Source organism: Pipistrellus kuhlii, unplaced genomic scaffold (assembly GCF_014108245.1).
Source record: "Pipistrellus kuhlii isolate mPipKuh1 unplaced genomic scaffold, mPipKuh1.p scaffold_m20_p_112, whole genome shotgun sequence".
Classification (NCBI taxonomy): Eukaryota; Metazoa; Chordata; class Mammalia; order Chiroptera; family Vespertilionidae; genus Pipistrellus; species Pipistrellus kuhlii.
The window spans coordinates 182,501-317,500 of NW_023425419.1; the positions used below are offsets into that span (position 1 = coordinate 182,501).

At 61.4% G+C, this 135,000-nt stretch overlaps 6 protein-coding genes across 13 annotated transcripts in view; 5 read left to right on the forward strand and 1 right to left on the reverse strand.

The window, feature by feature from the left end:
* The window catches only part of TAF1B (TATA-box binding protein associated factor, RNA polymerase I subunit B), a 30,216-nt gene extending 29,250 nt beyond the window's left edge, over window positions 1–966 (forward strand). Inside the window, exon 15 of the mRNA XM_036432558.2 lies at window positions 760–966. Within this exon, the coding sequence (XP_036288451.1) occupies window positions 760–961 (202 nt within the window). The 3' untranslated portion in view covers window positions 962–966. The remainder of the gene's footprint in view (window positions 1–759) is intronic.
* A 7,134-nt stretch (window positions 967–8,100) lies between these two features.
* GRHL1 (grainyhead like transcription factor 1) lies at window positions 8,101–42,087 on the forward strand. Of its 5 annotated transcripts, none has more exons than XM_036432557.2 (16): window positions 8,101–8,268; window positions 11,510–11,671; window positions 14,672–14,742; window positions 17,077–17,467; window positions 18,469–18,545; window positions 19,968–20,124; window positions 20,265–20,376; window positions 21,179–21,273; window positions 33,467–33,625; window positions 34,734–34,785; window positions 35,799–35,938; window positions 36,555–36,592; window positions 38,314–38,405; window positions 38,703–38,788; window positions 39,427–39,491; window positions 40,510–42,087. In XM_036432557.2, exons 2-16 carry the CDS (start codon window positions 11,606–11,608, stop codon window positions 40,622–40,624), a joined length of 1,716 nt encoding a protein of 571 aa, XP_036288450.1. In that variant the 5' UTR covers window positions 8,101–8,268; window positions 11,510–11,605; the 3' UTR covers window positions 40,625–42,087. The 5 variants fall into 5 exon arrangements, 4 of the variants coding, with proteins under 4 accessions (XP_036288450.1, XP_036288446.1, XP_036288447.1 ...); XM_036432553.2 differs by having other exon boundaries at window positions 8,111–8,268; window positions 11,485–11,671; XM_036432554.2 differs by lacking the exon at window positions 33,467–33,625 and having other exon boundaries at window positions 8,111–8,268; window positions 11,485–11,671.
* Window positions 36,760–67,114, reverse strand: CYS1 (cystin 1). 2 transcript variants are annotated; one of them, XM_036432560.2, is made up of 4 exons: window positions 66,658–67,041; window positions 59,600–59,652; window positions 58,895–59,066; window positions 36,760–36,781 (listed from the first exon to the last, which is right to left on the reverse strand). In XM_036432560.2, exons 1-3 carry the CDS (start codon window positions 66,985–66,987, stop codon window positions 58,961–58,963), a joined length of 489 nt encoding a protein of 162 aa, XP_036288453.1. In that variant the 5' UTR covers window positions 66,988–67,041; the 3' UTR covers window positions 36,760–36,781; window positions 58,895–58,960. The 2 variants fall into 2 exon arrangements, with proteins under 2 accessions (XP_036288453.1, XP_045435699.1); XM_045579743.1 differs by lacking the exons at window positions 36,760–36,781; window positions 58,895–59,066; window positions 59,600–59,652 and adding an exon at window positions 63,469–64,202 and having other exon boundaries at window positions 66,658–67,114.
* On the forward strand, window positions 48,502–55,698 carry KLF11 (Kruppel like factor 11). The gene is made up of 4 exons (XM_036432533.2): window positions 48,502–48,708; window positions 50,090–50,359; window positions 51,359–52,232; window positions 53,513–55,698. The coding sequence occupies exons 1-4, from the start codon at window positions 48,667–48,669 to the stop codon at window positions 53,791–53,793; spliced, it is 1,467 nt and encodes a 488-aa protein (XP_036288426.1). The 5' UTR covers window positions 48,502–48,666; the 3' UTR covers window positions 53,794–55,698.
* Window positions 67,115–80,181: 13,067 nt separating the features above from the next.
* Window positions 80,182–85,292, forward strand: RRM2 (ribonucleotide reductase regulatory subunit M2). The gene is made up of 10 exons (XM_036432559.2): window positions 80,182–80,348; window positions 80,435–80,509; window positions 81,043–81,186; window positions 81,392–81,508; window positions 81,885–82,018; window positions 82,660–82,754; window positions 83,159–83,292; window positions 84,148–84,252; window positions 84,349–84,462; window positions 85,039–85,292. The coding sequence occupies exons 1-10, from the start codon at window positions 80,241–80,243 to the stop codon at window positions 85,189–85,191; spliced, it is 1,179 nt and encodes a 392-aa protein (XP_036288452.1). The 5' UTR covers window positions 80,182–80,240; the 3' UTR covers window positions 85,192–85,292.
* Window positions 85,293–112,322: 27,030 nt separating this feature from the next.
* Window positions 112,323–135,000, forward strand: part of HPCAL1 (hippocalcin like 1) — a 53,682-nt gene continuing 31,004 nt past the window's right edge. For all 3 annotated transcript variants that reach the window (XM_045579747.1, XM_045579746.1, XM_045579745.1), the window contains exon 1: window positions 112,323–112,598. The gene's annotated coding sequence lies outside the window, so the exon portion shown is untranslated. The remainder of the gene's footprint in view (window positions 112,599–135,000) is intronic.

Here is a 135,000-nt window from a genome sequence, read left to right on the forward strand (position 1 = left end):
AATCCCTTCATATTACCACACATGCAGTCACTTTTTAGATTTTCCCGATCGCCGTGTACTTTTAAATAACCCGGAATCCAAGTGCTGTCCATACCTTGCGTGTGGCTGAGATATGCCGTAGGTGGTTAGTCGGTAAATTCCTCCTTTATCTCCTGTCCCCGTGCACTCTGCTGGCTGAGTAATGAGGTCATGAGTTCTGCACAGCTTCCCGCACAGAGAGAGGGAGTCACGGTCCTGTGTCCCCGCATGGCCTGCCTCGGGGCAGTGAGGTTGCGATTTGAGGAGAGATTGGGTGGTAGTTGGGGGCTGTGTCAGATGCAGGATCTGCTGCTGTAGAAGAGGGTGCTGCGGGGACTGTCCCTGTAACAGGCACAGGGTTGGAGGCTGCCTCATCAAGTCTGGTGTCTTCTTTTGGGTGGGGGTGGGGAGCATTTGCTTTCTTTTATTTGTTTTAAAATGGGTCCCGGATTGCTGCCTTCTGCTTTGTTTGCCTGGATCGTGGTAAGAAGTGGGGGCCCGGGAAGGAGAGCTGGGAGGGCTGGCTCCGGTCCCCCGTGTCCCTGCAGTGGTGGCCTGGGGCCAGGCCACAGTCTTCCCTGTGAAACACAGGACTTTCACCACAGTGTGTTTCCTTTCAGCTCAGACGACTGTTCTGAGCTAAAACGTATCTGCATGTTCAGTTATGGGGGAGATGATCGGGGCAGAGGCAGGCATTCCAGGTGGCCATTTGCAGATAGCATCTTCTCTGCTTCCTTCTAGCTACTGTAAGCACGTGACGACCTATGAAGAGTCCAACTTCTCGCTGAGTTACCAGTTTATAATGAATCTCTTCTCCTTCCTGCTAAGGATAAAGACCTACTTCCTCCACGAAGAAGTGAGCTTAATTGAAAAGAGACTTTTTAAGACAAAATACAGTAAACCAAAAACGAAACCCTCAAGATCCAGGAAAGTGCGAAAATGAGAAAAGCAAGATGGAAGCTTCCTAGGGAAAATATTTTAATAGTGACAGTAATATCAAATTGTAAAATGACAGGTCCAGAGAAGTATGGAAAATAGAATTTTTTGCCTGTATATCCATACATAGACACACATACATATAGTACATATATACAATATGTCGATTGTGCTTATAATGTATATATAAATGAGCTTTGAGTTTATTTTTTTAATTATAAATATTTTTTGAGAAAATTAAAAAGCAATGTTACATAAATGGTATCCAGATATTTCTATTCATTGTATTTTAGAGCTAAATTTGCCTTTTAAACCAGATCACGTCCTTGTTCTTTATGTCCCAAAGTAAACCCCAGCCGGATCAAAGATCAAACATTCTCGTCGTTTATAAGCATTGGAGGAAACAGGGCTGGAGGCTCGGGGATGTTGGCACAGGGAAGGACTTCCTAAGCCCGGAACCGGAGGCAGAAGGCGCGATGGGTCATGTGACTATAGTCGAAGGCCAGCAGGAATGGAAGGAGAAAGTGGTGGCACTTGAAGGAATAATCTGAGTGGATCAGCGGTCCTCTTACAGCACCAGCGGAGTGCCGGGTGCGCAGGAGACGGGAACAGACGCCTCTGAACCAGGAGGCACAGAGCCCGGACAGAGGACGGGGCGGGAGGCAGCCTCACTCGTGCGAGACACGCTCCCTGGTGCCGTGTCATTTCAGGCGGCGGGGTGTGTTCGCCACTAGACTCGATCTTCGCTGATTTGGGGGGAATCCCTTTTATGAACAAATCTTATTTATCATTTTAAGTTCCACGCCACTGCAGAGAAACATAACTACCACTGAGGTGCGATCTCCCTGGTCTCAGACCCAGCCGATCGTACTGGGAAAGGGGAGGCGCCTGGGGCTGCGAGTGAAAGGCAGACCCTTGGGGGGCGGGGGTAGTGCGTGTTCCGGGCCTCCGGGCCTCTGAGCTCACAGCCATGCAAACAGCGGATGTGCAGGAGCTGAGTGACGTTTCGTGGTGTTCGTGGGCTTAGCATCAAATGCAGATCATCCGAGCATCATGTAAGCAGTTATTATACACCTGTCTTGTACTGAACATTTTACATGTCTTCTCACTTCATATAGCTAGAGAAATCTATCTACAACTGTAGCAATTAAAGGTTTAGGCACAGCAGGTTAAAACAAAAGCTTTAAAATTTTTTAAGTAAAAAATTAAATCAGTGAATGTACAATGAGAGTCTATCCCCATGAGAATACAGAACATTGGCCCCCAAACCTCATTAATCTACTGGGGTGTCTCATACATTTTGAACACAGGTTTGTGATGTGTGGGGTTTCCCCCCTCTTAATCCTTGGGGGGAAAAGCAGTTTCTTTAGGCAGCTTGAGGTTCTGTGTCTCCTGACGGCGCTGGCTCCTGGCCTGCCTGGTCAGCCAGCACCATTGCGGATGTAATGATGGCTGGCAGGGCGAGGAGCCAGGCGCCTTATCTCCCTGAGGGGGGGCAGGCTGCCATTGCCACACAAGCGGGGCCTTTCACGCCCAGAGAGGAGGCGAGCCCAGGGCTGGGGTGTCTCCAGGTCTTTGTTATCTTTGGGTGTGTTTTCCTCCCACCGGCACCCAGCCGCCTAAGGAGAAGGGAAAGAATCAGTGCTAACCCGCCCTGCCCCTCTCCACCGAGGATGCTTTGCTTAGAGGACGAAGGAGCACTCTCCCCGGAACCCTGAGTGAGGCCCCAGCGTGGCTGCGGGCACCTCGCCTCTTTCCCCCGAGAGACCCTACGACGTGGTCTCTGTCATATCACAGACAAGGAGCAGCCGGTCTGTCCCGGCAGCCGCTCCAGCATCTGGTTCCCAGCCGCGGAGACCTTAGCGCCCTCCCCCTTAACCCCCCGGCCCCCCCTGGCCGGGCCATGCCAGGCTCAAATGTAAGGACCCCAGTGCCACTCACTCCAAAGGAGGAAACATCTGCACGTATGGCTGGAGTACATCCTCACCCCCCAAGCATGCACCCCAAACCTGTTTGTCCTCTAGCACCCTGTTTCTCATCGCAGCCCGTGGCCTAATCACCCACCGCCAGCCCCTCCCTCCCCGTCACCCCCGCAGCTCACCCGTCACTCACAGGTGGTTCCACCGCCCGGCACCTTTCAGGCGGCTCTCCAGGCCTCCGTAGGCGTCCATGCCCAGCGCAGGCCCCCGGCGTGCGGCTCCTGTGGGCTGCGAGAGCCTCTCCCTCCTAAGACCCTGCCATGCCTCTCCCAGGTGGCCCCAAACAGATCTGCTGACATGGGAGGCGGGGAGGCGCCCAGTCCTCACTCCCAGTCCTCGCTCCTCTGCCTACAGCTGCTGGCTTGGCCGGGGGGGGGGGGGGGGGGGGTAGAGGGGGGGGGAGTAGGTAGGGGGGGGTGGAGGTGGGGGATTCCATTAGATTGTCACCTCCCTTGCCCTGCTCCCTCAACCTCAGGCAAGGGGCTCCTGAACACGGGGGATGTCTCCACCTCAAGGCCTTGGCTGTTCTCTGTTGGAGAGCGCATCCCTCCGGGACCCTGCTGCAGCGCCCTCTCCTCCACTCCCCACCTGCTCCCCAAGCACCGGGCGCACCCGCCCCTGGGGCTCGGCCTCCTGTCAGACAGCCTGAGCGCTGGACCGTGATTCAGCCATGCACACGTACCCCCGAGGGCTGGGCGGGAGATCCGGCGGCTAAGACACGGGTGACCTTGGCGGGAAACAGAATTCACCAAGATAAACAGCATGGGCAACATTTCCCACACGCTCTGTAGCCACGGACTGGTTCCGTCCACTCCCCCCAGCCCACGGGAGAGTGAGGGCCACCCTGGGCCTGTCAGGGAGAGCGAGCGGGAGGTGTGCTCGGCTGGAAAGGAGCGGGCACATACCAAGGAGCGGGCACGCACTAAGAGGCACTTTGTGTGCCTTGCTTGGTCCTCGAGCTACATGTTAACAGAGCGGCTGGCCTCAAATTCTCCGGATTTGCCACTGCCTCGAGCCTACCTGCCAGCTTTTCTCTGACAGTGCTCACCAGCGGCAGCCCCTCCTCATGGGCAGAGTGAGGCCCACAGCACTGGAAAAGCCAAGGAAAGCCGCTGCGATGAAAGGCGGGTTTGGGGAGGGACTTATCCTCTTCGCTGGTTTCCCACCTACAAAGTGGGGGCAACAGCTCAGCCGTTTTAAATGGACATTATTTTATTTTCAAAATGTATTTTTTATTAATTTCAGAGAGGGAGAAGGAGAGAGAAACATCTGATGAGAGAATCATGGATGGGCTGCCTCCTGCACGCCCCACACCCCGGGCCTGTGCCCTGACTCAGAATCAAACGTGACCTCCCGGATCATAGGGCGGCGCTCAACCAGGGACCCACCCTGGCCGGGCTCAAAGGGGTGAGTTAAGAATCCAATGAGCTCAGGCACGGGAGCACTTTGCACAGGGAACTCTGCCCGAGGAAGACTGGTGTCATTACTTCCTGAATATAAAGGACCGGTCCTCGGTAACAGCGGTCGGCAGACTCATCGGTCCACAGAGCCAAACATCAACAGGACGACGACTGACATGTCTTCGGAGAGCCACATTTTTTAAACTTCAACTTCTTCTAACGCCACTTCCTCAACATAGACTCGCCCAGGCCGTGGTGTTGTGTGGGAGAGCCACACTGCAGGGGCCAGAGTGCTGCAAGTCGCAGTTTGCCGACCGCGGCCCTGTCACACGCGTGTGCCCGTGCCAGGCTGTGAGCGGTTTCTTGGGAGGAGACGCGGCGTCTGCCCCCCGCGGTAAGAAAACACGGCAGTGAGGCGTTTCACTCTGATGGAGTCCCACCTCCCGGGACCAAACCAAACCCACCACCCTGTGGGCGAGAGGGGTCGTCACCCCACAGTCCTCGCCGAGGACACCGGCTCAGATGATAAGTGGCTCCTTGAGTCACAGAGCTGCGAGGAGGGCGGGGACGCCACCCTGTCCCCTCCACGCCCGTCCCTCCCGACGGCCGGCTCTCGGCTCGCAGCGGTGCTGACAGACGGGGCGGGCGGGCCGGGCCGTCGGATGTCAGGTGTGCCCGCTGGCCATTGTGCGGAGCCACGTCAGGGCTCGGAGGCCGCTGTTTCACTGGGGAGCGGCCCTGCTTGCGAGGGGCTGGCCAGGTTAGGGTTCGGTCACCCGGCCACCCCACCAGCCCTCGAGGAACTGGCCAGGGCCCTTGCCCCCCTCGTCTCCACAGAGGACGGCCACGGCGGAGTGTCGTGGTGCCCGGCACCGTGGGCGCCACTGCCTTCTCTCAGCGCCACGAAGCGGGCACAGGTTTCCTCGTGGAGATGAGCCCTCAGGCCTGGCAGAGGGGCAGAGCCTCAGTGTAAAATCGGGCGGGCTGAGATTCGAACCCGGGTCTGATGGACTCCAAGGCGCCTCCTCAGACACAGGCAGAGCGGAGTCAGCAAAAGGCCGAGCGCCTGGGTGAATGGCGGGCAGGCGCTGGGGGAGAAGGCATGGAGGTGGGCCTGGTGGGCAGACGGGGGAGTTGGGGGGAGGGGAGGAAGGGATGGCGTGCCGGCCGGGGGCCGGAGATCCCCAGATGAGTTTGGGGGAACACGGTGTCGGGGCCCAGGGCACTGGGGGAGGGGGCAGGAGCCGGGGACGGGGAGGGGCTTCTCACCGGGACACACATTTAGAAATACCTGTTGGGGTAGGATGGAGAAGGAAATGTACTTAATGTTTTTCTGAAAACAGGTCATTCAAAATGTCATGTATTTAAACCAGACGCAGAGGATCAGGAAGAACAGGCTCTGTGCTCCGGTGACTGTCCAGGCTGAGGGACAGCAGCTGCGGACGGCAGGAGGGCGCAGTCAGAGTGTCCGCGTCCCACGGGGCCCAGCACCGGGCAGGAAGCTGCCGGGAGCAGAGGAGCGGCCGCTGGAGCTGGATGAAGGCCGTGGCCTCCGTGTGGCTAAAGCCTCGTCCCCTGGCAGCATGCGCCCCTCCGAACACACCGCCCGCGGGTCTCGTTTCTTCTCTCGGCTCCCATTTTCCTCCTGCAGCGGCGGGTCTCCCTCCACCTCCTCCACCTCCTCCGCTGGGTCCCCTCTCCTCCTCCTCCTCAGCCTCCTCCGCCGGCCCCTCTCCAGCCTGCGTTGGAGGCGTTGGTCCAGCTTTCTCCGCACCATTGCAGGCTTCCAGCACCGTCTCTGCGCTAACACCTCCGGCATCCGCAGCCCAGACCTCTTCCCGGGCCTCCGATCACAGCCCACTGTCTGGGGAGGCAGCCCTTGGATTTCTACGAAGGAACCCCGAGCTCACACACAAACCCCACCTCCCGAGACCGGCGCCTGCAGCCTTCCCATCTCCCCGGCGGCCACGCACCCCCTGCTGCCAGCAGAACCCCTCGCCGTGGTCCCGGACTCCCTTGTCTTCCTCACACCCCACACCCAATGTCAGGGTGTCTGCTGGTGCTGCCTTCAGCTGGACCGGAGCTGACCTCTCTCACCCCTCCTTCACACCCGGGCTGGGCGTTGCCCTGCTCCCACCTCTGTGCCCCACCGCCCAGCCCCCACGTTATGTAAAGAGATGAGTGAGCCCTAGCCGGTTGGGCTAGGTGGATAGAGCGTCGGCCTGTGGACTGAGGGTCCTGGGTTCGATTCCGGTCAGGAGCACGTGCCCAGGTGGCGGACTCCATCCCCAGCAGGAGGCAGCTGATCCATGATTCTCTCATCACTGATATATCTCTCTCTCCCTCTTCCTTCCTCTCTGATCAATAAAAATATATAAAAAGACACGGGTGAGACCACACCCCTGCCTGAATCCAAACCCTCCAATGCGCTCCCACCTCTCAGCAAAAACCCAAGGCCATGCAGAGGCTTACCGCCCTTTGTCCTGTGCTCTGCCCCCTGCAGCCATGCTGGTCCCTGCTGTCAGTGGCCCCACCTTCTGCAAAGCTGTGCTTCCCCCTGGACCCTCCCCGCCTTGAAGGCTTCTCTCCCTCAAGCCTAACCCCGACTCCACCGCTGCCCTCCGCTGCCTGCTCTGCTGCATGCACGCGCCACTTGCTAACACACCACAGGATCCTCTTATTAGTATCGCTCTGGGTCTGCTCCCGCGGGGGGTGCTGGAGGAAGGCACGGGTTTGTCCTCTCGCTGGCACCCCAGCATCTAGCTCAGTGCCTGGCATCGGCCTCACAATAAATGTCTGTTGGATGGACGGGCAGGTCTCACCCTCAGGAAGGACAGCTGGGCTGGGGGAGGTGGTGAGGGAGAGACTGCACCAGGGCTGCTGGAGGCGAGGGGGCAGGACCGGTGGATGGATAGACAATGGATGGATGGATGAACCATGGATGGATGGACGATGGATGGATGGATGGATAGATGATGGATGGACGGATGATGGATGGATGGATGGACGGTGGGACGATGGATGGAGGAAGGAGCACTGGAGGGAGGGGCCTGCCGGCGGGGGGAGCTGAGGCCAGGGGACCCCCAGGGCTCCGGGGGGTAGGCAGAGGTTGGAAGTGGGAGCCTGGCGGGTCCCGCAGTGAGGGGGGCCCAGGAGAGGGGAAGGGCAGACACCGGACCGGGCGGCTCAGGGAGGCCACACGGCGGGGGCCCACCGCCTCCACCCGAGGGGAACCGGCCAGGAGGCCGTGGAGGGGCCGGGGCTGCCACGGGGGCCACGTGCGATGGGCGCGCAGGGCCCGGGAGCCGGGCGCGGGCGGCGGGCAGGCCAGGGGGGCGATGTGGTGCCCCCGGGCGCCAAGCCGGAGGCCGCCTGAGCGAGGGGACGCGAACCGGGAGGTGACGGGACGGCGGGGGCGGGCGCCGGGCGGGGGCGGGCGCCGGCGGCGAGGGCGTGGGCGGGAGGGCGGCGGAGGCAGAGCGCCCCGCGCCCGGGAAGGCGGCGCCCGGGCCCGGCCCCGGGAGGGCGACACGGCGGCCGGCCGCCCGGGGTGGGCGCGCGGAGGCGGCCGCGGGGCGGCAGGTGCGCGCGAGGCGGGACGTCCCGGGCGGGAGGCCCCGCGCGCCGCCCCCTCAGGGCTCGGCCGGGTCGGGCCCCGTCCGGGCGCCCGGCGCGCCGGCCAATCAGGAGGCGCCGCCGCCGCCCGGGCCCCGAAGCCCCGCCCAAGCCCCGCCCCGGCCCGAAGCCCCGCCCCCGGCCCCCAGGCGCGCGGCCGGCGCGGCCCCGCTCAGAGCGAGAAAAGCGAACCCAACCCGTCGGGGCTGCCGCTCCGGACCCGCCGCCGCCTCCCCCGGGTCGGCTGTACCGTCCGAACCCGAAAGTCCAGTTGGGCGGCCCGCCGCGGCGAGGAGCGCGATGACACAGGAGTACGACAAGTGAGTGAGCGCCGCCGCCGCCGCCGCGGTCCGCCGTCCGCCGTCCGCCGTCCGCCCCGCACCTGCTCCGGGCCCGCACTGAGGCCCGCACTGGGGCCCCGAACTGAGGCCCGCACTGAGGCCCCGCACCTGCTCCGGGCCCGCGCGGGGGCCCCGCACTGAGGCCCCGCGCTGGGGCCCCGCACCTGCTCCGGGCCCCGCACTGAGGCCCGCACTGGGGCTCCACACTGAGGCCCCGCGCAGGGGCCCCGCACCTGCTCCGGGCCCCGCACTGAGGCCCGCACTGGGGCCCGCAGCGAGGCGGCGGGCGGCGGGCGGGGGGCCGCGGGGGGGCGCGCGGCCGGCTCCGGCTTCTCCGCCCGCGGCGCCATGGTCCCGCCGGAGCCCCCGGGGGCCCTGGCCGTGGAGACTGGACTCCGGGGTCCCCTCCGCTCCGCTCCCCTCCCCCCCTCGGCGTCCTTGTCAGGTGGGGGGACCACCCACGGGCGCCCCCTCTGCTCCCCGGGGCCCAGCGGGGCGCCCTCGGGGCCTCTGCCCCGCGGAGCCCGCGGAGCCCCGGCGACGCGCCCCCCCGCCGGCGGCTGCACAGGGAGGCTCCGGTGAGCCCGCCGCTCCGGTCGCGGCGCCGCCTGGGGGACTGGCCGCCGGGAGGTGCGCGCAGGGCGGCCGCGGGCCCGCCGTCCTCCTCCGGGAGTGAGGGCCCGAGGGGGACGCGCCGCCCGCACGGCCGGGTCGCCGCAGCCCGGTCCCCGCGCCCAGAGCTCCCGGCGCCGTCGGGGGCACGCGCTGCAGGCACCGGGCGGCCGGCCTCTCGGAGCCTGTGATTAAGGCGGATTCTGACCGCGGAAGGTGGTGGCCACCTGAGCGGCCCCGGGGCGGGGACACGGGGTGAGGGGCAGCTCTGTGTTTTCTTGGCAGCTTTTCTGTAAACATAGCATGGTTCCAAATTTTAAAAATATATCTTTATGAGAACCGCACCAAGCCAATCAGGGCATAGGGTGCTGCTTTCCTGGAGGAGTAGGTTCGATGTTTCAGGGCGGAATGTATCCTGATCTTTGCTCGTAGCCTGTGCACTGGGGTGTCCCTGGCAGTCACCCCTCGGAAGTCTTCGCGGGGTGACGGAGGAGAGGACTCCCCCAAGGCGGGGGTGAGCCCTGAGGACTGGCAATGGCGCGTCCCCTGAGAAAGCGGACAGAGGCAGCCGGGTTCGTGGATATTTCTTTACGCATACGATTAAGGAGGCACATTTCCAAAGCCGGCCTTCTGGCCGTGAGACGATTCGCAAAAACTGCTGGGTTTTCTGTTGCTTCCACCCGGCGGGGAGGCGTGGGAGAAGGGAAGCTGAAAAACTCGCTTTATGGGACTGGGATGAGCCAAGCGCTGTCACAATCCGCTGGGAGCAGCTATTAGCACTATTAATAACAGCTTAGCCGGAACGCCGCCGTCATCCCGGCCCGGCACCCTGGGTCCCGCGGGCCGGCGTGCTCCGCTCCTGGTGGCCCGGGGAAGGCCCCCGCTTCCAATGCTGCTTCCTCTTCCTCTCTTTCCCAAACGGCCGCTGGGGTTCGTTCTGGGTTAAGATAGCACCCCACCTCAAGACTTCTTTTCCTACCAAGTATCAGCGCCCATGACTGTATGCCCAGGCATGCGGAAACACATCGGCTTTGAAATAAGACTTACTTTTGACTGGGGATAAATTAAGTTGTCGGATTCCCTTCACAACCCCCTCCCTCCCCCTTTCAAAGGTGTTTTCCTGTTTTAAAAATCCGTATCTGTTTTTAAAGGGCCTGGGTGGCTGCCAAGCCCTTGTTGATTGCCTGAGAAGATAATCTCTTTCTGCATTCACTTTTAGAGGAGGGAGGTCACCTCTAGGCAGTGCACGTATTTCATCGGTGTGTCGCAATGAGAACCTAAGTTTGCTTGTCAGAATAGTGATCGTTCAGAGTAGTTCTGAACATTCAAACATTGTTTTCCCCTTAAACACACTTCTCCTGGCTGGAGTGAGTGTTCTGCTTTTTGTCTTTATTGACTTATTCAATAGTGCCAAACTGAGACTGTTTGCGTTTCAAGTTTTTTAAATCAGTCCTGTTTGCTTTAATCTCTTAAATCAAATCTTCTGTAAGAGTTCACTAAGACCCACGTTGATTTTTCTCTGGATTATTTTCCCACCCGACTACAGGGTTAAAATGAAACAGGTGTCGCCCCGTGTGGAAAAAATGGTGTAAAAATTTAAAAACCAGATTTCCCCTCCTGTTTGCTTAGAGACCTTTCTGTTTTCGTGTGGCTTCGTGGATGGTTGTAGATTCTTATGCGTTTATCTCCAAGATAAACAGTTAGCTCCCAGGCCAGAAAATTGTGCCTGCGTATTGATTTACAGCCCCCTTTGGCACATTCCTGCTCGGCCCTGGTAAGCAGAGGGGTATTCTTTCTCACACCCCCCGGAGGATTGCTCGGAGGATCCCTTCTTCCCGCCCCCTCCTCTCTCCTTGGCGCAGGCGTTTGTAAGGCACGGCCTCAGAGGGGAGCGCGGGAGTAACGTGTTGCAGCATGATGCCTGAGCTGTACATGTTCTCTGTAAGAGGGCTCGGCCTGATTGCGTTTCTGCACAGAATCAACCGTTTGGCCTCGCTTGGTGTCCTTGGTTTTTGCGTATATGAAGTGTTAGAATAGCCTGGATTTTCCTGGAATATCTTTCTCCCCTGCCAAGTAGTGTCTACGTCCTGGGTTCCATGTGTGGGCTAGCTGCAGCTTCCCTGGCTGCCCACATACCTTCCATCTTCCTGGGTGACCCATCGGCCTGCAACTAAATGGGCTGTCTTCTGGTTTTGTTTTACACACACACACACACACACACACACACACATTATTGATTTCAGAGAGGAAGGGAGAGAGAGAAACATCAGTGAGAGAGAGAGAGTCATTGATCAGCTGCTTCCTGCACGCCCCACACTGGGAATCAAGCCCGAAACCCAGGCCTGTGTCCCGATCAGAATCGAACCGGGACCCCCTGGATTCATAGGTCAGCTCTCCACAACTGAGCCACGCCCAGGCCCGGTTTCTGGTCTTGTCTTAATTTACTTTATTGGGCTGTTGACGAAACAATGGACTCTTTTATTGGGACATCAATGGATTGGTTGTGTGGTTCTTTAAAAACTAGCTTAGGATGCCTTGCAGTAGAAACGTGTACACATGTTTGTTTTCTTAATTTCCCCGAAGCAAACGGCCGGTGTTGGTTCTTCAGAATGAAGCCCTGTACCCCCCTCGGCGCTCCTACACCAGCGAGGACGAAGCCTGGAAGTCCTTCCTGGAGAACCCTCTCACGGCAGCAACCAAGGCCATGATGAGCATCAACGGCGACGAGGACAGCGCGGCGGCGCTGGGCCTGCTCTACGACTACTACAAGGTCCGTGCGCCGGGCGCCGGGCTCCGCGGCATTAAAACAGTAATTTGCTGGAGGATGTCCTGCGAGTTGCTTCTGTGGTGACCATAAATGGTTTAATGAGTGCTTTGAATCACTCCGGTTCAAAGCCGAGCATCGCCAGTCCTGGAATCAAAGGGCTGTTTTTCTGACGGGAGGGTGGCCAGCTGCCCCGCACTCTCTGAAGGGGAAGCCGCCTGAAAGAAGATGGTGGGGTTCCCGACCGTTGGCTGGAGGCGGTTCTCGGAGCTGTCAGAGCGGCAGGGTTCATTCCACCGTCACCAGGCCATTTCCTTTTCCCGAAAGGAGGTTGTGGAGTAAGCCTGTGATTGGATTTGGTCTGGTTGTAGGACTCAGGAAAAACCAACTATTGTACATTTGCTAGTCTTGGACTTCCTAGTTCTCGGGTCAGGATAGATTTTGTTTCCTGTTTCTAGAGATTTGGATGCATCTTGATTAAACAGCCTGTCCTCTGGCTGGCGTTTCGCACGGTGTTCACATACATGACACCCCTGTTCTGTTTTATTTATTTATTATTATTATTTAAATACATTTGTATTGATTTCAGAGAGGAAGGGAGAGGAAGAGGGAGAGAGAAACATCTATGATGAGAGAGAATCATGGATCTGCTCCACACTGGGGATCAAGCCCACAACCTGGGCCAGTGCCCAGTGCGAACCACGGCCTCCTGGTTCTTAGGTTGATGTTCAACCCCTGAGCCACGCCGGCCGGGTGGCACCACCGCTTTGTGTCCCCTCCTGCCCTACCCGTTCTCCTGCCTCTCACGGGTCCCCTGGATCTGCCGGACGTGCTCACACTGTGTGTCGCTCTGGACGTGCTCACACTGTGTGTGTTGCTCCCATACCTCCAGAATCCTTGCAGTGTGTTACCCAGTTTCCGGATGAGAAAGCGGGAGCTCTCAGGTCACATGCTCACGTGTGCTGTGGCCAGGGTCCCAGGCCCAGGCTGGTGTGTGCCAAAGCGATCCTCTTCGGTGTGCCTGCCGTCTCCCGTGGGAGGCGCTGTGCTCGCCGGTTCATTGGCAGTGCTTCTTTCTGGCCAATACCAGGTACTCTGCGAGGCTGCTGATGGCACTTCCGTTCCGCCATCGTTTTGTTTTGAAAACTTCCAAACCCATAGAAAGCTTCAAAAAAACCAGGGGCATTCGCTCCTTCATGCTTTCCCCTGGATTGACCAGTTGCCTGCCTTCTGGTACCTTCCGGCCCAGTTTCCTTTCCCGAACACAAGGGATGCAGAGGGAAAGCAGAGAAGACGGCGTCGTTATCAAAATGAGGGTGGGGCCTACATGAAGATGTCATGATTTTTTGGCAGGAGGTCACGTGGTCACCGTGCTGTGCTTCAGGATGAGGTCGCATCTTGTTCTCTGACTGTGAATGGAGCTTGCGTAGTAACTAGTGATGCTGGAGAAACCCTTGTCTGGGCAGCAGCCACTACAGGCTCCCTTGGAGTGGAACTTATTACGTCATCTGCTCTCTGGATGGCTTGTTTCACTGACTCAGTCAGTGTAAAGCCGTAAGCTCCTAAGTGCTCATTAGGAGTTTGAAGTTACATGTTTATAACTGAGACTTCTGAGCATGCCGGGAAGACTGATGCCAGGATACTAGAGGCAGAGGGTGTGTGTGTGTGTGTGTGTGTGTGTGTGTGAAATAAAGGGTCCTAAGTGTATTTTACATCTGAGGAGGAGGAGATAAGCTTTTGCGTCTGCACATTAAGGGAGACCATCTTCGTAGTGCTCTGCGCCACACTGCTCATGATAGGTAGGGCTCTTTGTTTTTATTTTATTTTTTTTAATATACTTTATTGATTTTTTACAGAGATGAAGGGGGAGGGATAGAGACATCAGTGAGAGAGAAACATCAATCAGCTGCCTCCTGCACACACCCCCACTGGGGATGTGCCCGAAACCAAGGTACATGCCCTTGACAGGAATTGAACCCGGACCATTCAGTCCACAGGCCTACGCTCTACCCACTGAGCCAAACCGGTCAGGGCTGTTTGTTTGTTTTTAAATGAACTGACTTATATGTTTCATTTTTTAAAGTATAACCGTCAGTCATTCTTACATAACAACTTTGGTAACGCTTTAAAAACACGTTATTAACACAGGAGATAATACATTTTTTTTCCTTCAAGGCTAAAATACGTTTCAAACCTCTTAGCCATTTTGGAGTGCACATTGGGAGGAAGGCTCAGTTGGGTTGATGTCTGCAGTACTCCCAGGAATGTTTGCCTGCTTTCAACGCCTATGCAAGGAAGAGTAGAATCAAAAAAAGAGCCCTGGCCGGTTTGGCTCAGTGGTTAGAGCATCAGCCTGCGGACCAAAGGGTCCTGGGTTTGATTCCGGTCAAGGACCTTTGTTGCAGGCTCCTCCCCGACCTGGGCCCTGGTCAGGGCGCGTACAGGAGGCAACCAATCGATGTGTTTCTCTCACATCGATGTTTCTCTCTGCCTTCCCCTCTCTCCTCCACTCTCCCTAAAAATCAATGGGAAATTAATCAATGAGGACTAACAACAACAACAACAACAACAGAAAGAATAGAGCAAACTGGGTTCGATTTGTTCTTTTCTAATGGACCGTGATAATCCCCCAGTATCTAAGCTGGCCACTCGAAGCCAGCCTTCGGCTCTCGGAGGCACGGCTGAGTGACCGATCCCTTTGGCTTGACCTTCGCTCTGGAAGGAGAGCAGCGAGAACGCTGAAGGAGCCCAGTGTGTCCAGGAGCTTCCTGTCTGTTCGTTATGTGGATCAGTGGGTAGACCAGGCCGGCGGTGCTGCTCCTCAGGGGGAAACCCACACTCGGGCAGCCGATGTGTGACTGGGTCTGTCCGGCAGCTGAGCGCTGGCTTTTGCACATCCGCGCGGTGAGGCTGGCAGCTCGTTCTGCCCCCGGAGCCTGGGGTTCGGGCTGGGCCTGCACTTGGCGGAGTGAGGACTGAACTGTGTCACGTGTGTCACTGCCTCAGGTGCCGCGAGAGAGGCGGACATCCGCCGCCAAGGCCGACGTGGAGCACCCCGAGGCCGAGCACAGCAAACGGTGAGTGTGCGGGGAGCACCGGCAGTTCTCGAGAAATGCGGTGTCTGTGGCAGTGAGGGGGTCTGTTCAGGCGAACGGGTGCCGGTGGAGAGACGGGCGTGTGGGTTCTGACGGCCGGCCTCTCACCGTGTGATTGTCGCCCTGCAAGTGACCGGTCCTGGGGAGGCGAGGCCTTTCTCCGCCTCCAGAGGCGTGTGTCAATGCTAACATAAGTGCCTGCTTATTTGTCTTGGATGTTCTCTGGGAAGGATGTGGCTTACAGCAGTAAGGGGGGAGGGGTCCATTCGGAAAGCAGAGCACCAACGATTTTGAACAACTGCCTAAGCAAAACTTAATAAAGTAAATGCTACTGTATTCCAAACTCCTCTTGAAGTTTTTTATTTACTTTTTTTATTTTTTTATTTTAGGTTAAAACTTGCAGAAAACTAAATTAAGGCTTGATGTTATAGCCATAAAAATTTTTAAATGTACCTTTAAAATTGCCCTGTGTTTGCCCTAGCCAGTGTGGCTCAGGGGGTAGAGGGTCAGCCTGTGGATTGGAGAATCCCTGGTTCAATTCTGATCAAAGGCACGTACCTCGGTCGCAGGCTCCATCGCCAGCCCTGGTTGGGGCATGTGTGGGAGGCAACCAATTGATGTGTCTCTCTTGCATCGACATTTCTCTCTGTCTGTCTCTTTCTCTCTTCCACTCTCTTAAAATCAATAGAAAAATATCCTCGAGTGAAGCTTAAAATTTTTAAAACATTAAAAACTGCCCTGTGTTGTATTCTATATAATAAAAGCATAATATGCAAATTGACCGAATGGTGGAACAACCAGTTTGTGGGGGGCCGGGCTGGCAAGCAGGTGTGGCCAGGCCAGCCAAGGCATGTGCCAGCAGGCAGAGGGAGGAGACGGCGATGGGGTGGTGAGGCAGCAATGACCAGTGGCAGTGGTGGGGTTATGGAGGGTGGGGCAGGGCCAACCACTCACCGGCTGAGGCCATCCCCTGATTGGCCCACCCTGTCCCCACGCAGTCGCCTCCCGCAGAGGGAGGCTGGTGGCAGCGGCAGTGGCAGGGTGATGGGGATGGGGCCAGACGCTCGCTGGCCAGTGCCGTCCCCTAATTGGCCCGCCCGGTTGCCTCCCACAGAGAGCGGGCCTGAGCTGTCAGTCAGACATCCCCTGAGGGCTCCTGGACTGCGAGAGGGTGCAGGCCAGGCTGAGGGACCCCCCCCCTACTCCACCAAGTACACGAATTTTTTGTGCACTGGGCCTCTAGTAATCAGGAGTAGGACATTGTTAGAGAAAGAATAGCCACTCAGAACCACTGTGCTGACTGACTGTTTACCCTTTGGGTCTGTGTGCATATTTTATGTGGTCGGGTTGTAGTCACAGATAGGGGTTGGTATAAGTGTTCTTGTACTTAGTATGTTCCATGTTGCTGTTTAGTCTTCATAATTACCCCTTGGCAAAGGGCTTATGGCTTTTATTTTTACTTTTTATTATGGGAATTTTCAAACAGCAAAAGTAGAGAAATACTATAAACCCACATGTACCTTTATGTGGGAACAGTTACAACATAATTCCTCTTGTTTAATCTACTTTTGGCTTCTTCAACTTTTTTTTTTTTTTTAACATTTTTTATTTCAGAGAGGAAGATATACATTGGTGGGTGTATGCAAGGCAACCAATCGATGTTTCTCTCTTACATCAGTGTGTTGTTTTTTCTCTCTTTCCCTTCCTCTCTGTCTCTAAAATCAATAAAAACATACCAGTGTGGCTCGGTGATTGAGCCTTGACCCAAGAACCAGGAGGTCAGGGTTCAATTCCTGGTCAGGGCACTTACCTGGGTTGCAGGCTAGATCCCCAGTAGGAGGGTGCAGGAAGCAGCCAATCAAAGACTCTCTCATCATTGATATTTCTTTTTTTTTAAAGATATTTTATTGATTTTTTATAGAGAGAAAGAGAGAGGGATAGAGAGTTAGAAACATCGATGAGAGAGAATCATCGATCAGCTGCCTCTTGCACACTCCCTACTGGAGATGTGCCTGCAGCCAAGGTACATGCCCTTGACCGGAATCGAACCTGGGATCTTTTAGTCTGCAGGCTGATGCTCTATCCACTGAGCCAAACCGGTTTCAGCTCCTCATTGATATTTCTTATCTCTCTAGCCCTCTCCCTTCTTCTCTGAAGTCAATAAAAATATATTTAAAAACAAAACAGAAAAAAACAACACAAACATATCCTCAGGTGAGGATTTTAAATGAATGAATGAATGAATGAATGAGTAAATAAGTAATAAAAATGGTGGAAGTACTGGATTGGCAGTGAAACAGGTTTTGCTTTCTTAAGAAACAGCATACCAAATGTGACCGAGCAGCCCCTCGTTTCTGCCGGAGAGAACAGAGTGCAAGTTCTGAAAAACGTGCCCTTCAACATCGTGCTTCCCCACGGCAACCAACTGGGCATCGACAAGAGAGGCCACCTAACAGTTCCAGACACAACAGTCACCGTCTCCATAGCAACCATGCCCACCCACTCCATCAAGACGGAAGCCCAGCCGCACGGCTTCGCGGTGGGGGTCCCTCCGGCAGTGTACCACCCCGAGCCCACCGAGAGGGTGGTGGTTTTCGACCGGAACCTCAGCGCGGACCAGTTCAGCTCTGCGGCCCAGCCCCCCAACGCTCAGAGGCGGACGCCAGACTCGACTTTCTCAGAGCCCTTCAAGGAGGGCGTGCAGGAGGTACCGCATCTTCCCGAGGGGCCGCGGTTGTCTAAGTATCGGGTTCCGCCTCTTCCTTGTTACGTAAGCCTGAAACTCAGCCTGGAGTGCGTGGATTAGGAACAAAAGTGTTTGGGATTTTTTTTTTATTTTTTTTTAAAGAGAAAAGGCCCCTGGCTGTAATTTGTAAACTAAACCTATAAAACCAGACATTCTCATCAGGGGCACATGGCTAATCTTACCAGCAGCTGAGTTAACAATTACGATGTCAGCACCGTGATTTGCTGGAGAAGGAGAAGGAGAAACCCCAGACGCAGTTTTTCATCAACAGCAGAGAGATCCCCAGCGTGTTTCTGGCTTTTGTTCTAGGCCAGAGCCAGCTCCTGCAGCCTGTCTCCGTGTAAAACGGTTTATCGTGTGTTTGTGGTTCGGTGCTGCTGGGCTGGCGGTATTGGCAGGGAGGCGGTGTGCTGTGTGAGATTCACAAACGAGCAGCAAATGCTTCTGAGGTGGAGGGTGAGCATTGCCTCCGGCAGAAGTTAGCACTGAAGGCGTTTGGAGCTGGATTGCATGGTGGGCCAGGGCGTTGGGGTGGGGGGTCTCTGCTCACGGAGACGGGAGTGGAGGAGTGACGCTCCTGAGAAGGTCCCCCCAGCCCTGTGTGAACTTGACACCCTGTCTGATCGTGGTGCCACGACGGCACTGACTCCTGACGGTTATGAGACATTGGTTGCAGGCTCTTGAACTTGAACAGGATAGGCTGTGTGGGAAAGGCGGAAGGGAATCGGCGAAGCACTTGGGTTACTCACTCGGATGGTTTTCACTTAATTGGGTGGCATGTGCAATGGGTGCTTTCTTTTTAATTGTCTTTTTTACGTCTTCGTAGAGGTGAAACTAGGTTTCCAAACGAATGTTGAACCAGTAGTGGGTTGCTGTAAGCCACGGGCTCTGCGCCGTCCCCGACGCTGGCCCCCGGCAGCCTGGAGCCGGTGACAGCTGTGGCCATCCCCTTGATGTTGCAGGTTTTCTTCCCCTCGGACCTCAGTCTGCGGATGCCCGGCATGAACTCAGAGGACTTTGTTTTTGACAGTGTTTCTGGGTAATAGTTGTCTTTTCATTTGATTTCACTTTGGCTTTTGCGACGTTTCTGTTTTGATCACTCGATCTTGGAAAATCGGAGGTGGCTTTCGCGGGCTTTCTCCGTGCTTGCTGCGGTTCCGGGCAGGGTGCCTCTCTCTGCTGTGGACGGGGCTGCGCTTTCCATGGGAGCCCGCGCTGCGGCCACGCCCCCTTCCTGGTGTCTTGCTTCTCCTCCCTGGGGTTCCTCTGGGACGGGTCCGTGGAGCTGGGAGGAGAGGGGTGTGGTGGTGGTGGGGGGGCGTCAGCTAGAGCTGAGGTGCCTCGTTCCTAGGAGTGGGATGACCCCGGGGCTAAGGCTTCCACTTCTCAGTTAGCCTCGCTCCCTCTCTGGGGACGACATGCACAAGCCAGCTTTTTCTGACCCGATGCCTCCCTAAACCTCCCCCAGGGCACCTCGCACTCATGGGTATTTATTTCCCAAGTTAGTAGGAACATATGGCAACACCTTCAGATTTTTCTGAAAGAGTTTAAGATTTCATTTTATAGTTTTGCTTTATGTATTTTTTACGTGTGTGTATTTTGATGTTAAAATTTTTGTATTTAAAAGTCTGGGATTTTTAAAAAATAATAGTAAAGTCTAGGGTTTGATGGGAAGTGAGGCTTCCTGTAAAGGCCTGCCTCGGGGCAGGAGCCTCAGACGCACAGGGCTCCCGGGCCCGGGCCGGGGCAGGCTGACCTGGGGATCAGAGAGCCAGCGCCCCGGGCCTTCCGGGTGGCCTGTCGCAAGGCCCGGCTCTGCCGCCACCGCCTCGCACAGGCAGCTGCCGATGACTCGAACCCTAGGGCGTGCCTGTCTTCCACACAGTTTACGTCTTATTTACAAAGACAGGTTCACTTCATTCCTAGACACGGGTGTGATTTGCCAGCCAAGGCCTAGGCAGGTGATGAGCCAACTGCGGGGGCTCTGGGGATGGGCTCGAAGGCCACGGGAAATGCAGAGTACCGTGGCGTGCCCTCTGAGGCCCGTCCAGCCGCAGCAGGAACAGCCGGAAAGCTCTGTGCGGAGCGAAGCCAACGGGCCCCGGCCACCTGCTGGGCCTCTGCTGGCAAGGAGCTGCAGGACAGCTGTCTCTCAGGCTTCTTTCCAGAGCCCTTTCCGCGTCTGAGCATCTGGAATATTCTCAGCCTCCCAGCTTCTCCCTGTTAGCATCCCTCAAGGAATTCCCTCGGCCTCTAGTCCCAGTGGGTGGAACGAGGCTTTCTGTGTAGCTCAGAGTAGGCTTATCATGGGGAAAGCTGCTCTGGGTCATAGGACACGGTCTTACGACGCGTCCGGGGGGCCGCCGTGTCCTACGTCCACGCTGCCGCGCTTCGAGACTGAGCTAGAGCTGGAGGAGCTTCCCAGGGAGCGGCCCCAGCCCGGCGGTTCTCTCTTCTTCAGGAACAACTTCGAGTACACGCTGGAAGCCTCCAAGTCGCTCCGCCAGAAGCCGGGGGACAGCACCATGACCTACCTGAACAAAGGCCAGTTCTACCCCGTCACCCTGAAGGAAGTGAGCAGCAACGAGGGGATCCACCACCCCATCAGCAAAGTGCGGGTGAGTCCCCGGGGCCAGGCCTGGGGCAGGGCCAGGTCTCACGGCAGCGCGGAGCCTCTCCTGTGGACCCTGACCCGGAGGCGCCGTCCCCGAGATGCTCCCCGAGTCGCCCTCCCGCTGAAATGAGTTCTCTCTCCCAGAGCGTGATCATGGTGGTGTTCGCCGAGGACAAGACCAGGGAGGACCAGCTGAGGCACTGGAAGTACTGGCACTCCCGGCAGCACACGGCCAAGCAGAGGTGCATTGACATCGGTACGTAGCTCCGGGCGCCTGGTCCCCGGGCACAGCGGCCAGACCCCCTCAGTTATTGTTGGCAGCGACCAGCTTCCTGCCGAACGCGTGGGAATGTGTGTGCCAGCGACTGGCCCGTTCCAGAGCTGTCCTCGCCTCCTGGAACCCGTGCTCCTCACGGTGCTTCCTTCTGGGGGGCTGGGGCCCCTGCAGCTTTCCGCGTGGCCCTGGGCCCGGCCAGCGGAGCAGCTCACACAGGTGCCCGCCTTCTGGTCGCAGGTGTCCGAGGGCACAGCTTGGCGGGGTCTGACCACCCGGGGGTGGTGGTGAGGGAGAGGGAGAGGCGGTGCCCCGGTGAGGGCAGCACTGACCTGCCTGCGCCGGGCTCCCTGCCTGTGAGAGCCTCTCCACAGAGCCCATCCAGAGTGCAGTCCCTGCGCGAAAACCCGCCCTTCCTGCCGTGTGCCACGTTTTCAGTCTGTCCCGTATGCCGGCCCCTAACTTAGTGCCGCTCCCGTTGTTGGCCTCCGGTGATGTCCGTTTGAAAGGAACCAGGCCCTCCGTGGGGAACTCGGGGTGGTTTTGTGACAGGGACCGTGGCTCACCCATTTGTGGCCCATGAGCCTCCCCTTACACGGTGAGATGCAGGCCTCTACGCCTGCTCAGTTACAGAAACTACCTTTCTTCGTTTTTTAAACTTCTGTCAACTCAACAAAGTGTTAATGTAAGGGACCCGAGGGGATCATGTGAAACATGGATCTCACCGCGCCTGCCCTCACGGGGACTGAGAGATCACAAAGGCCATTCCCTCTGTCACTCGTAGCCGACTACAAAGAGAGCTTCAACACCATCAGCAACATCGAGGAGATCGCCTACAATGCCATCTCCTTCACCTGGGACATCAACGACGAGGCGAAGGTAGGCGGTGCCGCCGGGACCCTGTGCCGCCCCTGCCGGTGGGGCGGGAGGGGCTTAGTGATTTGACAACTGAGGTTTTTACAGTTCTGCGAGTTTTCATTTCTTTTTTAAAAATATATTGATTTTTAGAGAAAGAGAGAGAAACGTCGATCTGTTCTCTTGTTTACGCATTTGTGGGTTGGTTCTTGTAAGAGCTCTGACCAGGGATCAACCTGCAGCCTTGGCCTATGGGGACGACCTCCAGGCAGCGGAGCCGCCGGCTGGGGCCGCACGTTGTCAGGGCTTTGCTAAGGAACAGGGAGACTAGCTCGGCCGGAAGATAGCTAGACCCGAAAATCGTGATGAGCATGGACCGGGGCGGTGGGGGGGGGGGTGGGGTGTTTGGGGAGAAGAAGAGCTGTTATTTCGCAGCCTGGGATTTCTTCCCTGGGACCTGCGCCCACTGGGGCTTCATTTTCTCCTTCAAGATTTCATGTTTCCTGAAAGTACAGCTCTTTCCCAGGCGCTATGAAACTACCCTCCTCCCCTTCTATCCTTCCTCCAGACCACGCAGTTCTTTCTTGTCAGCCCCCTTCAGCATAGGAGGTGCGGTGTGTGAGCCCCGGAGTGGGCCAGCGGAGATTGGTGTGGGGGGGAAGGGGGTTGATACCTGCGGAGTTGCCTGCGACACCTCCCTTTCACTGTGCTTCGTTCCCTCGTTTGCCGTTGGACGGACGGGCATGCGACTCCTCCCTCCTTCAGGGCTGGGGGGGGGGGGGGGGGAGTGTGCAGCCGGTCTGCAGCTGGCGGCGCACCTTCAGGAAGGCCCTAGTACAAGTCTCGGTGGCAGTGGTGTTTCACAGTGTCACCTTTGAAGACAGTCGTTTAAGAGTCATTTAGGTGTGATCACAAGTGAAGAAGTGCCCCAATTCAGAGGTCATGTGGATGACAGTTAGAGTTCCTTTCCGTTCGTTTAACCACGCTGTGGTAGATGCTGAACTACCGCAGGGTTTTACTTTTACTTTTCTAAACAGCCACACGGCCCGATGCCTGAGGACCTTGTGAGTGGTGGCAGCATCGTCGGAAGGCAGTGTGTGTCTAAGGCTGCGGGTGGGAGCGGCCACTGTCTGCCAGGAAGCGCTGCGGTGCTGCTGGGACCTCAGGCCACCCAGGCCAGACCCCAGGCGTGAGGCCGTGAATTCCCTGCAGAGTCCGGGAGGGAAAGCACACTTCCCGTCGGCTGTAATTGTGCTGCAGCAATTTTGAAATTAAACCTAATAGGACTCTGTGCTGGCTCCTAACAGCCTTTATGAGAGGCTTGGCCCAGTGCCCTCGGGTACTTCTGTTCTTACTGAAAATCAGAGAGATGGCACAAGTAGGGACCAGCTGAGAAACAAGAGGTCACGATTCTGACTGCTTGTGACCCTGAGTTAGTCCTCTGGTTCCAGCTTCTCCCCTCTGGCCGTCCAGGAAAGTGAAGAGGCTCAGGGCGGCCCCCGTCCTGTAGGTGTGCGGTCGGGGAGGCCCACTTGTCAGAGCGAGGAGGTCCTGGCAGCGTTGGCGACGGGCGGGCGGGTGCTGTTTGCTGTGTCACTCAGGGAGGAGGCCCGGGAGCTGGTGACAGTGACGGGTGGGGATGATGGCTCCTGGCATTTGGAAGGCCTCGTGTTTGTACGGAAGAGAAACAGTGTTGGGGCGTGCCCTAAGCGGCCTTAATCGCAGTGTGAGTTGGCGAGGCTCACCTCGGTTCCGTTTCCCGTCCGGACCCCCGGCGCTGACTGCCATCGCGGTGCCGTTCTTAATGAGCCGCTGCCTTTGAAGCCGGTGCAGACCCCCTGCCAGTGAGGCTGTGGGTCCCGCTTCCCTGGCCGGGCTGGTGTTTGCTGTTTTTACACTGAGAGTAATTGGTGCCTCCGGGCTCCGAGAGGGGAGTACAGGGGCATGCAGAATCCTGTAGGGTCTTTATTTCTGAAACATCCGCTTTCTTGTTCTAATTTAGGATCCGTTTGTTGATTCTCAACTCGTTTCTTCTCCCCCCACAAACACGAAGGTTTGTTGGAGATGGGTGGCATTCCCCTCCCCTCCCACTCTGTGTAAAGGGAACTCAGGCTGAGGAAAACCAGAATTCTGGCCCGGCAATGGCACGGGTCTGCCCTGCCGCTCCTGCTCACAATGGTTGAGTCTTGAACCCTTGGCTTCCGATCTGGTTTGGGGAAGGTGCTCTGAAGGCTAGACTCCTCCTGCCCCTGCACACCTCCATCAGCGTCCTCAGACCTGCCGTTACCATGGAAACTTGAGGCACGACTGGACCGGGTACATCATTCGTTTGCAGAGGGGCTGGTGGGAAGATGTTGCTTAGAAAGGCAGGGACGTTTTGGAAACGGCCCCAGGAGCACTGGCTCTCCACGGGACAGGCCTACTCATCTGCTTCTCCGTTCTCTGTGCCGCACAGAGCCGGTCTGGGTCGTCAGGCATCTCCGGAGGCAGACGCCTCTGGGTGAGCTCAGTGACCAGACGCTCGCGTCTCACTGTGCGACAGCTAATCGCACGGCGGCCTCCTGCGTGCACAGCGCCGCGGGCGAGCTGGGCAGGAAGAAGCAGTGGGGGGAGGGGCTGGTGAAGGAGGGCGGGAAGAAGCTACGCCTCCACGGGCTCCTGCAGAGATCTCCCCGCAGAGACCTCCCCAGAGCCCGCTGTGCACCTCGCCCCGCGGTCTGAGTCCTGCTCTGTCCCGGGCCCCGTGCGCGGTCCCGGCTGGAACACGGGCTGGCCTGAGACCTCACTGCAGCATCCTGGTCTCTGAGGACAGGGGTGCTGCACCGCCCCACGGGACACGTGGAAGTCACACGTGATTTATGTATCGGGATGGTTCTGCTCAGCGCGGTTGTTCCAGAACAAGTGGAAATTCAGGGTAGGCCGCACGCCTGGGCTCACACAGAGCGGAGGTTTGGTAGCGATAGGAAGTGAGGGCCCCCCCACAGCCTCAGGTCTGACGTAACTAGAGGAGCCTGGCGACGGGGCTCAGTGGCTGAGCGTCGACCTGGGACCCAGGAGGCCACGGCTGGATTCCCGCCCAGGGCACAGGCCCGGGGTGTGGGCTTGACCCCCACTGCAGGGCGTGCAGGAGGCAGCTGGCCCATGATTCTCTCTCATCACTGATGTTTCCCTCGCTCTCCCTTCTCTCTGAAATCAATAAAAATATTACAAGGATTTAAGCAGATGGAGGAAAGCCAGTCACGGAGAGGGCACGGACTCCTTTGGCAGGCTGTGTGTGCGGGCGCCGGGTGCTCACACTCGGAGGGCAGGCCCTGCTCTGTGTCTCCCCGTGGGAATGCGGCCGCAGGGGCGGGCCTGGGCCTTGCCTGGAGAGACGGTCTGACGGGAGGACATGGAAAGCGCGGGCTTCTCGCCAGTGGAGAGCGCTGAGGGGACTCTGCTCCCAAGACGGCACTTTCCGTGGTGGTTGGGCAAGTGGCCTTGAACTCCAGAGGAGTGGAAATTAGAGACCAAAGCACAGTATGTGGAATCAGTGAGAACTGGGCAGCCACGTCGGAGGGAGCCCTGTCACACACCCCGGGCGGCATTGGCGGTGGTGGGGTGGGAACATGCTTGGTCACAGTCCCCCAGCTGTGTGGCCACAGCTCACAGCAAGCTCAGTCTCTCTGATCGACCTGAGGGGAGGGTCGCTGAGGGAGGGGGCGCTGAGGGGTGGCTGTGGCTCCCTGGGCTCATGGATGTCCTGTGTGTGCGTGTGGGATGCAGTCTGCTGTCTTGTCCGCGCGTACTGTCTGGAGTTCACTGTGAGCGAGGCCTCGGTTGGCTTGGACCTAGCGCATCGCTCGCCTTTACGGGTCCCGTCCCGGAGGCATCGGCGCCCGTGGCCTGTTGGGTGCGTGAGGCGGGCAGGCTGGTTGGTGTCCAGCCTGAAGCTCCCCGTGAAGGAGGGGGAGCAGTGAGTCAGGCGTCTTGTAATGGCAGTTCCGTGTGGGCAGGGATTGAGAACAACAGCGTGCGCTCCTCCGGAGGGGAAGGGAGTCAGGGAGCTGTTCCTGTAAGCCCGGAGGAGAGGCGGCGCGGCGAGGCAGGCGCGCTCCGCCATGAGCTGGACGGCCGGTCCCGCCCCCGACCCCTCGGACGGACGCTTCCGGAATGACTTCATCCCACTCCTGGGCTTCCCTTCGCGCAGCTGGAGAAGACGTGTTTATCGAAGTGAAAACAAGACACTCACGTGGTGCCCAGACGGTAGTCCTGTCCTTCTAGGAACGGGTGGGTCCGTGTGGAGATGCAGGACGGTTTTCCTGACGGGAAATGTGTGGAGAAGCTCCCCTCACCGGGATGGGATAGATGCTCCCACTGGAAACTGAAAGATCTCCTCCAGCTCTGATAGTGAGAAAGTGTCCCCCGGAAACTCTCTTAGCAGGTTTGTTAGAGTCGGTGTTAGAGTGCTTCACGGAGAGCACACTCGCCTGCCCACGCAGGAGGGTAAAATAAATGCCCGAATCCCGGAGCCTCGAGGCCACAGCGCCGCCCATTTTCTCGCTCAGCCGGGGCGAGGCCGCTGGTTGAACGGAGGGCGGGCGGGAGGAGGCCTGGGCGGGAGTGAAACCGCGTCTTGTGAAACGGGTGAGGCGTCCTGTCCGCTCAGCCACGACCTGTGCTGTCACTTGGATTCTCTTTCCATCCTCTTTGTGTGAGGTTCTCTCCTCCCTCCCCCGCCCCGTCAAACAATAGCTCCTCTGTGGCGCTCAGGCCTTGCCGGCTGTCACGCTACCCTCCTCCTGCTCCTTCCTGGAAATGCCCTCCGAGAGGCTTTCTGAGTCTGTCATTTCAGCCAGCTTCGCTGCTTGTGAGCTACCCCCAGAGCTTTGCCTGCGGCCTGACAGTTTCCATAAAAACTGAACGTCCCCTGAATGGCGGTGCCAGGGCTGTGCAGCCGGACGGGCAGGTTCCCTGCACCTGGCACCTCTCCTGTTCGCCACTGCCGCCCCTTCAGTAGAAATGTCAGCGAGCTCTCTCCCTCCCCTCCCCTAGGGGCTTTTCCTCGGCTTCCTCAGAGGGGAAGGCCTCTCGTACGTGGACGTTTCGATTGGGAGTCGGCGCGCCTGCCGGTCCCCGAATGACCCAGGAGCTCCCTGTCCCTTCTGGGCCTGGGATCTGGAATGCGGTCTGTGCTGCCTGTCACACCTGCACCAGGTCTGCATATTTCAGAGCAAACATTGTACTTATGTGGGCCAACAGGTGCCAGATCCCTGCGTCTGCCAAGTGTCCTCAGGTTCACCAGGCCTGCTCATCGGGTGTGCCAGGGAGGCCGCTGCAGGGCCTCGCACCAGCCAGCCAGTGTCTGCCCCCTCCCGCCGCCCTCGCTGTGCCTCTCCCTGGCTCTGCCACCGCGCAGAAACCGGGGCGGGGGCGTGCGGGCCATGACAACAGCGAGGGCCATGACTCCATCCTGGTTTCTTCTGCAGGGAAACGCCCCAGGCACCGTGAGGAGATTTCGAGTTAGTGCTTTGCCTTTCCCACACCCTCTCTGCCCCCTCACCCCCACCCCACCCCCAGTTCTTTATCTTCCCTTTGTGGCCAGTCATTGGGTCACGTGAGAAGTGACACACTTACTAGTTGCACATCTGAAGGCTTTCAGTCCATGCTGACAGTCTCTCTGGGGTGGGGCTGCTTTTTCCTTTCTGATACATTTTTACTGATTTCAGAGAGGAAGAGAGAGAGAGAGAAACATCGATGATGAGAATCACTGGCTGCCTCCTGCATGCCCCACTGCTGGGGATTAAGCTCACAACTGGGCACGTGCCCTTGATTGGAATCGAACCCCTTCAGTCCGCAGGCCGATGCTCTATCCACTGAGCCAGACCAGCTAGGGGTGCAGTGGGGTTTCTTAATCACCTCCTGCCATTGAGCTGCATGAGTTAGTGTGAAACTGGATCCTCCTTCTGAGTGTCTGACTCAGCCTTGGTGTCTGTTGGGCTTAATTGACGAAATCAGGCCCGTGACACGGAGTAAGCACGCGGCTCCTACAGCACTGATGTGACCGGGTGCCTTTGTGATGGGGCGGGGAGGAATACTGGGGAGGGCGGGAGAGGGCTCCTTCCCACTTCCCTGCTTCACTGACAGCTGGTGGGTTGGCTGCTGCTTTTGTGTGGGTTCGAGAGCGCTGAGCTGAGAGCGGGAGACATGGGGCCTGGCTTTGTCTCCGTCCTCGCTCACAATTCTGTCGTTATTGATCAATTTAACTCATTTCTAACAGCTTCATAGGAAATTGTGTGCAAGGAAATTAATCTGTTGCAACTATGTGGAAGGACTGGTTAAGAAGTCATGTTGCAAGGAGTAGACTTCCTTAACTATTATACACATTCATCCACTCATTCATTCATTCAGCAGAGTATTCACTGCACTTCTCACTGTGAGAATAAATAAATGACTCAAACATGAACCTCTTCTCAAAAGAGATTTTACTCCCTGTGTAAGGAGGCAGGCGGTGGCAAGCGCTCTGAAGCGGTTGCTGATTTGATCCCCAGTCTGGGCACGTGCCCGGGTTACTGGCTCGATCCCCCAGTGGGGGGCGTGCAGCCGATTAGTGATGTTTCTCTTTCATTTGTGTTTCTCTCTATTCCTCTTCCTCCTTCTCGCTCTAAAAATCAATAAAAAAAACATATTAAAAAACACTTGGAGATAATCTGTAGACTTTTAAATATATATTGTTTTATTGATTTTTTTTTTAATAGAGAGGAAGGAGAGGGATAGAGAGTTAGAAACATCGATTCTGCACACCTCCTACTGCGGATGTGCCCTCTACCAAGGTACATGCCCTTGACCAGAATTGAACTTGGGACCCTTCAGTCTGCAGGCCAATGCCCTATCCACTGAGCCAAACTAGCTAGGCAATATGTAGGCTTTTTATAGCCATCCTTTTCCTGTCTCTTATTACCAGCATTGAATTCAGCACCATTTAGTCCTCGGCATGGGGGATTGCACTGAACACGGGAAGAAATGTCAGAAGTAAAGGAACACGTAGCCGCTGCCATCGGGACGGCAGGGTGGCAGTGACAGGTGACACAGCTGCCGTGTCTGGCGCTCAGCAGTCCCTCCCCCGCCCTCGGCGGCGTGGGGGAGTGTGGCCCTTCGCCTGCTCAGAGCTCAGAGGCTGCCTCTCTTAGGAGCGAAGCACTTTGTCCCTCTATTTTAGTTTACAAACCAGATCCCTTAAGAAGAACACTTCGTCCCTTAATAAAAACTCAAGAAGAAAACTTATCCAAACTGTCATAAGGGTGGTTCATATTCTTAGAGGTTCACATTTTTAAAAAAATATATTTTATTGATTTTGTATAGAGAGGAAGGGAGAGAGATAGTTAGAATCATCGATGAGAGAAAGTCATCGATCAGCTGCCTCTTGCACACCCCCTACTGGGGATGTGCCCGCAACCAAGGTACATGCCCTTGACCGGAATCGAACCCGGGACCTTCCAGTCCCCAAGCCGATGCTCTATCCACATGTGTCAAACACAAGGCCCGCGGGCCAAATCCGTCCTGCCAGGCCTTGCAATGTGGCCCACACCGCGCTGTCATCACTGCACTCCGCTGCGTTTCCATCACAATGACAGTTTATGACTGTTCAGTAAACCATTCGGCCCGTGATTTAGGCTGGATTTTAGATTTTGGCCCCTTCTCTGATTGAGTTCGACACCCCTACGAGTCTATCCATTGAGCCAAACCGGTTTCGGCGAGGTTCACATTTTTAAAAAAATGTATTTTGCTGACTTCAGAGAGAAAGGGAGAGGGAGTCAGAAATATCCATGATGAGAGAGGATCATGGACCGGCTGCCCCCTGCACGCCTCCCACTGGGGATCAAGCCTGCAACCGGGCCTGTGCCCTGACCGGGAATTGAACTGTGATCTCCTGGTTTGTAGGTCGACACTCAAGCACTGAGCCACAGCGGCTAGAATAAAGGTTCACATTCTGAAATAATTTTATACTATTCATTGAAAAAAACATATTATGAAAGTCAAAAGAAGTCATTTTCAGTATTATAGTAGCAATGTTATGAAAACATGCAGAATTCGACCTAACTCCCAGTTGGGAAACAAAGTAAGACTGTTTCTTGGATGCTGGGTTCTTCTCCTGTACATGGATATAGCACGGCTGTCACTGCCCTGATACATTTTTAAAGGAGCAGTAACCCAGGCTTGTACACATGGGTGAGTCTGACTCGTCATTTAGCTTCTGGCTCAACTACTTGCAATTTTGGTAACTTGACTGACAGATTCCAAGTGCTTTGTTTTGTTTGTTTTTAATCCTCACCTGAGGATATTTTTCCCAATGATTTCCAGGGAATGGAAGGGAGGGAGGGAGGGAGGGAGGGAGAGAGAGAGAGAGAGAGAGAGTGAGAGAGAGAGTGAGAGAGAGAGACATTGATGTGAGAAAGTCACCACATACACCCTTAGCAGGGCTAGGGAAACTGCAACCGAGGTTACATGCCCTTGCCCAGGAATCGAACCCGGGACTCCTCCGTCCACAGGCCGACGCTCTAACCACTGAGCAGCCAGCCTGGGCTCCAGGTGCTTTGTTCATGCTCTCTTTCCGTGGGTGAGATGGTGAACAACTCTTCCGTGATTTCCCCGCAAGTGGAGTTGACTGGCTAAAGCTCCCGGCCCTGTGGAGCGGAGAGCCGGCACGCTGTCCGGGGCTGGCCTCGGTCTGTGAGGGGGAGCTGAGGGGCGATCCATCACACCGGTCCCGGTGCTTCCGCCGTGCTGGCCACCTGTGTGTGGACACGCTGTTTTCTCGCGTCTTCCTCCCCCTCCGTGTTCCCCGTGGAGGAGGCGCCGTGGGCAGAGCAGCCAGCGGTGTGAACAGCACGTGTGGGTGGCACGTGCCTCTGGAAAAGGCACCGGTCTTCCTTTCGTTGGTTCTGCGCTTGTGAGCATTGGGACCAAAAAACCCATGCACCTCGATCCTTTAGCATGTGAACCTTTGTTTCGCTGTTTTTCTCTCCTTGGCGAGCTGAGGTTTGAAAACAAAGTAATTCATTTGGAAAGCGGTGAGTGCAGGAACTCCCGGTCAGGAGTGAGGACGGTCTTGGGCAAATGGGCAACACCGAGCAGGACCTGCCGAGCGGCTCCCCCTGCCGAGCGGTCACTCCTGCGCTCCAGGTGACGTGGGCGGGAGCAGGAGACTTACTCTATGGGTATTTTAATAAAGTCAGACTTTTCCTCGGAATCCATGGGAGAAAGGATGAAAACAGAAAGAGCATCACCTGTGAGGGCTTAGAGGTCTCTGCGTCATCCAAAGAGGAGACGCTGTGGCATTCAGCCTCCCTGAGGCTCAGAAATAGGGAGGGAGAAAGGGAGGGAGGGAGAGAGAAGGCGTACACGTTCGTTTTATAGACAAGGAGGTGAACCTGTCATAATGCCTTTTAAAAGCTTTTATGGATTGATTTTTAGAGAGGAAGGGGTGCATTCACAGGCTGCTTCTCCCATGTGCCCTCACCAGAGCTCACACCCGCAACCTTGGCGCAGCGGGACCCCGCTCCAACCCACCGAGCCCCCCGCCAGGGCTCCAGCGTACTTTCTGCCTCTTCCCCCCTCTGGGAGATCCTGGGGTTTCCGGAATCACATTGTGGAGACCATCTCTCTACGTGGAGGATGGTCCGGATGTTGGTTTTGCCCAGACTTGGTGAGACGGCCAGTTGCTCTGCTCCTCCGGGGCTGCTCTGGGCAGAGCCGGTGGGCAGGGGTACTGCCTGGGAGCAGCACCCGTCTGTGCTGCCGCCCAGGACCAAAGGAGGGTGGGCCTGGGTTCTCACGCTAGCCCTCCCGTCTGTTGTGGGTCCTTCTGTCCAGGGCTCGTCCCCTTCCTAAATCAAGGCTCCTTCGTGCTGAGCGGCTCCCTGGAGCCCCGAGGGGTGAATGACACCGGTGTCGTCTCGGGAGGTCACTGGTGGAAGTGGGGATCCGGACCACCAAGGGAAGACCACGTTAGCCTGTCCGCCTCGCCCTGCAACGTAAGGATGATTAGGGCAGCAGCTTTCGCGTTAGGAAGTGAGCGCTGGGTCGGGGTGACAGGGAGAAGGCATGGCTCCCCCTGGCGGTGAGAGGAAGAATGCAGTGGGGTGGTGCCTCTCTGAGCTCCATTAGTTCGGAGACTGCCTTCTGTCTGCTGTCTGTCTGCGTTGTTCTGTCTGCGTTGTCTTTCTCTCATCTGTTCCATAGACACCTCCTTTACTTGAATTTATGGATCGTATATGAGGTGTTTTCCAAAAATACAGCCGGAGCACTAAGTCTCTGTAATGGGTTTGAAGTTCATGTGTACCACTTTCTGCCTATCGTCTGGATTAGGTATTTAAACATTAAATCTGTGTGCTTGTTTTCTAAAAAAACGAGTTGAACGGAAGGGAAGGTCACAGTGGGCAAGCCAGGGCGTCCGAGGCCAGGACTGCCCGGAAGGCCCAGGCAGAGAACGTGGGTGCCTCACCACGGATGTGCAGTCCAGCCGGGGACCTGGGACGTGGCGTGGGGAGACTGCAGGTGTTCCAGGGGGTGAAGCAAAGCCAGGGGTTGGGATAAGAAGTTGATTTGGGTCCTGGCCAGAGTGCTGGCCCGCCCGCCAAGGGTCTGCAGGTGCAATCCCTGGCCCGGTTGGGGTGCATGCAGGAGGCAACCAGTCATTGTGTCTCTCACATCAATGTTTCTCTCTCTCTCCCTCCCTCTTTTCTTCCTCTCTCCCTTTCACTCTCTGAAAAACAATGGAAAAAAATACCCTCTGGTGAGGATTCACATATAACACACACACACACACACTCTCTCTCACACACATTCACACACACTCTCTCACACACACACAGTCTCACACACAGTTTGGGACAGAGGCAGGGTATGGGGGGACGTCCTGACTAGGAGCCCAGCCCCATGCCCTCTCCCTGGGGGACAACTTAAAACTCCCTCCCTTCCTTGTAAACAAGAGGACCGTGGGGAGGAAGGAAGGAGACCCCGTGTGACGCGCCAGCCCGGTCTGGAGCATCAGCGCGCAGTGAGGCTGTCCCTGCTGTGGCCCGCGGCACAGCCTGGGTGCAGGAGGGACTGACTGGGTGCAGGAGAGGAGAGGCAGAGCCCCATGGGGCCCTGAGGGGAACGGGACGGGGAGGAGGACGGGCACAGGGAGGGGCCGGAGCCAGCTCCCTGCAGAGACCAGAGTGAGCGGAGAGCTGGGGGGACAGGATGGAGGTGGCTACACCTGTCAGCGTAGACAGGCGCTGAGCTTTTGGCTGTTCGGTCCTGTCCTCCTCAGGAGCCGTGCACAGACCGGAGGGAGAGTGAAGCGCTATCTCAGCCGTTTGTGTGCTTTCCAGATCCCTGCTCAGGCCCCGGCTGTGATTTCCTTTCTCTCTGCCTCTCCCCCCACCCTTCCTCACCTCCCCCTTTGGTAGGTTCTCCCCTTTTCTAGCTCACCCGGCTCCCTGTCTGGCCTGTGTGCAGCCAGGACACAACAGTCCCCTGTAGATCTGGTCCTGGCTGCTCGGGCTGAGGGGCTGTCGCCGGGGACTGGAAGGAACACAGTCCAGGGTCTTTGACATGTGCCTGGTTTTTAAGACTGTCATTCCAGTAACATCCACCGCATGGTGCTCACACATCAGAAATGAATTCTAAGCCTCCTTGAAAGGGAGCTCAGAAAAACGGTGGGAAGCTGGAATCCAGTCACAGAAATAGGAGGGAATGGAGCGTGTTTGTTTGCCGAAGCAGCTTTGCTGGGACTCGCTCAGTTCCACTTTCAGGACGTCACCCCTGATGTCACAAAGTCCAGAACCTTCGAGCGTCGGGTACTGCATGCTGTCCTCAGCGGACAGACACGCAGGCCGGCCCCAGAGCGTGTGTGTGTGTGTGTGTGTGTGTGTGTGTGTGTGTGAGGCAGTCAGGCCGCTGGGAGGGAACCTGTGCTATTGGTGACTTCTAAAGAGACACGCAGACGGCAGCTCGTCCCTGTGCGACGCTACATACGTGTCCCGACAGCAGTCAGAGCGCCCGGCTGCCTTTCCCGTTAGAGTCTGCCGTCGCTCTGACCAAATGTGGTTCTAAAATGAACCCTTTCTTAACAACGTCTCTCCGGTGAGCAGCTGTGCTCACGTAGAACAGCCTGGGCGTTTCCGGGCGTCGGCATCTCTCGGCTGAGCCTCGGTTGCCGTCGGCCGCGGCTCACGGGCCTCCCTTGCAGGTGTTCATCTCCGTGAACTGCCTGAGCACGGACTTCTCCTCCCAGAAGGGCGTGAAGGGCCTGCCGCTGAACATCCAGATCGACACCTACAGCTACAACCACCGCAGCAACAAGCCGGTGCACCGCGCCGTCTGCCAGATCAAGGTCTTCTGCGACAAGGTGGGGCGCCGGCGGGGACCGGCCTGGGACAAGCCCGGTGTCCATGCTGTGCTGTTAGTGGAGAGTAGGCTAGGCCCTCACTGGTTCAGCCTTGCAGGGACACGTTATGGAGGGAAGAGAAGAATCTTGTTCTTACGGAAAATCACTTTTCTAAAAACGTGTTTTTATTGATTTCAGAGAGAGGAAGGGAGAGGGAGAGATAGAAACATCAATGAGAGAGAACCTATTGGCTGCCTCCTGCATGCCCCCTACTGGGGATCTAACCCGCAACCCCGGGCTTGTGCCCTGACCGGGAATCACACCGTGACCTCCTGGGTCATGGGTCAGAGCTAAAGCAGAGGCACACCGGCCGGGTGGGAAAATGGCATTTTGCTGGGGGCACACCAGGGCCACGCTGGGCTGTGCCCCGTCCTTGGCAGCCCCTCAGCCTCCTGGTTTGTAGGCAGTGCCGCTCTCCGAGAGGCCTCCCTTCCCCCCTCTCTGTGAGCTCCTCTCTCTCTCTCTCTTAGCCCGGTGTGTCCTCGGAGAGAAACGGTCACTCACTGTTTCCCACGTCCGAGTCCCGGCCCCGCGCTGTGACGCTCCTGTGTCTTTAAGGCAGTGGCACGCCGGCGAGCTTCCCAGCTGGGCATGCAGCTGGCACAGCCATGGGGGGGGTGCTGCTTCCCTGGGATTCCGGAGTTAAACATGCTTTTCAGAAGAGGCTTTTTAGCCTGGCTGGCAGGCCGGCGTGGCTCAGGGCTTAAGCGTCGACCTGTGAACCAGGGGGTCTCGATTTGATTCCCCCTCAGGGCACAGGCCCGGGTTGTGGGCTTGATCCCCAGTGTGGGGTGGGCAGGAGGCAGCCAATCCATGATTCTCTCTCATCATTGATCTCTCTCTCTCTCTCTCTCTCTCTCTCCCCCTCCCTCCCTCTCCCTTCCTCTCTGAAATCAGTAAAAAGTATATATATATTTTTAAATAGGCCTTTTAGAGGAACCTGTGGTGCTAAGCTCCAGGAACTAAGAGGCCATGGGCCCATTTCCAACGGGAGCTGCCCCCCCCTCCCCCCACACTGAGGATCGGGTAAACAGAAGCATGTTTTCTCTTGTCCTGCCTTGACCTACAGGGAGCCGAACGGAAAATCCGGGACGAAGAGCGAAAACAGAGCAAAAGAAAAGGCAAGTGCCTGCCGCCCCGGTGAGCGCTGAGGCCGGGCTCCGGGCTCCGGCTCCGGGCTCCGGCTTCGGGCTCGGCCCTGTCCTGTCCGAGCCTGAGCTCTCCCAGGAGCTCGTTGCTGTGCTGCCCGCTGAGGCTGGGGCCTGGCTTCCCCCAGGGGCCGAGGCCCAGGGGGCTCCTGACCGCCTGTGTTAGGCTGTCAGTCCCGCGGTGGTGGTGGCAGCTGGGGGACAGCTGAGTGCCCCCGGGGACCTGCCTGGGTCATTAAGAACAGAGTTACACCCGAGAGCGAGGCGCTCACTCCAGTGAGCAGCTTTCCTGTCCCGCACCCTCACGTCTGCGGAGGCTGCGGAGCCGCAGCTTGGACATCTGGCCAGGAAAGCCTTTCCTTTTCCCTGGGACCAGCACTCACATTCCCAAAGCCTCTCGCCACGAGGGAAGCGCTGCTCTTGGCCACAGTTCCCTCCAGGGCGTGGCGCCGGCCCCGCAGACACTCCCCTCGCTGCGCTGTCAGGGCCCTGCAGCTTCAGGCGCCCCTTCGCTCCTGGGAGCGGCTGCTGCTGGGAAAGCTGTCCGAGGCCTCCGGGGCCGGGAGGGGGCCCTGAGTCTCCTAAGTGATGCCCTCTGCCTCGCTGAAGGGAGGGAGCAGGGAGGGGTGTCGGAGCTAGAAGAGGTCTCACGTTAGAATGTGAATTCCTCGATGCGGCAGCCACAGTGAATGCCTGAGTTCTGTCCATACACCCCCATCTTTGAGCCTTTCCGTCAAGGCTGTGCTCTGCGTCTGTTCCTGATCAGGGTGTGTGTGTGTGTAAAGATGCCTTTTCCCTCTGATTTCGATAAGACGTTCTTTCAATGTGCAAAACACCAATGGACATACCTTTACATACCGCGTCCTCCGGGGTCCGGGACGGCCTGCCCTCCCGGGGCCGCAGTTGCAGCTTCTGACCATTGAGGAGCTGCTTGCAGCTCCGGTCTGTACGCACAAGCTGCTGACGGCGTGTCCTCGCTTTTCCAGTGTCTGACGTCAAGGTGCCGCTGCTCCCCACTCACAAACGCATGGACATCACGGTCTTCAAGCCCTCTGTCGACCTGGACACGCAGCCTGTCCTCTTCATTCCCGACGTGCACTTCGCCAACCTGCAGCGGGGCACCCACGTACGTAGCCGGGTCCCAGGGCAGCTCGGGCGTGAGGCTCACCCAGAGGAAGGCTGTGTGAACAGGCCGAAGCGGAGGGCGTGTGCCAGTGTCTGGTTGGCTCTTGGTGTGTCCGTGGTGCCGCGATGTCCTTGCAGCACGGGGCGTGTGAGCGCCATTGGACACGCAGTGCCAGACCCGTCACCTCAATCCGCTGGGTGGAGGTGGTGGTGGAAGTGGTTGGTGATCCTCACCCGAGGACACTTTTCCATTGATTTTTTAGAGAGTGGGAAGGACAGGGAGAGACAGAGGGAGAAACAGTAACAAACAGGCGAGGTGTTTGTGGCCACACGGCACCTATTGGGACGACATCACCACCGCTTGCAGTGCCAACGCCAGCATCTCAGCCCACAGGGAGGCGCTGGCCACTGGCCGGAAGCGCTTGCTCTCCTGGAAGCCCTTGCTTTCCTGGGCCCGGCGGGCCAGGCTGGCTGCCCCCGAGGTGGAGGAGTCCAGCACGACTCCAAGAAGCTGGTCGATGAAAAACAGGCGAAAGGTGGTGTTCAGGCTGGGTCAGGTTCAAGGCCGCGTCCGCTTCAGGAATCGCTGACTGGTCTGAACTGTGCTCTGTTTGCAGGTCCTCTCCGTCGCCGCCGAGGAACTGGAGGGCGAAGGGTAAGGCTCATGCTTTGTTCTGCTCTAAGTCCTTTTCACCTTGAAACCGTCTCAGACATGGAGGAAACTGCAAGTCTGATGGAGCTCGTCTTTTCCTGAGCCGTGTGACCTGGTGACCCGTCACTCCTCAGTGCTGGGTGTCTGTCTCCTGCATCCGGGGCGAGGATGCTCCCCCGGGACCGGAGAGCGCCACTCACCCACCCAGCCCCGCCGCTGTGGCAGCCTGGCCCTCACAGCGGAAAGGGGCCAGCGCGGACCCACTCGGTGCCCTTAGCTGTCCCTCCTCCACGCCCACAATCCACAGCCCATCTCCCCTTCGGTCCCCGAGCTAACGCCGGGGAAGGTTCCGGTTGTTCTGTGGACCGCCCCCCAGTGTCGCCTCCTGGGCAGACTAGGCCGTGTGCCCGGGCAGGAAGCCAAGCTGCTGCCTTCCCCGGGGGGCCTGTGGGCGGCCCCCTGCCTGCTGATGCCGATGCAGGGGTGTCCCAGCCTCCTCTCCTCTAATAAGTGCTTTCTGGGGAAGGCGCTTTGTAGCTTTGTGAATCCCTCCTCCCTCATCACACTTTCAACGTACTCCTTATTTATATCAGCGTGGGCTCGTGGTTTCCAGTTCTGCTCAATAAGCCGTAGCCAGCACTGTCACTTGTCTGCTCAGCTTGTCCCCAAAGCCGGCAAAAGCCCCCATTGGCTCCCAGATCCTCTAACACACATGTGTCAAACACAAGGCCCGCGGGCCAAATCCGTCCCGCCAGGCCTTGCAATGTGGCCCGCACCGCGCTGTCATCACTGCACTCCGCTGCGTTTCCATCACAATGACAGTTTATGACTGTTCAGTAAACCATTCGGCCCGCGATGTAGGCTGGATTTTAGATTTTGGCCCCTTCTCTGATTGAGTTCGACACCCCTACTCTAACATGACCTCACCCCCCACCCCGGAGCCTGGCGCTCCCCCACCTCCGGCAGCTGTTCCGGGCCCGGTGCTTCCCTCCTCCCCGACCCTGCTCTGCGTGAACGGCCCGGACCCGCTGGGCACTGGGTGTGGGCACCTGCGCCCCCTGTGGTGAGGCCCTCTGGGCCACGTCATAGACCCCACACACACACACACACACACACACACACGGTGCCTACAATGGCCTCTGCACCTCTGCGGTGCTCAGACCTAGGCACTCCCTGTGCTGTCATTGGAAGCCTCGTAGGTTCCAGAAGCCGGGACAGAGGATTTTAAAACCCAACCCTGTTCTTGAAGTGCTGATCCTGCTCGAAGCCAGGCACTCCTTCACTCCTTTCTGTTTTCAGTCATTCCACTGGTTTTTTTGCTCACCGCTCTGAACCTCACAGATCAGCGCCCATGGCATGCTTTTGGCAGCCAGTCCCGCCCATCTCGTCACTTCTTCCTCCAGCTTCCCTCTTCCTTTCCACTGACACCTGGATTTGTTGTTGTTAATCTCACCTGAGGATAGTTTTCCATTGATTTTTAGAGAGAGTGGAAGGAAGGGGCAGAGACACAGAAAGAAACATCAATGTGAGAGAGAGAGACAGAGGTTGGCTGCCTCCCACACAGCCCTGTTCAGTCGGTCTCTTTCCCGGGGCCTCAGTGTGTCCACAATAAGGAGGGGGAGCAGAGGAAGAGGGAGGGTCACCCCAAGTCTGAGCCAGCCCTGCCCCAGGCCCATCTGGTCTCACACGTGCCTTGAAGTCACACACCGGCCTTGTCTCCACAGCTCGAACCTGAAAAGGGGGCCGTTCGGGTCCGAGGACGATTTTGTGGTCCCCCCGCCCGCTAAGCTGAACCGGATCGAGGAGCCCAAGAGAGGTGCGTTGGGCTCATGTCTTAGTGGGACTTTTGCGTTGGGAGCGAGGTCTCAACCTGCCAGAAGCCTCAGGCGCTCAAACCAGCCTTGTCCGTTTGATGTCCTCGTCCTGTGAGAGCCTACACGAACGGCAGGGCTCAGCAGCCGAAAGCTGAGCCCTCGGACATGGTAGACGGGGTCATGTGGTGTCCGTGGTGTGGACGCCTCTTTATTTTAACCGGTGCCAGGCTCTGCCTCCCGTTTTCTCTATGTGTGACCCGTGTCCTTTTCCCCTCTCTCCTCGCTCCCGGGGGGATCAGTGCTGCTCTACGTGCGGAAGGAGGCAGAGGAAGTCTTCGACGCCCTGATGCTCAAGACTCCGTCCCTGAAGGGCTTGGTGGAGGCCGTGAGTAGCACTTTGCAGTAAAGCTCCCTAACGGGCTGGCCCGGGCTGGGCATCCACTTAGGAACCAGGAGGTCCCGGTTCAGTGCCCAGGCTCGATCCCCAGCAAAGGGCGCGCAGCTGATGGGAATCGTCTGACCCCAGAGCAAGGCCTCGGGTCACGTGCTCGGAATGCGTGACTGTGTGGATGTGTGTCTCGGAGCACTTGTCAAACCCATGTATGTCCAACACAGGGGGACACGTGAACACGGCGGATTTAACTCTTAACGTCGTAGCTTGTTGCCTACAGAGCAGGGCACTGATGTGAGAGGGTAATTCATAGCCGGTAACGGGGAGCGGCTCTGTGCTTCTGCCCAGCTTGTCTACGGCTGAACCCTGCTCTGTGGAACGCCCTTTCACTCTGACCTGGCAGCAGTCGAAACTTAAATAACAAGACAGCTGACAGGTGATACCCCATGGACATCTGTACTCGGGATGCACAGTTCCAGCTCCCACCACAGGGGGCTGCCCGCCCAGGCTGGAAGACATAAGCACTCAAACTCAGAATTGAGTGACTGTCCCACTAGTTTCGTAGACACAGCTGTTCGTTAAAGCCAGTAAAATGCCATCTTATCGTTCTTTTCCGTGCTCTTCTCTTTTAGATCTCAGACAAATATGATGTTCCCCATGACAAGATTGGGAAAATATTCAAGAAATGTAAAAAAGGGTGAGCATTCGTTCCCTGGCACCCAGCACTGTCAGACGGGTTTATTCAGTGTGACTGCTGCTCAGGCGCGCTGGGGCCCAGTCCAGAGCCTCCTCGATGCATTCCTGGGAGGACGTGCCTTTCCTAAAATTTTCTGAAATTGCTTCTATCTCCCTGTCTCGGCCTCCTGATGGGTTTTGCTCTTCTCCTTGGCAGCAGAGCCCACTGAGGGTTACTGCCCCATTGCAGAGCCCCGTCAAGGGTCAGGCTGGGTCAGGTGCTTCCCACGTGATGCACGTTCACGTGACCCTCGGGGCTGGGTGTTCCCTGCAGGGTTTAGCGGGTATAGGGCAGGCAGCCGAGGCACAGAGCAGGAGACCTGCCCCAGATCAAGCCAGGGCCGAGTCCAGGGGTCCAGTGAGTCTTGACCGAGGCCCCACCTTTGCTGCTATCCCCCTCTCTGTTTGGGTCGTGTTTGCACCCACAGAGCAGGCTTCCTTGTTCAGAAAGCATTTTCATTCCGAGTGTCTGCTGTTTGGCAGGATCAGAGGGCAGAGAATTCTAACGCAAATCCTCACGGGAACTTGGTGGGTGGGCTGGTGGGAAGGGGCGGACTTAGTGCTGGTTCAGTTCAACGCTGAGGGTAACGTGCCAGGGAAGGTCCTTTGTCGGGGACTGCACTGCAGATCGGTAGGTTGTCTTACTGATAGGCTTTCTGAAGCTGGCCCTGTGAAGTCCTCTGCCACGGCCTTGCTGTGTTCTCACCACAGCTGCGCTATTGCATGGTTATACACAGGAGAGAACAGGAAAGGAGCGAGTGTGTTCTGGTGAGCGCACGCCCTGCACTGTCACAAGTGTTTTGCTTGAGTCCCCATGAATCCTGGGACGCGCACTGTTATCCCATCTCAGCCGGGCGATGTGGGGTTAGGGATTGAGGTAACGGCCTGGCGGGTCACAGCTAGTGGGCAGCAGAGCCCGCTGCACGCGGACGCCCCGGTTTCGGGGGGCAGCCTGAGTGCCCGTCTCGCCCTCCCCCCAGGATCCTGGTGAACATGGACGACAACATCGTGAAGCACTACTCCAACGAGGACACCTTCCAGCTGCAGATGGAGGAGGTGGGGGGGTCGTACAGACTCACCCTCACGGAGATCTGAGGGCGCCGGGCCCGCAGACCCCGCAGTTCCACGAGGTGTTGCCAGGTCTCGCTGTCTGCCAGGCCGCAGCCCACGGTCAGCCTCCTGCCCATCACGGCGACCTCGGGGGCAGGGACTCCCGCCTGGAGATGGGGCCGCTCAGGCTTGGCGAGGGCGTGGAGCACACGGCATTGGCGCTTCTCGGATGAGAGAAACCCGTACACTATTATACGCTTGCCTTTTCTGATACAAATACTTGGGGTTAAAGTGAAAACTCTGTTCCAAGATTTAATGGACTCTCTGGGAACCTTTAGGATATCTGCTACAGTATTTATAATGATATTTTTATTACACGTTCAATTCAATATTCGGTGGTATTAGTCTCAGGTGTGTGCTAGCAGCACCGTGGCCAGACCGTACAGCTATGGGCTGTCCCGTGTCTTCAGGGCCAGCGGGCCTGCCCACTACAGTCAGAGGCGGGGTGTGTGGCCACAGGCTCAGGTGCTCAGCCTGAGCTCAGTGTCACTCCCTGCCTCCGGGTGGTGGAAGCCACGTCCCAGAACAAAGGGATCACCCTCTCCCGTGGCTGCCCCCCCCCCCCCGCACATACATGTTTACTCCAGCAGAGCGTGTTACCAGGACCTCCCCTCTCGACTCTTGAAGCACCTGCTGCCTTTCTCATGCAGATCTTCGGGGCCACTGTGTACATAAGTGCAATAAGTTCCCAAGGCCCGTCTGTAAATGTGTACATACGTGTCTCATACAGATAGATAATATATGCATGCGGCGTCCGTGGGCAGACACGGAGAGATGGATGACAGCTACCTGAGAGACTCGGCCTCGGCCGGAGGCTGAGTTACGTGGGTAATTAACGCCCACCGAGCAGGTGGAACCCTCGGAGGAACCCAGAGCACGCAGCCGTCCCGAGCGGAACGTTCCGGGCCGCTCGGGCTCGGCTCGGCCAGGACCGCACTGTTTACACATGAAGTAAAGGGGAGACGTGGACGTCAGCCTGTGCCCTCGTGCCGCAGCAGATGGGGCAGCTCTGTCCTTCCCCGTCTTCCTGCTGGAGGGAGGCGTTCTGCCGCGTTGCAGACCTGGCCCTCGGTCATCCGTGCACTCCCCGTGGAGAAGCGGTCACGGGTGTAGGACACTCTCAGTGGCAGGGGGCGTTTTGGACACCTGTTTAAGAACATAGGAATATTACAGTGTCATTTTATAACATAAGATCACGGGTATCTGTCGGTTCAGGGAACTAGTTTGTAGAAGTAGGACGGATAGTTGCATTCCTGTGTTAAAATATCCTAATGAAGTATGTGAACTGAATTGCTGGTTTTCTAAAAATAAGATATGGGACACGGGTCATATGACAATATTTTCTATTGTGTTTTATGAAATTGATTGTGCCTTGTTTACTGTTTTTAATGGTATCATTGAAGATGCATTTTAAGCCAACAGGATTAAATTTATGTGCCTATCTCAAAGATGTCATTTCCTGTTATTGTTTGAATGTGCCCTTTTGTTAGGCAGGCCGGCCGGCGGGATCTGAGATCTTAAAGAGGCAGAGCCGAGCCGGGCCTCCCTGGCAGTTTCTGCTTGTGCCCAGCCTCGGCCTCGGCCTCACCCCCATCTGAGTGACCCTCCAGGGCTCTGAGATGGTCCCAGTGATGGTTCCGTGAGGGGCCCTAAGTAATAATCATAAGTATCAACTGTTAACCAAAATGTAGTAGCCGCGAGAACCGTTACATTCCTGAGGGGGCATCTAAGCCCATAGCTCCCCAGCCTGGGGCAGCCTCTGGGGGTGACCCTGTTCCCAAGCTGGGCGACGTGGGGGCCTGCTTGCCCAGAGCTGGGTCTCAGGGGTGCAGGGAGGGTGGTCCAGGTGGACACGGCCTCCTGGCCTCTCTGTGTGGGCACGGAAGCCAGCCGGGCTCTCGCTGTAGCCCCCCACTTCCGGAAGGCCAGGTTTCCACGGGGCCCCTCACCCCGTCTCCATCGTGTCCCAGAACAGAGCGGGCAGTGGACGCCTGCCCTCGGCTGCAGAGGGAGTGCGAGGCGACCTGGCAGCCACAGGCCGTCACAGGGGCCGCGCGGCGCCCGTCAGCGCTGGTTGCCTGTTGGCTGTGACAAGAGTCAGCAAACATCCTGCAGGCCTGGGGGGGGGGGGCTGAGTGGCCCCAGAGGACGAGGTGCCTGGGGGCAGTAAGTAGCCCCTCTTCAGGGGGACCATGGGGGAGAAGGTTCTGCCTTCTGTGATTCCCTGTGAAGTGGGAGGGCTGGGCCATTATCTCCCCTTCCTGAAAAGCCAACGCTCAGAGAGGCTCAGTGGCCGCCCCACCTCACACAGCAGCAGAGCCGCCCAAGCTGGTGGCCTAGAAACAGTCCCAGGGCAGCAGGGCATTGGCTGCCTGAAGACAGGGTGTCCCTCCCAGCTCCACCCACTCCCAACAGCTGACGCCCTTTCTCCACTTCCATTCTCTCCTCCAGGCAGTCTCCCCTTCAGGCAGAGGGTGCCCCGCTCAGCAGCAGCGGGCCCATCCCCTGGCTCAGGCCTGGCTGGCCGCTGCCTGCCTTCCAGCTCCCTCTGGGGTTGAGGGCCATCTACCCTTCGCCCCCAGCCCTGACAGCCATGCCATGCCCGGGCAGCTCTGAGAGGCTGTGAGAGGGCACAGGCCTGGGCCAGCCCCCGCACCCCAGGGCCGCTGTGTGGGGAGACATCATTCTCATGCTTTAGTTCTCTAGACCGCAGGACACCTGTGTGTGCACGTGTGTTGTATATGTGCTCATGCGTGTGCGCACACGTGTATGTGTGTGTGCCCATGCTGCTGCACTCCTTTGCTGAACAGAACTGAGCCTAGGAAGGATGTGCCATGGCCCAGGTGGTGGAACCTGCCCTCAGACAGTGCCCCCGCCGGGGACCGACCCCCAGGCGGCCCCCAGACCCCTCACTGCTGTGCAGGGCACCCTCGGAGGAGAGAGCACGGGAGGCCTGACCCTCCCAAGCAAACCCCGAGCGAGGGCACTGCTGGTCGAGGTGGAGTGAGCCTCCCGTCACGGCTGTTTCAAGCCTCGAGGACATCAGTGCAAGAGTGAGAAGCCAGTCAGCCTCTGAGGACCCTCCCCTGCCCCCGCCCTCCTTCCCTGTGCCCCTCCCTCAGGCTGAGCTCAGACAGCCTGAGAGACAAGGCCACTGGGAGATAAGCTGTGCGTGTCTGGGGGCATTCTTTCTCTGGGGGGAGGGGGATTGAGTTTCGGTTTTGGCTCAGCCTTATCTCCAGAGCGGGTGTGTGTGTGTGTGTGTGTGTGTGTGTGTGTGTGTATGTGTGGCAGGAGAGGGCTATGGAGTCGCCCCAGGCCCTGCCCTCTGCAGGCGAGGTCCCTGCTGCTCCCTCTTCCCCAGTATGAATATAAACACACACACACACACACACACACACACACATGCAATATACAACACACACGTACCACACCACACACACAACACACACACAACACACACGTACCACACCACACACACACACACACCACACACACACACACACACACACACACACACTCACACACACACACAGGCTGACACGAGGGGAGGACTGGGCCCGTCCGGCCATAACAGCGGGTTGCCTGTAGGAGCCGGTTGTGTAGACACCACCTTTAGCTCCCAGGACAACTCGGCGAGGGAGGAGTGTTCCCCCCACTTAGGAGCGGAGGACGCTGAGGATTGGGGATGCCGGGCCCCCCGGAGGGTCTGTAAGACCATGGTCCGGGGCTGTCCTTAGGGCCTGGGTGAGACACCCTGGGGGAGCAGCAAACCATGTGTGAGGCAGACAGCATGGCTTACACGGGTGACCTAAAACCCAGCAACACCAGCCGGAGCCTGGCTGGACAGCTCCTCACCCTCCCGGCCTCCATGTGCCCCCCCACCCCGGGGTGCTGGTGAGGCAGTCTACGTAAGCTACCCCAGTCCGGCACATCGTTGGCGACGACGTAGCTAGTACTTCCAACTTGTTCACTTCATCCTCCTCGTCCAGGGCGAGGCTGTGGCCCCTCAGGTCCTGCTGTGCCAGCTTTGAGCTGGGGGCTGGCATCGGTGAGGGTTAAACCCATCTCTGTGCTGAGTCGGGGGCTGGCCCTCAGGGAGCCAGGAGCAGGGTCCAACAGATCCTGGCTCAGGCCCCTGTCGGGCCCACGGTGTTCCACTCGAGACACGTGTCCACTGGCCACTCTGCCAATGCCTTGAGCTGCTGCCCAGCTGACCCGGCTGCCCAGCTGCCTAGCTGCCCGGCTGGGCTGCTTCCAGCGCCGAACTGGGTCACTGGGGAAGCCGGGCTGGCGGCGGACCAGGTGCAGGCAGCTGGCTGGACAGAGGGCTGGCAGCCATGGGCACTCAGGCCGCCTTCCCGGGCCACAGGCGGTGCATGCCATGGCCCGGCGCCCCTGGCCTCCAAAGGGGATCTCCTGGGCTGGGCTGGGGACACCGGCTCGGCCCTGGGGCATCCGTCCAGGTGGCCTTGTGACCTGGAGAACCGTGTGGGGCGCCGTCGGGAGCCGTGGGTCCCAGGCCTCTCTCGCTCCCACTCAGAGGGTGGCTGGGTAGTTGCTTCTGTTCTCCGGGTCTGTTTCCACAAAACCAGGCCACTGGACGAACCCAGTTGTGCTCACAGCGTGGTCCCGGGCCCAGCAGGTCAGCGGCATCTGGGAACTTGGTAGAAACGCCAATCACAGGGTCCGCGTGGGACCCAAGGCTGTCCCGTGTCACAGTATGTTTACGCACACACACTCTGCCCGGAAGGACACACGAGACAGGAGGGCATCGACTGCATACAGCAGTTACCCGGGTCCAGTCTGCCTGCCAGCGCCGGCTCTGACCGCGAGGCTCAAGAGGTCTCTGAGTGCCGGGCTTCAGTTTGAAACACGTCCACATCCCTCTGCGACAGGAGGCCCAGCAGCCAGGGCCGGCAGCCACCACACAGCCTGGGTGTGCGTGTGCGCATGTGTGTGCGTGTAGAAAGGCTTCATGGACATGGGGTGCCTGGGTTGATGTGGGGGAGAACGGAGGATGGACACCATGAGTGAAGACCTGTCTGTCTGTCTGTCCGGAACACAGGCTAGACGTGAGAAGAAGAGGGCCTTAGGCCTGGAGCGCCCTGAGCTGGCCCGCGGCCTGAGCTGCCAGGTGTTGCCACTGTCCAGGCAGCGGAAACCGAAACCGAAACCAAGTGAGAGCTTTGGCTCCAGCCTCCTGGGGCGCCCGCCTCCTGGGGGGCCGGCCTCCTGGGGGACCGGCCTCCTGGGGGGCCGGCCTCCTGGGGGACCCGCCTCCTGGGGCGCCGGCCTCCTGGGGGACAGCCTCCTGGGGGACAGCCTCCTGGGGGGCCGGCCTCCTGGGGGACCGGCCTCCTGGGGGACAGCCTCCTGGGGGGCCGGCCTCCTGGGGGGCCCGCCTCCTGGGGGACCCGCCTCCTGGGGGACCGGCCTCCTGGGGGGCAGCCTCCTGGGGGGCCGGCCTCCTGGGGGCCACGACCACCTCCTGTTCTGGAGGAGTGAGACCCCCAGGCTGGGGGGGCCACATTGCAGGACTGGGGTTTGGGCCGGTCTGGCTCCCAGGCCCCGGCTCTGCCGGGGGGCCCTGTGTGGGGAGTGAGGACAGGCTCCCGGAGGAGCCACACGGGCCCACGGGGCAGGCGGGACGGCAGGGTTGGGCCCGGCACAGAAGGACCGCCATGTTTGGAGGTTTTGTGTCGGGAGGACTGGCTGGGAAGGATGCGGGAGGCGCACCCGCAGGCCCAGAGCCGCCTGCATTCCAGCGGAGGGCTGGCCCGGCGGCTCCCCCTCTGCTTCCCGAAGATGGACGGTCGTTCGGACGGTGAGAGGAGGGGCTGACGGTAGGTGGCGAGGCTGGAGGGAGGAGACCCGCTGGGAGGCAATGGCGGTGAGTCAGGCGAGAGAGGGCGGTAGCAGATGAAGGCAGGAGGGGCGCAGAGAGGAGTGAGTGGTTTGAGAGATTTATTTATTTATAATTTAATAAATCTTTATTGTTCCGATTATTACAATTGTTTCTTCCCTCCCATAGCTCCCCTCCACCCTCTCCTCTTACCCTCCCCCCTGCTGCCCTCAGCCATAGGTGTATGATTTTTGTCCAAGTTTGGGAGATTTCGGAGGAAGAAGGGCCTGAGGTGATTGGAGGTGACGCAGGTGCAGGAGAGGGAGGAGCCATAGATGACCCTTGGACTTGGGGAAGCGGGAGGTGAGAAGTCCAGGTTTGGATGTGACATGGGAGGTGCCTGCAGGAGAGCCATGTCGGGGTCCTGTAGGTGCTCCCCTTTATTCGCTTTGTCAACCGATAGTCACGATGAGCCAGGTTGGGGGGGTGGGGAGCAGTGAATTGAACAAGCTCCCTAACCTTGCAGGGTTAATTGCGGAGCCAATTAACAAATAACTACAGAAACAAGCATTGCCCTGACCCCTTAGTCAGCAAACTTCAGCTCGAGAGCCACATGCGGCTCTTTGGCCCCTGGAGTGTGGCTCTCCCACAAAACACCACGGCCTGGGCGAGTCTATGTTGAAGAAGTGGCGTTAGAAGAAGTTGTAAAAATGTGGCTCTCCAAAGAAATTTCAGTCGTTGTGCTGTTGATATTTGGCTCTGTTGACTAATGAGTTTGCCAACCACTGCCCTAGCCGGTGTGGCTCAGTGGATAGAGCGTCGGCCTGCGGACTGAAGGGTCCCGGGTTCGATTCCGGTCAAGGGCATGCACCTTGGTTGCGGGCACATCCCCAGTGGGTGTGTGCAAGAGGCAGCTGGTCGATGTTTCTCTCTCATAGATGTTTCTAACTCTCTCTCTCTTCCTCTCTAAAAAAATCAATAAAATATATTTTAAAAAAAGAAAAGAGGAATTAGCGCTCCTCAGAGGTGCTGTGAGGACCTGAGGAATGGGGTCAGGCCGGTGGGAGACAAGCCGGGTGAGTCCTGAGCCCGGCGTTTCCCTCTCCGCACAGGGGGAAGGCGCCCCGGGCTCTCTCCTCCGGCCTGGCCCCTCCCGAGGGGGACACTGACCCTGTCTGGGAAGAATGGGCAGGTTTCACCAGGCATCTTTCAGGTGATTGATCACCGGTCTTGGCTCCTCCTGACCTCACTTAAGAGTGGAAACTGTGCCGGGCCAGTGTGGCTCAGCGGTTGGGCCTGGACCTATAAACCAGGAGGCCACAGTTCAGTTCCCACCCAGGGTACAGGCCCGGTTGTGGCCCCATCCCCAGTGTGGGTTGTGCAGGAGGCAGCGGATGGATCCATGATTCTCTCTCATCACTGACGTCTCCATCTCTCTCTCCCTCTCCCTTCCTCCCTGAAATCACTAAGAAAATATCGTAGAGCGGACACTGCGGCCCAAAGCTGATGGGGAGGGCTGCATAGACAGACACCCGCCTGGGCACCGGCTCCGGCGCTGCAGGAGAAGCAGGTGCCCACGCTCCTCCTCCGGCCCGCGGCGCCCTCCTCGGCCCGAGGCGGATTCATCTACACGAAAACACAGCCAGCAGGCCGGGCTGAGGCCTCTGGGGCCTGATTCCATTCACGGGGCGGCGGCGGCGGCCCCTTTAAACGAGGTCCCCTCCCGAGTCCGCCCATCCGACCAGGACTTCCCGCCGCCGCCGCGCCGCCGCCGGGACCTTTCCCCTACTTTCCAGGCCCCGCCCCCCACGCCCACAGGACACGTGCCGCGCCCCGCCCCCGCGCACGCCGCGGCCAGGCTTTGATCACGCGGCTCCCCGCCGCGCCCATTGGCCGGCGGAGCAGGGGCCCGCGCCGATTGGCTGGCGAGCCCCCGGCCCCGCCCCGGCCCCGCCCCGGCGTGTTTTGGTTGGCCTCCCGCCCCGCCCCGCGGCCGCGCCCTCGGCGGGCCCCGCCCCTCCCGCGCCGCCGGGGCCGCCGGACAGAGCGGCGGGCGGGCGGAGGCGCGTGCGGGTCCCGGGAGCTCCGGCCGCGGAGCCGCCTTCGCCGCGCACGTGCGGCCGCCGCCGCGCCCGGAGCACCCGCCCCGTCGGCGCCTCGTGGCGTCGGGGCGGCGGGCACCATGCACACGCCGGCCGCCGCGGGTCCCGGCGAGGCGCGCGCGGTGAGTGGCGCGGGCGGGAGCGCGGGGCGCGGCGGAGTGTGCGGGGCCGGGCGCGGGGCCTCGCTGCGGCCGCACTGGAGGGCCCGGGCGGGCGGCGGCGCCGGGCGGACGGGGCCGTGTGCCCCGCGGCTCCCGCCCGCACCCCCGCAGCTTTGTGTGGCGCCCGCAGCGGCGCCGGGCGGAGGGCGCGGGCTGTGTCCGGCGGTGACGCCGGAGGCCGGGCGGTGGCCATTGGCGGGAAGGCGTGCGGCGGCGGGCGGGGCCGGGGAGCGGGCTCGCAGGTCGCGGCTCAGCCTGGGCTCCCGCAGTCGCGCCCCGAGGGCGGCGGGGCGGTCGCTGGCCGGTCCTGGCACCGCGTCCGTCCTCGCGAGGGTCGGAGAGCCGGCTGGGGGCCCTGCCGTCCTGCACCCCCGCCCCGTGAGGTCCCGCTGTGGCTTCCCGGCTCGTCCAGGCCCGGAGAGGGACGGGAAGGCCGCCTCCCCTCCGCTGCGCCCTGCGGGAGCCTGAGCGGGAGGAGGGGTCGGTGCGGGCCGCTCAGGGGAAACCCGCCTCTTCGGGGCCTGGGGAGACAGCGGGAGTCAGACGCTGCTTCTCACCCGGCCCGCACCCTCCCCCCCACTAGCCCTGAGGCATGAAGGTGGGGGTCCCCCAGACCAGGAACAGGCTTTACACTCCGGGGCCCATGGAGTTCAGCCTCCAGCCCCAAAGTTCTGCTTGAGGGCGGTGGAGAAGGCTCCAGAATGTGGCCCAAAATGCACCCCCAGGGACACTCCCCCGCGGCTTTGCCCACCAGAAGGAGTGGATGGAGCCCGTGGTCCTTCCTCCCCGTGTCATAGCCACTGTGGCCCCTCCTCTGGAATTAACGTCTTTCCCATCAGTTACCACAGAGCAGGACCCTCATATCAGGAGCCTTTTTAGGAACCAGGTTTTCTTTTTCTTTTTTTTCTTTTTTTTATTGATTTCTTACAGAGAGGAAGGGAGAGAGAGAGAGAGCTAGAAATGTCGATGAGAGAGAAACATCGACCAGCTGCCTCTTGCACACCCCCTACCGGGGTTGTGACCGCAACCCAGGTACATGCCCTTGACCGGAATCGAACCTGGGATCTTTCAGTCCGCAGACCCACGCTCTACCACTGAGCCACACCGGCTTCGGCAGGAACCAGGTTTTCTGTGGAAGCGTCTTGCCCACCACGCCCAGTCCTCAGAACGTGGGCCTGAAAGCAGAGTGGTCGAACGTTCCGGTGGCTTCTCTCCCCGGAGCGGAGCATGCTGGGTGTGGCGTGTGGTGCGTGTGTGACGTGTGAGTGCAGGCCCCGGTGCGTGTCCCCGTGCCTGCCTCTGTTCCCCGGGACTGAGCAGCTGCGGTGTCGCCCGCCTGTAGGTAGACCTTGCGGACATATGCGAGTCCATCCTGGAGCGGAAGCGGCATGACAGCCAGGCTGCGTGCGGCCTCTTGGAGCTGAATGACATCGAAGCCGTCGAGGCTCTTGTCTGCATGAGCTCCTGGGGTCAGAGGTCCCAGACCGGCGACCTCTGGAAGGTCCGACCCCTCACACCCGTGTCTGACTCCGGGGATGTCGCCACCACCCCCCTGCTGGCGGACGAGGCCATGCCGGAGCTGCCGAAGGACTTCCCCGCCTTGTCCACGCTGGTGAGAGGCGGGAGGGTGTGTTGTGCGGTGGCCAGCGGGCCTGGGCTGCGTGCGTCTGGGCAGGCTGGGCGCACAGCCTCTCCGTGGAGGAGCTGAGAGGGAGCTTTGATTTGTCTCTGGGAAGCAGGGTCTTTCCCTGCATTGGCCGGAGCTTGCAGGCACAGGGCTGGCATGTGCACAGGACAAAGCCCTCAGATGATAGATCTGAGGAAGTGAAATGTGCTCATTTCCCTGGGCAGCTGCAGGGTGGGGACCAGGTCCCCCTCCCCCCGCCATGACCGAGTCCAGGGTCGGGGAAAGCCTGAGCTGAGTTGGCTGGCGGCCCCTGCCTCCCTGTGGCCGCCATCTTCTTGGTGAGTGAGTTGGCTGCGAGCAGGCACTGTTTTGTTAACTCGCTGCGGCCGTGCCATTGCGGGGGGAGAGGGGAGAGCTGTCTGCTGCTGCAGAAGGGAACGTGGTCACCTCGTGGTCCTGGGGGGGCTGGCGCTGGGAGGAGGCCGTGGAGGGATGAGAAGGGCCGAGCGTGGGGCAGAGCGGACTGCAGGGGCGGCCTGGCATGGGCTCTCCCCGGAGGCTGAGGAGCGGGAATTGCTGGGCCGGCAGAGAGGCTTGGAGTAGGCAGACACCGGTTAGAGCGTGGCCCTGGGCGTCATCGCTCGGATGGGTGTGCCCGGCCTCACCTAGTGGGCCCTGGTGAGTGTGAGGGTTTCACAGGCCTTTCTGAGAACCCGGAATGGCGGTGAAAAGCCCTCGCTGAGTGCAAATGTGTTTTCTCATTGTCGTCCTCATGCTCACGCCGCTCAGTTCCGTCCCTGTGCAGGCCCAGGAGGGCGCTGAAGAGGGCTGAGCAAAGGGCTCGGTGTGGGCGGTCAGAAAGGGGGAGACCGGGAAGTGGAGGCGCAGGCCCGTGTTGTAAAGGCGTCGGGAGCACCCCATCGACGTAACTGCCTTTTAAAATGGAGCCACAGCGCCCTTCCCCACATCCTTTCCTTCTCCCAGTGCATGACTCCGCCTCAGAGCCCGGACCTCACCGAGCCGCTGACGAGACCACAGGTTCCTTCCCACCCGCCTGATGCCAAAGCCGCCAGCGCCCCGAGCCGGAGGGCCGAGAGGAGCCTGCCCCCGGGTTCGAAGCCAGAGCTGCTGGAGCCGGCGCCTGGCGCCCCCTGCAGGGCTGAGGTGGCCAGTGCCGCCCCCCACGCCCTGGGGAGTCCGGCTCCCGGCCTCGTTGCTGCCACCCCGCCTCCGGACCGCAGGGGAGGGGCTCCGCTGCACGGACACGTGGGAGCTCTGCGGGACCCACACCTCGGAGACCCTTCTCTCGCCTGGAACCCGGGGCCCTGCCCGCCTCGCCCCAAGAAGTCTGGGGACCCGGGCCTCCCCGACCAAGGCCAGCAGGCAGGGCGGCCGGCTGCAGTGCCACCCCGCTCACCAAAGAACGATGAGGAGGACCTGCCTCTGCCCTCTGTCCCCGCCCCCAGCCCTCCCGTCCTTTGCCACATGGTGCCCGTGACCGGACAGAGTGCCGTGCTGCCGGCGTTTCTGAAGGCCCCTGCCCCGGCGCCCACCGGACCTGGCACAGCCATCCTGCCCCAGGCTGCCCCCGGGCCCCCGCCCGTGCTCATGGGCCCGGCCGTGCCCCAGGGAGCCATGATGCTGGTGCTGCCCCCGCCCGCCTCCGGCGCCCCCGCGGGCGTCGTGGCTGCGGGCGGTGCCAGGCTGCTGCCTCTCGCCCCGGCCCCCGTGTTCATCGCCGGCGGCGCCCCTCCGGCTGACTTCTCCCGGAGGAGGAACTACCTGTGCAGCGTCCCCGGCTGCCGCAAGACCTACTTCAAAAGCTCCCACCTCAAGGCGCACCTCCGCACCCACACAGGTAGGCCGAGGCGGGTGGGCGTGTCTGCGAGCGGAACCGCAGATCGATTTAGAGATGCGATAACCATTCTAGCCTAAATATCAACGTTTTAAACAAAGAATACTCACTAAGGAAAAACGTCTCCCCCTTACCACAAGCTAACAGTTGAAGATTTATTTACTTAAAATACATTCTTTTTTTTCTTCTTTTTTTTCCATTTTAATTTATTTATTATCTGTACATACTGTAACTTTTTTTATTAAATTATTATCTGTGTACATATTTTAACATTGTCCCCCCCTCCCATAGATACCCTCCCTCCCCAGAGTTTTGTGTCCATTGGTTGTACTTATATGCATGTATACAAGTCCTTCGGTTGATCTCTTATCTCCCCCAGATCTCCTTACTCTCCCCACTGTAATTTAAAATACATTCTTATTGATTTCAGAGAGGAAAGGGGAGAGAGAAACATCAATGATGAGAGAATCATTGATTGGCTGCCTCCTGCATGCTCCCTACTTGGGATCGAGCCCACAACCTGAGCATGTGCCCTTGACCAGAATTGAACCTGGGACCTTTCAGTCTGCAGGCGGCTGTTCTATCCACTCATCCAAACCGGCTAGGGTGAAGACTGATTGATTTAAAATATGTATATTTTTTATTTTTTTACAGAGAGGAAGGGAGAGGGATAGAGAGTTAGAAACATCAATGAGAGAGAAACATTGGGGATGTACCCGCAACCAATGTACATGACCGGAATTGAGCCTGGGACCCTTCAGTCTGCAGGCGGATGCTCCATCCACTTGTCCAAACCAGTTGGGGTGAGGATTTGTTTTTATTTAAAGATAGCTTTGGAAGATTTGACGTCCCTGGGCCCTGCCACATTGCCTCTCAGGCGTGGCAGGAAGAAGTGCATCTTGGAGTGGCCTGATACCAGTGTAGCTGGGTATTACTGTAGTCCTAGGTTTTGAGAAACAAAATTTAAAAACAACTGGGGTTAGCCCTAGCTGGTTTGGCTCAGTGGACAGAGCGTCGGCCTGTGGACCCAAGGGTCCCGGATTCATTTCCAGCCGAGGGCACAGGCCCGGGTTGCAGGCTCGATCCAAGGTAGGGAGCATGCAGGAGGCAGCCGATCAGTGCTTCTCTCTCCTCATTGATGTTTCTCTCTCTCTCTCCCTCTCCCTTCCTCTCTGACACCAATACAAATACCTTTTTTAAATAGTAAAATAAAACTAAAGAGAACGCGGCGCGGTGGGTGCTGAGCGCTCGGTCTTCGGTAACGCGTGTGTTCCCGCCGCCAGGGGAGAAGCCGTTCGGCTGCAGCTGGGACGGCTGCGACAAGAGGTTCGCGCGCTCGGACGAGCTGTCCCGCCACCGCCGCACGCACACCGGCGAGAAGAAGTTCGCCTGCCCCGTGTGCGCCCGGCGCTTCATGCGCAGCGACCACCTGACCAAGCACGCCCGGCGGCATGTGGCCGCCAGGAAGCCGCCGGGCTGGCAGGCCGAGGCCGGCAAACCGAGCAGCATCGCCGTGGCCGAGGCGCCCCGCAGCCCGCTGGCGAGCCGGCCGGCCGAGGCCTGAGGGCGGCGGGGCGTGCCCGCGGGCACTCCCAGGAGGACAGCCTGCTGCTGGTCTCTCCCCCAGCCCCGGTCCCTGTCCTGGGGGCTGGGAGAGCGGAGGCTGGCTCTGAGGAGCGTCCGTTACCGGTTCTCTGTTTGGCTGAGACCCTGTTCCGTGTCTTTTGTAGTTTCAGAAGTTTTTTGAGGGAATGGAAGAAAATTTTACGATCTCAAATCACCAGCATTCAAACGTGTCAGCAATAAATTTTACAATACCTGGATTTTTTTTACAGCCTTTCTATGCACGTTTTGTAGAGCTGAGGCAGGGTCTGACTTTGTACTGTTTTTTTATGAAAAGGTTTATATTGTTGTTGCTCCGATCACCAGTTTCTAGATCGATGGTTTTGCAGTCTTTCCAATGGTTCACGTTTGTATGAGAACCCTTCAGCCGGGAAAAATAATCACACGTCTGTGACCGGGCCTTTTAGCGCGAAGAATGTTTTAGGGTCGGAGCTGGTGGGCAGGGTCCTTAGAGACACGGGGAGAGAAGCAGGCAGCCCCCTCAGGCAGCCATCCCTTTGCCGCTGTGGCCCGAGGATCAAGGTTTTGGTTGCGTAGAACGAGTCGCCTGTGTCTGCGGTGTGACTTGTGCAGGATGTACCCAGAGGATGACTGAAACACACTCCACAGACAGACAGACACCCTGTGGTTGGGGCCTGTAGGCTCCGTCTGCTCTGTGGAGAGCACGGCATTCGCAGTTCCCTGTTTGCACCTCAAACTCCGGGGGGAAAAGAAGAAAAAAGGTAACATAGCGCAGCTGCCCGCCAGCCGTTGGGGGCTCATGTGCCTGGTCCGCAGCACTTTGTGGGCAGAGGCCCTGCTTAGAGCGGCAGGGAGCAGCCTCACTGCGGGAGGAGCTTCCCACCCAGCACAGCTCTGAGCTGGGCACACCCAGGCGCAGGCTGCGTGCCGGCGGCCAGCCAGGCCTGGCTCCTTGGTGATGGGGAACCTGAGGAAACGCATGTGACGCTGAACGGCCGTGGTGCCACCAGCTGCCCCTTCACTCGTGGTGTGTGATCACGGGAAACTCCGTGCAGAGGGGGTGTTTGCAGTTCAGTTGGAAGTAGACCCTGGGCACCAACCTTGAGGCTGTGGGCACAGGCCCTCGCCCCACAGCGCCTGCCCTGGGGGGCGCTGGGAGTCCAGGCCGCAGAACGCGAGGAGGCACGGAGGGGAGGGCAGGGCGGTGTCCCTGGCCCGGTGTGCAGAGTTCGCCTTTGCCCCTGGGGCCTGGCATTCACCTTCGTTAGGGGGATGTGATAAATAGGATGTTCGTGCCCAAGAACAACCATCAGATGTTACAGCGCTGGCCCTTTCTCCTCCCACTCGGACCTTCAAACCAGCACGAACACCCCACGTGCATGTCCGAGGCGGCAGTGCACCTGGTATTTCCCTTCCTTACACACAAGGTCAGTCCTGCCAGGGTGGCGGGGACCCCACAGGAGGTGTTTCATCCTCTGAGCAGCGTCGTCTGAGCTGCCGGAGGTTTTGACGAGCACTCCCTGGTCAGACGTAGCAGTGCCTCCCGGAGATGCTTCCTTTGCCTCTGTCTGTCCCCGAAGGGCGGGCAGTTGGGAAACAGTTTTGTCTGAAGCATTCTGTCCTGAGAGCCACCCTCGGTTGGTTCCGTGTGGGGTTCCGAATGGAGCCCTGCGGGGCCTCCCAGTGCCCTTGACTTCCTGAGCGCTCCCTTGATTGTTGTTGACTCTGAGCCTTTTAAGTGGTTTCAGTAATAAAACTTGCAATGTCTTGGAATTGTGTTTCCTGTACCACCAGACTTTGACTTGTTATTTAAATGAATATGTGTGTTGTAACTTTTTTCTTTGAATCGTATAAAATCCTGTAAAACGCCTTTGATTTGCAAACTAGACCTGTGTCCCTTGTCATTTCACTGCCCCAGTCATAATTTACCATAACGGACCAAATCCAGTGTGTCCAGGCCCAGCCTTCTCTCCGCTTCCTGGGTTCCGTTCTGCTCCCGCTCCCCCGCTCTGCTCCCGCTCCCCCCCTCCCCGCCCCCCGCATTGCGTGGAGGGTCTCCCTGAGAGAACGGTGAGGAGAGGCAGCGCCGAGGGGGCCACTCTGGTGCTGGGTCTGGCCTGGCAGGACCGTGGGTGCGGGGTGGCCCAGTGGCCTCCTCGAGCTCTTCCTGTGCCAACAGGTGGGAGGGAGGGAGCCTTAGCCCAGGCTTAGAGGCGCCGCAGCCCCCGTCTTAACTCTGCTCCTGGGGAACGTTCTCTCCCGCACCCACTCGGCCTGGGCTTGCATCCGCGTCCCCTGCTGTGGGTGTTGCCAGGGACGTGTGGGTCAGGTCTCGGCCCTCCTCATATTTGTCCAAACTACCAGGCTCCTCATCTCCCAGCACTAGATTTTCTCACAGTTGACTCCCTTGTCTTTGAAAAGAACAGTAAGTCCTGGCTGTGTGGCTCAGTGGATAGAGTGGCCGGGGGACTGATGGGTCCTGGGTTCGATTCCAGTCAAGGATAATGCCTGGGTTGCAAGCTTGATCCCCAGTGTGGGGCATGCAGGAGGCAGCTGATTAGTTGTTCTCTCATCATGGATGTGTCTCCCTCTCCCTTCCTGTCTGAAATCAATAAAAATAGACTTAAACCAGCAAGACCACCCTCAGGGTGTCAGGTGCAGCTGGAGCCACCCTGGCCTCTGAGCTCACTTGGCATTCAGTCAGTCCTCTTGGCTCGGGGCCTCCCAGAGCCCCCATCCTGGGATGTGATGGTGGCAGACACAGGTGTGACTCGTGGGCCACGCTGGTCCTGGTCACGTGTGTGCAGGCGTGCTGGGGAGGCGAGATCCTCATGGGCTTTTCATTTAGCAGTCTGCCTGGAGCCTCCCCCTCTGCCCTGCTCTGGGCGGCGGCCACAGGTTGTGAGAAATGGAATGCCAGCTCCTTTTAAAAGAAGCACTTGTGCCGAAACCGGTTTGGCTCAGTGGATAGAGCGTCGGCTTGGGGACTGAAAGGACCGGGTTCGATTCCGGTCAAGGGCATGTACCTTGGTTGCAGGCACATCCCCAGTAGGGGGTGTGCAAGAGGCAGCTGATCGATGACTCTCTCTCTCATCGATGTTTCTAGCTCTCTATCTCCCTTCCTCTCTGTACAAAACTCAATAAAATATATTTAAAAAAAAAAAAAAAAAAAAAAAAAAAGCACTTGTGCCCTGGCCGGTGTGGCTCACTTGGCTGGAGCACTGTCCTGGACACCACAAGGCTGTGGGTTCAATTCCCAGTCAGGGCGTGTCCCTAGGTTTCAGGCTGGGTCCCCAGGATGGGTGCGAGTGGGAGGCGGCGGATGGATCTCTCACACTGATGTTTCTCCCTTCCTCTTTCTAAAATCAAGCATCTGTGGGTGAGGACTTAAAAAATAACGAAAATATTAAAAAGCGTGTGTATTACTAAAATAGGAACGGCTTTAATCATTGTATCAAAGGGTTTGGGCGTGGGTGAGAAGCAGCGCCCGTTGTGGGGGTCTGAGCCCTCCCTCCCGGCTCCATGGCTCCGTCCTGACTCCGGAGAAGAAACCTCCCGGCTATGGCCCTCTCGCCAAAGCAGCCAAGTTCCCGGAAACACCCGTTTGCCCGATGGCACTGGCTGTGGGTCTGTCCGGTAAGATGCTCTTGCAGCCAAAACTAGTTGCGGACTGAAGGTTCCCCGGGTTGATTCCGGTCAAGGGCATGTACCTTGGTTGCAGGTACATCCCCAGTGGGGGGTGTGCAGGAGGCAGCTGATCCATGTTTCTCTCTCATCGATGTTTCTAACGCTCTATCCCTCTCCCTTCCTCTCTATTAAAAATCAATAAAATATATTTTTTAAAGTAATAAACTAATTTTTAAAAAATAGTCTCTTCTATCCCTATCTTGCTTAGTCGTTTAAAAAAAAAAAAGATGCTCTTGCGTCTGCCGGCCACGCCAGGAGGCCGTTGTGCTGGTGGGCAATGCGGGACTGGCTGGGACCGCTTCCGGCTTCGGCCAGAACCGCTGCCCCGCCACGTGCCCTCAGCAGCATCCGGGTCCTCACCACTCCTCTCCCTGCGCTTCCGCTTCCGCTGCTGGGAGCACCACACCGGGCCACGCCGGAAGTCCCGCCTCCCCGCCTTCCCGTCATGCTGCAGTGCCGGCCCTGCCTCGGCGGAGGGCGTCCTGGGCCAGGCCGCTGTGGGCCTCGAGGCTGAGGCCCCGCGGGCGCTGCCAGGTGAGGGCCGCGGCCTGAGGCCTGGCCGGGGCGGGGAGCCCCTCGGGGGGCAGTTCCGGGCCCCGGGGCCGGTGCTCCTCAGCAGGGAGGGGGCAGTTCCCAGGGGGGCGGGGAGCCCCTCGGGGGGCAGTTCCGGGCCCCGGGGCGGGTGCTCCTCAGCAGGGAGGGGGCAGTTCCCAGGGGGGCGGGGAGCCCCTCGGGGGGCAGTTCCGGGCCCCGGGGCCGGTGCTCCTCAGCAGGGAGGGGGCAGTTCCCAGGGGGGCGGGGAGCCCCTCGGGGGGCAGTTCCGGGCCCCGGGGCCGGTGCTCCTCAGCAGGGAGGGGGCAGTTCCCAGGGGGGCGGGGACCAGAGGAACCGGGAGCCTGGAACCGTGCGGACAGAGCCGCCAGCACTCCCTTCCCAGAGAGGGAAACTGAGGCCCCAAGGGCAGGCTCAGCTGCCCAGGCCCCATCCCCGCGCTGTCCCTCCGGGAGTCAGCCTCCCACGCAGGTTCCTTCAATCCTGCCCCTCGAGGAAGTGGGGGGCCCGCAGCGTGGTCTCACCAGGAGCTCGTTAGAAACGTGGGCTCGGAGGCCCCCACGGCCCCACCGGGTCAGAGTCTGCGTTTGGACCGCATCTCTGGGACAGTCACCGCCTCCGGGACAGTCACCGCCTCTGCAGGACAGTCACCGCCTCCGGGACAGTCACCGCCTCCGGGTCAGTCACCGCCTCCGGGACAGTCACCACCTCTGCGGGACAGTCACCGCCTCTGGGACAGTCACCGCCTCCGGGACAGTCACCGCCTCCGGGACAGTCACCGCAGAGCCCAGGCAACTCCCTCCGCCAGCACCCAGGCCCCTGGCAGCAGGCTCCTGGGGCGGGTGGACAGGTCGGTTTGCAGCCCGGGGTCGCTGTGTGTGGGCCCGGTTCCCGGAGCCGGCCGGGCCTCAGTGGCAGTGCTCCTGCTCGATGCTGGCCATCAGCTCCTCCTCCGAGCGGTCGTACACGATGACCGACCGCCTCTCCGGCCGCTGGTGGCCGCTGCCCGGGGCTCTGCGGGCCAGAGCAGACACGGTGTCAGGAGGCAAGACGTGGCCTCGGAGCTCCGTCTCTCTCCTGGGAAACCGCCCGGGGATTCTGATCACCCGGGACCACACCAGGAAGCCCTGCCCTGGGGACCCCTCCCGCACTCGCCCTCTCCCTGGAGCAGGCCTAGCCCTGCCTGCCTCCAGCCAGGGGTCCCAGGGCGTCAATTCGGGGGACCCCTCCGGGGGGTTAAGTGTGTTTTCCTGGGACTAGAGGGGCCCCAGTGCCCTGGGCAGTCAGCTCCCGAAGGCCAAGGTGGGCGTCTCATCCTGAGTGACAGGTGCGGCTACGACCGGGAGGGGCGGGTCCGGGACGCCTGAGTGATGGGTCAGGCTCTTCAGGAGGGTCCCAGCTGCTGGGCTGGGAGGGTCTGCGCTGTCCCAGGCTGGGGCCTGCTCCCCCCATCCCCCACGAGCCAGAGCTTTGCATTCTAAGGGGAGCTGCGCGGGATGAGCTGGGTCCGGGGACATGGGCCCGGCAGCAGTGACTCCTGGACTCACTGGGGTGCGCCGCTGCTCTCCGGGTGGTCTTCGGCACTGCACTCGGGGGACACCTTGAGGACAGAAGGAGAGGCATCAAGGGGTGACCGCTGGCGAGCCTCCCCCGCTCCGGCTTCCTGTGACCCCGATGGCCGCCACATCCAGCCCTCAGGACCGGCACCATCCCACTGCGTGTGTCAGCCAGGACCGGGCACCATCCCTCTGCGTGTGTCACCCAGGACCGGGCACCATCCCTCTGTGTGTGTCACCAGGACCGGGCACCGTCCCTCTGCGTGTGGACACGGTGGCCCTCCGTGTCCACGGGTGCTGCATCCAGATCCAACCAACGGGTCCAGAATAGAAGGAGCGCCTCAGGTTGCTGAGTGCGCTGTGTAGCAGGCTGCATTGTTGTGTGCGCGCTGAACACAGGCTTTCTCTCATCATCATTCCCCAACAGCACAGCCTAGCGACTGTTTATACAGCGTTTACGTGGTATTAGGTGTGATAGGTAATCTGGTGATGGTTGTCGGCAAACTGCGGCACTCGAGCCACATGCAGCTCTTTGGCCCCTTGAGTGTGGCTCTTCCACAAAAGACCACGGCCTGGGCGAGTCTATGTTGAAGAAGTGGCGTTAGAAGAAGTTTAAGTTTTAAAAAATGTGGCTCTCCATAGAAATGTCAATCGTTGAACTGTTGATATTTGGCTCTGTGGACTAATGAGTTTGCCGACCACTGATCTAAAGTATTTGCGAAGTTATACACAAACACTACACCATTTAAAGAAGGGACTAGAACATCTGAAGGGTGTGGTGTCTGCAGGAACCCTGAAACCAACCCCCATGGGCACCAATGGACGACCGGACCACTTTTCTTAGGAGTGTATTCTCGCCGAAACTGGTTTGGCTCAGTGGTAGAGCGTTGGTCTGCGGACTGAAGGGTCCCGGGTTCGATTCCGGTCAAGGGCATGTACATTGGTTGCGGGCACATCCCCGGTGGGGGGTGTGCAGGAGGCAGCTGGTCGATATTTCTCTCTCATCGATGTTTCTAGCTCTCTCTCTCCCTTCCTCTCTGTAAAATATCAATAAAATATATACATTTTTTTAAAAAGTGTATTATTTTCCTCTGGTTACAGTCAGTATTGCTTTGTATTCGTTTCAGGTGTACAGCCTAGTGGTTAGGTAGTCGCATTTTACAGTGTGTGCCTCCTGCTATTTATGGTACCCACCTGGCCCCACGCACAGCTGTTCCTATGACTGTAGTCCCTACGTTGTACTTAACATTCCCGTGTCTGTCTGTAGCTGCCCATCTGCACTTCTCTCCATCCCTTCCCCCTCCAGCCCCCAGCAGCCATCACTTTCTTCTGTGTGTCTAGGAGTCTTTTTCTGTTTTGTTTTTTTATATGGCTCTTTAGATCCACATATACATGAAATCCTGGGATTTGTCTTTCTCTGACTTGTTTCACTTAGCATAGCACCCTGTGTCCGTGCTGCCGGAAACAGTTCAGAGCCCATTCTTGGCTGGGGCCGCGGCGTGTCCCATCGGGCAGAGGCACCCCAGCATCTTCAGCCGCTGGTCCAGGGGTGGCCACCGGCTGCGTCTGCAGTGAACACGGGCAGTCGCTCTTTGGAATTAGTATTTCAGGTTTCTTTGGGTATTTACCCAGAAGTGGAATCCTGGGTCACAAGGCAGGTCCGTTTTTAATTTGGGGGAAATTCGCACTGTTTTCCATGCCGGCTGCATTCGCACCAGCGTTCCCTCTCTGTGTCCTCACCAGCACAGGTGGCTTGTAGATGAGAGCCGTTCTGACAGGGCGAGGTGGCCTCTCCCCGCCATGGCACCGTATGTTCGTCATGCACTTTGTTCGCCGGCCCGGCGACGGACACGGGGGTCGCTCCCGCCTTTGCGGTTGAGACTAACGCTCCCATGAACGTGGGTGCACAGGACTCCGTGTGAGACGGGCTTCCGGTCCCCGTGGGCTGCCTGAAGGCTGTCTCCTTGGCCTGGATGAATCCTCAGGGGCCACAGAGAATTTAAACAACACCGGTACCCTCCCTCCCTCCAGCTGTGGCTGTGAAGCCTCAGTTCCCGCTCGCCGGTTTCTGCTGGGCGGGCTTTTGCTGTCCCCGGGGTGGCTGTTCCTTTCGCCACCAGGTTTGGTAGGGGTTGTTACAGTACGGTCTCTCCCAGCAGGACAGCGGGGGAAAGCACCCGGTGAGATCACACTTCTGCACAGACGGCGGCTGGCCGCCTCGCGGAGCAGGGACGCGCACCAGCACACCGTGGACTGGACCCCCTGAGGCTGCGTTCAGAAGGTAGGCACACTCTTTCCTCAGGACCTCCCTGCCGCCTGGACGTTAACTTGACCCTCTCCGATGGGATGGGCGACGTTAGGCCCTCCCAGACCTACAGCTTATAGAAGATGCAAGGGGAGCCTGGTGGGAAGCGGAGGCACAGCGGCCCCTGGTGGCTGCTCCAGGCCCCTGGCAGACACAAGTGTCCGCCACCAGACAGCAGGCAGAATGCCACCGGGAGGTCAGACAGCTGGACCCCAAGGAGGGCGGAGCCGGGGCTGGGGTGTGGGGACCTGGCTGAGCTCAGGGAGGGCTGTGTCTGGGCTGGGTGGAGACATGTTCTCACTTGAAATCCTGCCCTCAATGGTGTGGCTCAGTGGATAGAGCGTCGGCCTGTGGACTGAAGGGTCACAGGTTTGATTCTGGTCAAGAGCACACGCCCGGGTTATGGGCTTGATCCCCAGTGGGGGGCATGCAGGAGGCGGCCGATCCATGATTCTCATCATTGATGTTTCTATCTCTCCCTCCCTTCCTTTCTAGTCATCGATCAGCTGCCTCTTGCACACCCCCTACTGGGGATATGCCTGCAACCAAGGTATATACCCTTGACTGGGATCGAACCCTGGACCCTTCATTCCGCAGGCTGACGCTCTATCCACTGAGCCAAACCGGTTTCGGCTAATAAAAAAATATTTTAAAGCACATAAATCCCATGGAGGCACTGTACAACCACACCCAACAGGAGGGGTGGAGTAAGATGATCTCTGAACATCTCATCTGACTTCTTACAAGAGGGTGTGTTTTTAGAACAGTGAAATATCAATAGTTAATTTTAGAAAATCCACTACATATCTTACCAGAATGTATTTTGTCCCGCTGCTTCTGCCTACGAGTTCTCCCCTTAGCCCTCGACACTGGTATATGAATAACAGCGTGGGGAAATAGGTTTACAGTTGTTCGTGGGAAATAATACAATAGCAATAAGTAATAAGACAGGAAAAGTGTTGGGCGCACTCAGAGCGGAGCGCCTCCCTTCGCCCGCCCCGTCTGTGCGCGCCTGTCAACTGAGGTGCGTGGCCACAGAGCAGCAGGAGTCTGCAGGGCACAGTCCCGTAGGTGTGACATGTGGATACACCTGTTAACCTCGCTGCAGTGGACATACTAAGTGAGCTCTGTGTGGCCGACCTCCTTCCTCCCGCCTCCACCTCCTACCTTCTGCTGCCTCCTTCATCTCCCACCTCCCCTCTACCTCCTTCCCTCCCACCTCCCACCTCTACCTCCTTCCCTCCCGCCTCCCACCTCTACCTCCTTCATCTCCCACCTCCCCTCTACCTCCTTCCCTCCCACCTCCCACCTCTACCTCCTTCCCTCCCGCCTCCCACCTCTACCTCCTTCATCTCCCACCTCCCCTCTACCTCCTTCCCTCCCACCTCCCACCTCTACCTCTTTCCCTCCCGCCTCCACCTCCTGCCTTCTGCTGCCTCCTTCATCTCCCACCTTCCACTCCACCTCCTTCCCTCCCGCCTCCGCCTCCCACCTCCACCTCCTTCCCTCCCGCCTCCGCCTCCCACCTCCACCTTCTTCCCTCCTACAACTACCTCCACCTCCACCTCCACCTCCTGGCAGCCGAGGGTCCGCTTCCCATCCCTGCAGGTGCTCTCCCTGAAGCCTAGCTGCTGGGCTCGCACACGGAGCACCCTTCCTGTCTGGCTTCCTTCAGTCTGCATCGCGGTTCTGAGGTCCACCAGGTGGCATGGCTCAGGAGTTCTCTTTTCTCTGAAGGCCAGGTTTGGGTTGCTTTTTTAGGTTTCACTATGGCCAGCGAACATCTCCAGCAGAGAGAACAGGGACTGGGTTCCGGGTACCTTACTCCCAGCCTCAGCTCATTTGTACCGGATTTTGCCAATCGGGTGCAGCCCTCTCACCAGCAGAGGGCGCTGTTGCCCGCACTTACAGGCCTCTCGCAGAGGCTGTGGGGCCAGGGGGACAGTTGTTTTGCAAGTTGCTAAAATGAGGAAGCACTTTTGGAAGGAGGCTCTGACTCTGAGACCACTGTCCCAGGGCCTCTGCCTCCCCCAGACCTGCCTTCAGGAACGTGTTTCCAAAGAGAAAGAAAGGCGGGAGAACCTGGGAAGCTAATGGGGCGGGACTGGAGGGTAGTGACAATAAGTTACACTCACGTGGAGTGTTATCACTTGTTAAAGCACATTCACTCCCTGGTGTGTGCATCTCAGTGGTTAGCATCGGCCCCTGCACCAAAGGGCTATGGGTTCGATTCCCGGTCAGAACACTTACCTGGGATGCAGGTTCAGTCCCTGGCCCCAGTCGGGGCACCTGCAGGAGTCAACCAATCATATTGACGTTTCTCCCTCCCTCCCTCCCACTCTCTAAAAATCAATGGGGGGAAATGACCTCGGATCAGGAATAACAACACAGAACTAAAAGCACACTCACATATATTTTCAAATACTTCTCCTCAGCCTGCAGCTGGTGAACCCCCCTCTCCCCCCGGGTGTGCTCCCTCCTGGCTGTGCTCCCCGACCAGATCCTGCTCCCAGAGGAGATGACCTGGCGTTGGGGGCGGGGACTTGGGCAGTCACTGTGCTGGGCCCCACGGCCTCTAATATAAATGCCAAGCAGCCCTAGGCGGTTGCTAAGGTCCCTTCACCTTAGCAGCCTGGGTTCTCAAACTCTCAGGGAACAGAGGGCTCAGTGGACAGGTTAGAGGGCCTGGATTCGATTCCGGTCAAGGGTATGTACCTCGATTGTATGCTCGGCCCCCGGCCCCGATTGGGGCGCGTAAGGAGGTAACCAATCGATATGGTTCCTTCACATCAATGTTTTCCCCTCCCTGTCTCCTCCTCTCCCTCTCCCTCTCTCTAAGCTTCGATGGAAAGATATCCTCAGGTGAGGATTAACCAAAAACCAAGAAGCCAAAGGGCCCTGCCCACCAGCTCCTGGGCGGCAGAGTCCGGCGAGAACCGGCGGGGGTGGCCTTGGGCTGGGCTCCAGGTACTGGCACGGGAGCGTGTTCATGCTGGCCACACCTCTGCCGCCCTCTCACCAGTCTGTTAGTTAGGGCTGGTCCCAGCCCCCTGGGAACCCGGACTCCTGGGCCACATTTTCGGCAGCATCTCCGGGCAGTGCCCACCCAGCGACATCCTGTCCACTTCACTCTGCACCTTCCCGTGCCCCCAGGCCTGGCATCCAGCCCCTCCATGCCAGCTTCCTCTGACCACCGTCAGCCCCAGCACCCGTGTCCCTGCCACCAGGCCGCCGACGCCTCTGCACACGGGGTTCCCTGCCCAGGGCTCCCTCCGCTGTCTGCCAGACTCAGGTGAGCCTGTCCTGGAGGCCGGCCTGGCTCCCCAGGCTCAGCTGCTCCTCCTGCTCAGCTGCTCCTTCCTTTTTAATTTATTTTTATTGGTTTCAGAGGGAGAGGGAGCAGGAGAGAGACATCAGTGATGAGAGAGAATAACTGGCTGCCTCTTGCCCGCCCTACACTGGGGATAGAGCCGGAAATCCAGGCCTGTGCCCTGATGGGGAATCCAACCATGACCTCCTGGCTCAGAGGTCAACGCTCAGCCACGGAGCCAGCCTCGGGCCCTGCAGATCCAGACCACATTGTACCCGGTCCTGCCTGAAGCTCTCCTCCGCCCCCACCCGGTCAGACTGCGGCTTCTCCGGACAGGGCCGTGCCTCTGGGCGCCTCTCCCCAGAGCTCCGCCGGCCCAGCAGGAGCCCACAGGGCCCTGAGCGGCCGGAAGGAGCGTGAGGCGGCCCTGCCCGGAGCCCGGGACCCAGCGGCTTGGGGGCGAGTCCATGCTGCTTTCACGTCTAAAGTCCCAGCCACCAGAACGCCGCTTCCATGGAGCCAGGATTTCCCCACGTCTCCCCTGCGTCTCCGCGTCCGTTACCTAAGCGCCCTGATGCGGCCTAAGGGCCTGCGGGCCGGGCCAGGCTGCCGAACCGAACCGAACCGAACCGAACCGCAGGCGCCGGGAAGGCAGCGGGCGGGGAGGGCGGACGGACAGGAGGTGGCTCTGGGCTGTCCGGGCTGGGCCGGCCCTGACCCCGTCCCTCCGGGCGGTGGTTTCAGGGCCCCGCCGCCGCCGAGGGGTGCGGGCCGCCTGCAGCCCCCGCGCCCGGAGCCGCTGTTCACGCCTTGTCCGCAGCCCGGCCCGACCGGGCACCTGGGCGCCGCTGTGTGGCCCGGCCCCCGTCAGCGCCCCTCCGCCCGCACCCGGCTGCCCGGCGTGTGTATGGGGGGCACCCCGCCCGCACCCGGCCGCCCGGGGTGTGTATGGGGGGCACCCCGCCCGCACCCGGCCGCCCGGCGTGTGTATGGGGGGCACCCCGCCCGCACCCGGCCGCCCGGCGTGTGTATGGGGGGCACCCCGCCCGCACCCGGGCCGCCCGGGGTGTGTATGGGGGGCACCCCGCCCGCACCCGGGCCGCCCGGGGTGTGTATGGGGGGCACCCCGCCCGCACCCGGCCGCCCGGGGTGTGTATGGGGGGCACCCCGCCCGGGGTGTGTATGGGGGGCGGGGGGGTGGCTGGGGGGCGCGGGGCCGGCGGAGCGGAGCGGGGACACGTCCCCGGGGGAGGATGGCGGGTCTGGGCCACGGAAGCCCCAGACCGTTTGGGGGGGGCCTGACCCCGGAAAGCCGCTCCCAGCTTCCCCCCAGCGGAGCGGCGCCCGGAGGAGACAGGCTGTGGCCGCGGGGGTGCATGGCGGGAGGTGAGCGTGCAGCCGGGGGCCGCGGGGACTCGGCGCGCAGACACTCACCCGGCTCCCCGCGCCGGCGGCGGGCGGGGGGCGCGCCGGGCGCCGCGGGGCCGGCTCCCCCGGGGCCCAGGCCGCGGACTCGGCCAGCAGCTGGTCCAGCAGGCGCAGCGTCTCGTCCCGGCCGTCGGGGGGCGCTGTGGGCCCGGGGGCCGGACCCGCCGCCGCCGCCCCCGCGGCCTCGGGGACCTCCTCCCGGGCCTCCGCCACCGCCGTCTCCGGGGCCCCCGCCGGCGCCGAGTCCGGGGCCGCCCCGCCGGGGCCCGCCGGCCGGCTGTCGGGGCCGCGGAGGCGCCGCAGGGCCCGGCCGCTCCGGCTGCTGCCGCTGCCCATGGCGCCCGCCGCCCGCCGCGCTCACAGCCGCCGGGGCGCGGGCGGGGCCGCGGAGGCGCGGCGGGGGATGGGAGCGCTGGTTTGGGGTGCCGCTGGTTTGGGGGTGCCGGGCAGGGTGGATCCGAGTCGGGTAGCGGTGGGTGGGGCCACGAGGGCGGGGCGGGGTGACCGCCTACCCCCCCGCCCCCCCTATGCACCCCTCTCCCTCCTGCTCAAAACCTCATCCAGAGGCAGCCCCGGCAGGGCCGGTGTGGTTCACTGGATAGAACGTGGGCCAAGGGCATGCACCTCAGTTGCAGGCTCCTCCCCAGCTCTGGCCCTGGTCAGGCAACCAATCCCTGTGTCTCTCACATCCATGTTTCTCTCTGTCTCTCCCCATCCCACTCGCTCTAAAAATCAGTGGAAAATATCCTCGGGTGAGGATTAAAGAAGTAATCACGTTTGGGAAAGAAAAAAAATGTAAAAGAGAGAGACAGAAAAAGCATCCTCTCCCCCCAGGAAAAAAGCAAAGGGAACCCGAGCAGCTACTGGTCATGCTTCACCCAGGCTTTGGCCGTGGGGCAGTAAAGAGAGAAAGAGAGAACACGCTGTTGTCTTTAAGTGACCGCAGTGACGGCAAACAGGAGCAGGACGGCCCAGGCTGTGAGGTGCAGCCTGGGGAGGTGACAGTCACGCTTGTCTTTCTGGGACTAGCTGCCCCCCTTCCCCCCCCCACACCCCCCTTCCCTCCCCGAAGCTGGGTGCTCAGGTCTGGGCTTCACCCTCTCCTGACTGGACATGAGCCCGGGTGCAGACTGGGCAGCCCGCGCCGGCCGGCCCCGGGCATTCGGGGGTGGCCTTAGCCTCATGCCCACGGCAGTGGGGTAGACGTGGGATCAGGTCCAGAGCCTCTTGGTTGTATTATCGAGAGGCCGGGACGCGTTTTTAACCTCCTGCCTGCCTTTCTTTTCCCTTTGGACGTGCTGTCTAGCCAGGCGGGGGAGGAGGCGGGCCAGAGACACGATTTGGTATCGTTGGGGGTGCTGAGCCCCAGATGCGGGAAGCCGTCGACACCAGGTTTCTCTTTAAGAAAAACAAACCTCCCTGGAAACCCTTTCAGCCTGGAAAACAGTGTTCAGATGGAAAATTTTCCTGAACGAAGTTCAACTGAGTTTAATCATTTAAAGGAAAACATGCCTCAGTGCTGGCAGAGGGAGGCTGGTCACGTGACTGCCGTGCAACTGCGCCCGCGGCCCCGGCTCCCGCCTCCGGGCAGGGCTGGCCTCCCAGGGCGTGGATTTCCTGACCCCTGGGACCCGCCCCCATTCCCCAGATGCATCCCGGTCACTGAGAGGGTGCCACGCCTGTGTTCTCTCCACCCTGAGAGCACCCGTCCAGTCGGCCCCACTGGACACGGGCTTCCAGCAGACTCTCACCCAGACACTCATACCAGAGAGTGTTAGGCGCTCCCTGAGCAAACAGCCCGCTCACCAGCTCCCCGGCCACGGCCGTCCCCAGGAATAAACAAGAACCCTTTGTCCTGGAGGATGGCCAAGCCCCGGGAATATGGGACATTGAAAATGGGATCTAATCCCTCTTTTTTTAAAAAAATATTTTTTATTGATTTTAGAGAAGAAGGGAGAGAGAAAGAAACATCAGTGATGAGAGAGAATCATGGATCAGCTGCCTCCTGCACACCCTGCACTTGGGGATCAAGCCCCCAACCGGGGCCTGTGCCCTGACCGGGAATAGAACTGTGACTTCCTGCTTCAGAGGTCAACCACTGAGCCACACCGGCCGGGCGGGGCCTAATTCCCCTTAACACATTGGGCACCAGTAGTTTCATTGCTGGCTTTACCCAGTGGCCAGATAAGTTTCTACTGAGCGAGTACAAGTTTTACAGAAGACCACACTTTAAAGAGCATCAGCTTGTAAGAACGCGTAATAAATAACTTCAAGATGCAATGGGTATTTCATTTTAAGGCCTGCCTTTAACGTTTCTGTAAAACACCGTGTAATGTATTAACAAGCACCCTGCCGGGCCACCTGGCCAGCGGGGAGGTGGCTGGTGAGGGGGTGAGGATGAGGCCCCAGTGGGAGCTGTCTGCCTGACGCCCCAAAAGTGCGAACTTCCTTGCGATGAACAAGTCACTTCAGGGGAGAGCTGCAGCTGGTGGTACTCAGAGCAGGAAGTGTCCCCAAGTGGTATTTCCCTTGGCAACTGGACTAGCCTGGCATCTGCTCCTTACCACGGCCCGGGACCAGCCGCCCCCTTATAGCGCCCCCAGCCCCACCCCAGTGGAGCCCCCTCAGTGCCCGTCTTCAGGCCCCTGCCCCGCCCTGAGGCCCAGCCTCTGTGATGTGCCCGTCCCTGGCCGCCCCTCGGCCATGCCTCGCGGGGCAGGGTGCGGGCTGGGCATGGCTGCTGCAGAACCTGGGCCCGTGCTCGGTGAGGAGTGAGGTCGGGAGCAGAGGCGGCCGTTTCCACGTTAGCGCTCAGGGTAACCGGAGCGCGGGCTGGCGTGTGCGCAGCGCGTCTCCCATAACCGCCTGGCCTCCGGGCACAGCGGCCCGGCTTTGCGTTTGGTCTCGGGGTCCCTCACAAGAGGACGACGGGAGAGGTTCGGAACCCACACTCGCGCGCAGAGGAGTTGGCGTGTAACATCGGGATTGTTGGGCCCAGAGCAGCAGCCTATTGGTTCTGCTGCTCGGAACAGCCTGCCTCGCCAGCAGGCCACGTGGAATCTGTGCGGAAGGGCCCAGCCGGGGGGCTCGGTGCTTAGGGCGCCGCTGGCAGTCCAAAGGGTCCCGGGTTCGGTTTCCGTCAAGGGCAGGCTCCTCCCCAGCCTGGTCAGGCTCATGCAGGCGGCAGCCAATCGATGTGTTTCTCTCACCTCGATGTTTCTCTCTGGCTTTCCCTTCCTCTTCCGCTCTCTAAAAATCAGTGGGAAAACATCCTCGGGTGAGGATTAACAACAACAACAACATAATAATAATAGTAACAATAATAAAGACCTATGAGTAGTAGAAGAAGCACATTTATCCTGCTTTTCTTTTAAAGTTACCATTTCTACTGGGCCTCCTGGGCACGTGCCAGCCCTAGTTCCTGGGCGGTTCTGCGCTCCCAGCTGAGTGGCCAGCACAGCCTGCTGGTGCCCTTCCGGCACTAGGGACCTGGAGGGCTGGGTACGTGGGTAAGGGGGGGGGGGGGTCAGAGAGCAGGAGGTGAGCATCCTTCTGGATCCAAAACGGCCAGCCAGCCACACACACTGGCCTCCAGGCCCCAAGAGGGTGGTTTGTTTCGCTCACAATTGATTCTTGATGTTAACGTTACAGTGATCACAACGCCATGGTAACCTGAAGCCTGGGCCCACACAGCCTCCTTTTCCGGGTGCCTGTGTGTTTAAGGGAATGGACAGGTGCCTGGCGGGTGTGGCTCAGTGGGTCCAGGTCGTCCATGGGCCCGGATTGAGGGCTGGATCCCCAGGAGGGTGTGTGCAGGAGGCAGCCAATCCTTGCAACTCTCTCATTGATATTTCCCTCTCTCTCTTCCTCTCTACCTAAAAATCAATAAAAATATTTAAAAGAGAGAGAGAGAGAGGACAGTTAGAGCTGAAAATGGAGTGTTTAGATCAGGGGCCAGATCCAGCTCCTACCTGGTCCTGGTTTTGGTTTTGTGTTTGCCAGTCCTCGCCTGAGGACATTCCCCGTTGATTTGTGGAGGGGGAGAGGGGAGGGGAGACATGGATCGGTTTCACTGGGCACGGGCACCTGGCACCGGGGATTGAACCTGCAGCCCAGGTAAGCACCCTTGACCCGCAATTAAACCCGAGGCCCTTCGGTGCTGGGGCCAGTGCTGTAACCACTGAGGACACGGCCAGGCTCCGCCTGCTTTTAGAGGTGAAGCTTCACGGACGCCCCACCCCGTGGGAGCCTCTGGCGGGTTTTGTTGTGGAACACGAGGGCCGGGGGCGGGGGGGGGGGGGGGTCCATTCAAAAACAGAGTGCGCTGTTGCAAGGTAGTTCACCCACTGGAAGCTCTGCCTCCGGGAGAGCTGTCTTGTCGTCCCTCTGAGTTCTGTCGGCCCACCCTGTATCTAGCTGCAGCTACAAAATGCTACGCTACTTCTTAACATTTTTTTATTTTTTTTAATATATTTTATTGATTTTTTTACAGAGGGAAGAGAGAGGGATAGAGAAGTAGAAACATTAATGAGAAACATTGATCAGCTGCCTTCTGCACACCCCCTACTGGTGATGTGCCCGCACCTAGGTACATGCCCTTGACCGGAATCAAACCCGGGACCTTTCAGTCCGCAGGCTGACGCTCTACCCACTGAGCCAAACCAGTTTCGGCAACACTTTTTTATTTTTTAAATACATGTTTATTGACTTCAGAGAGGAAGGGAGAAGGGTAGAGAGATAGAAACATCAATGATGAGAGAGAGTCATTGATCAGCTGCCTCCTGCACGCTCCACACTGGGCCTGTGCCCTGACCAGGAATTGAACCGTGACCTCCCGGTTCATAGGTCGACGCTCAACCACTGAGCCACACCGGCCAGGCTACATTTTAACATTCAGCAAGAAATGACATCAGGACTGCGGGCCCTGGAGACGCTGTGCCCTGTGACGACCTTACGGGACTGGGGAGGGCGGAGTGGCCGCTGCCCGGACTGCGTGTCCTGCAGAGCCTGACACGGCTGCCGGGTGGTGGTTGCCAGTCGGGCTCAGTGAAAGCCCTGAGTCTCGCCCATTAGCCCCGCATGGCGAGGTTTCTCAGGAAGGAAAGTGAGTTAATATTAACCAGCTGCGAGCTTCAGTAACTTATTTCTGCCCTCATGCCTGCCCCGCGTACCCCCTGCGGCCCCGAGGCTTGTTAAGGTACAAAACCCAAAGTGAAAAGATTGTCGGAGGCGAATCAGCTTCCCACTTTTTAAATTCCTTCTTTGGTCTGGCCCAGAAGCCAGATCTGAGAGTCATCTGTATTTTCCTGCTTCGAGTTTCTCTCTTTTCTCAGAGATAAGATGTTAAAAGCACTTCCCTCCCCTTGTTCTTTCTCTTATTCAATTAGAAATAAGAGGGAGACAGCTTTCGGTGTCCAGTTTTACAAGGATCAACACTAGGAATATACTAAACAGTGGTTGAGCATCGATCAAAAAGTCATTGGTGCCAAAACCGGCTTGGCTCAGTGGCTAGAGCATCAGCCTGTGGACTGAGGGGTCCCAGGTTTGATTCCGGTCAAGGGCATGTAACTTGGGGGCTGTGCAAGAGGCAGCTGATTGATCACATCGATGTTTCTAACTCTCTATCCCTCTCCCTTCCTCTCTGTTAAAAATCAATAAAATATATTAAAAAAAAAATCACTGGTTCCACTGAAACCGGTTTGGCTCAGTGGATATAGTGTTGTGACGCCTGCAGACGGAAAGGTCCCAGGTTCAATTCCAGTCAAGGGCACCTGGGTTGCAGGATCCATCTGGCTGCAGAGTCCACGTGTCCTGGCCCCTGGCCTTGGCCTCCGGCATCACGGAGCCACCCCAGCTAAGCCCAGCAGGCCGCTGCATGGGGTGCTGTGGGGCACCAGGAAAGCACGTGTCCCTTCCTCTGAGGAGTCTCTCCCAGACCAGGGAGCCCACCCCGGAGAGACCCAGCCCCTCTCCCAGCTGGCACCCGGGACCCGCCCGCCTCCAGCTGCCAGCGGCGGGGAGATGTGTTTGAATGTGTGTGGCACCTGCACCATCGCGATATGGGGCAGCATTCAGTCTCTCTGGTGCATCTGTCTGAGTCCAGATAAGATCTGGACCCCAGCTGCCCTTCCAGCAAACCTTGGTTTCCATGGTACCTGAGCCGCAAAGTCTTCCAGGCTTGACAGTGCCAGCACCACCAGCGTGGCCTCAGCTCCGAACGCCACTCCAGCAGTTCCCGAGGGGAGCCCTGTGGCAAGCGGGGCCCAGGCCAGTGGCCTGGCCGGGGAGGGAGACGCCTCTCTTCTCTTGGTCCTTTGAGGGCGCAGCCCGAGCTCCCAGCTGCCCACACTTCGCCCAGGCCTGGGCCAAGGAGACGCGGGATCTGTCTCCGACCGGAGGAGCCCGGGAGACATGACAACAGGACCCAGGAGGGTCCCGGCAAGACGGGGGCGGGGGCGGGGGGGGGGCCCCCTAAGAAAGGCTGCAGGTTAGGGAATCCTGCTGCACCAAGTGAATGTCTTGCTTTTGTGGTTGTACCATGTGTTAGCAGTAGAGGGCGCAGCTGCTCTGTGGAAACTGCTATCTTCTGAGTCTAAAATATTTTAAAATAAAAAGTTTTTAAAAGCGTGTATTTTTCTCCATGAAAATAAAAGGAGGCCCTGGCTCTTATCTCTGCTGCAACACTACTGTGAAATAATTCTGTCACGTGCCTGATCCCCCTCCCACTGCCCTGTCTGTGCAGCCATGTCACCCAGACCGCAGGCGAAGGTCCCCCGAGGCCACGGGGAGAGAGGACAGCTGGCCTCCTACTGCTGGAGATGTTCTACACCCTAACACTTGTTTGTGTTGGCTTCAGAGAGGAAGCGGGAGACAGAAACAGTGGTGATGGGAGAGAATCGCTAACGAGCTGCCTCCTGCACGCCCTTCATGGGGGATTGAGCCTGCAACCCCGGGCTGAAGTGTCCTGACGGGGTGGGGAATCGAACCGTGACCTCCTGGTTCATAGGGCAAACCTCACCCCCTGAGCCATGCCAGCTGGGCTGGACTAAATTCTCCCCGTGTAAGAGGCGGCACAGGGGCCCCGCGGAGAGGGGGGGCGGTGCCCCAGCTGATGGCACTGCTGGGTGCGGGCAGGCGGGCGGGCAGGCGGACCACCGTGTCTGTCCCGCAGCCGGAGGCCTGACCAGCCTCTCCTCTCGCCCGCTCTCCTCTGCGGGGAGGCCTGTCCCCTTGGGGCTCCCGTGCAGCGGCAAGCCCTCCCCGGCAGCGAGGACCCGGGCCGGCTTCCGGAGGGGTAGGGCGCAGGGGGCGTTACCCCGCTAGTGCCCTGGGCTGTGGGCCTGGGAGGACTCGGGCTTCTGCTCTGGGGAGAGGAGATGGGAAGTCACAGCGTCAGGTTCGGCGCTGGGTGTGGAAGCCAGGCCACCGGCCCGTGCATGCTCTGCCCACTGCACCCTCCGCCCCCTGCTTCCTGGAGCCCGTGCTTCCCACCCTCAGGGCGACCCTGCAGCTTCTGATAAGGGCACTGTCCTCTCGGGGCTCCCGCCCGCCTGGCCGGGCCCAGATAAGCCTCCCGGCCTGCCCACGCCTGCAGAGAAGGAACTGGGACCTCCGGTCTCATCTGGCAGCACTGCGGCCCGGCCGGCTTCGGGCTGGGGAAGCAGCAGGTGGGAGGGTGTCCAGGTGCCTCTTGGAAACAAACCCTCAAGCAAAGCCCCAGGCCCAACCCATCACAGCTGCCACTTACTCAGGATTGCCACACCCGGGCACCGGGCCAGGTCTGCCAGACAAGCCCGGATGTGGGGAGGGAACCGCAGGCCTGGCTCCTCCAAGGGCCTTTCCCCAAAGCCACAGCCCCTCTTCCCTTTCCCCCCCCCCCCCCCCCCCCCGCCTCCCGTGAGCCTCCGGGCTCTTGTGCAAGGTTTACAGCCCGTTTCACCAGCAGGGTTACGGGACAATTAATTCCGGTCAAGGGCATGCACCTTGGTTGCGGGCACATCCCCAGTAGGAGGTGTGCAGGAGGCAGCTGATGGATGTTTCTGACTCTCTACCCCTTTCCTTTCCTCTCTGTAGAAAATCAATAAAATATATATTTTTAAAAATAGTCCTAGGAAGTTAATGGGCTGGGGTTACTCTTAAGCCAGACACAGCTGCCACCACTCCACTCCGACTGGACTTTGCTGCATCTGTTGCCCCTTAGGCACCACAATGACATGGAATCAGAGTCACTGACAATTACTAAGCTGTGACCCATGCAGCTGACGGTGTGGGCACTGCAGATCCAAAGGTGAGGGAGGCAGTGAGCCCCTGGCTGGCTCCCTGACATCCTATAGAGTCAAAGGCTAATATGCAAATCAACCGAATGGTCACTACGACACGCACTGACCAGCAGGGGGCAGACACTCAACGCAGGAGCTGCCTCCTGGTGCTCAGTCCCACGGGGGAGCGCCCTCAGCCAGGAGCTGGGCTCACACTGGCGAGGGCAGCGGCGTGGCCGGAGCCTCTCCCGCCTCCACGGCAGCACTAAGGATGTCCCACAGACCGACTCGGCCTGCTCCCGCGGGGCCACCACCACCAGTGGGACATCCTCTGAGGGCTCCCAGACTGAGAGGGCGCAGGCCAGGCTGAGGGAGACCCCCCATGCATGAATTTCGTGCACCGGCCTCTGGTAAGAGCTGTAACAGAGGAAGGTCATGGCACAAAGGAAGGAGTGAGGGGCAGAGCTGACGCCATAAAGTGAGGCGGATCTTAAAGAAGAAAAGTTAATGGCTGAAAGTTAAATCAAAACAAGGGCTGCGCCAAAACCGTTTTGGCTCAGTGGTAGAGCGTTGGTCTGCGGACTGAAGGGTCCCAGGTTCAATTCCGGTCAAGGGCATGTACTTTGGTTGCAGGCACATCCCCAGTAGGGGGTGTGCAAGAGGCAGCTGGTCGATGTTTCTCTCTCATCGACGTTTCTAGCTCTCTATCTCTCTCCCTTCCTCTCTGTAAAAAATCAATAAAATATATTAAAAAAAAAAAGGATTGTTACTAGTTTTTAAAAATGAAGTGAACGCATATTCATACAAAAATCTGCTCACGGATATTCACAACAGCTTTATTTTTATATATTGAATATATATATTTTATTGACTTTTTACAGAGAGGGAGGGAGGATAGAAAGTCAGAAACATTGATGAGAGAGAAACATCGATCAGCCGCCTCTTGCACACCCCCTACCGGGGATGTGCCCGCAACCAAGGTACATGCCCTTGACCGGATTCGAACCTGGGACCTTTCAGTCCGCAGGCTGATGCTCTATCCCAGGGGTCTTCAAACTTCTCTCATTATGAGAATCACCTGGTGGAGGTGTTAAAACACAGATTCCTGATAGCACTTCTTATAGTTGGGATCCGGGAATCTGTGGTTTAACACCTCCACCAGGTGATTCTCATAATGAGAGAAGTTTGAAGACCCCTCCGCTGAGCCAAACCGGTTTTGGCACAGCTTTATTTTTTAATGGCCAAAACCTGGGGAAACCAGCTGTGCAAAGCAGCACATGGTGAACACTCAAACAGAAAGGAACAAGTTACTGAGCCGCTGGGCGACCTGGGCCCATGCCAAGGGCTTTATGGGTGAAGGGCGCCAGGCGCCAGGTGTCGCACTGTGACTCCATTTACACATGCTTCTCTGGTGATGGAGAGTGGACAGGCGTGGCCAGGAGTTGGGGGGGGGGAGGGTCAGGCAGGGTGACCATGGGGGACTAACAGGGACTGTGTGGACTAGGGGTGTCGAACTCAATCAGAGAAGGGGCCAAAATCTAAAATCCAGCCTAAATCGCGGGCCGAATGGTTTACTGAACAGTCATAAACTGTCATTGTGATGGAAACGCAGCGGAGTGCAGTGATGACAGCGCGGTGCGGGCCACCTTGCAAGGCCTGGCGGGACGGATTTGGCCCGCGGGCCTTGTGTTTGACACATGTGGTGTGGACGGACAGTTCTGCATCTGCTGCTGACTCCTCAGATGGGCACTCACAGGAACCGTGCACACAGCCACCAGGGCCTGTGCAAACCGGAACATCCCAGCAGGCTCACATTAACCAGTGGGGTTGCCACAGGGCAGCTTCCTGGTTGACACCCTGTAGACACAGGGACCTGGGTGAAGGGCACATAGGAACTCGTTACTAATTTTGCAACTTCCCTGTCTGGAACTGTTTCATAAGTAGGTTATAATTTAAAGAGAAAAGAAGACATCAATGAAAAACCCGGCAAAGTAACTGCAACGTATGTCAGAGAGCAGGAGGCACCACCGACAGAGCACCTGTGTCAGAATGAAAATGACAACACCCACCAACAATGGGACGAATGTCAGGAAGTTCCAAGAGTATAGATGTCCATAGTTAATCCTACTCATCCTATCGAATAAAGAGGGAATATGCTAAGTGACTGCCCCGCCCTCAAAGGTGGCGGCACCCACAGCCGAGGAGGAGGGACATGGACCGGCACGCCGAGTCTGTTTCTCTCCAAACCCTGAGCCCCGGCGTGGAGGAGGCTTCCCGGTTTTATCCTCTCGGACTCTTTGTCGCCCCGATATGGATCAGACGTCCGGACCTTTCTCAGGCTTTGCGGAAAGCCCCGTGTGCTGGGGCGGGGGCAGTGGGCCACACCGCAAGGCCTGGCGCCAGCACTGGTAACTCCACAATGGGGCAGTATTTTGGGCCAACAGGCCTTGCAGGACTAGGTAATTAAAGGGGCAGTGACTAGATTCAGATTGCTAGGCCCCCCCCCCCAAATGTCTCATTTCCCCCCATCAATACCATTTCATTACAATAAGGATATTTAAGTTATTGGGGTGACATTGGTTAATGATAAAGCTTTCAGGTGTACAGTTCTATAACGCATCCAAAGTATGTTGTATTGTGTGATTTAAAGGTAAAAGGTCAAAAATTTAAAACAAAGAAAAAAGAAAAAATACCTCTTGTAGGAAATGAACAGCCCAGGCTTCTCTCTTCCTACCCCACCCCCGAGGCCCAGCGGGGGCGGGGGGGCGCACTTCCTTCCAGGGAGGGGCTCTCCTAGGTGGGGCTCCTCTCCCCGGAGAGGCCTGGGGTGCTGACTGGGGAGGTGGCCCTTCCCTGGGGGGCTGAACTGATACCCCCTAGATACCCCCTCAGGGGAGCATGTGATCAGCAGCCAAAGCAAAACTACTTCAAAAGAAAGCAACAGCCTGGCCGGTGTGCCCAGTGGACAGAGCATCAGCCTGCAGACCAAAAGGTCCCGGGTTCGATTCTGGTCAAGGGCATGTGCCTTGGATGCAGGCTCCTGGGGTCCCGGTCAGGGCTTGTATGATTGACAACCGATACGATGTGTTTCTCTCCCAGGGATGTTTCTCTCTGTCTTTCCCTCTCGTCCCCTCTCAGGTCAATGGGAAAATATCCTTGGCTGGGGATTAAAAAAAGAAGAAAAAAGCTGACATTTGCACCTTATTGGAAATTGCATCACCTGCAATTACTTCATCGAGATAAGAAGGTTTAAATGTTTCAATGGGTGCAAAGGGGCGCACTGCTTTTCATATCGCTTTAGGGGCCACTGGAACAAATTGATTCCGGCTGATTCCAGCCCTGCAGCCTGGGCTGCCCTGTCCAGGCCTCTGGGTGGCTGAGACTCCGCACCTGTGTTCCAGCCCACCCTCTCCGGGAGGAGCAGGGATGGGTCCTGGGAAGCTGAGGGGTGTGTGTGTGGGGGTGGGTTCCGAAGGAGGACTTGTATGAGGGAGGTCCCTGGGCAGGTTTTTGGGGTTAGCAGGGGGAGGCCACTGCTTTGCTCTTGAAATTCCCCCGCTGACAAGTCACACCTGGGGGGAAGCGCTCCATCTCCCTGCTCCTCTTGAACACACCTCTCCTCGGGGTCCCAGGCAACCCCAAGGTGAAGGTCGCAAAGGGAAGTGTCCAGGTCAGAGGAGGAGGAGGTGCCCAGGGCCACGCCGGGAGGGGTCACAGTTTGGAGGGCCGGCCTTGCTGCCCACTGGCTGGGAATCAGATGGACCTCAAGCAGATTCCGCAAAATGGATAGATAGGAATTGCACAACCCTAGGCTGGGTGAATACTGTAGAACCTTCCATTTTTCTGTTTGCTGAGAACATTCCATTTTCATTCATTCATTCATGCTGAGAACCTTAATAAAAAGCTGGGAAGAAGTGTTCTAGCCCCGCAATTTCAGGAGCTGGTGACCTTGGGCTCTCCTTGCCCCCCAGGCCTTGCTCCCGGCTCAGGCACAGCTGACACCTCCCAGCCGCCGGCCCGAGGAGAAAGCGCGCCACTGGGGCCAGAGCCACGCGGGCGCCGGAAGCGGTCCCGTCGGCGCGTCTCTTGAATGAAAGGAGCCAATGGGAGCGGGGGCGGGGCCCCGGCCGGCCAATCGCGGTCCCGCCCCGGGAGCTGTCACCGCGGCGCGCGAGTCCGAAAGGCGGACACCCCGGGCTCCCACGCGGCCCGGCGCGCCGCTGCCCCGCGGCCGGGCAGGAGGAGAGGAGAGGGGATAGGGGAGGAGAGGGGGGAGGGGAGGAGGGGGAGGGGGAAGGAGAGGGGAGGGGAAAGGGCGACCTCTCCCGCCTCGTGGCTGCTCGCTCTCCCCGGTTCTGCGGGCTCGTGTGCGTTTCGGGGGCCGGGGGCTGGGGTTGGGGGGACTGAGCTGAGGACGGAGCCCCGCTCTGCTGGCCCCAGGCGGGCCGATGGCTCCGGCGCCGCGTGGAGCCGCCCCCCGCCCCTCGCTCCGCCTGACAAATCGAAAACTGCAGCCGCCGAGGCGCCAAAACGCGCCGCTTCCTGCCCGTCCCCTCCCCTCCCCTCCCCTCCCCGGCCTCGGGGCCAGGAAGCGGCCTGGGCTCCCGCTCCTCCGCCAGCCGCGGGGCTTGCAGGGCTCCCCGCCCGGCTTGCCGCCCGCAGTCGGTGTGGACGGGCAGGGCCCGGCAGCAGCCACAGCCCGGGGGAGGCTGGGCGGGAGGGCGCACACAGGCTGCCTCCCTCACGCTTCACTCCCCACTCCCCAGCCCCGGCCCGGCCGGCGGCCCCGCTGGTGGGGCGCAGTCCCACACGAGGTGGCGGGTTCGGTTCCCGGCCGGGACCGGACCAGGTTCGCCCCTCCGCCGCCAAGGGGCGCATAAGGAGCAGCAATTGATGTTCCTCTCACTTGGTTGCTCCTCAGTGTTTCTCTCTCCCTTTTTCTCTAAAACCAACTTAAAGAGCATATTTAAAAAAAGCCACTTCACGAGTCTCCAAACCATGTGACGGCTCCCGGAGCCGCGGCCCCCGCAGCCCGCACCCCCCGTGGGCGCCCCGCCGGGACCTTGACCCCGGGGGCGTGTCCCGGGCTCGGCCTCCCGACCCGGAGCGTTCGAAAAACGCGCGCTTTGCAAACTGCCGGCCGTCGCCTCATTGGCGGACGGAGCTGTCAGTTCCCCGCACAGCCAATGGGGAGGCAGGTCCCGCCCCCCGGAGGGGCTGGTCCGAGGGGCTTTAAAGCCTGACGGGCGGCGGCGCCCCCAGCCCGCGCGCTGCCTCCGGTGTGCGCCCTCCGCCGCCCGTGTGCGCCCTCCGCCGCCCGCCCGCCGCGCCATGCTGTCCCCGCGCCGCCCGCTCGCCCCGCTCACCCCCCTCGCAGACCCGCTGCAGCTGCAGCTCTCGCCCCTGAAGGGGCTCAGCCTGGCGGACAAGGAGAACACGGTGAGGGGCCGGGCCGGGCCGGGGCCGGGCCGGGCTGGGGGGCCGGGGGCCGGGCGGGCCGGGCCTCACCGCGCGTCTCCCCGCAGCCCCCGAGCCTCAATGGCACCCGCGTGCTGGCCAGCAAGACGGCGCGGAGGATCTTCCAGGAGCCGGCCGAGCCGGTGAGCGGCCCGGGCGGGCCCGGGGGGTCGGTAGGGGGCGCCAGGGGAGCCTGCCCGGCTCCGGGCCAGAAGCCGCCGCATTGTCCCCGCCCCGCCCTCCCCTTTCCCGCCAAGTGAGCCTCCCTCCATCCGCCGGCCCCGCTCCGGCTTCCGCTCCCACCGCCTCCCCGGGGGTCCCTGCGGGGACCGCGCACCCCCGTCCCCACCGCCTCCCCGAGGATGGATCCCTGCGGGGACCGCGCACCCCCGTCCCCACCGCCTCCCCGAGGATGGACCCCTGTGGGGACCGCGCACCCCCGTCCCCACCGCCTCCCCGAGGATGGATCCCTGTGGGGACCGCGCACCCCCGTCCCCACCGCCTCCCCGGGGGTCCCTGTGGGGACCGCGCACCCCCATCCCCACCGCCTCCCCGAGGATGGACCCCTGTGGGGACCGCATGAAATGGCCGGCTGGGGGCCGGCCCCGGGCGGGGAGGACGGCGGCTTCATGGGGTTCGCCGCGGCCTGGGACAGCCTTCCTCTCTCCCCGGACAGAGGGCCCCCGCCCCGGCCGCCGGCGCGCAGGAGGAGCCGCTGCTGCGGGAGAACCCGCGCCGCTTCGTGGTCTTCCCCATCGAGTACCGCGACATCTGGCAGATGTACAAGAAGGCCGAGGCCTCCTTCTGGACGGCCGAGGAGGTAGCGGCCGGAGCCCTGGGCGCCAGCTCCGGACATGCACCCCGGCGGCGGCGGTGGGGGCGGACTGGGCTCTTCCCCGGGGGCGGGAGCACCCTGGCCCAGGGGGTCCACGTTCTAAGTGGCCAGGAAGGGGTATAGGACCCGGAGGGGGGGGGCAGGCAGGAAGGCGGGGGTCCTCGGGCTGACCCCGTGGCCTCCGCGCCAGGTGGACCTGTCCAAGGACCTGCAGCACTGGGAAGCCCTGAAGCCCGAGGAGCGCTACTTCATCTCCCACATCCTGGCCTTCTTCGCCGCCAGCGACGGCATCGTCAACGAGAACCTGGTGAGGGCCCGCACCCAGCGTCCGCTGGCACCCCCTCCAGGCCTCTCCCTTCTCCTCAGTTTTCCCGTCCCGCACGTCTAGATGCCTGTGGAAGCTAGATTTACGTGTCACCTCCTGGCCCATCACACACTCCCCAGCTACTCCTTCCTCAGGAGTATCTCCCAGGCGGGAGAAGCCCAGACCCTGTCAGGCCGTAACAGGTTCTCAAACGGGGGCCTCTGTAGGCGGCAGGGCGTGCCCGGCCTTGTCAGGACAAGGAAGAACTCCACAGAGAGGCAGACCCTGACGTGGCACAGGAAAGGCAGCTGGTGCAGCCCAGCCCGCGCCCAAACTGGCACCTGGTCCTCCAAGCTGCGTTTCCTGTGCCGGCCACCAGGTGGAGCGCTTTAGCCAGGAAGTGCAGGTCACGGAGGCCCGCTGCTTCTACGGCTTCCAGATCGCCATGGAGAACATCCACTCGGAGATGTACAGCCTCCTCATCGACACCTACATCAAGGACCCCAAGGAGAGGTGCGTGCCGCCGCCGCCCAGCGCGCTGCAGTGAGGCCTGCCTCCGTCCCCGGAGGGGCCGAAAGTGACTGAGTCACGGGCGTTCCCGGACCAGCTCTCCTTTGCGGAGAGAATCCTAAACCCACTGGGCTAGCCCGTCACCTACGAGCACAGCTGGGAGGCTGCGCCCGCCTTTAGGGTGGGAGGATGAGATAGTCATCTTCCCGAAAGCCTTTAGGCTCCAAGAGGTGAGGTCAAACCTAAATCTTAGCTACAGTGTGAGGCGGGGCAGGGCGGAGAGGGCGGGGACAATGTGGAATGCCCCTTATCTTGTAAAGAACTAGGAATCTGCCCCACTAGCCGGTGTCTTACTGAAGGGTTGGTTCCAGTCGGGGATATGTACCTTGGTTGCAGGCACATCCCCAGTAGGTGGTGTGCAGGAGGCAGCTGATCGACGTTTCTATCTATACCTCTCTCCCTCTAAAAAAAAAAATCAATAAAAGTACACTTTTTAAATAAACCCTACATTTATTCTAGCATAAACCAAGCCCCATTAATGTGAGATTTTAAAAAGCACAGAGAAGGGAAAGCCAACCTGTGAATGTGGCCCCGAGCCTGGTGGCCAGGACCCCGGCGGGCTGCTGACCCCCGTGTGCCCCCAGGGACTTCCTCTTCAACGCCATCGAGACGATGCCCTGCGTCAAGAAGAAGGCGGACTGGGCCCTGCGCTGGATCGGGGACAAGGAGGCCACCTACGGTAAGGCCCCGGCCCTCGCCCCTCGCCCCTCCCTTCCTGGGCAAGTGAACGCTGGCTCATGAGGACGGGGGTGTCACACTCGCTCACGGGGACGTGTGTGTGTGTGTGTGTGTGTGTGTGTGTGGTCACACTCACTCACAGGGACCGGGGGGTGTCACACTCGCTCACGGGGACGTGTGTGTGTGTGTGTGTGTGTGTGTGTGGTCACACTCACTCACGGGGACCGGGGGTGTCACACTCACTCATGGGGACCGGGGGTGTCACTCACTCACGGGGCCCGGGGGTGTCACACTCGCTCACGGGGACGTGTGTGTGTGTGTGTGTGTGTGTGGTCACACTCACGAGGACCAGGGGTGTCACACTCGCTCACGGGGACGTGTGGCCCGGGGGTGTCACGCCCACAGGAGAGCGCGTCGTGGCGTTTGCCGCCGTGGAGGGCATCTTCTTCTCCGGCTCCTTCGCGTCCATCTTCTGGCTGAAGAAGCGAGGCCTCATGCCGGGCCTCACCTTCTCCAACGAGCTCATCAGCAGAGACGAGGTGAGTCCGGTTCAGGCAGCAGCCAGTCAGTAAGTCGCACATGCACACTCCGGCACTGCCCTGGAGGACATATCTAAGGAGTGTTGTGTTTCCTGGTGTTCTCTGCTGCTGGAATGCAGGGTTGGGGAGCATCTTGGCGGACCCAGAACCCATTCTGGTCCAGCGTGTCTCTAAGCGCCGGGATCAGCTGCAGAGGGGAGGGGAGGTGCCGGCGGTTCCAGTTTAGGCCAGTCAGCACCTTGGACGGACTCGGCACTGACACATGCAGGAGTGACTCACTTGAAATTGCTTTGCGTGTCCTTCACGTGGAGTTGGAGTTCTGCGTTTCAGCAGCCTCCATGTGAGCGCACGCGCTTGCTTGCCTGCGGGTTATAGAAAGGAGGTTCTAGCTGGTGTAGTTCAGTGGCTAGAGCATCGGCCAGTGGACTGAAAGGTCCCAGGTTTGATTCCAGTCAAGGGCATGCACCTTGGTTGCGGGCCCATCCCCAGTAGGAGGTGTGCAGGAGGCAGCTGATAGTTGTTTCTAACACTATTCCTCTCCCTTCCTCTGTAAAAAATCAAAATATATATTTAAAAAAGAAGGGTGCTGAGTGAAGTTCGCACACAAGAGGACCAGCCTGCTGTAGGGCCTGTTGTCGGCGCCTAGGGGGCAGCACTGGGAGCCTGGCTGGGGCTGAGCCTGTTGGGGGGAGGCACAGGCAGCAGCTGTAGAACTCTCAGCCTCTCAGCCGCTCGGTGCTGCAGGCGGCCAGCAGGGTGGGGGAGGCGAGTGCAGAGAGGGGGTAGGCCGTTTGGGATTGCGTGTTCGTGATGACATCTTCTGGCTCCATGGTGACCTCCGACCTTTCCCCCTAGGGCTTGCACTGTGACTTCGCCTGCCTGATGTTCAAGCACCTGGTGCACAAGCCTTCGGAGCAGAGGGTGAACGAGATTATCACCAACGCCGTCCGGATCGAGCAGGTGGGCGGGGCGAGAGCTTCGTGGGGGCGGCGGGGTGGGTCCCTGAGGCCCGGGCGTCCCGGCCTCCGGCTCACTGGGCGCTGTGCTCTGGCCCAGGAGTTCCTCACCGAGGCCCTGCCGGTGAAGCTCATCGGGATGAACTGCACTCTGATGAAGCGCTACATTGAGTTTGTGGCCGACAGGCTCCTGCTGGAGCTGGGCTTCAGCAAGGTACGGCGTGTGTGTGTGTGTGTGTGTGTGTGTGTGTGTGTGTGTTAATACACACTGAGTGGCCAGAAGATGATTATCTCTGAATGCAGAATAATCTGGCCACTCTGTGTATCCTATATAATAAAAGGCTATTATGCAAATTGTCCCCTCAACCAGGAGTTCAACCAGCAGGCAGGCCGGCCAACTGCCCATGCAGAAATATATATACACACACACACACACTGAGTGGCCAGATTAATGTGTTCAGAGATCATCATCATCTGGCCACTCTGTATATTTTTTATTGATGTCAGAGAGGAAGGGGGAGAGAGGGGGAAACACCCATGATGAAAGAGAACCATTGGTTGGCTGCCTCCTGCACGCCCCACGCTGGGGATCAAGCCTGCAACCTGGGCAGGTGCCCTGACGGGGAATCGAACCCTGAGCCCCTGCAGCGGGGCGGGGAGGTGAGCCCTAGGGTGCCGCAAAGCTTCTCGGAGCCTGTGGAGGCTCCTGTCCGGGTTTTGTCCGTGTCCGGTCCGTGTCTGACCAGCAGGCAGGGGGCCGGGACCTCACAGTCGCTCCACGCCCTTCCAGGTTTTCCGGGTGGAAAACCCGTTTGACTTCATGGAGAACATCTCCCTGGAGGGCAAGACCAACTTCTTCGAGAAGCGGGTGGGCGAGTACCAGAGGATGGGCGTGATGTCCAGCCCGACCGAGAACTCCTTCACGCTGGACGCCGACTTCTGAGGCCGCTCTCCGCTGGTTGGTGTGTGTGTGTTTTCCCTTTTCAAAAAAAAAAAAACACAAAAAAAATTAGTGACATTACGTCTTAGCAGCTAGCTGCAGCGTTAACATTCGTTAGTGACAGCTTTAGAACATGAGCCCACACGGCCATGGTCTCAGCTAGAGGGAACTCGGCAAAGCTTCTCGGAGCCTGTGGAGGCTCCTGTCCGGGTTTTGTCCGTGTCCGGTCCGTGTCTGACCAGCAGGCAGGGGGCCGGGACCTCACAGTCGCTCCAGCAGCTCTTCGGGGATGTGGGCCATCTGGTCCGCAAGCTAAGCATTCAGTTCCTACCATGCGGCCACAGGAAGCGGCCAGCCTCGCTGCTTCAAAACAGACTGTAAAGTTTACTTATTTGTACGTAATATTGGCACTTTACCTGCCCATAAGCAAAGCTTGTCCTGCCTGCATCCGGGCCCTCCAGCCGGACGGAGGAGCTGGCACACCCCATGCAAAGCCTTCTGCTGGCCCTGCGGGAGCCACTCAGTTCACACTGCCCCTGAGCAGGTTTCTGTTTTCTTTAATGAAGTGAGAGGTTCCTTTTCATTGGCTTCAGTTCAGACCTGAGCGAGAGCCGGCTGCAGCCACGGAGGAGCTGGGCTGTTTCGTGGGTGGGGATGGAGGGAGGGGACTCAGCTTTAGTCCCTGGGCCCTGCGGTGTAGTCGGTGCCAACTGCCGGGCACCTGGATGGGGCGTCCTTCACTTCCCGAACCTCCAGCTGCATCTCCTTGGCTTCAATGAGTGGACGGCCCTGAGGGCTGACAGCTGGGGGCCAGGACAGGACTGCGCTCACTTTCAAATTGTCCTGCCGAGACGGTGCTCGGTGAAGTGGTAAAACCAAGTCTTCCCAAATGGTTTTTCCAAACACTGTCTGAGGAGCGAGTACCAGCCAGCAGGCGTCCATCGGTCCTTCGGGCCAGTGGTTAACGTGGGGGGGTCTGTTTGAGAACTGGGGTTTAGTTCTTCACCACACAGGCCTGTACCGCCATTTATTGTATAAAGCCTCTTAATAAATTTATGTGATGTGTGCCCCTTTTAAGTTCATCAGGTTCTGTCTCCTCACGTGTGTTACACGGAAATAAACATGTGGCCGTGACTTCGCACGGAAAGGGCACAGGAGGGGCCGTGGCAGACCTCAGGGTCTGAGGGTCCCACTTCTCTGTTTAAAGGGGAACTGATACTTCACTTGGAAGCATTTGGAAGTCTCTTAAATGAATAGCCGAGCGCACGTGGAGCGAGTTAGTCAGCGGCTCTAGGCAGATGGCAGTGTTAGAGGCGGGGGTGGCCTTGATACTGGAGGCGGCACTGGGGGCCTGCCTGTTGGCGGGGGTGTGTGTGTGTGTGTGTAGGGAACCTGGCGGAGAGCGTGGCACCCAGAGGCACCCGGTGGATGTCAGGATGTGTGCTGCCAGGGCAGTGATTCCATCGGGTTGTCAGGGCAGCTGTGCTCCAGGGCCCTCAGCCATCAGGGCAGCCTCCCGGGGCCCACAGTCACGCCCCCTTTTGCCATCCGCCTGTGCCAGCCCCCCCTCCAGACCACACCTCAGGGCCGCATCTGCTGGTGGCAGCCGGTCTGCGTGGTCTCAGGCGTGGGCTCAGCCGCCCGGACCTGCTGGCTCCATTGGGGAGGAGTCGACCCCGAACCTGGATAAAGTCTGCACACAGCCCCCACCCCCCACAGTGGAATGGGGGCTAAGAAACATCCCCCCCCCCTCTTCGGCCAGGAGAGGACAGTGCTCATCTTTCTGGGCTGGGACCCCTGGGACAGTCCCAGCCACACGTGACCCCACGCGTGGAGCACAGTCACATAAAACATGACTGGGAACACGGGCCCTGGGGTCCTGGGAACTTCAGGGAATAGGTGGGAGACCGCTCAGAGAAGAGGGGGGGCGGGGAGCCGTCTGCCCAGTTCCCACCGACCCCATTCCCCGGGCACAGCGCTGGCCCCGGCTCCACGCAGACTCCACGACCTGGCCCTGCCTGAGGACTGGCATTGGGGTCCGGAGGCCAGGCTCAGCCCTGCCTTGGTGCTCGGGGGCTGGGGCTGGGCTGGGGCTGCCAGGAGGCAGGCCTGTCGGGAGTGAGGCCGCTTGGCAAACGGTGGGCGGGCCTACAAGAAAGGGGTCCTGGTGACCTGGTTTTCTGGATCCAAGCATGCCCCGGCCCAGCACTGCCCTGCCTCCCTCGGAGCGGGGTAGGGGTGGGGGAAGGGCCGGCGGGAGGGGTGCTGTGGTCAGGAGGCTGGTCCTGGGTCAGGCTGGCAGGCTCCGCGCTGAGAGTCTCAGAGCAGAGCAGGAGGATAATTATATCCCGTGACACGTGGAAATTACATAAAGCCCTCATTTCAGCCGATTAAACAATTCCACCAAGTCCATTCGCCGATCTAATGGGCTTGATTGGATGATTCATGCGGCGGGCGGCACCCGTCTGGGCTGGGGAAGGAGCCCCAGGAGCTGGAGAGGAAGGGCTTGTAGGCAGGGGTGGGGCCAGGACGCTGGAGGGGGCTGCTCTGGGCGCGGCCACCTTCCCCAGGGCCGCGTAGGGGGGTAAGGGGGGGTCTTAGCAGGTGGCTGCCTCCTCCCCACCCGCTCACTCAGGAATCCAGGCCGGTCTAGTCCCACTCCCGGGGAGGCCCAGGGGCGGGGGGAGGCCCAGGGGCGGGGGGGGGGGCCAGGGGCGGGGGAGGCCCAGGGGCAGGGGGAGGCTCAGGCCCAGGGGGAGGCCCAGGGAGGCCTAGCAGGGCAACTCCGTTTCGGGCTGTCGGTATTTCCGTGGACCACACAGTTCCATCGCGCTCGCCACGCCACCTGTCCTGGCTGGCGCTGCGGTGGCAGAATGGAAAGGTGCGACGGGGACCAGATTTCTCCCTGGAGCTGATGTTACTTTTGAAAATACATATTTTTATTGATTTCAGAAAGGGAGGGAGAGGGAGGGAGAGAGAAACTTCAGTGATGAGAGGGAATCAGGGACTGGCTGCCTCCTGCACGCCCCACACTGGGGAGCGAGCCTGCAGTCCAGGCCTGTGCCGACCGGGAATCGAACCCGGACCTCCTGGCTGGTAGGTCCACGCTGACCCCCTGAGCCACACCCGCTAGTGTTCTCTTTCTGGCCTTTCCCAAAAAAGCGTTTGATGACTCACAGTGAGGCTCGGCCTTGCTCTTGGCGGGGTCACGGCCGGGTCAGGGAGACGGGAAGCAGTAGGCAGTGGGAGCCAGAAGGCCCGCTGGAGCGCTGAGGACTCGTGTGGGGAGTGGGGAGTGGATTAGGTCTGACAAGCCCCCCGGCTGGGCGGCTCCGACACCCGTCCTCTCCCACATCCGGGCCGGAGTCCAGGAGGGTGCCGGCTGGGCTGGCCCTCAGGCGGTCCTGGCTGTGCCCTGTCCTGGGGCTGTCCCTGCTGGGGCGTCTGTCCGGATCTCCTCCTATCAGGACGCCCGTTAGCCCGGGTCATGGTCGCGCATGTGATCCCATTTAACGGCAATCACCTCGTTCACCACCCGCTCCTAAAGAGCCGCCTTCCTAGGAACGGGGACGTCAGCATGTGGACTTGGGGGGGATTCACCTTCACCTGTCTCCCTGAACTGGCTGTGAGAACAGCCACAACGAAAGACTAAATCACATGCGCTCACATAATGCTAATTAGTGAACGAGTATTAAAGACAAATATAACATACTGGAGGCCTGGTGCATAAAATCCGAGCCCTCAGGCGGGTGGGGGGGGGGGTTTCCCTCAGCTCGGCCTGCACCCTCTCACAGTCCAAGAGCCCTAAGCCGGCAGACGGACATCCTGAGTGCTGTGCTCATCAGCAGAGAGCCTGGCTGCTGGCTGAGCATTTGCCCCCTGGTGGTCAGTGTGCGTCATAGCGGCCGGTCGTTCTGTTTGGTCGATTTGCATATTAGCCTTTTATGCTATAGGAGGATACTCAACAGTCGACTTCGTGTTCCTGCTGTCTGTGCCGCCTGCTCTTCCCAGTGGCTGGAGAGCAGTACTGAGCATCTGAGCTCGGACCGTGTCCCTGTGTTAACGTGTCCTCCCAGGGAGACCGCAACCCTGGCGGGAAGGACCCGTCTTCGCGTCCCTGGTCCCTGGCAGCAGAGGCCTCGCTGGTGGATAGACAGATGCTGGGCCGGCTGACGAGGGAGCCTAGGCTCAGCCTGGCCTGGGAGTTGAGAGCACCCAGGCCCTCGCCGGCTCAGTGGGTGGAGCGTCCGCCCTCAGGCTGAGGGGCCCTATTCTGGCCCAGGGCCGCGGTCGCCACCTTTCCGACCGCACGGACCACACACTGGCGACCGCTGTCCAGGACACGTCCCTCGGTGGCCGGCTGGATCCTGGGCCTTTGTGGGTGAGGGAGGCAACCCACCCATGTGTCTCACGCCAGCGTTTCTCTCTGTCTCTTCCCCTCCTTCCCACGCCCTAAACACCGATGGACAGCATCCTGGGGAGGAGTAACCAAAAAGAGCATTCAGCTCAGTGTCACCGGCTCCAAGGTCAGGGGAGGAGGGGACTAGCTCCCGAGAGGGAGGGAGGGAGTCCCAGCAGAGGCTGGGAGAGGCCCAGCCCTGGGGGTGGGAGGCGGGAGGGCTTGTTCTCTGGTCGGTTCTGAGAAGCCGGCCAGGTGTGGGGGAGACGGGAACCCACGGCAGCTGTGCCTGGGCCGCGGGAACTGCGAGGCGGAGGCAGCCGGCTGGCCGCGCAGTGAGTCAGGTGATGGTGGTCCCCGGAGCCGGGTGCGGGGTTGGGTGATGGGAGGGGTGGGTGATGGGGAGGAGGTGAAGGGGGTGGGGGCTCAGGAAGGGCCTGGGCTCTTGCAGGCGGTGGTGGGGGAAGGGCTGTCCGAGGAGAGGAAAGGGGACGGACCCCAGGTTAGCAGAGGCCCCTGGCCCCCGAGGAGAGGGCCAGGGAGGGCTGTGGGCTGGGCCCGGGCTGAATGGGCCCCCAAAGGGAAGTGGGTCCTCCGGGCGGGCCTGGGCCAGAGGCATCGACACCGGGTTGCTCGCTGGAAACGCCAGCTCTTAGGCCTCCCCCAGGCCCACTGAGCCAGTGCGGGGGTCCGGGGGTGGGGGGTGGGGGGCTGATGGTACAGGGCTCAGCCCCCGTGCGCCCCACCCCTCAGTGCCTCCTGCAGCCGTGGGCACCGGGGAGTCACCGCCCCTCACCTCCGGCCTGGGTCCGAGTCTGAGTGCTGAGCGTTAATTTGGGGAGAGGGCTGGAGGGGCGGAGGGGAGGGGCGGGGGTGGGTCAGGAGTCTTACCTGTCAACCAGCCCAGCCCGATGCCAGGCGGGGTGTGGGCACAGGCTGGGCCTCCGAGGTCCCCCCACCCCGACCAGGTCTTTCCTCTCCGTCCTGGGCAGGGAACCCCGGGTGGCAGGGCTGCGCGTCCGCCCACACCTGCGGGCTGTGCTCTCCTCCGGAGGGCGGCTGCAGACCTCCCCCCCACTTCTGTGAACCAGTGTTGAGTCTGCTCTGAAACTCATTCGCTTGCTCTGTTTGTGGGCGTTCTGACAGAACACATGAGGAGCCCATTGAATTAAAACAACTTCCCAATCAGCGAGTTAACGAGCGTGACAACACAAACCATTCACGCCAAATTAACGCAGTGTTCGGTCTCACCACAATCTCCCAGTGATACACAAACAGCCATACACAGAGGCCTGACTCAGTGCTGGGAGAAGAGGATTCTGGGACTGTCAGCGGTCCCCTGCCGTCTGACCGGGGGGCACCAGCGGGTGCCAGGAGCAGGCGACAGACACAGCCCTGCCCCCGGGGACCGCCCGGCTCACACGGGACGGCCCGGCTCACAGGGGACCGCCCGGCCCACACGGGACCGCCCCCTCACACGGGACCGCCTCAGTGACCGGGAGGAAAGGGCCCCCGGAGGGCTTCCTGGAGGCGGCGGCACTGAGCGGCGTCGGGGAGACAGCAGAGTTCCGTGGGTCTTGGCTGCTTCCCTTCTTTCTCTGCAGCCGCTGCAGCCGGGCGTTTGTTCCTCCTCTAATCTGTCCCCCGAAATGCTCTCATCGCACGGCCTGAGTGGTGCCGGTCCCCGGTGGCTCCTCCGTCCCTTCTTCCCTGACTCCCGGCAGCCGGCGCTCCTGGAAGCTTCCGTGGCCTCAGGTTCCCCCAGCATCACCGGTCTTCTTTCTCTGGCCCCTCCGCTGGGTGCTCGTCCCTTCCCTTCCCTCCCTGACTCCCAGTGGGCCCCAGGGCTCAGGCCCACCATAGCTTTCCAGGCCCTGCGCACCTGCCTCTCTGAGCCTCAGCCTCCCCTCCTCCCCCTCCCCCCTCCCCTCCCATCTCACTCTCCCCCTCCCACCTCCCTCTCCCTCTCCCTCTCTCCCTCTCCCTGTCATTCTCCCTCTCCCTCCCCCTCCCTCTCCCCATCCCATCTCACTCTCCCTCTCCCCTCTCCCGCCCCTTCCCCCTCCCTCCCCCTCTCTCCCCCTTCCCCCTCCCTCTCCCTCTCACTCTCCCCCTCCCCTCTCCCTCCTTCTTTCCCTCTCCCTCCACCTCCCCTGCCCCATCTCACTCTCCCTTCCCCTTCCCCTTGCCTCTCCCCCCCTCCCCCCTCCCTCTCCCTCCCCTCCCCCTCTCCCTCTCCCTGCCTGTAACCTGGGCAGCCATTAAACACATCCTTTATCTTTTTATTTACTTTTTTATTTTATTTTATTTTTTTAAAATATATATTTTATTGATTTTGTACAGAGAGGAAGGGAGAGAGATAGTTAGAAACATCGATGAGAGAGAGTCATCGATCAGCTGCCTCTTGCACACCCCCCACTGGGGATATGCCCGCAACCAAGGTACATGCCCTTGACCGGAATCGAACCCGGGACCTTTCCGTCCCCAAGCCAACGCTCTATCCATTGAGCCAAACCGGTTTCGGCGATCTTTTTATTTTTTAACACATTCTTAGATCCAGCCCTGGCCCCGCACCCTCCCCTCCCCTGCCTTACCCGAGGGCAAGGGTGGACCCGTGTGGTGGCCTCTGCCCACTCTTTCGTGTCCTGCGTCTGGAGTAAGAGGCCTGTGGACAGACTCTGCTAATTCCAGTCCCATGATCACTCCCAGCGTGGCCTGAGCTGGGCCGGGGCTGCCCTGAGCCGGCCGCTCCCGGCAGAGGGGCAGTCTGTGCTCCGAGCAGGAGCGGAGCAGCCTGCCCCTGGGAGCGCCCATCCCAGGCGGCCGGGAGCCGCCCTTCCCCCGCGGAGAGGAGAGCGGCCAGCGAATAGGATGGGGCCGGGTGAGGGCCGTGCGGGGTGGGGAGGGCTGCTTCTCCCACGAACGAGTCACTCACGCCGTTGGCTCGGCTGAGAGGTGGATGCGGTTCTGAATGGGGACCAGATGCTTCTTTGTTGTTAACTCACCGAGGCTGTCCTTTCCTCACTGGCTTTTAGAGAGAGTGGGAGGGAGAGAGAGAGAAACACCGATGCTTCAGTCCGCTGATCCTTCACGTCCCCAGCGGGGACCAAGCCTGCCACCCTGCACGTGCCCGACTGGAATCCGGCCCTCTCGGTGCTCAGGACGACGCCCAGCCCACGGAGCCGCACGCCAGGGCCCGTGTCTGTGTTCACGGAGCCGCACACCAGGGCCCGTGTCTGTGTTCACGGAGCCGCACGCCAGGGCCCGTGTCTGTGTTCACGGAGCCGCACGCCAGGGCCCGTGTCTGTGTTCACGGAGCCGCACGCCAGGGCCCGTGTCTGTGTTCATGGAGCCACACGCCAGGGCCCGTGTCTGTGTTCATGGAGCCACACGCCAGGGCCCGTGTCTGTGTTCACGGAGCCACACGCCAGGGCCCATGTCTGTAATTGGCTGGAAGCCCTGACTCTTTCCAGCCACGATGACCGGCATCTTAAACGAGCCGAGTGGTCAGCACGAGGCAGGAGCACCTGCAGGAAACGCGGCCCCAGGCCCCTCGTCTCCCCATGAGCCCCCTGGACTTGCTGCTCTGGGGGTGCACCCGCCAGCGCCCCCCCCCCCCCCCCCGGCTTCTGGGCTGGGATGACGGCCAGGCCTGAGCGGGGAGGGCATTGCCACCCCCAGCGCCCCAAGAAGAGCCGGCCGGGGAGCGATGGGCTGGTGGGGGGCTGATTGGGGGGCTGATTGCGGGGGGGGGGGGCTCTCCTGCCAGCAGGGCCTCCGGAGCTCATCAGCGAAGCCGGGGTTGAGCGTGCACTTTGTTCCCACACAGCCGCTCCCGGACCTTCCGAGAGGCCGCTTCCTGATTTGATTCTTTTCAGAGCCGGAGCGTGAGAGCTGGCCGAGCGCCTGATTGTGCCGCCGGCTATTCAGAGCGGTTCTGGGAGGAAAATCAGGGCAGTTAGCTCGCGCCGCGGCTGCCGGAGGCGGGAGCGAGCTAATCACAGCGAATGTCAGCCCGTCCGCGCGGGAGCCAGGGGCAGAGCAGGCGGGGGGATGGGGGGGGAGAGGGGCACCTGCGGGCCTGCCTCTGGGCGGGGCTGGTCCAGCTGCTGGGATGGCTGGGACCTCGGGCAGTGTGACCTGGGCAGTGTGACCTGGGCAGTGTGACCTCGGGAGTGTGACCTCGGGAAGTGACCTCGGGAGTGTGACCTCGGGAGTGTGACCTCGGGAGTGTGACCTCGGGAAGTGACCTCGGGAGTGTGACCTGGGAAGTGTGACCTCGGGCAGTGACCTGGGAAGTGTGACCTGGGAAGTGTGACCTGGGAAGTGTGACCTCGGGCAGTGACCTGGGAAGTGTGACCTGGGAAGTGTGACCTGGGAAGTGTGACCTCGGGAGTGTGACCTGGGAAGTGTGACCTCGGGAGTGTGACCTCGGGCAGTGACCTGGGAAGTGTGACCTGGGAAGTGTGACCTGGGAAGTGTGACCTCGGGAGTGTGACCTGGGAAGTGTGACCTGGGAAGTGTGACCTGGGGAGTGTGACCTGGGAAGTGTGACCTGGGAAGTGTGACCTCGGGAGTGTGACCTGGGAAGTGTGACCTGGGGAGTGTGACCTGGGAAGTGTGACCTGGGAAGTGTGACCTCGGGAAGCAATCACTGGGCCCGGCCTCCGTGCCCCGGGGTTTGCAGGTGGGAGCGCTGAGCCCCATGGGCGGATGGAGCCGCTGGTCACGGAAACCAGGTGGGAGCCCTGGCTGGGCCCAGAGCAGAGGGTCCGGCCAGGCCTGAGCGGGAGGTCCTCAGCCAGTGGGGGGCGTGCAGGAGGCAGTCAATTAGTGATCCTCATCACTGATGTTTCTCCCTCTCTCCTCCCTTCCTCTCTGATATCAATAAAAAATGACTACAGATAAAACAGAAACAGGCCGCCGAGCGTCATGACCGAGCCCAGCCGTGGGGTCCGGGGGCAGGTGCAGACCCACCCCCCCAGGCGTGTGTGACAATCTCTGGGACCCCGGTTCCGTGGTGCTCAGTGAGGTCAGGGTCACACGTCAGAGGTGGGGATTGTCGTGGGGATTGAACTCATCAGCGCACTGGGAACGGGCTGCGCGCAGTAGGTGCTGGGTAAGGCTGACGTCCTCGCTGTGCCCTGACGGCTCAGGCCGCACTGTGAGCGCCTGTGAGCCAGCGGGGCTGGGGGTCGCTCTGCTCCCACACGGCCGGCCGGAGGGACGCGGCTCCGGGTCCGAGGGCTCACGGCCGGGGAGAGGCAGCCTGTTTGGACCGGGCAGTGCTGGGCCTGCCCCGGACAGAAGACCAGAGCCTCCGCCTCCTCCACCGGCCGGGCTTGGGGACAGAGGGGTGTGGCCAGAGAGCAGGGCTCCAGAACCCGGGCTGGCTGACCCCTGGGCCCCTGGCCCCGGGCTGACCTCGGGCCCCGGGCTGGCCCCTGGCTCCGGGCTGGCCCCTGGCCCGGGCTGACCTCTGGCCCTGGGCTGACCCCTGGCCCTGGCTGACCCCTAGCCCCGGGCTGGCCGCTGGCGCCGGGCTAACCACTGACCCCTGGCCCCGGGCTGACCTCTGGCCCCTGGCTGACCCCTGGCCCCTGGCTGACCCCTAGCCCTGGGCTGACCCCTGGCTGACCCCTGGCCCCGGGCTGACCCCTGACCCCGGGCTGACCACTGACCCCCAGCTGACCTTTGGCCCCGGGCTGACCCCTGGTGTGGATGCTGACCCCTGGGCAGGAGAGGAAGTGTCCTCATTTTACTTTAAAAAACATGCTGTTACTCATCTCCGAGAGGAAGGGAGAGAGAGAGAGAAACGTCCTGGTGAGAATCATGGCTCCTCTGCCTCCTGCACGCCCCCCACTGGGGATCGGACCCTGACCGGGACTGGAACGGGACCTCCCGGTTCATAGGTCAGCGCCCACCCCGGAGCCGCACGGCGGCTGGTTTTACTTCCTTGTCCTCCGGTTCTCCTCCCGCGGAAGGCGCGGCCCCGCCCCTCTCAGCCAGCGGCTGCACCCCTGGCCTCGGCCCCGCTGGGGTCCTCCTCCTCCTTAGGGGGCAGATGTGGGCGGTGTGCGCAGAGCCCTCTCCTCTGCCGCCCCCGGAGCCGTCTCCGCCCCGCGCACGCCCTCCCCCCCCCCCGCCCACCTGCTGGGAACACGCCCCCGGACGCAGGCCCTTCCCCAAGCAGAGCCGCTGTCTTACCCTCGTCTGTCCGTCTGTCCGTCCGTCCGTCTGATGGTGAGAGGCCGAGTCACCGCCCTGTGGAGCCGGCGGGGCAGCCAGACCTGCAGACCGGGCGGCTTGTGTGTGTGTGTGTGCGCGCGTGCGTGCGTGTGTATATGTGAGTGTGTGTGCGTGTGCATGTTGTGTGAGTGTGTGTGTATATGTGAGTGTGTGTATATGTGCGTGTGCGTGCGCGTGCGTGCGTGTGCGTGTGTGTATATATGTGTGTGTGCGTGCATGTGCATGTGTGTATATGTGAGTGTGTGTATGTAAGTGTGTGTGTGTGCTTGCGCATGATCGTGAGTGTGTGCGCGTGTGTGTGCGTGAGTGCGCGTGTGTATATGTGAGTGTGTGTGTGTGTGTGTGTGTGCATGTGTGTGTGGGGGGGGTTCACTGCAGGAGCCCGGCTGGCGCTGGGCGGGGCCAGAGACCCTCCATGGGGACGGCCCTTCTCCGGCCCAGCTGCCTCCATCCCCCTCCCCTCAGCCTGCCTCCGGGCAGCCCGGCTCCTCACAGGTCTGTGCTCCCTGACCGGGCTGCGGCTAAGAGGGCTCCTCTGGGGCGGGGTGGGGGTGGGAGCAGGGTGGGCTCAGGGCCGTAGCCAGTGGGCAGGTGTTTGGCATCCAGGATCTCCTTTACCCTCCAGCTCCCCAGGTGGCTGATTATGGTCCCATTTTACAGCCGGAGAAAAGGAGGCCCGTGGCCCGCCACTAGGGGGCGCTGGGGGCTGAGGCCCACGCTGCTGACGGAATGAGCCCCAGCCTGCTCACCGCCCGCCTGCCCCCCCCAGGCCCTGAGGGATGGGTCTCCCTCCCTCCCTCCCCGCCCCCGCCCCGCCCCCGTGGACTTAGCGGGGAGGGTGCCCGTTTGCCTGCACTCTCACCGTGAGGACGAGGGCGAGAGAGTGGCCCCGGAGGAAGGGGTGTGCCCACCCCACACGGGTGGAGCCCGGAACCCGGGCCTGTGCCTGCCTGGGAACTGCACCGTGGCCTCCTGGCTCGTAAGCCGACGCTCCACCCGGAGCCCGCCGGCGGCTGTCTTAAAGTCCTTTCCATACTAACCGTGGGGCTCTGAGCGGCCCTGGGTCCCCAAGCCCCTCTCCCCGCCTCCCTCACCCCTTCAGAAGCAGTGAGGGTGGCTGACCGCTGGGCTGGCTGCAGGGACAGAAAAGATGGAGAGGCCAGTGTGGGGGGAGGTGGGCTGCCCTGGGGGGAGGGGGATTGGTCTGAGGGGAGGGGAGGCCTGGGGGGAGGGGGTGGCTGGGCGGCCTCCTTCTTGGTAACGTGGGAACGCTGAACCCCAACATGGTGTCCACACTGTTTTGGAGTCAGGACCCTTCTGTTTTCTGGACAAACCCCAACCTGTCAGCCCTGCACAGCGGCCCCAGGCCCCGGGGAGCGGCCCTGAGACCAGGCTGCCTGGACCCCCTCCCCCGGCCTCTGTGCCCCTCAGCTCCTCCACCAGGTGGGTCTGAGGCCAGCGGGGCTTCCTGGGACCGGGGACCCCTGGGGGCGTAGCTCAGCAGACACCGGCATTGCTGTGATTTCTGGGCCCGATGGGGCCGGGAGAGGCGGGGCCTGCCCTCTGCCCCCTCCTCACCTGGGCCAGCCCCGCTCCCCCACCCCACACACAGGGCTGGGACAGCCGTCTTCCTCCTCCTCTGTCCGCAGAGGCTGGGCCTGAGCCACGAGGCGGGCCGGGCGGGGACCGGGGTGCTCTGGGGCCCACCCTCCCCACAGGCCCCCTGACCCCGTCCCCGTGCAGCCGGCCTCGGGGGGCTCATCCCGCCCAGGGGTGCCCCGGCCTCGCTGGCCTGTGCCTCTCCACTCCCACCCCCGAAGGCCCGACAATCAGCCCCCCTCGGTTCCCACCCGCCGGGCGCTGCCTCCTCCCCCCTCCAGACTGTCCGAGAGGGGTCAGCTCTGAGGTTAATGATAATGAGGGCAACGGCAGCCGGGTTGCCATGGAAACCTGCACTCCTGGCCTTGTCTGTGGGACTGCGGCTTCTCCCCGGGGTGGGGAGGGGGGGCTGGGAGGAGACGGTGAGAGCCCAGCCCGGATCGGGGCGGCCGCGGGAGGCCTCTGCGCGGGGAGCCGCTGTGTCTGCGGGGCCTGGGGCTGTGGCCGCGGGGCCCAGGACGCTGTCCCCAGACGCGGGAAAGACGGGGGCTTCGGCCTCATGCGTGTCTGTGGGATCCCAGCCAAGTCAGTCCAGCGCTCGGAGCTGGGATTCCGTCTAAAATGGCAATGGGGCCGGCTGGTGTGGCTCAGGGGTTGAGCGTTGACCTATGACCCAGGAGGTCAGGGTTCGATTCCTGCTCAGGGCACAGGCCCGGGGTTTGGGCTGGATCCCCAGTGTGGGGCGTGCAGGAGGCAGCCGATCCATGATTCTCTCTCCACTGATGTCTCTCTCCCTCTCCCTTCCTCTCTGAAGCCAATTACAATAAATAAAATGGGGATGGCGTGCGGGAAGAGGGCGCAGCGAGGGGCGGCCGCCTGAGCGAGGAGGACGGCTCTGCCGGAGACGCGGGCCGGGGGGCAGCCCGAGGGGAGGTGCGAGGGGGAGGGTCCGCCAGAGGGGGAGGGGCCGGGCTGCGGCTCGGGTTCCAGCTGAGGTCCCCAGGGAGACAGGCGCAGAGGGCATCGCCCTGGGGCCTGGGTCAGGGCTGCTGCCTGCAGTCTGTACACGGCACACACACAGCTGCCCACTGCCTGCACACGGAACACGCACAGTTGCCTGCAGTTGGCACACGGCACACACACATCTGCCGCAGTCGGCACATGGCACACGGCACACACATAGCTGCCTGCAGTCTGCACACGGCACGTGTGCAGCTGCCTACACTCTGCACACGGCACACAGCTGCCTGCACTGTGCACTTGGCACACGCACAGCTGCCTGCAGTCTGCACAGGGCACACACACAGCTGCCTGCAGTGAGCACACGGCACACGCACAGCTGCCCGTGAACCCTGGAGCAGACCCGTTCAGAGGGGCTGTGCTAGACTCGGGATAATAGGGGGACCCAGCCCATTGCCACGGCCCAGAGCGGAAGCTGGAGGGTTGATGGTCTGCCTGGGCCAGGCCTCAGGGAGCAGCAGTGCCCGGAGCTGGAGCATTCGGACCTTGAAACCCAAGTTCACGGCTCCGGGCCTGCTCCACGGCTCAGCCTCCAACTCAACGGCCGCTCCCCGGATGGGCTGTGTCCTCCTCCGGCCTCTGTCCCCCACATGCTCCCGGCCCCTCTGCTCTGACCGCCCGTGGCTCCGGGGCTCCACAGAGGCCCTGGCGGAGCTGACCAGCCAGGGTCTCAGGTGGCAGCTCCTCGGGGCGGTGGGCCAGCCCCCTGGTCCCGTCCCGCTCTCCTCTGCTCTGTCTGTGTCCCAGGCCGGTCTCCATGGACCTGCCTGGGACCCGCCTGCCCCCCCCCAGCCCCCCTGCGCCTGGCAGGTGGGAAGCCCTGGCCGGAGGGGCAGGGGCGGGCGGAGGGAGGGGCTGGATGTTCGTGCTCCTGCTGCGGAGCTTCCGTCCCATGGGGCTGCTCTCCTGCGTGGGCCTGGGCCGGGTACCAGCTCCCCACGGGGCTGGACGCCCAGGCCTCCGTCCCCCGGCCCCCTCCATCCCCTCCTCTCCTCCCGGCTCCTCCCGGGGCCGCTGGGCGTCTGCGGGGCCTGTCCCGGCCCAGGACACAGCGCCGAGGACACCCTCCCGCCAGCGGCAGAGTGAGGGCCTACTGTGTGCCGGCACCCGTGGGCACGGGGCAGTCACCGCACAACCGGCCTCCGATGCCTCTGCTTCGCAGCCCAGGTCCCGGCTCTGCAGGTCCGCGCCCTCACGGGGCCAAGCAGGCCGAGGTTCAGACCATCAGCAAAGCCGGACGGCCCAGAGCAGCCGCTCCCGCCCTGCGGACAGCGCTGGGTTCGAGCAGAGCAGACGTGAGACGGCAGCGGAGCCGGCGGGCGCGGAGAGCAGGGAGGCCGGCGGGGGGAGTGGGCGGGTGCACCAGTGTTTCTGTTCCTGTTTCCCGTTACTCCTCACCGGAGGGCACTTTTCCATGGATCTGTCAGAGTGGGAGGGAGGAGGGGGAGGGACGGAGACACACATCGAAGGATCGCCTCCTGAATGCACCCCCGCCAGGGCCAGGCCTGCAGCCGGGGCACACGCCCTTGACGGGAATCAGACTCGGGCCCCTCCATCCGCAGGCCGACCCTCCGTCCGCCCAGCCGGGCCTGCGCGGGCTGTGCTGGTGTCGGCGTCCCCAGATGTGCCTCCCCGGGCTGGTCCCGGCCAGAGTGTGAGACGGGGAGGCCGCTCGCAGATTAAGATCAGTCCTGGGCCAAAGCCGGTGTGGCTCAGTGGATAGAGCGTTGGCCTGCGGACTGAAGGGGCCCAGGTTCAGTTCCGGTCGGGGGCATGTACCTTGGTTGCAGGCACATCCCCAAGGGGGGTGTGCAAGAGGCAGCTGGTCGATGTTTCTCTCTCATCGACGTTTCTAACTCTCTATCCCTTTCAATTCCTCTCTGTGTAAAATCAATAAAATATATTAAAAAAAAAGACCAATCCTGGGAGCCCTCATCCCATTTCCGTGCTTAAAGCAAAACATAAACACGTCCCGTCGTTTCGGCTCTGGAGGAGTTTGAATAATTCAGTTCCATCGTCGTTTACTCCGAACGCCTCCGTCGGCCGGTGAGTCAGCCCCGAAAGGAGAGCGAGGGCTGGCTGCGCAGAGGACAGAGGACGGGGCTGCCTCCCGGAGCGCGAGGGGCTGCGGCTCCCGGCGGACACGGCCTCCGAAGCAGGAGGAGGCGGGCGTGGCCGGCGCAGACCGTCCCTAGGGCCTGAGCCCGGCCGCACCCCGCCCCGCCGGCCGGGCCTCGCTCCTGTGTGGCCGGCCTGCGTGTGGGTGAGGGTGGGCCGGCCAGCGGCGGGTGTGGAGTCCGAGGCGGCGTCCCCCGCGGACATGGAGGGGAGGGGGAGCGGGCCACACGGGGGCCAGGACGGTGGACGGGAGCCCCGGCCGCCGTTTTCTCTTCTCCGGGCGGTGCCCAGCGGACGTGCTCAGGGCCTGGGTGAGCCGGTGGCACTGACGGCGACAGCGCGGGGCGGCCCGGCGGCCGGGGCTGCGCTCACCCCAGGCCCCGGCTGCGCTGCGGGTTCTGCTCGGAGAACTCGGCACCTCCTCGCGCTCACTGCTCAGGGCCGCTGGGACGGAGGCCACTGGGGCAGAGGCGCCGGGGGAGGCGGGGAGGCCGCTGCGGGGAGCTCCGTGATTGTGTTCGGATCCTCCCTTCACCTCCTCCGGAGCGCCCCGGAGAAGGCGGAGAAGGCGTTTGAATTATTTACATCCTGCGGGAGGGACGGAGCGTGGCCTGTCCAGAATGCGCCGCTCCGGCTGCCTCTTCCCGCACCTGCGGGCGGGGTCGCAGCGGGCCGGGGGTCACCGTGGGCGGGGGCGGCTCTAGGGCTCCGGAACGCAGGTCTTCAGTCCCTGTGCCTCGAGGTCCTGGCTCACTCTCTCTCTCTTTCTCTCTCTCTCTATCCTCTGCACGCCTCCCCCCCCCCATCCCCCCTCCCATCGATCCCTCTCTCTCTCGCTCTCCCTCCTGCCTCCTTCCCCCCATCCATTCTCTCCCTCCCTCCCTCTCCTCTACGTCCCTTTCTTCCCGCTCCTCTCCCCCCTCCATCTCCCTTTCTCTCTCCCTCTCTCTCAGTCTCCCTCCCTCTCTCTCCCTCCCTCCCTCCCTCTCCCCCTCTCTCCCTCCCTCTCTCTCTGTCTCTCTCTGTCTCCCTCTCTCTCTCTCTCTCCCTCCCTCCCTATCTCTCTCCCCCCTCTCCATCTCCCTCCCTCTCTCTCTGTCTCTCTCTGTCTCCCTCTCTCCCTCTCTCCCTCCCTCCCTATCTCTCTCTCCCCCCTCCATATCTCTCTCTGCCTCTCCTCCATTCTGTCTGCGTCTTCACTGAAGCAGAGAAACCTTTCATCTCTGCTGCCGATGCGAAGTGGCCGCCGTATTTGACTCCGAGCCCCGTGTCCAGATCGCTCCATTATTGATGACGGCCGCATGCGGGGAGGGCGGTGAATCAGGCATTTTTCCTGCCGCTGCCTCCGGTGGGGGCCCTGCCCCGCTCCCACTCACCCCTCTTTGAAGCTGGCTCCTGGGGGGGCTGCCCACCAGGCGCCCGCGGGGGGCAGATGTGCAGACGGAGGGGAGCTCCGGTCCCCAGGTCTGGGTGCTGCCGGCCCCCCCACAGCCGACAATGGCAGAGCAGCCCCCGGTTCGCAGACAGAGTGGCCCTCCAGGGGAGTCCAAGCAGCTGGGCCCGGGCCGGTGAGCCGCTGTGCTGGAGCCGGGCGTGCGGGGAGAGCGGCTGCAGCCACACACCCTGCCGGAGCCGCCGGCTCCCTCCCGGGGACTCGGGGACCTTCCCGGCTCCCTGCCAGCCCCGCGGCCCAGCCGCTGCCGGGGGCCCAGACTGTCTGTGCCTCTGCGGCCTCGGTCTGGGCCCCCCCCCCCCCGGCCTGGCCTCGGGCTGTGTGCGGAGCCTCTGGGGGCCCCGGCCGGACCCCGATGGGTGAGGAGGAAGCTGAGCGAATGTCCCCGGCCTCGCCTCTGGCCCGGATGGACCCGGCACCACGGGGAGAGGGGCGGCCCCGGCCCAGGGCTGGCCTGTCCGGCCCTCGCTGTCCTGGCGAGGCGGCCTCCTGGGGGCTGGGTGACGGCCGGGCTGTGGAGCTCTGTGCCGCCTCTGAGCTCTGTGCACACCTCCGCCCACCCCCACCCCCAGGGACACGTGGTCACCGCGTGGCCCGGGCGGGCTGCCCGTGTCCCTGACGCTGGCCCTGACCCGGTGGGGCCGCGCTGGCTGTCCTCCCGTTTCTCAGGCAAGAGTGCCTCCTTACCCCAGGCCGGCGTCTGGTGCCGGGCAGAGCCGGGCAGAGCCGGGCCGCCCCCTCCGCCCCCGCGCCGCGCACTGACCTTGGCGTCGTCCTGCTTGTCCTCCCCTGTGCACGGGGCCCGGCCGCTCCTCCAGGGCTGCCTTGGCCCGGGGCCTGCGAGGGGCCCTGGAACCTGGCGATGGAGGAAACCAAGCGTCTGAGGAGACTCGGGACGCTGGCCTGGGGCAGGCCTCCCTCTGGCCGCCGGAAGGGCAGGGGCGGGCGATGGTCTCCGGGCCCGGGCTCCGCTCCCCGCCCAGCGTCCGGGCAGACAGGAGGCCGGGCCCGAGGAAGACAGTTCCCTCCAGCAGCTTCGGGGCAGCCAAGCGCTGTCCCCTGGGTGGCGGGCGGGGTGACGAGGCGGCCCCCGCCCCTTCGCTGCTGCTCCTGAGGCCGCTCCTGAGGCTGCGGGAGGCGAGGGGTCCGAGGGCCGGCCCGCAGGAGCACAGACTCCGGGCGCTGTGGCATCTCAGAGGGCTGAGGTCTCCGTCCCACTCCCTCTGGGCTCAGGGAGGCTGAGGCCCAGGTGGGCGGGGACTCCCAGGGCTCCTTGTGGGAACCCCTTCCACGTCCCACGTGATTAGGGTTCCGGTTCAGAGTTCGGGTTCTGGGGAAGGCCGCACACAGGTGAAAGAGACTTTAGAAAAGATTTAATTTGGGAAACTGGGGCCAGGGGTCGTCCAATTGTAGTGGGAGGACTACTCCTCTCTCTGGCTTTTCCATCCCTTTTATTAAGGTTAAAATGAGCCGAAACCGGTCTGGCTCAGTGGATAGAGCATCGGCCTGCGGACTGAAAGGTCCCAGGTTGGATGCCCGGTCAAGGGCATGTACCTAGGTTGTGGGCACATCCCCATTTGGGGGTGAGCAGGAGGCGGCTGATCGATGTTTCTCTCTCATCGACGTTTCTAGCTCCCTATCCCTCTCCCTTCCTCTCTGTAAAAAATATTTTTAAAAAAGATTAAAATGATAGGGTACACCCATACCCCCCAGGCAGGAGCCTCAGGAAAACCAGCACAGCAGCTCAGCCACCGAGAGAGGTGCCGGGGGCCAGGGCAGCCCAGCCCAGGTGCGGTACCATCCCTGACGCAGCCGCAGACGCTCCTGAGAAACGGGGGGCCCGTCCGAGGTGGTGCAGCTTCTGGGTGCCCCTGCCTCCAATTCTGGGAGATGCAGGAAGCCGATCATTGTTTTATTTATTTTTATAATTTTATTTTTTAATATATTTTATCGATTTTTTTTACAGAGAGGAAGGGAGACGGAGAAAGAGTCAGAAACATTGATGAGAGAGAAACATCCATCAGCTGCCTCCTGCATATCCCCCATTGGGGATGTGCCCTCAACCAAGGTGCATGCCCTTGACTGGAATTGAACCTGGGACCCTTCAGTCCGCAGTCCAACGCTCTATCCACTGAGCCACACCGGTTTTGGCTGATCATTGTCTTTCTGACAGAGCTGTGGGCAGGGAATCGGAGGGCTGGTCAACCGTAACTGCTCTGAAGGGTCAGAGCTGATCACGAGGTATTGGTAGCTGAGCAGCCCGCCTGTTAGTCCTCCATCCGCTGATTGGCTTTGACTGGAGTCTCCTGCCCATTGTGCCCAGTGGAGGTCATGCAGGGAAGCGCGGTCACAGGCAGAATCTCCCACCGCGTCCTCCCCTCGCGTGGGTGTCCTGGGAGGGTGCACACAGACCCCTCTGGAGGGGCCCAGGCGAGGGCGCTGCCAGGGGCTCCCCCAGCTGGGAAGCCTTCAGAACCCCCCGTTTCCTGCTGGGGGCTCTGCCCTGCGGGGGGGGGGGGTGAGGGCCCCAGCACAGAGGACAGAAGCAGGGGTGGCAGGCTCAGGTGCTGGTGGGGGCGGGCACCTGTGCCTGGACACCGAGCGGTGGAGGGCCTGCGGGAAGCGGGTGTGTGTGTGTTGTGTGTGTGTGTGCAGCAGATGCCTGAGGCTCCCGGCTTCCCTGGGGGAAGGGGTTACAGGAGGACAGAGCCGTCCCTGAGGAGGAGCCACGTGCCCCCGACTCACATGCAGATGGGGTTTCCCAGCCTGCAGGCAGCTGCAGAGACCCGGGCAGCGCCAGGCGTGGTGACCTCAGCGCCCCCTGGCCGTGTCCCGCGGAGGAAGTCTCCGGGGGCGAAGGGATGAGCCTGGGACCTGCGGCAGGTCCTGGACTTCCTGAGCCTGAGTGTCCTGTGTCAGAGCTGGCACCTCGCCTCCCAACACCCACAGCCTGTGGTGCAGCCAGGGTGCCCGGCTGGTGCTGGGAGGGCAGCTATTGCTGTCACACATGCAAGTACCCATGCACACACACCTACACACACGTACACAGTTCACACGTGTATATACACATACACACATGCAAGCACATCTACACACACTCACACCCATGCAACACATCTACCTGCACACATGCGCACACACATTCACCCATGCACACCCACCAACACACATATCCACCCATGCACACACACTCATCCACACACATGTACACACACATGCACACACACAACTACACGCGTGCACACAGACTCACTCATGTGCACACAATTCATTCATGTGCACACACAGGCGTGAACACATCTGGGTCGGGGAGCAGAGGGCTGAGCAGAGGTTTGGGGAAGAAGGGACTCATGGGGCGCACGGAGCTGGGCCAGCACCTCCGGGGAGAGCTGGGCTGAGAGGAGGGGGTGCCGGGAGCCTGGGGACGGGTGGGCCCCCTCCCGCTGAGGAGCTGCTGGCGGCGGCCCCCTCGGTGCCCTCCTCCGCTAGGCACCCCCTGCTGTGCCCACGTGACAGGAGCCGGTCTGGAGGGAGCAGCGGAGGAGCGCTCCGGGTCAGACGAGGGCGGATGAGGCAGCGTCTGAGCAGAGTCTGCGGCCACGGAGGGCTGCGGGGTGCCGGCCCCTCCTGGGAGCCGGCCCTTCGCCCGCCCTCGTCCGCTGGGGCCCAGCGCTCCCTGCCAGGCCATGCCCAGGGGGGTCCTGCCCCCAGGCCCCTGAGCCTGGAGAGCTTCTGGGAATGGCTGCCTCCTGCCTCTGCAACGTCTCCAATAAGTAAAAGCCCAGCCCAGCCGGTGTGGCTCTGGTTGAGCGTCAACCCAGGAATCAGGAGGCCACTGTTCGATTCCCGGTCAGGGCACAGGCCCGGGTTGTGGGCTCCATCCTCTGTGGGGGGCGTGCAGGAGGCAGCCGATCCGTGATTCTCTCTCACCACTGATGTTTCTGTCTCTCCCCATCTCCCATTCTCTCTGAGGTCAATAAAAATGTATTTAAAAAGAAAAAGGGAAAACGCCTAGCCAGATGGCTTTCAGGGCCCTGGCCTGGGGGACCCACCACGGTTTGCGCACACGGCCCCTCGCGGCTGCGGACCGGCTGCCGGCCGCACAGAGGGAGCGAGAAGGCAGGGACCCGGTCTGCAGGCCCGGAGGCTGCTGTGGGCAACAAGGTCCCGGAAGGTTGAGGGGGGTGAGGACAGCCAGGGGCCCGGGAGTCCGGAGGTTTGAGACTGTGTGTTCCTAGTCCCCATGCCCACCCCACCCCCGTGTGGGGCTCCCCGAGGGGCCTGGACGGCTAGATGGTGGGTGAGCGAGTCCACGTTCAAGCCCAAGGGCCACGTGCTGAGACCAGTGCCCTCCCGCACGGGCACCCCTAGCGCCCCCCCCCCATGTTTGCACCCACCCAGGCGGCCTCTCCTTTGCACACAAGGGTCTTGGGAACCAGGTCATCCATGGGCATGGGTGACCTCACCTCGTGTTTCTAGGAAATTCTCAGTGAAGGCTGTGCTGTGGAGTCACGGCCACGGCCCCGCCCAGGGCCACGCCGGCCCCTCGGCCAGCCGCAGCCTGCAGAGGGGAGGCGGGTGCCATGTTTCCCAGTGACCCCAGGGGGGTGTTCGGTGTGCTGTGGGTGCTGGGGTGCGCTCACAGGGTGTGGACCCCGGCTCTCGGGCCGCGGGGCGGGTTTTAGCTGAGTCCTGGCCTGCTGATGGGAGGGCAGCTATTGCTGGGCCTGGCTCCGCCCGAGGCAGGCGAGGAGGCAGACGCAGCGGCCGGCCAGGCGGGCCTCCTGCAGCTCGGGGTCCCTCCAAAGCGCACCCCAGGCCGCGTGCACCGCCCGGACTCCCCGATGGCTGAGTGCGTCCTCCGGGCACAGGCCCGCCCGCCCGCCCTGAGCCGCCACCCCGGAGCGGGAGCAGGGCTGCCGAGGCATCTGTGTCAGGAGGGGCGGCCCCAGAGTGAGCACTGACCTTCCTGAAAGTAGGTCCCGGGTCCCAGGGCGCCCTGAAATGAGGATGGAAACGAGGAGACAATGAGGGCACGGAGGATGTTAAAAATACGGCGGAGTTAACGGGAGCAGCGAAACGAGGGCTGCGCGCAGCGAGAGACACTCCTGTGCCGGTTGTTCCCGCGGCCCAGGCGGGCGGGGGCGGGGCAGGCCCACGGAGGCCCTGCTGCCCTGTGCCTCCTCCTCCAGACAGGAGGCCTGTCCCGGGGCCGGACGTGTTCACCAGCGTCCCCTCTTCCCACCGTCCCCTCCTCTGGTTCCCTCTTCCCAGTCCCCCCGGCCCTCTCCTCTGCCCGTCATCGCCCGCACATCGATCCAACCGTGGCGGCAGCAGCCGGGAAAGCCAGTCGGACCGGGTCAGGGCCCTGGATCCCTGGCCAGAGGGGGCATCGCAGGCGGGGGCATTGCTCGCTCCCGGGCCACGCTCTCCCAGGCTGGCTTCCCTCGGAGGACCTGAGACAGACACAACTCTCCGAGAGGCACCTGCCCGCGGGCACCACCCAGCTGGTCTCCCGAGGCCTCGATGTGCTGCCAACAGGCTCCCTCTGTGTCGAGTGTCGCCCTGGCGCCGCCGCCGGCCAGCTGCCCTGCACCCCCTCTCCGCGCTGCCCCCAGCTGCTCTGGCGGGGGCTGGGAACCAAGGCTCCTCCCGTCAAAGCCTCCTTTCTCCTCCCTCTACCGGCAGCTGGGTGCCAGTCCTGCTGGCGGCCGCGGCTCTCAGAAGGGGAAGACCTCTCTGTCCCCCTCGGCGGCCCAGCAGGTGGGAGGCGGACCTGAGGCCGGCAGTGCACAGCGTGTCTGCGCCGGGAGCCGGGAGCCCCTGGGAGGGGGGCCCAGGTGGTGAGCGGGCCGGCTGGGCTGCTCCTCCCGCCGCCTGCAGGCTGGCTGCCTCGGTGTCCCCCCTACCCCTGCCCCGTAACTCCCCCCCCCCCCCCCGGCTCCGTTTTCGGTTCAGCCGCTGCCTGCAGGCCCCTGGCCGAGGGCAGAGTTTCAGTCATCACGCACTTCCGGTCCCTGGGTGCACGAGGCCACCCCGGAAAGAGCACCCATAATGAACCGCACAAAAGCGGGGAGCGGAGAGCCACCGGGTGTGACGGCACAACACGGGGGGATGGCCTGGCCGCCGCCGCTGTGTGATGCTCGCTCTCCCCGGAGCGCGGTGGCGTGTTCCAGGCGTGTTCCAGGCATGTTGCAGGCGCGCGCATGGCTGTGGCAGGTTCCACGCAGAAGCACCGACAGGCATAACCCGTCACTAACAACCTATTCTTTACTACCAAACGCAGATCTTCTATCAAGCCAGACGTTCACGATATTTATGAAAATGTAAGAGAATGCCAACTTCTTACTGTGTATTTTCTGTTGTTAGAAAATATAGGTGTTTTTCCCCCCATTTAAAATGCTGTTATGGTTATGTGTGCTGGATTTACTATTTAAATATATATATATATATATATATATATATATATATATATATATATATATTTATGGATTTTTTACAGAGAGGAAGGGAGAGGGATAGAGCTAGAAACATTGATGAGAGAGAATCATCAATCAGCTGCCTCCTGCACACTTACTGGGGATCAAGCTCGAAACCAAGGTACATGCCCTTGACTGGAATCGAACCCAGGACCCTTTAGTCTGCAGGCCGATGCTCTATCCACTGAGCCAAACCGGTCAGGGCTGATTTCCCTGATTCTGACTCAGGTACCAACTCCAGGTGGGATCCAATGATTCCTTCCAGCGTGTTCTGTGGCTGCTCCTCTGCTTTGAGCTTCTGGGGTCAGGGCCAGGGTGGGTTGTCAGAGGTAAGGGGAATTGCCTACTCTGTTCCCAGAAGCCACCCTTGTCCCCTCTGTAATAATGAAACGGGGGCAGAGTCAAAAGCGGAGTCAGACTTCCTCAAACGTCTGGGAGCGGGGGTTTGTGTGAGAGACGCATGCCGATGGGAAAGACCTCCCTGGCAGGGATGTTTTTAAATGCTGCCTTTTCCCGAGCAGCGTGAGCCCAGCCAAGCGACGCTGAGTCTGACCTGTGGTCACTGACCCCGATACGGGATGGGGACACCTCACTTCTCCATGGGTTGGTGTCCTCGTCCGTAACGCCTGGGGCTGCTTTCAAGCACAGGGCAAGTGGCACAGGTCAAAGTGCCTCAGGAAATGAGGGCAGGTGCTGTTATGGTTAAGACAATCCGTGGTTCCCACCTTCCGGTTTCCACAGCCAGCGTGCGGGGGACAAGTGTTTACATGGCACGGCACTCGTCAGGTGTCAAATTGTTTCCCTGTCAGGGTGGCGAGGGCCTAACCTCTGGCATCTGTGAAGGTGATCTTATTTGGAAACTAGAGGCCCGGTGCATGAAATTTGTGCACAGGAGGGAGGGTGTCCTTCAGCCCAGCCTGCACCCTCTCCAATTTGGGACTCCCCGGGGGATGTCCGACTGCTGGTTTAGGCCCGATCCTGCAGGACCTAAACTGGCAGTCAGACGTCCCTCTCACAATCCAGAACTGCTGGCTCCTAACGGCTCACCTGCCTGCCTACCTGATTGCCCCAACCACTTCTGCATGCCGGCCTGATTGCCCCCAACTGTCCTCCCCTGCCAGCCTGGTCGACACCGAGGGTGTGCGTGAGGGTGTGGCCATCTAGGCTTTTATTATATAGGATAGGATAGGATAGGGTGTTTACAGATGACCGTGTTAGGAAGAGATCGTGGAGGGAGGGGGGGGCTGGAATCCATGCAACTGGTGTCCTTGTAAGAAGGGGGAACCAGAACTCAGAGGCCTGAAGACCACGTGAAGATGGGGGATGGAGACAGCCGTGTACGAGCCAAGCAGCACCGGTTACAGAAGCTGGGGGAAGGCCCGCCCAGCCTCTTCCTGACAGCCCTCAGAAGGAACCAGCCTGGGTTAGTCTTAAAAAAAAAAAAGAAGAAGAAGGAACGAGCCCTGCCGGCACCTGGATCCTGGACTTCAGCCTCCAGGACTCTAAGACCAAAAATGCCTGTCCTTGGAGCAGCTCCACCCATGGTGCTGTGTGACCACAGCCCCCGGAAGTGAATGCCTTATCCTGACTTTGCTTTCTTGTTGGCCCTAGTTTGTTAAATGTCCAAGTACTTATTGAGCAACTACTACACGCCCGCTCTCAGTAAGGGTTTACAGTCCCGGTCCTGACGGTGCCGTAGACACGAAAGGAAGCGATGTGGGAGACACTGCCTTCCTCAGGGATTCAGAGGAGGGAGGAGCCCAGGTGAGCTGGGAGGCTAGAGGGCTTGCTGAGAGCTCAGCTGAGCCTTGAGGGACAGGGAGGGTCCAGATTGCTGGGGAGAGGACAGCCCCGCGGGCCAGGCGCGGGGGTCCGTGGGAGACGCGGGTCCAGGAACAGGCTGGGTCAGCGTCGGCGCTCTCTCTCCGAGCCTCCTCCCGTCCTCCCTGCCCTTCGCCTGCGTCTCCCAGGCCGTCCCTCTCCCCTGCTTTCCAGGCCCAGCAAGACGGCCACCTGCTCGGCGAGGCTTTCCTGACCAGAGCTCCTCCCAGGAGCTGAGTCTGCAGGCGGTCAGTGACCACGATCATCAGCGCCGTGTGGCCAGCTGTTGCCGTGACTGAGCGTGGAAGGAGGGACGCCGTGCTGTGCTCACCGAAGGACGGCTTCCGCCTGGCTCTTGTACCCAGGGACCCCGGGACTGACTGCTCGGTGGATGTGGGCAGAGGCGATGTGAGTCCCTCCAGGCCCGGCTTCTCCGGACCCTGAGCCCTGGCCTGAGCTCTCCTCTGGCCCCTGGCTGCAGGTTCGGGGGCCCTGAAGGAGGGGAGTGGATCTCTAGCTGGAAGATGCAGGGTTCCTGAGCGCCTGGGGGTGCCTCCCCCACACCCGCCAAGCTGCACTGCAGTGGGGTCAGACGCGTGACCACAGCAGGACCTAAAGGACCCCTGCCAACCCAGGTGTGCAGCCGCCTGGCCGGTGGGCGTGGTCTGGGCATCTGACCCAAGGCCCCTCACTGGAACCGCCCTCTGCCTGGGCATCTGCAGGGAGCCCCCTCCCTGTCCTAGGCCCGGTCTCCGCGGAGAGCGGTACCAGAGCCGGCTCCTCCCGGCAGCAGCGCGGTGGCTTGGTTTCACCCTCTGCCGAAGAGCCAGGGTTCTGGGCTCGGACCTCAGTGCCTGCCAAGCCCCACGCCCCCCTGGGAGCCGCCTCCACCGTTTGGGGGCAGCCTCCTGGCCGGGGAGCCCGCACCCTGCTTTTGTGGAGGAGGACGTGAGTTTTCCCTGGAGAGGCCAGGAAGCCAGTCTGTGTTTCTGGCTGTTTCTGTGGTTACCTCGCCGGGTGGCCGGGTGGGCGGCGGTGGGAGTGTGGAGTGGGGTACGTTTGCTTTTCTCGGGCCCTGATTTTCCATCCGGAGCTGCCCTCCTGCAGGTGCAGGCAGGGTGGGGGGACTCTGGGGATCACGGCCCGCCCCGCCCTGGGACCGAGGCCACCTGTGCCCGGGGCCGAGCTGCGGCCAAGCCCCTTCCTCTGGAGACCCAGGGCCGCCAGGAAGGGAGGGGCTCGGGGAAGCCTGCTCTTCCTCCTCCTCGCCTTCCCCCTCCTCCTCTTCCTCCCCTGTCGTAGGAGGGGAGCCAGGCCAGGGGCCTGCGCACCGGGGGGGAGTGTGCGCCGTCCCGGGAGCCAGGGTAGACCCCGCACCGCACGGCTCCCCCCGGAGGAGGCGCGGGAGGCCGGCGGTGTCTGCCTGGGGCCGGCGGCGGCGGGAGGGGACGGGCGGGGTCAGAGGTGGTGGCCGCCGCCTGGACGAACCGGCCGGCCTCTTCCCCTTCGGGCCACCCAGGCCGCACTTCCTGCGGGGACTGGGGGGCGGGCACCGGCGGCGGCTCCTCCTGGCGCCGCCTCCCGGCCTCTCCCGCACCCGCGGCCGAGGCCAGGGGCTGGGAGCTGGGGCCGGTGCTCGGCCCCCGCGGCCCGCAGTCCACGGGGAGGGGGCTGGCCCAGGGCGCCGCTCCGGAGGGCGCCCCGCAGGGGCCGGGGCCGCGCGGACCGGGGCGGGGTCCCGCGCCCAGCGGCCAGGGGGCGGGGCCGCGGCCGCTGCGCCAGGCGGTGGGCGGGGCGAATATGGGGGCGTGGCCGAGGCGGGCGAGTCCTCAGCACCAGGCGGTGGGCGGGGCGAATATGGGGGCGGGGCCGTGGCCGCAGTGCCACCCTGTGGGCGGGGCAAACGCGGGGGCGTGGCTGCAGGAAGCAAGCCCCGGGCCCGCCCCCACGTTAGCCCCGCCCCGGCCTCGGCCCCGCCCCGGGCCCCGCCCTCGCGTCCCTTCCTCCCGGGTGGCAGGCGGCGGGCGGCGGCGTCGCGGGCGGCGGACGGACGGGCGGGTGCTGGCTCGCTCCCTCCCTCGCCGCCGGCTTCCTTTTGTTTCTCGGACGGACGGCGATGAGCTCGGGGCCGGCGCGGCGGCTGCGGGCGCGAGGAGGCCGGCGCTCCTAGCCACCCTCCCGCCCCAGCGCTTCGTCCGGCGGCGGCGGCGCCTTCCCCCGCGCGGCGGCGCCAACTCGGGCTCGGAAGCCGGGGACGTCCTGCCCCGAGCAGGTAGGGAAGCGCCGATGGGGCGGGGTGCGGGGGGTGCGCCTCACACACGGGCTCTGCGTGTGCGTGTGCGCGCGTGTGCGCGTGTAAGCATGTGTGTGTGAGCGTGTGCGCGTGTAAGCATGTGGGTGTGCGCGTGTAAGCATGTGTGTGTGAGCGTGTGCGCGTGTAAGTGTGTGTGTGTGAGCGTGTGCGTGTGTGTGTGTGCGCGAGTGTGTGTGTGAGCGAGCGTGTGCGCGTGTAAGCGTGTGCGCGTGTGAGCGTGTGTGTGCGTGTGTGAGCGTGTGCGTGTGTGTCGGCGGCTCCTGTGTCTCCGGCGCCGGAGCGGTGGTGGCCGAGGCCGGCGGTGCGCCCGGAATGGCGATTCCTCGTGGGTCCGAGTGCGCAGGTTTGGGGGGCGCTGGCGGGGGCCGGCGGGCCCGGGCGGGGTGCGGGGAGCGTGTGCGCGGGGCCGGGGCGGCGGGGGCGGGGCGGTCCGGCCGGTGCACCCCCCCCCCCCCGCGCGGTGCGGAGCCCGGAGCCGCGGGGACGGACTGCGGGCCCGGGGGCGGCCCGCGTGGGTCGCCTGGAGCCCTGGCCCGGGAGGGGGCGCGCCGGCCCCCGCTCCCTCCTTCCCGGGCGGAGGGGGCGGCAGGCAGAGCCGGAGCCGGAGCCCGCAGTGCCCCCCGCGCCGCCCGCGCCCGCCGCCCCGGGGCGAGCCTGCGGGGCACCGAGGGCGCTGAGATAGCTGCCGCCCGGCCTGCGCGGAGTGGGTGCCTCGTGAACGGGATCGGTTCCTTTTAAATCTTTTCCCCGTTATCGCGGGTGGGGCGCCTGGAGCCGCGGGGACGCTGGCCCTTTTCCAGCCACGAAGGCCGGCCGAGCGGGGGCGCTTCCCGGCGAGGCAGCGGCTGCGAGGAGCCCTTTTATTCAACAAGTGCCCGGTCCTCCCGGAATCTGACAGCCGGCATGGCAGGGGCCTCCCCGCAGGGGCAGGTCCGCATCCATAGCGCCCAGGCACCGGGCATCGGGCTGGGCATGTTCCCCCAGAGGAGAGTGTTTGCCAGGGCGGACACCCTCCTGCCCCCACCCCACCCCACCCTAACTCCCCCCTCCCACCCTACTCCCCCCTCCCACCCTACTTCCTCCCATCCTACTCCCCCATCCCACCCTACTCCCCCCCCCCCTACCCTACTCCCTCCTCCATCCCTACTCCTCCCAAACTACTCCCCCCTCCACCCTACTCCCCCCTCCCACCCTAACTCCCTCCTCCCACCCTACTCCCCCCCCCCACCCTACTCCCTCCACTACCACCCTATCCCCCTACTCCCCTCCCACACTACTCCCCCTCCCACCCTACTCCCCCCCCCACCCTACCCTACTCCCTCCCACCCTACCTCCTCCCCCTCCACCCTACTCCCCTCCCACCCTACTCCCTCCCACCCTACTCCCCCCTCCCACCCTACTCCCTCCCACCCTACTCCCTTCCATCGGGCGAGCAGGAGGCTGAGGCCCCTGTGGGACCCTGCATCCTGGCCCCACGCCTGCTCCGGGCACCACGGAGCTGCAGAGTGTGCCCACCGCGCTGCCCTGCACGCACCCCCCGAGTCCTGCCCACTGCCCCACAGCGCTGCCCGGCCCAGCAGGCCCATCTGGCGCTGCCTTCTGCCAGGGCAGCGGGCACTGCCTTCCCTCCTGCGGCTCCTTCCTCTCAGGACCCTGCCCAGGCCGGCACCGAAATAGCCTCTCACCGGGGCGCGCAGCCTCACGGTGCACGGCTGCACACGGGGCCGGCGTGGGCCGGGCAGCTGCGAGCGGTGGCGGGCCTCCCGTGTTGGGGCTGGGGGCTGGACCTCTGCAGGCTTTCACCACCTCCTCTGGTGTGGCTCCCACGGGGGACGGGAGCTCGGATCTCAGCGATGGTGCGTGGGGGGCACAGAGTGGGCGAACTCCTCCTGCCGCTGAGGCTGGGCACACGCCGGCTGCCGCCTGTTTGGTGACGTGGTTTATATCCCAGCAGAGAAGGGGCGTTCGCATGAACCCTCCTCTCCTCCCCATAACCAGGCTCAGTAAGAACACACGTGCGCACTCTGCCCGGCTCTGCGGGAGACAGGCCAGGAGCCGGGCTATTCCCCGTTAGAGCCGGCCCCGTGCCTCCGGCAGACCAGTACTTTGGCCCGAGATCTGTTTCTGTTTCGCTTTGGAAAGCGCCTGTAATGACAGCTCTTGAGGTTTTATTGGATAACGTGCCCGAGAGAGAAGGCGCCGGGCTCGCTCTCGCTGCCCTGGAGCCGGGCGCTGGGGCACTGTGTGTGGGGGGTTGGGAGGCCAAGGGGATGGGGAACAGACGTCCAGGTACCAGGGTCATGGGAGACATGGCATCAGGAACTAGGAGCCTGGGCTCTCCTGTGACCTTAGAAGCAAGAATTAGTCCAAACCCCAGAAGAACAGCGTCTGCCCCAACCAGCCAGCCCGTCCATCCTTCCCAGCAGTCCCTCCTGGAGGGAGCCGAGAGCAAAGAAAGCTGGCGCCTTCGGAGTTCACCACACGGCCCTGCTGGCCCTCGGGCTGTGCAGAGTGAGCACTCCCAGAGGGACGGGGTGGACTCCCCCCTCCCTGCCCCCCCCCCCCCGGGGCACACACCTTGGCATATCTGCCTGGAGCTGCTGCTGGTGGAGCCCGTCCGGTGAAGGGCCACGCCCACTGCCTTCAGGGCCCCGTGTGCACCGCTCCAGGGGTGCCCCTCGCCTAAAAGGCGGTGTGGAGTGTCCGTGTCCTCCTCACCCCTGTGGCCTTCCCCCAAACGCACCCCAAGGCCCCGGGCTGCCGCTCCTGGGCGGTAAGGTGTGGAGGGCCCGGCGCCAGCGGACAGACCAGGGCCAACCCGGGGCTCCCCTCACCCCCAGAGCGCCAGCCGCCCGGGGCAGAAATGCTGTCTGGCCTGGGATCAGGCTGGCATGTGAGCTTGGCATTCCAGACAGCCCTCCGTCATGCTTGTTTGTGTGGGATACTGCCCCGCTGTGCGGGTTGCCTGCCCGGCCTCGATGGGGGGTTAGGTGCGGTCCGCTGGGGGGTGGCACCTGATGCCGCGGAGCCGGGAGGAGGCTGTCCTGGCCCCGCCCGCTCCCTCGCTCCCTCGCCCCCTCGCTCGCTCGCTGGGCGTCCTGCGTGTGTCGCGCCCGCGCACAGGCACAGCCCGGCCTCCCGTGTGGCCGCGGGTTGGGTTTCCGATCGGGATGACAGGGGGTAATTGTACACGGAGACGCAGGGCGGCCTTGGCCGGCGCTCGGTGCCACCTGCCCGCGGGGAGATGGTTCCCGTTGAACCCCAGCCAGTGGGAGTCGGTGGCAGGAGGCCGGAGGCTGAGGCTGGGTCCCCGTCTAAGGAATTCTGCTCCAGTTGCCCCAAAAGCACAGTGAATCCTTCCCGCAGGCCACCCTGCCATGTTCTTCCAGGCCTAAGGACGGTCCTGAGGCCTGCTGCCCACGGCCGCCCCCAGAGCGGGGCTCCCCCTGCAGCCCTTCTGCCCCCCGCGGGCCACGGAGGTGTCATGGGGGGGCTCTGTCCACCCCCCCCACTGGCTCGCCCAGGGCTGCGCCTTCCCTGTGTCGTTTCTTTTGCACCCAGAGGTGCAGCCGGGTGGCAGGAGCTGGGGGGGCCCTGCCCGCACAGCCCCCCTGCCTCCTGGCCGGAAGTGAGGGGGAGGGGGCGTCTCTGGCCCCCGGCTCAGAAACACTCCGCGGAAAGAGCTGCGTGTTCCCGCAGCAGGAAGAAGGCTCTGGGGCTCTGGCCCCCCTCTGAAGTCTCCCCTGATTGCTCTGCACCCTGCCGCCCGCCAGACCCTCTCCTTGCTCCGTGCGCCCCTGAGCGGGGCTGTGCTGAGTCAGGAGAGCAAGCTGAGCTGTCCCAACGCTCAGACCCAACGCAGCCCCGTCCTCCGGGCACACGACAGCCACGCCGGCCGTCACCCAGACCATCTCCTGCCTGAGGGGCCGGCTCTCGGCTCTCCCAGCTGGAGGTCTCCGTGTCTGTGCTCTTCCCCCCGTCTAACAGGTCAGCCCTGCGTGGCGCGGCCCCCTCCCCTCCCCACGCCTCCCCCCGGAGCAGAGCCTGCGCACCCTGCGCTGCTGTTGGTCAGTGTTTGTCATCTCGCTCTCTGCCCGCCACCCCCAGTTCACGCTGCTCCTCTGAGCCCGGCTCTGTGCCTGCTCCTCCCGGGCCTGGAAGGCTGGGCACGGGCCTCCTCCCTCTGAGCTGGGGTGGGAGGGCATCCCACAGCCGGGAGCATGGCAGGTGCTGGGGTGTGGGAGTGGGAGGCCCCTCCCCGGGGCTCCGGGAGGAGCACGGGCCAAGCTGACCCCCAGGGGGAGACAGGCGAGTGGAGGGAGCGGGGAGGGCTTGGCGGCATGCCTCCCCACTCCCAGTCACCTGTCAGCCTCCTGCTCATCCCCAAGCACGCGTGTTTCATGGGCAGCAGCGCCAGGCGTGCGGTCTGAGTGGGTGTGCCAGGCTCCTGGGAGGGTGCCAGTGTGTGTGGGGGTGTGATTTGGGGTTTGGGGAGCTGCTGTTTGGGTTGTCCCGGCTCATGTCTTCTGAGCAGCCTCTCGGGGTCCTTGAAGAAGCCACGGTGATCGTGAACGTGGGGGCGGCGTGCACAGAGAGGTCAGACTTAGGGAGGCCGGACCGCCCCCCCCCCCCCCCCGGAGTGCCTGGGAAGTGTCTGTGGGGTTTGGGTGCCCGTGTGCCGGGGCGCCTGGGCGGCGGGGGCTCCTGGGGGCGCCGGCAGAATTCCGGTTTGTGCAGCGGCCATAGATCGCCGTGTGTGTGTGTCCCCCCCCCCCCCCTTCCTGGGGCAGCTAAGTGCTCAGGGTTCGGCTTCCTTCCTGAGCTTTTACCAGACGTTTCCAGAAAATGGAATCGAGCACAGCTCCCGCCCTTCCCGGCCACGCCCGTCCTCGCTCCGCTCCGGAGGGAAGTGCGAGCCTCCGGGCCCTCACGGGGCTTAACCGCCTCCCTTTCCATCGCTGCCGCTCTGTGCTCCCGTGTGCGGCTGCACAGTCGCTCCGGCGGAGTGAGCGTGGACGTCCGGGACCGAGGGGTGGGCTGGTGACTCCCCCTCCCCTCGCCGGGGCGGGAGGGGGCGTGGGGGGTGGCGTGGCTGAGCCAGGCTTTCTTACAGACCCTCAGCCAGGCCGCGCAGCCTGGACAGCCTGGCTCAGCCACCGGGCGGAGACACGCAGCGGCCGCTTGGACTCTTTCTTCTTCCCAGTCAGTAAAGAAGGCCCAGCCCTGGCCGGTGTGGCTCAGTGGATAGAGCGTCCGCCTGCGGACTGAAAGGTCCTGGGTTCGATTCCAGTCACATACCTCGGCTGCAGGCTCCCGGCCCTGATCAGGGGCATGGGCATGTGGGAGGCAGCCAGGTGACGTGTCTCTCATATCGACGTTTCTCTCCGTCTCTTCCTCTCCCTTCCTCTCTAAAAGTCTGGAGAAAACACCTCCCTGAGGATCAGAAAGGAAAAGAAGGAGAAGAAGGCCTCAGACGGAGGCCGAGGCGGGCTCACTCTCTGGGGAGGGCTTCTCCTTCGTCCTCTGAGGGAGAAGGATTGCTATCGCCCTTGCATAGGGTCTTGGTGATGTGCTCTCGCCTGACCTACGAGTAGGAAGGCCGGGCCGGCTGTCCCCCGAGCTGCTGTGAGGTGCACGCTTCTGCGCTGGGGCGCGGTTGTCACCAGTGTGGGTGCGAGTGGGAGGGGAGATGGAGCACAGGCGAGATTCCCAGTTCTCTCTGCAGGGACCCCACGCCGAGCAGAAGTCTCCCTGGCCCATAGCTCCTGCCCTGTGTCTTGTGGTGGCCAGCTGCTGGCTTCCCCGCACAGCCGCATCCTCACCTTCAGCCTTATTCTCATCAGCACCATCATCTCCATCGTCCCCTTCACAGCCATAATCATCACCGCCATCCCCAACAGTCATCACAATCACCACCATCCCCAACTGCTGTCACCACCCCCAAATACTGTCACCATCACCATTACCATCACTTCTGTTGCCATCATCACCATCATTACATCACAGTCATCACCATCATCACCATCACCACCACCATCGCCATTACCAACTACTGTCACCATTACCATCAACTACTGTCACCATTACCATCAACTACTGTCACCATCCCCAACTGCTGTCACCATTACCATCAACTACTGTCACCATCACCATCACCATCACCTCCATTGCCATCATCACCATCATTACATCACAGTCATCACCATCATCACTATCATCACCATCACCATCACTAATTACTGTCACCATAACCATAATCTCTGTCAGCACCATCAGTACCATCAGCACCACTACCATCACCATCATCATCACCAAGTCTAGCGTTCCTTCCCAGCCTTTGGGCGTGGCGTCACAGAGCCCGTTGATGCTGGATTAGCTCCGGGTGCCAGGGTGGGAGGGTGCACTGCTGTTAGGGGGTAACGAGGAGATGACCAGTCGGGTCAGGGAACATGAATGGGTAGATGATAGAATGTTGTTCTGAAAAGTGGCCTCATGGGAATGATCTGGAAGGTTCTGGGAGAACCCGGCGGGGGCGGTTAGTTTTTGTCATGGACTGGGCTCAGGGATGCCTGGGCCGTCCGTGAGGGCCTCCCGGGGAGGAAAGAGCATTTGGAGCAGTAGCTTGAGTCGGGGTCACTGTGACCAGCGCGGGGCCCCCCTCGGTCTGGTGGGGGCCTGAGCAGAACAGAAAGACAGAGGGCGGAGGACTGAGCTTGTCTGCCTGGGCCTGGCCCCGGGGCAGAGGGCTTTGCAGACCGGGGGCTGGGGGCCAGCGCAGTGGGCTGCTCTGTGCTCCTGCTGATTGGCGGTGCTTTACAGCTAAACGGCGGGCGGCGGTTGGGGAGGCTGGGAGCCACGCTGGCGCGTGACCTCGTCATGCCTGGCCGTCACGTGGCCCGGGCGTCTTTATCACCACATCTCCGTTTCCTCGCCTGTCAGACGGCGCTCGGGGCCAGATCGCTCCCTTCTGTCCGCCCCCGGCGCCTGCGGGACAGATGGTTGACTGTGCGCCCGGGTGGGAGGGTGCACCCCCTGCAGCACAGAGAGCGTGGTCACGGCATCGCTGACGCAGGAAAAGGAACCTCCTAGAAAGCACAGATGCCTTGGCACCTGCCGTCTGAAGAGCAGGCTTCCTAGTGCAGAAGGAACGGATCACGTGGGGGACACACTGTGGGCTCGGATTAGACAGGAGGGGCCGGTCCTGAAGCCGTGGGGGTGCGCTCCAGGCGTGTCACCCGCCCACCCGTCCACCCAGCACCTTCTGGTCATTCCGTGGGCCGGGAAGGGTGCTGTGTGCGCGGAGGGCTCCGGGCACCGTGGAGGTGGGTGCTGTGGGCGGGGCGTGCGCCCGGAGGCTGTGGGGGGCTCACGTCGCAGGCCGGAGAGCCGGGCTCTCTGCGGGAGCCGCCTGCAGCCTCGGAGGAGGCGCGGCCCTCCTCCCCCGATGATGCAATCCGGTTCCTCCTGATGCAATCCTGCGCTTCCTGGGCGGGCTCAGCGCGGCCGGCCTCGGGCACCGACCTCAGGAACCCGGGATTGAGCGTCCGGTTTGGACTGCGCGTGGATTGGGGAAAAGCCGGAGCCCCGGAATCTTGTAGAAGACACGCCCTGCACGCTTTTCGGGCAGAAGTGTAGGTTTCCGTGCCGACTCTGCCCCCCGTGGCCTCTTTCCTAACTCGCTGAGGGTTCCTGGACGTGAGGCCCGGGTCAGAGTAGGCTGGTCGGAACTTGCTAAAGGGGCTGAACATAAGCAATTTAAGCATTTCTCCAAAGCAGGGAGCTGCGGAGCAGATGCAGTGTCATGTCGTTCTGTTGGGGAGCGGATGGGCGGGGAGGGCGGGGACTGAACGGCGGGCAGTGGGGCCAGGAGCGTGTCTCTGCCCGGCTTTTCCGTGTTCCTCCGAGTCCTCCTGCTCCGATGGGCGTGGACGCTGCAGGCACTTAGGGAAAAGGCTTTTACGAGGAATCCGAGCGCATTCCTCTGATAACCTCGTCTCCTCCCTGTTTGCTCTGCTCGGTCTGCAGTCAGACTGGCGGGAACCGCACCTCCTCACGGGTGGGGGTGGGAGGGAGGGAGGGAGCTTTGCCGTAATGCGTCGTTAGCGCTGCTTTGTGCCCGTGGCAGCTTGTTCATCTCCTCCGAACTCAGCACCGAGCGGCTCCTCGAACAGGGACCGGAAGGACAAGGCTCTGTGTCTCCGGAGACCCCGTCGCCGTGGCCGAGGGAGGTCAGCGTGCGGGCCGGCCGGGTGCCTCCTTCCTCCGTGCGGAACTCGGGCGCGCTCCTGGCTCTCGGCCTGGAAGGAGCCCCCCTGGCTCTCGCTGGGTCAGCCTTGGGGGTGTCCGTGAGGGACTGGGGGTCACAGAGGTGCCTTTCCTTTAGAACGGAGTCCGATCCCTGCCCGCAGACAGTGCACAGTCAGCCCGCACCTGTGTGCAACCTGGGCCTGTGCCCTGACCCGCTCCTGTCCTGCCCCCTCCCTGTCCTGCCCCCTCCCTGTCCTGCCCCCTCCCTGTCCTGCCCCCGCTTCCCTCTGTCCTCAGCACCAGTGTCCACGCCGTGGCCCTCGTCCGGGAGCCCTCTCCGTGTGGTTTGTCCACCAGGACGGTGCTTTCCAGCCCCCTTTCACTTACTGATTGATCTGCAGGGGAGGGGGGAGGGGGGAGAACTAGGGAGGGGGAGGGAAGCGTCCATTTGCTGTTCTGGTTACGCATGCGCTCACTGATGGACTCCTGTCTGTCCTGACCGATCAGACCTGCAGCCTCGGTGCATTGGGAGGACACTCCAGCCAAGGAGCTGCCGGCTGGGCCTCGGTTCCCTTTCCGAAAGTGACACTTTTTGTTCCCCGCCCCTGAGCGCAGGGCGGCTGGGCCTCCGCTCCTGTGCACTGGAGGAACCCCTGGGAGAGACCCTTCTCGCATCCCTCTGCTGCTGCTGCTGCTGGCCTGGAGTGGATGTTGGGCGGGCATGGAGTTGACCTTTGGGCTGACCACGGGGCGGACGGTCTTGTTTCCTGGCTGAGAAGCAGGCCCTCTGAGCTCTCGGGAGCCGTTCCGGCCCCGGCGGTGCCCCTCGCACCCTCCCAGGGCGCCGGGTGCTGTCACCGCCGTTGGTCAGAGGCTTAGCCTGCCCGGGTCCGGGCGGGGACTAACGAGGCTGCCGTCAGAGGGGCTGGCTAATGGGGAAGATTACCTTCAGGGGAAGGAAGGAGGACGCTGCTTGGGGACCGGCTGTCTCTCCAGGCCAATAATTCCACTGTAAACTGGAACACCCGAGGCCGCCTGTGCTGCTGGCTCAGCGATGGCTTCCAGTTGCTTGGATGAGTTTTTTTTTTTTTTTTTTTTAACCCCGTCGTCACAGCCTGCCGTCTGTCGTATGGTCTTCAGCCCCGTCGTCACAGCCTGCCGTCTGTCGTATGGTCTTCAGAGCGTCCGCTGGCGCACGGACGGGTCTCGGGTTCGATCCCCAGTTGCCGTCTGTGGGCGCCTGGGCGAGGCCCCCAGTGGATGTGCCTCTCTCTCACGCCGTGTTTCTCTTTCGCTCCCCGTACCCCTGCCTCCCTCCCTCCCTCCGAACAGCCACGGGAGAAGATACCCTCCCGTGAGGACGAGGAAAAGGAAGAAAGCAGCAGGCCTGTCCGAAGCCCGCACATCCCGCCATTCCCTCCGGAGCCTCATCCTGGGAAGCCGTGTCTCACGCCGCCTGGCCCCGCGTTCACACGCCGTCATTTCCCAGAGCCGCTGCGCGGGGTGCGCGGGGTCCCCCGAGGAGGCGGCGCCGCTGCTGCCAGCAGGTGGCTGCCATGGCGCCCGGGCGTCCCCGGGGCGCATCCCGGAGCGGGGCTGCGGGGCTGCGGGGCCTGCGGGTGGCAGGCTGTGGGAAAAGGAATTAGTGAAGGCTGGGAGTCGCCTGGGGTGGGTGAGGATGGATCATAGACAGGGGGGTCGGAGAATGCCTCACAAGACGGGGCACTTGAGCAAAGAAAGGCTGGACAGAAACGGGGTCGGTCAGCCAGGTGGACGTTGGGTAGGACAGCGCGATGGGGAACAGCAAGTCGTGGTCCCCTGTAGTCAGAGGCGGACAGCTGATGGCTTCGCCCGCCTCCCTCGGTCGGGAGAACCCAGTAATGCGTTCAAGTCAGTGTCCGGGGGTCTGGGGCCCAGCAGAGCCTTCTCACATGTCCCCCTCACACTGCCCAAGGCTCTCAGGCCCTCTGCCAGCGGAGCCCACAGGCTACGCGTGGCCTGAAAGCCCTCTTCCACGTGATGCCCTCCACACGACCCTCTCTGCTCGTCCCACTCTGAAGGCGGCCGCGACCTCCGCTCACTGGCAGTCCCGCCTCACCCGTGGGTCCTCTGGGCCTTTGCACATGCTGTGCCTCTGGGCGCCACTGGGCCCCGCTGCCCGCTCCCCCACGCCTGTGAGCACCCACCCCGCCTTCTAGAAGCCGCCAGCGGATCCCTGGCCCCTGCCCGGGCCCCGCGCACCTGACGTGGCGTCCGTGGCACAGCAGGTCTGGGGGGAGGCGGGAGAGCATTGAAAAACACACCTTTCTTCTCAGCGGACAGAGACCAGCCACGTTCCTGTTGGTCCTCTGTCCTGTTTGTGTGGGGCTTTGCCTCAGGACTGGGACTGGCCCAGCAGCCGGGGGAAGTTCAGTGGAATTGGGGGGTGCGCCTGACACAGTGATGGGGGTTGGTTGCAGGCCAGACCCTTCCCCTCCTACTGGCACCCTTATCCTTTCTGATAGATGAAATAGAGAGGGCGGGAGACCGGGATGGCAGAACACGGGCTTTTATTGGAGGGAAGGGTACCCCTGCCGGCTGCTTCCAGAGAGGGGCGGAAGAGAGGGAGGGCCAGGGTACAAGCACCTTTAAGGATAGGGGCGGGGCTTAGGGCACTCCGCACGCGCTGATTGGTGGTTAGGGACCTAGGGACTTAGGAATGGGGGTTTAGGGTATTTGGCAGGCGCTGATGGGCGGTTCAGAGCTCAGGAATGTCTGGCCGCAGGTGGGGTTTACAGCTGCCCATCAACTGGAGGAAGGGAGGACCTATCACTTTCCAGCTCATTGTGTGGGGGGAATAGGGAGCACTCAGGGCACTGTCCGCAGGGCTGTCCCACTGGAGCCCGATGGAGCGCAGCCCACTGTGCTCCTTAGCCCCCGCGAGGCCGCCCAGCAGGCGGGTGGGTGCTTACTCTCTGCCAGCTTTCTCCTGGGCACGGGGAGCGTCCGGGAGAACCGGCCCCGAACCAAACCCCCGTCCCCCTCCGCCCACCTTCCTCACGCCCCGAAGCACCGCCTCACTCACTGTAAAACGCGAGGCCCGAACGTGGCCCTCAGCATGCAGAAGGGCTGCCGTCTTCTCAGATAAAAGAGAATCCACCAGGCTGCTTCCCAGAAGCCAGCGAAGAATTCTCCAGACACGAGAACTTCATTAGCTTTCGCCCGCGGCGAAGGGTCCGCCCCTCCCCCACCTCGCTCCGTTGTTATATAAAAGCCAATTAAGATAAATCGGAATGCAAACACCACTTCATTGTGATGTTAATGCCGAGGACCGATCGATTCGGGCAGTGGAAATGCCAAAGTTGTGAAGACATCGGTTGCCTTGGTGACAGTCCTCTCCCGCGAGTGGTCTGTGATTCAGAAATTCCTCCGGGCCTGGCTCGGCTCCTGCTGCCCCTGTCTGGCTGGGCTGGGACTCTGCCATCGGCGTGGGTTCCGAAGAGCCACTGCCTCCCTGCCTCGGTTTCCCACGAGTGCCACCGACCGCCAGCACGTCCCAGAAATCGCTGGAAAAGCCTGCGGGTTTGTGGCCGGCACGGTCCTGCCTCCCCGTCACCGACCCGGTGAAAACGGAGTTCTTTATCGTCTTGGCTCACAGCCAGTGGATAACCAGTCCAGTCTCGCTTGTTTTCTTTGGGGTGTGTGTGTGAGTGTGTGTCTGAGTGTGTCTGAGTGTGTCTCTCTGTGTGTGAGTGTGTGTGTGTGTCTCTGTGTGTGAGTGTGTGTGAGTGAGTGTATGAGTGTGTGTGTGTGTGAGAGTGAGTGTGTGTGTCTCTCTGTGTGTGTGAGTCTGTGTCTGTGTGTCTGAGTGTGTCTCTCTGTGTGTGAGTGTGTGTGTGTGTGTGTGAGTGTATGAGTGTGTGTGTGTGAGTGAGTGTGTGTGTCTCTCTGTGTGTGTGAGTGTGTGTGTTTGAGTGTGTGTCTCTGTGTGTGAGTGTGTGAGTGAGTGTGTGAGTGAGTGTATGAGTGTGTGTGTGTGTCTCTGTGTGTGTGTGTGTCTCTGTGTGTGTGTGTGTATGAGAGAGTGTGTGTGTGTGTGTCTCTGTGTGTGTGTGAGAGTGTGTCTCTGTGCGTGTGTGTGTCTCTGTGTGTGTGTGAGAGTGTGTGTGTGTGTCTCTGTGTGTGTGAGTGAGTGTGTGTGTGTCTCTGTGTGTGAGAGTGAGTGTGTGTGTGTCTCTGTGTGTGTGAGTGTGTGTGTGTCTCTGTGTGTGTGAGTGTGTGTGTGTGTGTCTCTGTGTGTGTGTGTGTGTGTGTGTGTGAGTGAGTGTGTGCGTGTCTCTGTGTGTGTGAGAGTGAGTGTGTGTGTGTGTGTGAGTGTGTGTGTCTCTGTGTGTATCTCTGTGTGTGTGTGAGAGTGAGTGTGTGTGTGTCTCTGTGTGTGTGAGAGTGTGTGTGTGTCTCTCTCTGTGTGTGAGTGTGTGTGTAGGGGGTCGTTGGGTGACCTCTGAGCGTTGATACTGTGTGATTGGCTAGTTATTGATGACAGGGAAGGAGCATGGGGGAAGGAGGCATTGGAGACCTGCCGTGGGCCCTCCACCAGGAAGCTGCGTGTCCTCCCCAAGGAATCAAAGAGGGGAGGAGGGAGAGCGCCCAGTGAAGTCGGGGGACCAGGGATGGTGCTTGTTGCCAGTCACACCTGGGCACAGAGGTCCGTGGCCAGGATGGGTGTGCTGCTGCTGCGTGCACCGGGAACCGGGGATACATCACCCCTAAGCAAGGGAGTCACTCTCGGCCCCTCTGGGGCGCGCTCTCGCTTTGGCCTCTCAGCCCCCCGCCGCACAGAGTGGGCTTGCAGCCTGCAGGGGCCGGCGCGGGCCTGGACCGGCTCTGGTTTACTGCACCGAAGCCCCAGCTCCGCGTCGTCTGACTGCACTGAGGGACTGGGGACCTGGGACACCCAGGGGTGTCACTCCATGGAAATAAAGCTTTTTCCTGGACCTCATCCTCTGGTGCGAGTCTGAGAATCCTCTCCCGCCCCAGCAGCCAGGCGAGGCCGCCCGCTCCCTCCGACGACACTGCTGACCGCCAGCTGCCTCGCCACATTCTCTCCGAGGTTTCCCCCGGGGCCACCCTTTCTTACAGGCGCGGACACTGGGGTCCCATGGGACCTGCCCGAGGTCTCAGGCTCTGGGGTGGCACCCGGGGCGGGTGCAGGCTCCTGAGCTGGGCTGAGCTGGCCTTCCTGCACCCGCTTCCTCAGAGGGCTGCTCAGAGCCGGGCAGAGACCCCACTGGCCAGCGCCTGGTGCTCAGGCCTCAGTTCCCGCCAGGCCCGGAGCCGGGAGGCACCATGCAGTCCTGGGATGTCTGTGCAGAGGGACTTTCTAAGTAACACGGGGCTTTGGGGTGCCCCCCTGCCCCCGCTCCCTCCCCCAGCTGGGGCTGCAGTGCATCTGCCCTCCTAGCTGGGAGGAAGTCCAGGATTGGCTGTGCAATCCACCTGCCCCTGCCCCTGGTGCTGCCGAATTGGGGCCAATTAGTGCCGCTGTGGGGCAGCACTCGAGATCCCACTGCCTTTTTCCACTCGGGGAGGAGTGGGGGTGGGGGACAGGAGGGGGGGGATGGGCACGATGAGGCAGATGGGGAGCTTTGTGCAAGAAGTAGGTCATTGCCCTGACCCTTAACCCTCGGCAGAGCCGGCATCATGTCCGCCTGGGCTTGGACGGGAGGCCCCGGGGAACGCAGAGCACTGCATCGGGGACCGAGACGAATGTCGCCAGGGCGCTGCCTGCCCTCTGCAGTGGCCGGGCCCCTGGTGGTCCCGTCCCCAGCCAGTGGCTCCCGGATGGCTCTGAGCGGAGGGAAGCTGCTGTCACGGAGGACAGTTCGCAGCCCAGGCCACACTCTCTCTTGGGGTCGCTCCTCAAAGCAGAGGGGGTCTCCCTCGCCTCCCAGGGCCCCGGCTCAGGTCAGGGGCGGGCACTGGCGGTTGGCCCAGCTGGGCGCTGGGAGGGGGGCTGGTCTCAGGGTGTGTTGTCACCCCCGGGCTCCTGAGCAGGTGGGGGGACCTGGGGGGGGTGCTGCTTTGAGAACTGTGACTGGCACTCTCTGGGGCGGGGTCCCGGTCCGGTGGGGCTGGCTGGACACGGGCTGAGAATCAGGTGTGTGCCGAGCCCGGGCGTCCGCACCTGTGCAGGGAGGAGAGGGGAGGGGAGGCGGGCCCGGGTCAGGTGGGTCAGGGTGGCCAGAGGGGAGGATGGACGGGGAGGCTGGCCGATGCGCTGGGCCTGCGTGGGCCTCATGCCCCCCAGCACGGCCCCCCTGCATACGAGACAGGAGGCGTCTCCCACGGGGAAGCTGGCGCAGCGCCACTGGACACAGATTCGGGCTTTTCCAGAACGCTGCCTCGCCCTGCCCCGCACTCAGCAGGTGGCCGGGGCTGCGGACAGACGCTGCCGGCTCCCAGCCTGGCTGCCAGCCACCGCGGCAGCCCCCGCACCCACCCCGTGCCCAGCTGGCCTGGACGGCCGCCACGGCCCTGCTCCGGCCGCCGGCCCCTCGTCTTAGCAGCTCCTCGCCCAGCCCAGGCCCGGCTCCTTTCCCAGTGGCCCCTACTTCAACCAGGGACGCCACGTCTTAGCAGATCCTCCAAGGCTGAGCTTGCCCAGGGCACGAGCCAGGCACATCCTCCCGGGGCCCGTGCCCCTCGGCCGAGGCAGCCTCCCGGCCGTGGCCTGCGCCACCTGGCGTCCCGCCCGCTCTCTCCCCGGTGCAGCGAGCCTGGGCCTGGAGAGTGCTCTGCCACCGTCTGCGTTAGAACTTCTCAGGTCCTTGTTGGGGTGCTCGTTCTGTGCCCCACATGCTCAGGGCTGCCCCCCAGGGGGCTGCTGTGGGCGATGCTGGCGAGGTCGGAGACTCTCCTGGTGCCTCTCGCTCCCCGAGTGGCGGCTGGGGTGGGTCGGACCCTGGCTCTCGGCTTCGTGGCCTGTGAGCTCAGGCAGGCCCCTCGGCGTCCTCCCGGGAAGTTCTGCCGCCCGTCAGGCTGTCGCCGGGATCCGACGCGTTCAGCGTTTATGGTTTGATCCACGTCCGCTCTTCTGCTAATGCTGGGGCTGGAGGTGTGTTTCCCGGCTCGTCTTTATTTTGAGACCATGTGGGAGCCAGCCTGCCAGCCCGCCCCCGGGACGGGTTTGGCCGCGCGCCCCGCCCCGCGCTGCGGAGAACGGCGCCGCTCGGAGCAGCCCGCGCCCTCGGCGGCCTCTGTAGGTGGCGTGGCCGCTGATGACCAGCTGCATTTGTGTGCACGTGGGTGATGGACGGTTCGCACCAGACCCGGAGCTCTTGGTGGCCTGCCCGGTGTCTCAGCGGCTTCATTGGTGATGGCCGTGAGACTCAGGAAGCGGAGACTCCGGCTGAGGCCGTGTCTGGCCCCGCCTGTCCGTCCGCTCGGCCCGGCCACATGCTGTGCCGCCAGGGTCCGCAGCCCCGAGCACAGCCTGCGTGGGGCTCGGGTGCCTGGCCCAGCCTGGCACAGCTTGGCAGGGACACGTGTTGTGCAAGATGCGGCTGCTCCCCCGCCCGCTCACTTTGCACCTGGGACGCTGTGTGTATGTGTGTGTGTGTGTGTGAGTGAGGGTGGGGGCTGCCCGCTCCGGCTTGTGTGTGCATCTCCGCCCGTGGCTGCGTGGCAGCTGACTGGCCCCAGGAGGGGTCCGGGGCAGACCCCGGGTCCTGTGACGATGTGCCCTTGCGTGGTGAAGGGCTTTGCCACGGAAGATTCAGACCTTGACGTGGGGGAGTGGCCTGGGCACCTGGGTGGGCGCGGAGCCGTGGCCTGAGCCCAAAAAAAGGCAAGTGCCACCCCCGCCACCCACCCCCACGCAGGCTGGCCCTTCTCTGCGTCTTCTGCGGCCGGACACTCGGGGATTCTTGGTGGCCGAAGGGATGCAGGCGTGACTTTCACGGCTGGGCCATGGCTCCCTGTCCCTCCCGGAGCCTGCTGGGTACGGACTAGCTTTAGGGGGACAACCACCGCTCTGGGGGAGCAAGATGACGGCATGTGAGCTGACGGGAGGGGCAGGTGCCGGAGGCTGAGGCTCCTGGGGTTCGCCCGTGGTGAGGACGCCCGTCCCCCCGCGGACCAGCCCTGAGAGGGGGCTGCCTGAGCTGGACGGGCAATGAGACGGCCTGGGTCCGGCAGAGCCGTGAGCTCGGTGTTCTGCGTGTGGTCTGGCCCCGGCGCGGGAGCCGGCGTGCTGTGGGTGTCCCTGGCTTTGTCACCGCCAGAGCCCGCTTCCTCTCCCCTCCCCTCCCGCCCTTCCCTCCCGCCCTTCCCGCTGTGAGGAGGGCGGCAGGGCGGCTCCGGGCAGTGGCCTGGCCCAGGCCCCCGATGGAGGCAGCCTGGCCCGCAGCCCGGCGCCGCCCTGCTTCCCGGCGCCCTGCAGCTGACCCTCTGCTCCTCTTGGCTTCTCATCTCCGAGCACGGGCCTCCCCCTCCGGCTAAGGCCGCCTCACCGGAGCCCGAAGCCCAGCGAGTCCCCCGACCTTCGACCTTCGTTTAAGGTCCCATCGGCCCGCAGGTGTGTCTCCTCTGCAGCCGCCCTCCCTCCAGCCCTGTCCCTCCCACCCCCCGAGGCCCCTCTTACCCCCTCCCGCCCCTTCCTCCGGCAGCTCCTGCTGGGTGGGCGGCGGCCCCTGTGCCCCTTGTTACCCTGGCACTTGTTCAGTGGTGGGGGCACTTCCAGGGGGGAGGGCGTGGCAGGCCAAGTGGGGGCGTCAGTGGTGGAAAGTCACCGAGGGGCCATCGGGGGTGGGGGTGAGGACTGTTGCCAGAGGAGGCCAAGGACCCCTGCCTCATGGGTGGGGGATGAGGACGGGGCCCGGGACTTGGGATTCTTGCTAAGCTGACCAGGCTGGGCAGGCTGGAGCCAGGATGGAGGCCAAGGTCAAGGTCTGGTGGAGATAAGGGCTCTGTGGGTGGGCTGAATGGTGACTGGATACAAGGACCATGAGGTCCCTGATGACCTGGGTCCCGCTGGGCTTGGGTACCATGGGTGTGGACAAAGGTGCTTCTTTAAAAAAAAAATTTAAATTTTTATTTCAGAGAGGAAGGGAGGGGGGAGAGAGAGAGAGACAGAGAGAGAGAGAGAGAGAGAGAGAAACATCGATGATGAGAAAGAGTCACGGATTGGCTGCCTCCTGCAGGCCCCACACTGGGGATCAAGCCCACAGCCCAGCCATGTGCCCTGACCGGGAATTGAACTCTGACCTCCTGGTTCCTAGGTTGACGCTCAGCCACAGAGCCCTGCCGTCGGGGCCAGGTACTTCTCCTTTTAAAGTGCATTTGTTCTCTGGTGTAGAAGCGGTGCATGTTCCCAGGAGATCCTGGGGCCGCGGGGAAGAGCTGGGATCTGTGGTCACAATGAATGGTAGAAGCTGGTGCCTGCGCTCCGGGAGCTGGGGTGGGTGTCTGCTTCCCACCCCGCTCGCTGTGCTCCCTGGGTGGGGTGGGGGGAGGGGAGGTAGGGGGAGGACGGAGGGGAGGACCTGCCTGCACTGGAGGTCCAGGGAGCCAGCACATCAGTCTCAGCAGCCTCCCTCCTTCAGCTCCCGGGCCTGGTGCAGGCGCGCCTTCCCCTGGCACACAGGGCCAGGGGGCCTCCCGGGCCCCGTGTCCCGTCTTCTTAAGGAGGCAGGGGCTCCTCCCTGCACCCCAGCCTCCCCCGGGGGTCAGCCACGCCCAGCGTGCTTTTGAGCTGGCTTGGTTTTTGAAGAGGTTCTTTATTTGTGCTCACACAAAGATTCTGCATCACTTCGGTAAGATTAGAGAACCCAGAGGAGCAAAGAAGAAGGAAAAAATGCCCCCTCCCACCCTGCCCCCACATTTCTCCTGCCAGCCTTCTGTGGGGCACCCCTGAGGCTCCCCCTGTCCACCCCTCGGTGTCCATGAGGTCCGGATACCCAGCTAACGCCCCGAACATCCTCAGTCTGCAGAGGAGCAGGACATGGTCCTGTGTCCGGGCTGTGCGGATTCCTGGAAGAGAAGTGTGTCTGGTTGGTAAAATAAGACCATAGGCTCTTTGGTTTTGATCGCTGGTTCCGTAAAGACGTGGGAACGCGACAGAACCAGGCCACCTCTCCTTCCCTCCACTCTCCGCCAGCACGGCAGAGCCCGAGACAGACGGCTCCTTCTTCAGTGTTGGACGTGCTCAGCAAATACAGTGATGCTCGCTGTTCCTATCGTTTGCCTCTGACAACGCGTTCAGCATGGAGTTGAGCTTCATTGTGTCGGTCGGCAGGCATGGCTCTCTTCCTCTCTCACTGTGGGGACTGCTCACACAGTTTCATTATGTCCCCATTTCCTGAGTTACACACCCAGTCGGGGCGTTTCCTTGTTCTCGGCACTCCACAATGCTCTCACGACACGGGGTTCTCCGGGGAAGGCAGCCTGGGGGAGGGTGCCCGGGGTTCCTGCCTCCTGGCTTTGCTACCCTTGTGTCATCCCTGCCCCAGGGTGTGGGCTGGAATGTTGATGTGATTCCAACCAACAGGAATCAGCAGAAGGCGGGACCATCCCTTGGCTACTAGGCCATGAGAAGACCATGCTTCCGTCCTGGGCATTCTCGCTCACTCGCTGCCTCTTGGGTCCCTGCCCTGAGGGAGCTGCTGAGGTGCGGCGAGGCCGCCGACAACGTGCGCGGGAGCTTTGGAGCAGATCTGCACAAACCCGCCCCAGCCGAGCCATCAGATGAGACCGCATCCCCCCAGACAGCAGCCCAAACAGGACCTCACGAGAAGCCCTGAACCAGAGGCACCCGCTCAGCCGCAGGAGGTCCGTGGCCCGAAGGACCTGCTGTTTTCCCGGCTGAGTGTCCACAACTAGCTAACCAACACAAGTGCACCGGAGTCCCTGCACGGAGACTGGCCAGCGGTGGCATTGCTGGCTCCTACCTCACGCTCATGCTCACAGTCGCTGCTGGACCCTAAGTTCATCTCCAGATTCATTCTTCCTGCTACAATCTCAAACCAGTTCCTTTCCCCCACTTACACCGTCAGACGTTACCGTTTATTTTCCTTTTGTTAATCCTCACCCGAGGATATTTTCCCATTGATTTTTAGAGAGAGTGGAAGGGACGGGGAGAGACACACTGAGAGAAACATGCATGTGAGGGGGACACATCCATGTGAGAGAGACACGCCCGACCAGGGCCGGAGATCCAGCCCGCAGCGGACATCCGTGCCCTTGACCGGAGTTCACCCTGAGACCCTTCAGTCTGCAGGCTGACACTCTACCCACTGATTCAAACCGGCCAGGGCCAGCCGTTACCATCCTCGCGCCTTTATCTGATGAGAGTGAAACAGTATCTCGTGGTTGTTTCGATTTGTACTTTCCTGCATTCTCGCCAGGGGAACACCTTGTCGGCGTCTGTTGCCTTTTCTGGTTTCCTCCGCGGTGAATTGCAGGTTTCTTCCCTTTGCCTGTTTATTTTTGGTGGTGGAGGGGTGGTGGTGTAGATTATCTTTTTCTTTTTTTTTTTTTTTTTTTTTTTTAAATATATTTTATTGATTTTTTACAGAGAGGAAGGGAGAGAGAGAGAGAGCCAGAAACGTCGATGAGCGAGAAACATCGACCAGCTGCCTCCCGCACACCCCCCACCGGGGATGTGCCCGCAACCAACGCACATGCCCCTGACCGGAATCGAACCTGGGACCCTTCAGTCCGCAGACCGACGCTCTACCACTGAGCCAAACCGGCCCCGGCAGATTATCTTTTTCTTATTGAGTTATAGTCTTTTAATGTCTTGGAGAGACTAATCCTTAATCAGCAATACTAACTTTACATTTTGCTTTTTAAAGTTAACAGCATATTGAGAATGCTTTGCTATGCCAACATATACATCATTTTGCTGGCATTCTATTGTAGAGGGGCATACATATGTGTATCTATGTTATAACAAACACATGGACTTCTGTTTAGCTAAGTGTGTGGGCTGTTTGCAGGGGTGCATTTTTAGGAACATGGCTGTGTATCAGTCAGCTAGGTTATGCTCCAGTAACAAATGACCCCTCTACACCCCCCCCCCCCCCCCCCCCCCGCATCTTCATGGTTTGCAACTTCGTAGGTTTCTTTCTCACTCGAGTCATGTGACTGTTAGACTGTTGGCTGTGGTGCTGCTCTGTTCTGATCCCTCTGGGGTCCAGGCTGACGGTGGCAGGAAGAAAACTGATGGTGGCACGACAGGATGTCCCTTTGCCCTTCTGCTCAGAAGCAGGAGTAGCGTCACCACTGTCCACCCCCTGTGAATGTTATCGTTTTATCGGCCGAGCAGACCTGCAGCCAGGCCTGTGGGGGTGCGGTGGGCAGTGTCTCTGGTCTCCCCTCCCCCCAGGACAGTGCTGTTTACTGTGCACTGTGACGAACATGCTCGTGGTCTCCCGCCGCTCCTGACCCAGAGGTTAGGAGTACGCCCATTTGCATCTGTAAAGCTCCTGCTGTTTGTTGTGAAAGCAGAGGCCTGCAGGAAATTCCTCGCAGCCAGGCTGCCTCGCTGCCCCAGGGCCCCGCCCACTGGCCGTCCTGGGAGGTCAGTCCGCTGTCTGGTCTAATCAGCGTATCAGCCCTTTGTTAATAGGATTGTACCATTTGTATTTTATTTATCTTTTTTTTTTAAATTGATTTCAGAGAGAGGAAGGGAGAGGGAGAGCTAGAAACACCAATGATGAGAGAGAATCTTGGATCGGCTGCCTCCTGCTGCACGCCCCCCTCTGGGGATGGAGCCCACAATCCGGGCATGTGCCCTTGACTGGAATCGAACTCGGGTCCCTTCAGTCCGCAGGCCGACACTATCCACTGACCCACACCGGCCAGGGCTGAATTGCACCATTTTAAAGGGCAAAAGCCTGTCACCTGGAAATACCCCATTGCACCGCCCAGCCCCAAGGACCACACAGCGCCAGGCCTGATGGTTTTCAGGCGGCTCCTGTTCCGCTCTCTCCTCCCCGCGCCCGGTGAGGCCGTGGTGCCGGCGGCCCTTGGCTGATGTACAGCCGCGGTGCCGGGGCTCAGAGAGGCCGAGACATGCGCTCAGGGCTGCACAGCTGGGATGGGGGAGGAGCCGGGACCGACTGTCCCTCGTGTTGCACAACCAGGCGCGCCCAGTGCTGGTCAGGCCGCCCTCTGAGGGGACAGGCCCGCCTGGCGGCGGCCGCGCTGTCTGTGTCCCGGGGCGCTGCCCTCCCGGGGGAGGGGTCTGCTGTTTGGGGGGGGGGAGCGTGTAATCCTGTCTGGGCAGGTGGCGTGGACGGCAGTCTTCAGAGGCGCGTTTCAGGGTTCCTCTCGCCGTCCCTCGTAGGACACCCAGCGTGGGGCCGGCCGGAGCAGAGGCCAGGCTGAGCCCGGACTGCCCCGTGTGCTCCTGGTTTCTCTGGGCCTGAGGGGCCTTGCTGGCGGGTTATTCGTTCCTCCGAGCCCACCGGTCACTCACCTGTGACATGTACCCCCCCCACACATGCACACGCACACACACACGCACACACACACTGTGGGGAGCTGTGATTGCCCGTGAGATTCGCAGGAGGACGGGGTGGGGTAGGGACGGGGCACTCCCATGCTGGCGGTGGCCGGGATGATCAGGGTGGGCGTAGCAGTGCTGGCCAGGAGGGGGAGGAGCCAGAGCCTCGGTGAGGGTGCAGAGGGTGCCGCCTCCGGGGCACGCCAGCGTGGCAGTTCCTGAACAACCAAGCAGAGAGTTTCCCCCCGGCCCAGCGGTTCCATCGCCAGGCACAGGCCGGGGACCAGGGAGCGTGTCCGTCCCGGCAGAGGGACACACGGGCGCGGTCCGTCCCCGCGGTGGATGGTCCCTCACCACGGAGAGGCTGAGGTGCTGGCTCAGCTTCGGCGTGGGGAGCCGCGGCCACCGGGCGCTCGGGGACGGAGGCCTGGGTGCAGGGCGGCCCGAGAGCGCCGCCTGCCGAGGCAGGCAGTGGGTGCTGGTGCCAGGATGGTGGTGCGGAGGACGGCGCTCCTGGTGGGGGCGGGGGTTCTTTGGGGTGCTGGGACTCTGGCTTAGACAGCGGCGCTGGAACGGGCACCGGAAGCCTCGGACTTGCACGCTTTAAAACCGAGAAGAGAGAAC

What these genes read in the sequence shown, in the direction of transcription:
- CYS1 (XM_045579743.1), bottom strand. Translation starts at nt 66,987, where the DNA reads ATGGGCAGCGGCAGCAGCCGGAGCGGCCGGGCCCTGCGGCGCCTCCGC. An exon ending in CCGCCGGCGCGGGGAGCCGG is followed by an intron (nt 64,203 to 66,657) that starts GTGAGTGTCTGC and finishes TGACTCCTGCAG; the next exon opens with GTGCCCCGACTGGGGCCAGG.
- KLF11 (XM_036432533.2), top strand. Translation starts at nt 48,667, where the DNA reads ATGCACACGCCGGCCGCCGCGGGTCCCGGCGAGGCGCGCGCG. An exon ending in GTCCCGGCGAGGCGCGCGCG is followed by an intron (nt 48,709 to 50,089) that starts GTGAGTGGCGCG and finishes GCCCGCCTGTAG; the next exon opens with GTAGACCTTGCGGACATATG. An exon ending in TCCCCGCCTTGTCCACGCTG is followed by an intron (nt 50,360 to 51,358) that starts GTGAGAGGCGGG and finishes TCCTTCTCCCAG; the next exon opens with TGCATGACTCCGCCTCAGAG.
- GRHL1 (XM_036432553.2), top strand. Translation starts at nt 8,249, where the DNA reads ATGACACAGGAGTACGACAA. An exon ending in GCAGAGGTGCATTGACATCG is followed by an intron (nt 20,377 to 21,178) that starts GTACGTAGCTCC and finishes TGTCACTCGTAG; the next exon opens with CCGACTACAAAGAGAGCTTC. An exon ending in GATCGAGGAGCCCAAGAGAG is followed by an intron (nt 38,406 to 38,702) that starts GTGCGTTGGGCT and finishes CGGGGGGATCAG; the next exon opens with TGCTGCTCTACGTGCGGAAG.
- RRM2 (XM_036432559.2), top strand. Translation starts at nt 80,241, where the DNA reads ATGCTGTCCCCGCGCCGCCCGCTCGCCCCGCTCACCCCCCTCGCAGAC. An exon ending in ACGCCGTCCGGATCGAGCAG is followed by an intron (nt 84,253 to 84,348) that starts GTGGGCGGGGCG and finishes GCTCTGGCCCAG; the next exon opens with GAGTTCCTCACCGAGGCCCT. An exon ending in TGGAGCTGGGCTTCAGCAAG is followed by an intron (nt 84,463 to 85,038) that starts GTACGGCGTGTG and finishes ACGCCCTTCCAG; the next exon opens with GTTTTCCGGGTGGAAAACCC.